This window comes from Epinephelus fuscoguttatus, linkage group LG1, assembly GCF_011397635.1.
Source record: "Epinephelus fuscoguttatus linkage group LG1, E.fuscoguttatus.final_Chr_v1".
NCBI classification, from domain to species: Eukaryota; Metazoa; Chordata; class Actinopteri; order Perciformes; family Serranidae; genus Epinephelus; species Epinephelus fuscoguttatus.
Genome location: NC_064752.1, coordinates 17,848,379 through 17,969,362, shown reverse-complemented (window position 1 = coordinate 17,969,362; position 120,984 = coordinate 17,848,379). Strand labels below are relative to the sequence as shown.

The following is a 120,984-nucleotide window of genomic DNA, read 5'->3' as shown; positions in this document are numbered from 1 at the left end:
AGGAGAAGAAGGTGGACGGCTCACAGAATGTGGAGGACAGAGAGGGAGGACAGCTCCGCCCCTTCATGCAGCTGCGGTGCCAAATGAAAGACAGGGACGGAGTGGTGACGTCCAGATAGAGAAGCAAAGGAGGAAATGTGTCTTGTATTTTGTCACATACTGCAAATTTTCACAACCAACAAAAAGAGTCAGTGTGTAAGGTTTCTGTGCGTAACAATTTTATTTCAGATGACAAATTAAAAAATGCATCTGAAAAAAGCGGAATCAGTGTGCAAAGGCCTTTAGGGTAATCTTATAAATCAAGTTTGTCAGTATAGTGCAAAGAAATGCATGGTTTCCTACTCATACGTACCAAACCCTGGGGTGGTGTTTGTCTGTTTCGAGGCATGTGTGTACATGTGCAAATAAAAAGTATACGTCCATGCCTCCTTTCAGAGATCTCTCTGAGATCATTTACAGTTAATAAACGTCAGGTTTATGTGCCCACTGTGTTTCGCTGATTAATGCGTGTCTCTTACTGGCACTGTCAGTCAGCTGGAGAAGATTTCCCCTGTTCTGAATGATTTAGATAAGATCATTGTTCCTATAGCCCATCTCATTAAAATCATGGACAAATGCCAAGCTGGGGGTGTGTGTAAGGTATGGTATGAGAGTGAGAGTGCGGGTGAGAGAGAGGGTAGAGTCTACCGAATCAGACTTTTAAACTAATTCACATACTGCCAGAGCACAGATTTGATTACTTTGCATAGTGTGTCAGGAGAGTTAATTATCCTAATTCAACAAAGTGAAAGTGAAGGAAACTTGAGCAGGATCTGGCAGAGGACAAGAACAGAGTGAAAGGGAGGTTGAGTGGCAGACATTTCCACTTTACTGTCCAATTTTTTTTTAATTTTGCGTCTGGAGATCCGTTTGCTGCTTGAAATGCAAAGAAACTCAATTTTCCATTTATAGGTTCATGTACATTTGCTCAGTGTGATTCAAAGTGGTAACTTGCTGTGCGAGTAGAATGATGCATAATATATAGACAATATAGTGATGCAAATGTATATATGTATAAGTTAAACAAATTCACGCTGGCTGGTACCTCAGCAGTTTTTAAAATGTTGAAAAACTCATTCATCTTTTTTACTATCTGTTAATTTGTGGCTGCATACCATACACACCCTCCCATTCCTATTACCCCTCCTCCTCCATCCCCTACATGCACATGCTGCACAATACTGTGAGATGGTTCAGTGGAGCCTGAGCCTGTAATGAAGTGAGAGAGTGGCACAAAGACTAGGACACCAATTTATCAGGGGCCCCGGACCAGGGCAGCAGGGTTCAGATGGGGCCTGTTAAGCAAACTTGACGCCACGGAGGGAGAGAGGGTCTGAGGGAGAGTTGTGATTTAATAAAGCTATGTTATTTTGCGGGTTAATCCATCCCCTCGCTGAGTCTAAGCGCAATGTCATCACGGGCCAGCAGCTCTGACGGAAAAGGAACCGAGCTTTGTGTCCACAGGGTGAGAGGTTTCACAGCAGGGATACAGAGACATTCAGGGCAGAAACACAGTAAATACAGTGCATCCCTTCTCCTGCACAACATACAGACGGCAGGAGACGATATGCAGTGTGGACAGGAATGCTTAACTGACTACATCCCATGGCAATTTGATTCAAATGCACACATTGTAAATTGACTTTGTTGCTCCATTTCGGCTGTTTCTATCTGAAATTTTAAGAGAGTAATGTATAGTGGCAGCATATTTGCAACACTGCAAAAAGGAATTTATATTCATTTTCTTATCATGGAAACAAAGCGTTTACATTAATGTGCTAACACTCTTTGTCACCATACACAAACACTATAACAGAAGCCAGAGAACAGAAACTATTCTGACATGATACAATATTCAATACGTGCTACTGCTGTGGATTAATCCAAACAACCTGCAGCAACAAAGTTAAAAGTCTGACTTTCCTGAGCGATGGCTATATTTGTGATTGTTTACCTTAAAGAATTGGAGCACCAGTGGGGTGGGACATATTTCTCTAAAAGGTGCCAAATGCATTGTCAGAAACAGCACACATCTTATGTCCTGGGAAGACCCAGATGTGGTGCTTATGCACAAATCTTAAATAACTGAAGGTTTTTCAACCAGGAAAAGGGCACAATATCAATGCATCTAGGCCAGTGTAAAGAAAGCACATGGAACCACATGAGCCATGAGTGTGTCTTTAAAGAAGTGTTTGACTGCTGGAGAGATGGCCTTTTCATAAAACTAGGCCGTCTGTGCAGTAGAGGGATGCAACTACTTTTAAAATTGGTGCTACTTGATCAGGGAAAACTGAGAAAAAGAGCTGTGGCTTTCGTTTTTGCTCAAGTAGAAAAACTAAAACTACCAGAATGCACTGGGCCGCACCGGACCAATAAACGTTCCACCTGGTGGGTGAGCTTGCCTGTTACAGGACACAATATGGCAACGGGTTAGTAACAAACGATCTCAAAGTGCAGTTAAGCTGGAAGATAAATGATGTTTCCAAAAACATTTTAGATCCAACAGCAAAACTAAGCAGTGCTGATTAAATATGAGCCAAGATTCTGTTACTGTGTTGCCCACTTCGCTCCTAAAGCCCAGATTCACAATGAGACGAGTTGAAAGATGCAGCTTCTTGCAATGCACCACTCTGCAACTTTCTGAAAAACCTGACAGTCCACACCAATGCAACAAAATGAAATGGTGTATCATCTCTATGCAACAGCTCTCTGTACTTCTGTTCTGATTTCCAGCTTTTCAGGTTTATTTTGTGGCTGAATATAATTTGTAGCTTCTTAAAATGTGAATGAGGATAGTGATAGTGAGATACAATTGCATTTGAAGTAGTGATGAAACTGCAAAAAAACATAAAATGAGCATCAGATGGACTGTATTCATGATAAATACGGTGCAAAAATATCAAAAACAGCGCCAATTAATCAGTCAATGAGAATGTGCATGTGGGCGGGGCATCAGCATATACAGCGAGCAGCAGCAGCGACCCACCGTCGGACGGAAACAGAGGGCTCAGTGGAGACGGAGCACCTGCCGCAGCAAGCAAACACACCGTCTGGGGTCATTTTGACTTGACCAGCAGACTTAACAAGCTGCAGGCTGCAGAAACAGGTGACCAGGCTTACGTTCTAAAACCAGCTGCCAGCGATTTGATCAACTGACAGGTGACACCATCAGCTGGCTTGAGTCAAGCTCACAAGGCTAGTTTACACCGCCACAACTTTTCTCTGCAACGTTCCAAAACGGTTTAGTCTCGTCGCACATCTTCGGTCTGAACTGGGTTTTTAGTTTTTCAGCTTACAATTTAACAATACAAGAAACACTATGGCGCCCACCTCCTGGTCATAAATTCTCATATTACAGCTAAACAGTGCACTAAAATGTGTTTCTGAAGACATTTAAGGCGAGAAATAGGCCATACAGTAACAAAATCTTGGTTCATATTTCATCAGCACTGCCTACTTTTACAGTTTGATCTGAGATCTGAGAGAGAGAGTGAGAGGGGGCAGCTCTCTCTTGGAAATCGGCGAAGTATCCCTTTATGACTGCTTGCGGGTTGGGTGGTGAAATATAAGCAGGAAAGAAGTGGCGAGCTATTTTTCCGTCAGCTACAGCACACTGGAAACTGTACAGACAACTCTGAATTCTTTTTCACGAATATCACTCATTCTTCAGTTTCACAGACTTCTTCATTCATGCCATGCAAAAATCTCTGAATGAGACTCCCCTGGATCAGTGAAGGTTAACTGAAATACCTCACTGAATAGAATTTCTTTAGCTGCCAATTAGACTACACGACCCTGCACTCTGCCCTGAACTGCTCCACAAAACAATTCTATATCCAGATAATGATACATCTGAAATTAAGAGAACCGCCTTTCTACTGTTAAATAAGTCTCTATCTATCAGAGCTGAAGAGGAGAGAGCAAACTTAGCCTTGAGAACAAAGATCCAGCAGGTAGTAAGAAACTGGAGGAATGTGGCTGAGGGATTCAGTCAGGATACGAGGGGAGGTTTTTTCCTAAGTAATAATTATACTGTCACAGGAGCGGGAGCCAGAAAGTTTTAATTAGGTGATAAAGTACATGCATGTCATTGGCAGAGCTGTGCAGTTTCAGCGTCAACACTGGTTGGGTTCATACATTTTATACCTTCACTGACATCCCAAAAGTCTGAATTCTGAGCAGCAAATTCTCATTAAGAATCTGCTCACATGAGTCAAGTTTACCATGTTTTTATTAATTGTGCGTGAGCTCATCAGCAAAACATCCATGTCTGATTTCACATGGTCCACACTGGAATGTTGCCACATGCAGATGTACAGTACTTCAACTAGCAATTAAATTTGACTGGCAGGTCAAATTGAGAAAAAGATGGGGAAAAAGGGTATGTCCAATACACAACTTTAAATTGGTTTCCAGTCATGATTGAAATGGTTTTATCTGCAGCAGCTATCGCTGCAACACTGTCTGATGGACACTGTTTTGCACGTTTTTTTAAAGACACATTTTAGTAGATGGCAGTGGAAGTCAGCAAAGCAGGAATGTGACAAAGAACAGCAGACTGAGCCATTTCAACAAAGGCCCAGTGACTGTAGCAATCTAGCATGACAAGCTATCCAGGCAGTGTTGGGGGCAGTGTGAGAAATTTACTAATCCTGCAGGTCCTCAGAAGAGGAAAAGGACAGGATTCTCGTCCCAAAGATAACAGATCTCACAGTGTTTGTAGGTGCTTTCAGCCTGTGTGACAATAATCAGTGTTTTTCAGTTCAGTTTTTCGTATGCAGGGTTTCCCACACATTCATTTATTAGTGGACAATATCAGCATCTGCCGCAGAAAAATAGTGTTTTCATTTTGGTGTTTTTGCTTTTCCTTACAACTTAATGAAACCAGTTGCAAACTCAGCACCTATTTTGAAAATTCTCGGCCGATACTGTTGTTTAAAACAACAATTCAGCCCATAGCTGGTACCGATATTGGTGCTTTATACTGTTGTTAATTTTGCTTTATATTGTTGTTAATTTTGTATATGTTGTGTTTTTTATTCCTCTTTTGTGCCAGGGACACAAAATGTTTTAAAATAATTAAGCCCTTCATTACACTACCTTTGAATAAGCACAAATTCAATCATACAAATTCATGAAACTACCTTTAATATAACCTGTCACATTTTGAAAAAAATAACTTCAAAACCTTTTTACTGTATATAATATCATAATTCCCTCTCTTATATTTTATAATGCTGTGAAAACAAACAGATTTCACCTTCAAACAACTATTTATTCAAGTTTCTCACCAAAAACAACATTTTACAAGCGTACACTGAACACATCATGAGATGTGAGATAATTTACCTGCAACAAATACTCATTTTTACTGAAGAGAGCTTGAATGCATCATGAAGCTTAGCATAAATTCAATCAGGAATACTTTCTTTGTTATATCCACTCACAATTCTCTCTCTATCCCACTCCCACCACTTGCACCAATCAGCTGACTGGGTGTTCCCTCCCAGTTGGCCAATTAAACTTTGCCATGATCTCCTTCAGTCATTCATGTTGCTGCTGCCAAACTTTAAATCTGTTCTCTCTGCTCCTGTCAGCTGTCATTTTAGTTGGAGTAACCGTGCCTACCTCAACCCCATTCACCTCCAGTCACCTTATCCAGAGCCCAGGACGAGCTGATCAAAAGCCCACTCCTCTTCACATCCAGATGTCAGTCATTGTATTCTTCTTGTACCTGCTCATTACTTTAAGTTTGTGGCTGTTGGTTTCAAGCCCTGCTTTTAGCCTGCACAAAAGTGATGTGACACAACAAAAAAACATCGGTTGCTGCCATCAGTGAATGTCATCTTATTTGCATCAACAAGGTAAATATCAGTCGGTGCATCCCTGATTTCTGTGGGAAACACTGGTGAGATGGGTCTAATAAAATCTTGGTTGCAAGCTGTCTTTGAATATTCAATAACAATTTGAAGAATTTGTAGCACTACAATACGACTAGAAAAAATAAGTACATGAGAACAGAGGCAAACTGTTCACTTAACAACTGTTGGATTGTTGACCAAAAAATTTACCACATTTCTCTCACGATTTGTCAACTTCCATCACAGATCGCTCCATACTGCACAGTGTAAAAGGCGCCTTTATAAATCCAAGCCCTGCTATTTCCCAGTGAAGCAAACTTGTTTTGCTGGCTATTCTCAGATAGGGGGTATGAACTCCTGGAGAGTTGAAGGACACAAGGCAGTCAAACAAAAGAGCTACTGGAAAAAAAAACACTCCAAACCAGAGGGAGTTGTTGCTGCCACCCACCAGATGAATAGATTAACCGCTGCACAGAAACACCAACTCTCACATCTCTGACTGGGCTGAGGCAGCTTGGCTCAAAAGACACCACCTGAGAATTTGCAACTGGAAACTGTGAATTAAGAAAATCTCACTTGCCTCCCTGGCTACTTGCATGGCACGGCTCAATAAGAGACACTGGGGCCACCCTTTGAATCGGCAGCACAGGTGGAAAGTAGCATGCAAATTCATATGCAAGAGAATGCGCTTGCATCCACGAGCACGGTCTATTTACAGATTATATGTGTGAAGTGCCAGAGGCTTCTGCTGCTTCTGTAACAGAACCTGAACTTGTACAGAATGAATTTTAGACAAAGAATGAGCGGTACAGACAGTCTTAGCCGGCAGCACTTTGTGTCCCTATGAGGAGCTTTAAACTTGACTCCCCAAAGTCATTATATTCCATAAATCACTCACTTAACCAGACTTGAATCAGTGCAGGAAGATAAAGCTGGAGTATATATCTCTGCTGGCCTTGCTTAAAAAGAATATATGGTATGTATCTTCTTTTAAGGGGGCTATATTCACACATGCCCTTGAAGAGCTTGATTTGTAGATATGAAATACGGTTTTTCGCTCTCAAAGCAAAATGTAGCTAGTCTGCACTCCTCAGCCCTCTGAAGGACCGCCTGTCCCGTCCCCGTATTAATAACCCAGACTATATTAATGTGACATTATGAACATGATCTTAAGTGACTACATACATAACCAAAACCACCAAGTGGGTGATATGAGCTGTTCAACGGGGGGGGAGGGGGGGGGATGGCAGTTAAAGATCACACAACTTGTATGTATGCACGCATGCAATACAAATGTGGTTGAATTATTTGATGCAGACAAAAGCATGAGTTGTGCACATGTATCAGAAGTAGAGAGATTAGGTTCGGGGGTTAGATCTTGTTGAGAACGCTGACAAAGCATCCTTCAGCTAATACTCATCACTGACACAAATGAACCTCTTCAAATCTAATCTCACCTCGGGCACTTCTGAAACACACTCCTACTTGTGCATATTGAATTTTCACATTCTGAGTGTTTTAAAAGGAGCGTTAATGCACTTTTCAGACGAATGATGGTGTCAATGTAGTCACACTTATTAAATACAATCAAAAGTGTAACCGCTGTGCCCGCTGGGACTTCATATTAAGAGCTGTAATAAAACTTCAAAATGTAGCCAGCGTGAATCTGCATGATCTACACAGCCCGGCAACACATGGCCGTAGCTCAACAGAGCCTGCTGCTAATGATTATCGCCTTTGAAAGAAAGTGCTGCGCGCTCATAACTGAGTTCTGGGCATCTGTGTTTCTACTGCTTTCTTTAGGATTGGAAGAAACCAGACAAGCCATTCTGAGTGGTATATATTGTGTGTGGAACAGGTGTTTCAAATCCCTGTGCAATCAACATGAACAAAGAAACGGATCACACAGAGAGGTAATTCCATGTCCATATGTCCACAATCTAGGAATCAGCAAAGAAGAAAGTCACACATGAAACATCAAAGTAGGAAAACAAGTGGACGCAAACGTTCAAACTGAGCAGACTGTTTTGGGAGCTTGCCTTTGCTGGTTTACTTTTCTGTGTACTCTAGGAGGCCGTTTACACGTACACGGTGATTTTGATAAACGGAGACATCTTCCTTCGTTTGTGCCCTTCGTTTACACGCAAACAGAGATTTCTCCTCTGAAAACGAGGCTTTCTAAAAACTCCAACCAGAGTGGAGATTTTGGAAAACTCCGGTTGCGCGTTTGCATGTAAACTAGATAAACGAGATAAACGGGAGTTAGAGGCAGCTGACGTCACAGTATGCGCCGTAACTTGCGCCTGTGTCAAAAGTGCGACCTATGTTGCTATGGTGACAATGGATACATGGAAGGCTTGAGCTTCTCGTTACACTGCCACCTACAGGTTTGGCATGCTGTTGTGTATATATACACAGGTAAGTGTAAACGAAGATCTTTTTGAAAACGGAGACGGTGAAATGTCCGTTTATGAAAATAGCTGGTAACGTGTAAACGGCCTCTTAGTCTATGTTCATGCTGATTGCCATGTGAGCTCTTTGATTTGAATCACCTGTTGTGTGTCACACAGGATCACAGGTGTTTTACTTCTCCTGATGGAGGCAAAATGTGACCAAAAAAAAAAGTGTATTTATGAGTTTAAAAATAAAAATCACACATCTAGGATTTGAGTGTGCTACTCTGTCCAACTTCCTCCTTCACTGGCCATTAGTTTAGTAGTTAGAGAGGAGCTCCAAACTCAGATATTCATGAACCCTAACCCTAATCTATCTTAAAACACAGCTTGAAACAAAGAGGTAATCAAGCAAAAGTTTCTGTTGACACATTTGTCAGATGTTTGATGTTTTGCTCAATCGTGATGCAAGCTGCAATGAGCCAAAACATGTAAATGATATTCTTTTAAAACCTGCACATTGTTGTTTTTTGGCTTTGAACGTGACATACTTTTCCCGAACACTATGAACTTTGCACAGTGTTGATCAATAGTTCATGCTTACACATTGGCCAACAGCCCGGTGGGAATAACAGAAATCAGGAGACTTGATACAGCTAATAACAAGACATGTCCTGCGAAAAGAAGTTCTCGACGAGGGGAAGACTGCAACCATGGAGCTTCCATAACTAAGCCTACTTAATCCATGTGTGTGTGCGCACTGAGCCTGAGCACAACTACCTTAATGAAAAGGGCAAGGCAGAAAGGACCGGCAGTGTCCAGAAATGTCTTGGCAAGAGGAAATTCTCTCCCCGTGACTCTGTCCCTCATGCTCTCTTGTGCACACACACATATATGCACAGACACGCAGGAAATTATGTCCCCCTGGATGTCCGAGTAAATTCTATTGAAATTCAGGTTGACATTAAGCACTCACACCCTCATCAAGTACAAAATTGGACCTAACTACATGGAACAAGACCCTCAAACCTTCTTGGTAGAAAAGAGCCAAAATGTACTTTTTAACTGCCACCTGCAGCTCTATAGTTTGCTCTGTCGGTTGGTTGAGTATTTGGTCTGTCCATGGGTCTGTCGACAAAATTTGGAGGCGACAGTTTTGCATGGAGGTCGCAGCTACTGCAGATTCACGCTTGTTTATGGTATGTTTCAGTCTTTTTAGGTGCCAAGAGGGAGGAACTCCCCACATGCTACAATAGTACAAAACAAACACAACTAGATGAGCCATCAGAGAGCACAGACCTCCACCAAGGCCTTCAACCTTAAAGTCACTGTGCTTAAAATGATGCTTTCGAGATCACCAAACAGTCTCTAAAACCCTCTACCGCTACCCATTTCTGAAGTCAGAATTGACGGGCTGCGTCTGGCAACAATTTGAAACTGACAACCTTTATTTAACTACTTCCTACTAGTACTTTTTGTGTGAACAGACACCATGAATGAGACTAATGAGACTGTGTGTGCACTGGTATCCCTATTTCAATCCCTATCTCATCTCTCAAAATGATGGCACCTTTGCATTTAGATATGATTTGACAACATGTTGCACAAAATAGTTCATTATGAACATACCCAGGCCTTTAGCCACTAAGCTAGCAATCTCAAAACCCCTCAACTATTGGTCTGATGACGATAAGCCTTTGGGGGCAACAGCCAATATTTCTGGAGATCCGGTGTAGTGAGCAGATATCCGGTATAGTAATCTCCATAAACAGATATCTGCATAAGTATGCAGAATCCGTTGGCAATAGGACAAGAATTTGGTATCAATAGTGTTCTGGTTTGTAGTCCAAGATAGTATTGAATGATCAAATTTTAATGGGAGGTAAACAGTCCATGTGGGGAAGCAGAAATGAAATTGGCCGAAATGTAATCTCCGAACCCATCAGCTATCATCTGATGACGACTTAGCTTTTTATGAGCTTTTTTTTTTTCTTTTTAAGTGAAGCCAAAATGACCAGCAAAGGAGGAGGAAATGCTGACCCAGGGTGGTTGTGGCTCAGAGGTAGAGCGGGTTGTCCACTAATTGGAAGATCAGCTGTTCGATCCCCAGCTCCTCCAGCCAGCATGTTGAAGTATCCTTGGACAAGATACCGAACCCAAATTTGCTCTCAATGGCTGTTCCATTGGTGTGTGACCTTGTATGGTAACCTTGGCTACCAGTATGTGAGTGTAACATGAAGGTTTGAGTGGTCGGAAGACTAGTTTAGTTTATTGGTTTAAAATACAGAGACAATGCACATTAATAAACATTACTGTAAATATGCCGGTTTAGCCAGGTTGGCTAATTTTCAACCGTAGTCTCTGGGGCAGGTGACATGAGCACTACAATCATTAAAGTATACACTGCATAAAATACCTAATTAAATACAGTAAAATACGATACACAGATGCCAATTATTGATTTGTTTTAATACAAACTATTAATATTACAAGTAAAAGTTAAACCTTTGGTGGCCTACTTAATAAAAAAAATCTATTGCTTTTTAAGTCAACTAGATACAATTTGCTGCAATAAAAGTGAACTGGACAGACTGAAAACTTTTTATCTTACTAGATAAAGCAGATGTTGGTAAAGTTTTCCTTCCGTGACATATTTTACAGTTGAAAAAAAGTAATGAATCACTATATATTGCAACAATCAGCATACTGCAACATATTTAAAATCACACTTAAGTATCCTGATAATATTGTATTGGGCCTCTGGTGACTCCCTCCCCACAGGGTCAAGTATGCCACCAGTAACCAGTATTTGAATCAAGCAGTTGTACAACAGCTCTGCACAGCCACTCATCCAGACGATGGGTCTCACAATCAGCCTCACCATCTCAATCGTTCGAGTGTTACATTCTTCCCGTGCTACGAAACATGGTGTACCAGCACACCGACTCCTAGGACACATGAACAGCACTTGCACGTATACACAGACACATACCTGCTCCCTAGGCATGCACACACTCAATCTGCCCCCCACGTTCACACTCACCTCAGTGTCCTGACCTGTCCTTTGCAGCCCATTTATCCTTCCTCTCTGCTTTACACCGTGTGTGTAAGTATGTATAGTATGTGTGGTATACTTTGTGTGTGTGCTTTTCCATCAGCCCTTGATTGCCCAGGGAAAAGCTTCCCAAATGAACTATCCCTACCCCCAACCCCTTTCTTTCACACATATACACACACTTTACTTATTCCATGGTTTCTTCATACAGTGGCGGGTCATGCCTCGCCTTTGCTGGCAGGCTGGTGGCAATGATGGATGCATTTTCAGCGAGAGTAGAATCCAAATTAAAATAGGGTAGAGACACAGTGGGCCAGGTCAGAGACCAGTGCTACACACTGTAGCTTGTCCTGTCTCTCCCTGTGGAACTGCTTCATATATGTCTGCAGTCATTTTTATTTCTGTCCCCATTTCCATTTCATCTCACATTGGTTCATTTTTGCTCCGTAAAGCCATGTTTAATTGTTTCATGATGTTCTCACACGTTTCACAGAATTGATAAATAAATCTCCCAGTTTATTATGACCTAACCCGTATTAATCTGTGACTCTACTATAATGGTACATTCAGGTGTGATAATAAAGTGTGACTGAGGAAAATGTCGAGGTGACCTGACACATACACACAAGGAGACAACCACACACACACAAACATACTTGAAGATGCAGCAGACTGCTCTCTATTGAAACACACCCACACAGACACACACATGCAGCACATGTGCTCACACACCCCATACATAAACACACACAGTCGGGCTGTAAATGCCACTGGGAGGAAATTAAGGCAGCTGTGGACACATGGTTTCATCTGGTCAGTTATATTTATCTGACCCTCTCAGGTGTTTACTCTTCCTCTCTCTCACAGACTCACATTGATTATTCATCACCATTTTGATGTAAGGTGTGACAGGAGCACACAGAGAGAGGACCAGAGGACATCTATTTGAAACGCATACAAAGCCTATTTTTTCTTTCAAACAAATGGATTGACGATGCACAAATTCTTATTTGTGGAAAAGCAGGAGGCGGAAGATTTTTACGCATATCCATACTCACACCTGGGAGCTGCCCAGTGCTGCCCTTTCCTTCTGCTGTTGGCTGCTAAGCAACTGTGTGGGACATTAAAATCAGATGATTTATTAAAAATCTATGAAGTGAACAATGCTGAAAGTATTTCCAGTTGGGCTGTCATGATAATTTCGTTATCGACTTATTGAGGTCAGTGAAAATAATCCAGATCATGTCCATATGTTGTACATTATTATTATTATCATATGTGTTTGTTCACATAACAATGTCACCAAAGTCTTTGCCAATATGATGCCAGAATAAACAGCAAGAATTTTCCCTACCATTATAAGACTTTGACACAGCGCCTAAGGTGAATGGACAGAGAAAAATTATACTACAACACATTTTACTTTCATTTCTGGTTTAGCTAAAAGCTCATTGTCGGGGCATCCTGGTAGTTCACCTGGTAGAGCATGTGCTCCCATATAGTCTGAGTCCTTAGCCTCCTGGGTTCAAGTCCTACCAGCCACTTTTGCTGAATAATTTTGTTAATAAAAACTATGACTAAAAATGTTCATCAACAACCTTTTTCCATGACGAAGATGAGATGCTGACGAACCAAAAGTAGATCTTTGATAATAAAAACTACAAAAAGTGTATGTTTTGTTGTCCTTGATGAGTCGGGACTAAAATGTTAGTGGTGCGCTATCGGACAGCCAAATTAGGGCAGAAGAGAACACAATGATAAAAGATTTTAAACATGATTTGCCTGCAAAACACTAACACCGGAGGAGCATTAGCAGTTAGTGCAAGTTTTGAGCTGTAATTGACCTATGGCTAAGTCCCGCCCTCAAACGCGATGAGCCAATCACAGTGCATTCCCATATACTGGAACATTCTCTGCCTGGACTTCCATTGAAATCAATGGTGGCTGCTGGTCTTTCAAGGAGGGGAAGCTCATTTTTGGCCTACATCATAAAATGTGTGTGTTTATTTATACGTAAATTCTACCCTCTGGAGCTGCTCCGCGAGGCTAGTGTGACCGCCTGAGAGTGCTTTGGGACGGTGGAGCGGCTCACAGCAGCACCCGCTGCTCGTTGGGGACAGTAACTGCAGAGCGACAGAAGTCAGAGTCTCCAAACACGAGTACAGTCTCCAATAACACCAGAAAAAGATGCTAGATTTGTCGCTAGTTGTTTTTAACAAAGAAAAAGTCACTAAGAGGATTGGAAAAGTCTCCAGATCAACTCGGAACAACGGAATGAAACTTGAAAAACCGAGCATTTATCCAATGACTGTCTAGTTTCACTGCAGTGGAACAACCCACTCTATGCTTCCCCACTGAAGTCTTCGGACGCTGAGCTTCGACACTGTTTAATGCACTGTGACACTACGGGAAACAATGAGAAGAAAGTCACGTCAGTGACCTGTGATAAGTAGCTGATTCTGAACAAAAGTTGAACGCATTCTAGCGCATATTTAGTCAATGAAATGTAAACACAACAGTACATATTTGACCACTTATTTTTTGACATTTTAGGGGAAGCTGAGCTTCCCTTGCAGTCTTAGAGCAATCGCCACTGATTGAAATACATTACAGAAAGTCAGTTTTGTTCGGTTTTATGAGCTTTTTCAGAGATTTGAAGTTTAAAAATGTTCAAATGGTGTGCATGGGGTACATGCAACACCGACACAAGGTATCCTGAGAGACGGTGTATTTTTTACACTTTAAACCACATCTCAACCGAGAAAAGTGTCTCCTTTGGATAAAGTTGTGTGGTAACGTTAGATCACAACATCAACTCAACGTGAAAAAAATTAACAAAGATGTCTTCATCTGCTCTAGGGTAAGTCAACATCATGTTTGAGGCAACATATTGTCACTTTGCTGGAAAGAAATATAAAGTTATTTTTAACATCTCTAGCTAACATTAGATAAAGTTAGCCTAACGTTAGCTCCTAGCTGCGTTGTTCATCATGTCACCTTGTTTGCTGGGAGTTCATTCGCCTATTTTGTTCTAGTTTTGTACTTTGGTGATTGTTCATCATTGTTAGCTGTTGTCCAAAGGGCTCTAGTTAAGCTAACGTTAACTTCTGGAGCTTAGCTTCATTAACTTATCTGTAATCGCAGAGAGAACAAAGTTTGGCAAACGTTATGCTGAATGATTCAGTGTAAATACTGTAGCACCAAACTAACGGAGAGACACTCTTGGTAAAGATGGTAAAAAGGCCGTTATCCTTTTCTCATATTCTGAGCCAAAAACCTTAACTTCAGAGGCACTTTAACTTGTTGTCTTTGATGGTGACAGCAACGAGATGCGGTTCACAAGCGTAATGTTACACTGTGACCTGTAAATTTTGGCTTGTAATTGAAGCTTTTCATCGACCTTCTCAACAATAAAATGATTAATATATCCCTCCAGTGCGTAGTTTAGGCACTTTTGGTTACTTCTCAATGACATCTGATCGTTATGTCACTAAAAATCATCAATTTCCTCCTGTGAAAAGCCATGTACTGTGACACCTGCCATAGCGCCGGTCACTGAATGTTGATAGTTTGTCCAAGTGAGTGGAGGGGGGCGTGGCTTAGCCATAGGTCAATTCAGTGGTAAATAGAGTGCTCCCGGAATGTGTCCTAAAACCACGAAATGGGTTAGCAGTTTAGCACTCCTGGTTCCCTCATCTCGAAGTCAGTGTGTTCTTTTTTTTAATGAGTTTTTCGTTAGATGCCTGAAACAAGGTCTGTGGTTAACACGAGCTTAAGAGCATTTCACGTCTTGTTCTACAACATTAAATAGGTCAGTAAATACTAGGGATGCACGATTATATCGGCGCGTCATTGGCCAAAATCGGCCAACATGCTTTTTTAAAAATTTAGCATGATAAATGAATATGACATACATTGAATAGTATTATATTTCATGTCTCCATCTGCTGGCAGGCCATCACGATAAGAGTACGCATGCATAATATTATGTTAATTCCGCAGAAAAGACTTGATGATCACTACTATTAAGTGGGGGAAAAGTGGGTATATTGATATCTGTATCGGTTATCGGCCGAACCATTGATATACTGTATATTGGCATATCGATATCGGCAAAAAATCCAATATCATACAACCCTAGAAAACCAGTATTTGAATCAAGCATCAATCACTCTTAAATTCTGAAACTTTTATGTACATTAAAAAATGCTTTCTAACAAGTGCCTAAATGAGACTAGTCATGTGACTGTCTGGTAATTCGTTTTTAGCCTAAAGTTGGCCTTTTCAATTCTGGCGACTGCATTTAGGCATCAAAACTCATAATAGTGATGTTTATTTGTAAAGCTTATCTTGCAGAACAACATATGTAAGTATCATAAATGTTTATTTGCAATAACCCAAAAACCAAAATCCTATTGGCTTTTTGATGAGGGAACCAGAGCTACACTAAATTCCATGTCGGCCTACACAAAAACGTCATGCCTGGTGCCGTGTGTCTGGCAGTGGATGGTGGAGCCGCTAAATGGATTTGTGGAGTCTGTTAGTTACAGCAGTGTTGTCAGCAGCTAGCTCAGCTTGTTAGCCACTGAACCACAGCACAGGGAGCAGCCTCCAGCCGCTGGTCTTCTCATCTGTTGATCCTCACAAGACTCACTCAGATCCAGACTGTTTAGAGAAGGTTTATGGTTTGATGGCTGTATGACAGGCAGGTTATCTGTGAGTGTAGCTGAGCTCTAAGTAAACAGTCTGAATTCAGCTGAGTTTTCTCTGACTGAGCTGAAGGTCCAGTTGTAACCACTGACTCTCTAAGAAGATGAGTTTAAACCTCCAGACTAACATGTTGAAGAAAAAAGTTATTCTGCTGCTTCTAAACAGTGAGATCGATAAGTCAGAGATACAGTGAACTTGGGTACAAATCCAAGTTGTCTAGTTGTCTACAAGTAGTTTTTTAAGGTCTCAAAGTTTTTAAGACCATAAATAGAGCCATGTTGAGCTTTTTTAAATGATGATCAGTGTGGGCTGGTAAATCATTCTTTAAACTTGTCACAAACTCTGCTAGTAAAATGCAAGTTTGTAAATATGTAGAAATTATTTGTAGCTGTAAAAAAAAATCAGGAAATTTCAACACTTGATACAACCTGTCACCTTGATTCCAATTTTTGATACCTGTATTAGCCTAACTGAATTAGTTTAAAGAGAAAAAAATATTTTTGATTAAAAGTACTGACTGAAGCTGACTAAAATGTCATGACTTTTGTCAACTAAAACTGGGGAACATTAACTAAAAGTCTGATGTTGTCGTCAACTAAAAGTAGACTAAAACTATAAAGGATAAATGAACTAAAATGTGACTTATGGTGCTTTCACACCTGCCCTGTTTGGTTTGGCTCAGTCAAACCAAGTTGCCCCCTAAGTACGGTTTATTTGGGTAGGGTTGAACACCACAATCACACACCAAAAGAACTGGACTGAGACCTTCTTGAAGAGGTGGTCTCGGTTACAAACGAACTCTGGTGCAGTTTGTTCGTGGTGAGAACGTGTTCCGACCTCGATCCGAACCAACTGCAGTCACAATATTAACGTGCACCTCCTCCTGCACTGCCTTAATATGCACATTCAGCACATCCAATGCATCAAAACATTGTTTTCTAGTTGGAGTCGCGCCTCGTTTTCAAACTGTATGGTTTGACTAAAATGAACAATGACAGCAATATAGTCCACGATGAGCAGCGCTAAAATCAACCTGCGTAGTTGTCCCTCCATTGTGACATTAGAAAGTGTCACATTTATCTTGCAAGTGTACTCTTCTTCAACGTTTTGTTTACTTCCTGGATTTTTCCTGCATGGAAATTCTGACCAATCAAGAGCAGCTTTCTCACACAAGGTATTTGATCTGGTCCTCTTGTAAATGCTGCCATGAGAACACGAACCAACTCTAGGTAATTATGCAACTTTGCAACAGAATTAGTCCCTGATTCGGACCAAAGCAAGACAACTCTAGGTCTGAAAGCAGCCTAAAACTAACTATTTTCGTCTACAGACAAAGACTAAATTGAAAATAGCTGCCAAAATTAACACTGTGCTGCATGTGATCTGTCTGTGCTGTCTAATAAAGGCGAAATACCCCGCAAAAAATCATCTTTAAAAGTTCATTGCTCTTTGAAAGAGTACCCTTGCATCACTATGCTCTTAAATAATCAATATAGCAGTGGCATAAAATGGTTTAAAATGCCAATAATATTGTTTATTATTACTAGTCTGGGACAATATATCCAACAGAAGAAACTACTGTGACAGGCCTAGGTTCCTGCATGTGCCACATCTGCACAGCCGGAAACCCTTAACTCTTTTCAAAACCAATTTTAGAAGCAATTTTCTTTCTTTCCTGACATTTTAATCTTATGCATGTTAACAATTTTGAATATAACCTTTTAGCTCCAGACTAAAAGAAATACATGTTAACCTTAAAAACCCTCTTCACCTTGATTATACTGCTTCAGGTACGAGGCAGAGCTCAGCATTAATCCCTCGCATGTGCTGCTGCAACAATCAAAATTGTGCTAATCTAAGTGAGCGCAAATCTGTTGAACACGGGTGATCAAATAATTCTTCTTCTTGACATCCAAGAGTCAAAAAGGAACAAATCCTGCCACAAGCGCAGAATGTCAATCAGGCTTCCTATGTAGCTGCCTTAAATGTTGTGAAAGTAATTATCTGACAGATTCGAGTATTACTGTTGCCATATTCCAGATATTTGAATGTGATGGAGGCAGCTTCTCCTTGATCTCAGTCAAGGCCGTCTGTGTTATGAGATTCACAGAGCGATGAAAAGTGCCTTGAGCACAGCGGTGGTGGCTTGTTTGTTGCTGTGCACATGTAAGAAAGACTGTAACCCTGACCTTTAACACTGTAGTGGTGCCAAGAAGGAGTTTGTTTCTGACTATCTTGATAAAATGCCAAAACCAAAATAAACATTGTACTTGAACTTCGTGTCATATGTATTCACAAGTATTTTCATGATGCACAAATAGTCTTGGAAGAGAAAAATCTGAATCTTAAAGACTGCAGCTGGAAAGCTCATAGCCCTCAAGTGTTGACCAAAAACTTTCATTCTTTATTTCCTCTATTCCCTGAAAATACTCCAAAGCCTCTCGCAACAGATACGCGTCCTGGAGTCCTGCAATCTCCAGGTCAGACAGGCAGACACAAGCAAACGAATCGCAGGACATCAAATAAATACTCACAAACACAAACACACACACTCAACCCTCTCCCCTCAGTGAGCCTCCAAGCCTCTTTCGTCTCTTCACTCCTCTATCAGGTCCTCAGGGGGAAGGGAAACCCATGAAATGATTCCTGACATGACGGATCACAGAGCAGCGCTGGTTGAGCCGTCTGATATCAACACTTTTCTGCCTGACTGTGGACAAGTAAGGCAGGGGGATTTGCAATGATTTCCCCTGGCTGTAGCTCCAGCTGTATCTGCTCCGCTGACTGAAGTTACTGACGCTGGCTGGCCCACAGTGCGAGCTAACCCACAGAAATGCTGTCACATGGAAAACTGGCAACTCCGCTCTTACTGTTGCTTTCTTAAATGTATTCTCTTAAGCGGAAACTTTATGTCGGATTTAATGAGTTGTTCTTATTTCAGTTTATTAGAAGAATATAAAGACATGTTATAGAGGTTGCTTTTTAATAGTTCCTGAAAACACTTTATGGACATACTAGGTTTTCATCTGAAAGTATACGTTGAGAGCACCAAGTGACAGCTCGACTCACATCACTGAATATCACTGTTAGCCTCTGTTTTGCCTCTGTGGGTGAGCTCTCTCTCAAAACACAGACTTTGACACAGAGAATATACAGATCAATAGACAGAATAATAAAAGCAAAACAACAAAGCGTCGACTTTTATGATTCCTGATGGAAACATATTCTTTTTGAGTGGTAACGTCCTCTATTAAACATCACTCAAACTCGTGCCTTTAGACGCTCTGTGCATTTGTAGCGAGCGAATTTCCAATTCAGCCCAGTGACTTTAAGTCAGCTTGGTGGGAGTTGCAGAATTCCTGTGATGCAATCAGTTGGCAAGAAGAAAGATTGATTTTTAAATCCCTTTCTTGTGTCCTCACAGCTAAAGATCACATCTCAGATTAGCCATGTTGTCTCACACCTGCTGGCAGGCCGGCGCTTTTAGGCAAATATGCATAAACACATCCAGTGAGTGACTAAACTAGACCGAAAAAGGACAGAGATGCAGTACATGAGCTGCCAGAGCTCATGTGAGTTAAATAACAGCAAGTGAGAAGGAAAAAAAACACCTGAAAATACCTGCTGACTCCACTGCAAACCCTCCTATGCACAGCAGGTCTCACCTTATAAGTTCTCCACAGCGCTCAGTTCTGACGCGAACGGCAACAAAGAACTTTCTATCGGTGTCAACAGTGTTTGATGGTCGGAAAGACTGCTCATTAGCATGCTGAGACGCTCAGAGGTGTGAGCCACAACAATATTCGCACAATTTGAGCCTTTGGTTTCCTCTTGCTGTTTCAGTTCTACTCATTATTTTGATGTTTCCGAGGAAGTCTGATCAAAGTTCTGACTTAACAGATTGTCTCTCTCAGCTCATCATATATGGCCCTTAAGGGAAAATCAAGTAAAGTGCTGGAGAAATGGAGGAAAAACATATCAAGGTATCAAAAGTTCCCATCGTTTCCATCTATGTGTCTATTTGGAGCCGTGGAGCGTAGACAGGGAAGTGCTCCTTTTTCGTGAAAGATAAGATTTTTGTTCTGTCCCACTCTGAGGATTACATTGTTAAAGACATATGAAGCACTGCTTTGTCACGCAACACAGATAGAAGTGACATATTTTGCAAGTGTGTCTCAGATTTAACTCCTAGTTTTCTGACACTCTGTGGAAGCGCAGACAAAATGGAAAGAATACAAAGACAGAAAGACTGAATCAGTTTTGGGGTTTCCTTTTTTTTTCTGAATGACAAATATCTTACCTTCAAGGATGACTTCTTTGCCAGTTTTCTTCAGCGCTTGCACAGCCTCGTCGTGTGTGGCCTCCCGTAAGTCAAAACCATTGACAGACAATATGGCGTCGCCAACATAAAGCGCCTCGGTCTGGTCAGCAGCCAGGCCCTTAAAAATCTTGGAGATGAGGATCGGCATCTTGTTCTCCTTCCCACCTGCATGGCAAGAAGAGAAAAACATTGCTGTTTCATCTTGTGCATTTACCAAGAACCTGCTGCTGCTTTACATACAGTAATTGGACATTATACACAGTCACATCCATTCACACTTGCATAGTACAGCTTCTGGGCCCTGATCAGCTTTATCAGAGCAGCTGGGAATTAAGTTATTTTCTACTTACACAATCCATGCAAAGTGCAAGTGCTTATGCTAAAAGCTTCAGTACACTGACAAAATCAAATATGGCATGTTGCTAGAGGCTGTGGGAATATGATGCTGCCAGCAAATGCCAACTTCAGACTGGAAGGTAGAGTGTGCAAGTAACAGTGAGGGAAATGACGCCAGGAATAATAACTGACAAAGAAACCCAAGACAAAGATAGCAGCTTAATTTATTTTAGAGATACAGTGCATCATCAGTGTCCAGCACCTGCATGTCGTACACACAACCACTCCAACCACCAACCACTGCAGTCCTCAAATTAGAGCATTTAAGGTGACCTCAGTCCCCTAAACTACAGAGAGCATATGAGGACAGACAGACAGCAGCGATTACCCTCCTGTACTAACTTCCACAGTTTTCCATCTCGCCCTCCCTTCCTCTCCCTCTCTCTCATTAAACGAAGGTCAGCTAGTAAGCTGATGGATCTGCCTCTTGCTGTGGGCCTCTACTCTTCATGAGAAATATCGTCATTAATGTCAGCTGGCAGTTGGACTCTGGCCTTCGGCTAGTGAGAAATTATCTACAAGAGGATTACATTTAATTAATTTTAAATACATCCTCCACAGGTTGCTTCCTCTGGGTGATTCCTTTTAGATTTAACTCATGTGTCTTTCTTTGGAGGCCACTGCCTGATGCTCTTAATTAAAAAACAACACAAAAACACCATGGCTGAGATGACACGCACTTCTACTGTGCATGTCAATCAACGTGCTGGGATTTAGCAGCTACTTGACCGCACCGTGACATCAGATTGTTGTTTACTGCATGACTGAGTGTTAGAAGCGAGGTGATGGCCTGTGCTTACTGACTCTCTGAATCGTGAGGTGTTGATAGAAATGCTGAAGTGAGGATGAGGTGAAGGAGACCTTCAGCAATACTTGTGGTGTTATTATCAATATATTTCATTAAACCTTTAATCAGAATATTCTGAATCACTAAGCACAGTAAATATCCTTGAATTTGGCACGGAGACATGAAGACATTCTGCCATGATAAAGATAACAACATGAAGTTCTGCACAGTGCGAAGGAAAAGAACGTGTTGCAATGGACATCTGAATACTCTACCTAATTCTCAAGCACCAATATTCTGTCTCTGTTCAATTTATACAGCATACAGTATTCATGCAGCTGTGGTTAGAAGTGGAGCTGTGGCTGTCAGACAAGAACTGAATTCATAAAAAAGAGCAATTTAATGTATTAGGCTAAATACCCTGGAGAGACCTGAGCATGTCAGAAATTAACCTCTATTTGATAATGCTAATCAGTGGAGGACATAGGAGGGTATCATTTAAGTTCAGCATCGGCTAACAACCTCTAAAGAGACATGGTTGCAGTTTCTGACTGCTCGGCATGGATGACCCTGCAGAAGGGCCAAAAAGTTATGAGCATGGTGTTTGCCACAACACTGCTTGGCCAACACTACAAACTTTACACCCGTTTCCACCAAACACTTTTTATGGTACTTTAGGAACCAAAAGTAACCCTTCAGACGTGGTACCTAGACCCTAGCGTTTCCATGGCAAACAGTACTCTTTCACGTAGGCAGGGTTGTTGTTATTCACTGTATTTCCTCATTACCGGTGACACAGATGGAAGTCTGCACCCCATTTATCGTCCACAGAACGAGGCTGCACGCTGACATTTTCAGAACCAAATAAAACAGGCTGCAGTGAGAGTCTCTCTCCATGGGATATTCAAAAATGTGTGGGTTTGTGGATTTAAGCCTTCTAAGGCAAGCTCAGGGGTTATGTGTTGCCGGAGCCCACAGGAACGTCTTTAAGATCCACTCATCTATAAAAGTGTATGCCATATAAAAACTAAAGTAACGGTCAAAGTTGTCACAGAAATTTAGGGTGTGTTGATGGATTCACTTCTGCAACTCATGCATTGAGTAATATAACAAGTTAATGTTCCACCTTAAAAGTTTCCGGCAGTCGGCCCAGTGAATTAAGTTATCTTTTTCTCCGACTGCGGCTGCTCCAAGAGGCAGCAAAACATCCTTTCATTTTATAGTTACTGTACAGTCTATTAAAACTCTCCACGGTATGAACAGTGGCTACATGAGCCTCAAAACCAGCCACAACTCAGCCCTGAACAGAGTGACCATCCGCTATTGACCAGACTGCAGTGTTCACAGCTCCACCTTTTAGTACCAGATCTGTGTGCTCGGTACCCCAACAGAGGGGGGACCAAAAATGGGGACAGTACGGAACGGTTCCATTGGTACCATCCACAACTTTTCACAGAGGAAACAGAAAAAAGTCGTCCCTTTGTCTTCAGTAAAGCACTTTAAATTATGCCATATATGAAATGTGCAGTACAAATCAAACTGCCTTGTGTTAAAGCTGACTTCACTATGATTTGTAACAAAGGGAGATTGCTGGGTTTGCAAGGAGAGCCAAAATATTTGGCTCTGTAGGAGGACATGGTAGACTGTGTGTGTACAATATCCCAGGGGAGAAGCTGCAACTCTACTACTATTAACTTTATGTGTGATTGTATTGCTGAGGAACTGCTGGTCTGATCAGTGCTCTCTGATACTCTGACACTCACTTGGTCCTCTGGTGTCCTGTGCTAATAAAATCCCCAAATACTGATAAGAAGGACAGCTCAGTTGATGAGTCAGCACCAAGTGAGCCTGTGAGTTCCTTCAGCAGTAATGAATTGTACATTTTATCAGGGTTGGAAATTCACTTTTTCATCCACCTGCCACTGTAGCTGGTGGATTCAAAACTCTACCAGCCACTCAACAGATTATCTTTGTTTTTAGGCTGGTGAGTGAAGTAAATCTTTACCAGCATTTGCCTAGTGGATGGTGCTAATTTCAAACCCTGCATTTTGCATGTGACATGCTGTATAAACAGCTGTGCAGAACACTAGGTTTGCTGATTTGTCCACACACTGTAACAATTAAACATCTTTAGCATAAGTAACATTATCAAGGATAAAGGAGATTACCGGTATGCAGGGACATACTGTAAACAAAGATTACAGTGCCATGCCAACTCTAGAAGCTTTTTGTAGCAATTTATCTCCAAGTAAGTCAACAAAAGAGACAAGACGTGACCACAAAAGTGGAGATACCACTTTCAAAATGTTTCAACTTTGCAGATTTTCAACCAGCTCTGTATCATAACAATGTTGGTAGGATGTGTAAATGAACTGTGGTAAACTTCCCTCCATCTCACCAGCACCCAGATCTCCCTGCTCATGTCCTTGCTCAAATCCTCAAACTACAGATTGTACTTCTGCATTTTCGTATGCCCGCCACTACGAACACAGAGAATATAGAAGCGGATCAAGCGAGAGACCCTTCCCCTCTACGGAAATTAAACGGTAAAGCTAAGCAGTGCTGATAAAAAATGAACCAAGATTCTGTTACTGCATTGTATTTTTCTCTCTTAAAACATATTTTAGCTTACTTTTAAACTGTAATTCAACATTGTTTGTTACCAGCCAGCCAGCCGCCATTGTTTCCTGTGTTGAAACAGACATGCTCGCATTGTCTCACCAACTGGCAGGAGCATTTATTGGTCTGGTGTGGTGTGGTGCAGTGTATTCTAGTAGTTGTAGGTTTACTACCTCTTGAGCAAAAGTGAATGCCACAGCCCTTTCTCTCTGTTTTCTCTGGTTGTGTAGCACCAACTTAAAAAGTATTTGCATCTTTCTACTGCCCAGACAGCCTTGTTTTATTAGAAGACCATCTTAACAGTGCAATACTTCTCTGAATATGAGAAAAAAGCGACTGCAAGTGAATCTGATTTGAAGTAATGACACTGCTTGTTTCTCAAAAGCTGTGCTAACAGATGCCTGTAGGCTACTTATTGGCAAATCCCTGATCTAACACAATTAAGATGGAAAAATAATAATGATAAATGTATGGTTCTGAATGTCAAGTTAAATGCTCTGCTGCCCTGTGAAACCAGTGTCCTGCTTACCGCCCCCATCCAAATCTTCCCAGCTGATCTGGGGATTGAATTTGAATGCCCTCCAGTCACAAGTTACTCCTCTAACCTTCAGGGTACCTTTGCCCTTAATTTGCACTACCATAGAAAGTGTAGTGAATTACATTGCTCTATAATCTTCTTTGAGTGCTTAAGGAATCCATAGTATAATTAGTAACACATAAACCACAGATGTTTTGTCTGTACCGCCTACATGAAGGGTGTAAAGATTTAACAGGCATCCAGCAATTAATGACCACTGGGTCCAATGTGCAGGACAGCTCCAATAGATTTCAAGTATTTATAGAATTAACAGTGAAAAAAATAAGTTAACAGTTGTTCCCCGATGTGCACTAACTAAAGATGAAAACATTTCAGAAAGTAAAATCGATAGAAAGATATGCCAAACAACTACAGTACATACTACATTACTGCTGGGCTGCTGATTCAACCACAAAACTTAAGGGTCTTCAGACTTCACCAATGATCGGCAATAAAAGACACTGCCGGCGACCTTTCAGCTTCATTAAAACTGACATGCTAATATCTCATGTACCAAACCCATGCTAATAAAGTGCTCACAACAGCACTTCCGACTTTGCCAACTGCAGTGCTCTCTCCTTTAGCTGGATGAATGGTGGAAATTTATGTCGAGGATCTATTTAAAGCAAATGGTCAAACAAGTCGGTAGAAGACAGCCCAGTCATTTGAGACAGTCGGAGGATAATAGTGACATCGGTGTCAAAGCGATGAGAGGATTATATTGGTGTCCAAATGACTTGGCATCTGCCTCCAAATGATGTACGGCCAATCACACATATTAATTGTAGATTTTTGGACTGATAAGGAGAAGACTTGATGTAAGTGATGATTAAAGGGATAGTACAGATTTTTTTGAAGTGGGGTTTGTGGGGGTATTAAGTACAGTAGATTGCGGTTGGCACACTCCAAATTTGGAGAAGTGGCAGGAGTGTCATCATGGAAGCTTAGCGATGTACTGCCGTGGACAGGGGCAGCTGCAAAACATATTTAAGCCACCTAAGATCCACCAAATCTACGCCAGTTTAAATGTAGTCTCTACTGACAGCCATTTTAATTGCTTTACCTTTCCGTCAGACAGCCCGTACCGACAGGGTAGCCATTATTGGCTTCAGTTTTCCAACCATGCTCTCGTCAAAACCACCAGACTCCACTGGCAAAAACAGTAATTTTGGCTTGCTGAACACAGGGGAGCTGCTGGTCTACCACAGCCTTGATAGGTTAGTTTCTTTGTGCTATTGTGTGACTCTGGGGAAGCTGAACTACCCCTTTAAAACACCAAGGTCACAATATCACAAACTATATAACTGATCGAGGCAGTGGTAGACCAGCAGCCCCTGTGTTTAGTCATGTTAAATCCCTGTTTTTTTCTATGGAGTCTGGCTTCAGACTACTTACCATTACATGATTTTCACCGCAATTTTAACGTCGCAGAGGATCTTGGGAGCCACCTTGGGTCGGAGGTGAGTCGGCAGATAGTCTGCCACAACGAGTCCTCATATGTGAACAAGCCTATGAGCAAGTCGCCCCCTTGTCTGTGACTGGGACTGGATATCTGGCATGCTAGAAAATTGAAGAAGTGTGACATGACTGGCAAAGAGCATCAGCCAATAAGAGGCGGGATACTTCCCATGTCAGCGTGCAGGAGGACGGAAGAAATGTGAGGAGGACAAGCCGGCAATAGGGTTGCCAGGTCCGCTTATTAGCCGCAACTTTGGGCTTGTTTTTTTGTAAAGTTGCTTACAAATATTGGTAGTCGCAGGCTGCTTTTTTTTGGGCTTGTTTCTAAAGTGGAGTTGCTTATTTTGGCTTGCTCTCTAAACATCGCCTTTCTCTAAATATATATCCGTCGCTTATTTTGGGCTTGTTTCCATAGCCCTGGTTGCTTGTTTCTCTCCCAAGATCTGGCAGCACTGACAAGCCGACAAGCAACAACAACAATGGCGGTGTCCACAGGATCACGGGGAGCGCATTGTGTTTGGACCCAGGCCCTGGAGGCAGATCTGATTCAACACTGGGAAGAATATCCATGCCTTTACCGCGTTATCTGGGGCTCTGTCGCTGAGGGCTTGGTGGAGAAATCTTGTGGTGTGCACACACAGGTCGTAACGCAGTTGGCGAGACTCCCGATGACAGAAACGCACGTCGCCAGGTATGAACACTCAAAAGATTATGATAGTCTCCGCGACGCAAAATCAGGGTGAAAATCGTGTGATGTGAACTAGGCTTTAAAAGACAGGGATATAACGACTTCAGTTCCCACTTGGAAATCGCTGTGACCGTAATGTAAAGCAGTGAAAATGTTCTAAATATAGCGTACACTTTAACTGATATTGATATTTTTTAGGTGGGGCCTTTCATAGGTGGCTAATATAAGTTTTGTAGCCGACCCCTGCATGGCAGTACACTGCTTAGCTCCTGTACCGGACTGCAGCCTGCTTCTCCAAAGTGGGGACTTCAAGACAGATGTCTATTGTCTGCAATACTCTCACTGAGGATAAGTACCTCATACAACCCTGCTTCAAAAGATCTATCCCTTTAGAGGATTTTTTTCACCTTCTGCTTCCACAAACTATTAAGTCTGACCTTGGGACAGCCGAGAGTGAGTGTCTACAACAGTGACAAGCACCAGACACAGCACCCTTTTCAACCTTTATTGTCGTTCCTTTTCTACCCATACTTTCACGTTTACTTCCTATCTGAAATACCTCTCACTGGCATGACTGCTGAATAAACATCGCTGACATATTGTAGGAAAAATAACGTCAATATGTCTGCCACTCCTACACAACCCCCTAATCCTCCCATACTCCCTTCCAACACCAACCTTTTTTTTTTTGCCTTCAACTTTTCATGTCAAACACAGTTCAGCAACCTCCAGCTGGCAGCCCGTCACTCAACTGACAGGAGGGTGGCGGTGGCGGAGGTGGGGTGGAGCCACCGGAGCTACCCCATGACAGGTAAATGAATGGTACTGGTTTATACAACACTGACATGTACCTAATTAGGTAATTTTTTGCTAACAGTCTGTGTTGTCGTGATAATGCTCCTTTCAAAGAATTCAGTGTGATCAGCACTTAACTTGGGCAAACTTCATCCGCTGAGTTGCGTGCAGTGCTAATGAACACTGGAGCAAACAGCAGAAAAAAAAAGTACAACACAAACCTTCGAAATAATGCAGTTACATGTTCCTGACGAACGCGCACAGCCACATTTGGAGAGAATAATAGATTTGTTGCATAACGCTGCACCTGCGCTTTGTTACCTGACAAAAAATATTGTCTGTGTGCACATCTGAGGTGTTCTGTGACAAAAGACTTTGAGGCATCAAAACATGGCTTCATTATGTTTGCTCTAAAAATACTAGCATTGATTATAACGTGCATGAAGTGACATCTAGCTGGGATAAAACACACCGTTACAGTTTAAACAATCCCAGGAAAGCTATTAAATCATCTTTTTGAGGTGCTGTCACTGTGACTTTAATTGTGGTACAACTCCTCACACCAAAGTGTTACACTCAGATCTGCAGACACACACTGTACTTCACTCTGACCAGTGGGCCTGTCTAGAGATCTGGAGCCTCACTTCCTAGCCTCCCCTCTTATATTTAGACATGTGAGAGTAAAGGTTGACTGCCTCCATGCTTTCCTCTGCAAGCTGGGGTGGGCTCCCTAAAATTAACACTAGTGGAGTACTCCACTCCCAGCCACATAGCTTTCATCTTTGGCCAATGACAACTGCCTTCTGTGGGCTGCTCACTCTCAGCTGTTCACAATGTGGTGTCAGCTAGCCCACAACAACTTCACCCTTTACTTTCATTTGCTTCCCTTTTTCTTTTTCACACCATACTATTTCCTACTATTTCCTACTCCTTTTTTTTTAATCTTTTCTTCCTTTCTACTCATTTGACCTCTATGGTTTGTTCCAAGTCATGTTTCATGCTTGCTCTTTGAGCCTTTTGCCTTTCTCTTTCTATCTCTCTTCCAGACCCTTCTACCTCCCCTCCCTTCACTGTCGCCTTTGAACACCCGGCATCACAACAATGTCACGCCGGCAGGGTGCCAGCTATGATTTTGTTTTAATAACATGCTGTCTGATTTTCAAAGCCACCCATTTCTACATTACATTTATGTCATTAGGGGCTGGCTTTGTTGTTGTTGTTGGTGGTGGTGGTAGCAGCGTGGGGGAACTTATATTAACATGCCACCAGCTGCTCCAATGATGAACCATCTTTGCTATACGACAATGGAGTCTACAACTGTCCGTCAAATCGATCCCACCTGTCAATACGTGCAGACTGGAGACCTGTTAACAGGTGCAGGCTTTACGTTCAAACACAATGCACATACTGTACATATCCGAATGCAGGTCCGTTATTCACCATTATTGTTGTGATGAACCACACGAATCACAAACCAAAGAAAAGTGGCAGTTACAACTTAACAGGTCTAGTTTAAGCCAGGAAGACAGATGAATAAATTGGTAACTAAACTGCAATAGTGATATAAAATTGCAAAAGGCATCTTAAAGCAGACAAGCAGTGTAAAAATGTCAATCTATCTTGTTCAGCCTACAAATTTGAGCTGAAATAAAACGGGAAAACAATATCAGATGCCTCTAGGAAATAAAAATCAAAACATAGCTCAGACTGCATTATCGCCGTGCTGTCCCTTTTATCTTCTGTATTTACATAGCTTCCCAAAGCTGAGCCATTCCTAGTCTTCTTTATACTGAGATCTCCAGCGAGATAATAGCCTGTTGCTGCAGGTCGAGGAAACAGGACAAGGAAAAGGCTTTTATCTGCCGCTGAATGGTACACAGCGCAGGTATGTAAGCCTGGCTTGTAAGATATGGCAAGGTCGCGACCTTTTCCCATGGAGAGGTTATAGGACTAATGCTGGTGTAAATATGATGTAGCAGCAGTGGGATATAGACGCATCTTTGCTCATTCAAAGACAGTTAATCAGCAAAAAAAATCTTTTAGCAAAGCAGTTTCTATCTTGTGGAAACAGTGATGGATTTACTCTAGTTTCTGTGACTCCACTTTTCTCTATGTAGTACTTAACTGGTACAGTCATACCTTTCAGTGACATGACTTTGTTTACAGCAGGTCCCATCACCTTTTCCTCTTTTTATCTTTTGACCACCCAAGAAAACATCTATTTCATTAATTTGAGAGAAATCAGGGTGAATTTCCACTGTGTGTTGCACAAACATGGCAAGAGACAGGATTCTGTGACTTGACGCTCCAGGGAGGGTCGAGCCTGTGTCAGCAAAACACTATTATCAGGTTGATTTTAATCATGATAAAGCTCAGTAAATATGGTCATACTGCCTTTTAAGTCTCACCTTTTCTGTGAGTTGAAAACAGCACCTGTCTGGAGTGCGATGAGCTTTTACCATGTCTCCAGGTAGCTTTTTCATGATTTCTCTTGAATAATTGGTCCAAAAGGTGCCAATCAATGCTGCATTGACTCGAAAGACCCATCCCCAGAGATGAGGCCAGCAGTCAAACGTTTAAAAGTGTGTGTATGTATTAAAGCAGCCAAGTGTGCCAGGCTTTGAAGCCAATTTAAGTAGAGGCCAAACAATGGTACTGCGATTTTCGTGGTCCATCACCTGGTGCCATTGGAAAAACCAAAAAGACTTTTTCCTATAGACTAACATTGGGGAAGATGTGTCTCTAAATCAGTGGACGTCACAACCTAATCCATTCGGTCTGATAACATTTGGAAAGTCTTTTTCGCTTCATGCACCACTTAGCAACTTTAATACAAATGAAAAGGGGCCTGCCTCCAGTGCTGTATCTAGGTCTCTTAATACATCCATGAGCAAAGCAAATAGACCATTTTAGGCCGACGTCACAATGATTGTTAGCTGTAGTCAAAACACGACTCGCCACCACAGGGCTGTAGGCTACACAGGAGTCTTAAAATATCATCTTGTTGTGTTATTGGGAGCCACAATAGGAGTCATGGCTCATGACTTAAATTTCATCGCATACTAGCCACCGCCCGTCAACAAAAACAAAGACAACTATGGTTAAATGTGATCAGATGAAAGGACCGGTCCGAGGTGATCATCAAAAATGCTTGCAAGTGCAGCACATACTCCATATCAGGTTAGGGAAAATGTATTCACTGTTGTAGGGATGAATATTTTTGTTATCATTTCCACTTAATCAGAAATTGGGGCGATACTGAGATGAATACTGGATTTCTCCAGAACGCTAATGTCTATCTACTGCAGAAAGTGTCCAAACTACAGAGTCCACACTACTGAGCACACAACTGAATAAATATGATTTAGTTATACTGCAGGAGCTGTGTGAGAGTTTGTAAGCAGATGTTTTGATAGCTTGTAGTTTTGCTGTTGTTAAACATGGTCCCCAATCAATCAATATATCAATATGTTCACTGTTTCCCATGGAGGCATGCAAGAAAGGTTTTCTTTTCAAATTCAAGGTATGGTAAGGTAAGGTAAGGTATTCAAGATATGCAAATTGTCATTTTGGGGGTGAAGTGTTTCTTTAACATGTCATCCTTTGGCTTTAGTGAGCCTGTTGGACTTATAACTAATATTAAAGACATTATTGTTGGCTATAAATCCTCCTAAGAAGCTTGTTCTGAGTGTTTCTGAAAAAAGAATCACACAAACTAATCAAAATAACGTGTTTGCCACCCTTTATCAACCTGAACCGATTAACTTTGAGTTTCACCATGTGTTGGGACAGTGTGTGAAGCCTCACTGTCACACAGCTAGCCTGAGATTACAGGACACAAGCTAATTGCCATCTCCGGTGACTCTGGGACACTCAAATGGTTCCCCGTTGAGGTGAGGGGACAGCGTGAGATAATCACAGCTGTCAGTTTTTCCTCTGTGCAAACTCACGTACAGTTCTACATTTATTACCTGTGAGTTAAAATAAGAATAATAATTTGTCTAAACAAAATGGCGAAGCTGAAATTATCGCACGTTTAACGGTCAGTTTGAAGTTAGCTAAAGTTAACTGACAAGTCAACGGTCGTGTTGTCGCCGTCGTCGCACTCCCAACTCCTCGCCAAAAACTTGTGCTAACTGACGCTGACTCGCCGTTAAGAGAAGTTATCCGTTTATATATTATTGTTTTGTAATATGTCTTTACCTTTGATACTGATTCCGAGTCCTCCAACATCTTGCTTGGTAACTCGCACGGTGCGCTTCACGTTGGTGATGGTTTCCGGGACCGGGGACGAGCTTAGGTTCGGGGGGTCTCCGTTGATAGCACCGGCGGGACTCGGGCTGGGCTTTGCGGGCTCCTCTGCACCTTCTCCGGGGTTTACTGTCAGTGTGTCCTCGGTTAGAGTACCCAACACCCGGATCCAGCGGTCCACGGTCACTCGAAGTTCCAGCAGTCCCGTTTTCTGCGCCTTCATCGCGGCAGCCATGTTCAACGCATTCCTGGAATAACTCTAGACGGGCTGGCAGTCCTGTAAAGAGATAGGGGGGGAGGTGGAGGAGGGATGGGGTAGGGTAGGGGGCACACACACTGAAATCCTCCCCTCTCCCTCTCACCCTCTCTCCCTGACTCTGTCCCCCCTCCGAGGAGCTTTATCCAGTAGTAAGAAGTAAAGTTAATTGAGGGTGATACGATTAGCAACGGTGTTGACACACACACTCAAAGTTCAAAGAGCTTCTTGTTGAGTCCCCGCCATTAATGAACTGTGTGCGGTTGAGTCACACATAATTAAGTTTTGATTCATTTTTATTATTTATATATTTCATGTGCATTGAACCAGCAGGGCTCAGATCACAGATCTAATTTGCAATGTGCCCAGCAGACACAAAATCACTGCATTGATATATACAGGCGTCCTGTCATGAAGAAAATGAAATCAATAGTGCTTCCCAGGCCAGATATACTGCCCTGCATATCCAGCAGAGAGAGCTCATATCAGGCATGAAATCCACAAAATCATCTTCAGTTTGAACTCTGCTGACAGGAAACACGCTTATAATGGATGTGATGTTAACAACAGAGTAGTAAATAAACCTCATTTTACCATCAGCTCAGAATAAAGGAGCATATGTTTCTTTTAGTTCTCGTTCAAAAGGAAAAATCCAGGCTGAACTTGCCTTGGGAAACCAAATGAAAAGGATACCAACTCATAAGTGCCATGACAATTCTAAGTCGTGGCAACAAATGCTCCTTAGTTAAGCTGCTTGTGGAAAATAAACCCCCCCAAATCAATACACAGTAAAATCTTAATAAAAGGTAGACACCGGACGAGCATGGTGTCCTCAAAAGGGTGGTTCGCCCGAAGCTTCCCTCCAGTAGGCACTAAATGAGTTGGCAGCGCAGTATATGAGCACTGATAAAGCTGAATCAATACTGGCCACAGACCAAAACCAAAGGACCTGATGTGCCGGATGGAGTTGCATAAGAGCGAAGAGAAAAACTCCAAGAGATTGATAAAATATACATGTTACTGGTGAAGAAATTTGCTGCTGGTTCTCTTTGAATTGGTGGAGCATGCCATCAATGTTTAGGTCAGGAGTTCGTCACAAATGCAGGTACTCATGGTATGGAGCTTTGGGAAATGTCCTTTATATCATCCTGAGACCCGAACTTTTGTTTGGTATGCATTTTTTATTTCTGCTAGCTATTTGGGATCAGTAGGACCCTTCAAGGATAAAAAATGAAACACTGTCGAAGATAATTAAGTCCCAATGTCCTAAAACGAGACAATAGTAAAATCCCAATGTCCTCAAATGAGTACTTCACAATTAACAGTGTCTTAGCTTGTTACTGTTGCTAAAATTGGTCGAATTTGTTGCCGTATCAAACTACAAACATTATTAGTCACAAATAAACAAGTTTCAGGTGGCATGGTGGTGCAATGGTTAGAATTGTCGCCTCACAGCAAGAGGTTCCTGGTTCGAACCCTAGGGTGTGGGGTTCAAACCCAGGGTGGGGGAGCCCTTCTGTGCGGAGTTTGCGTGTTCTCCTTGCGTCAGCGGGGGTTTCCTGTGGGTACCCCAGCTTCCTCCCACAATCCAAACATGCAGGTTAGGTTAGCAGGTGACTCTAAAGTGCCTTGAATGGTTGTCTGTCTCTACATGTTAGCCCTGCGATAGACGGGCAACCTATCCAGGGTGTGCCCGGCCTCTCGCCCAATGTCGGCTGGGATAGGCTCCAGCCGCCCCGTGACCCCCAACAGGGTAAGCGGTTACGGAAAATGAATGAATGAAAATGAGTTTCAACCATAAAATATGATCAGGTTTTGGACCTTGTCCACTTCTGTGTCGGGATCGGCTACAGACTGAGTTGGCAGAGATGGCAGCCATCTTGTAATGTAATCTTTTACATGGATTAGTGCATTGTGCCAGTTATCCTTCCACATGTTCATCGATGGACACCTTGTTACGACTTCTACTTTCACTAAGATAGTCAAGTTTGAACATCTTCTTGGCGCTCTGCCCGAGCCACTAGATGGGCCAAAAAAGTGTCAACGAACGAGGACAACAGGAAAGAATGTATAAGGTCAAGTAAACCCAAAATGTGGGAGTCTCAGGAGGACACGGCATACAAGATAAATGCCTCAATTTGGATAATTTCCCAAATAATCTCAGTCCACAAGACTACACCTTGAATAACTGCCTCTAAACTAATACTGTTTTCTGATCTATTTCTTTCCACCTTCCATCAATCTGATCTAGCTATTCTGTTTTTAGCCGACAATTTGATTTGCAATAATCCAGCCACAGACACGCACAGCTGACCCTTTGTATGAATCTTTCATTTAATACTTAAAATAAGAAGAAATCACTGAAAAATGCTGTCTAACATGCTGCATGCTGCATGCTGATTTGTACTAAGCCATGATTTCAGCCGTAGTACGCTGACAAAGCCATTTACCCTCAGTCTTGACTCCAGCTCAACATGGTTAGGCCTAAGTATTACACCGTCTTGGTGACTCAGCAGAGGTGCACTTAATTGCGCGGAGTAGACATTAACAACATGCGTGACTCACTGAAACAAGCTGATGAAGCAGTCCACATTTCCCATGCTCGACTGCATCTGCAAGTAATCTGCCAGCCCCTTCAGCTGTGTGTGTGGCAGCCTGCGTTGCATCTGCTTCACAGCAGGTGAAATAGCAAAGAAGTTCCAGCACCCAATTTTAGCAAACACTCTTCTGGGTGGGTTGGTGAGGAGCAATTGCTTCTGTAATGAAAACAAGTTTGAGACATTGACTGGAAATTGCTCTCAGTTTATACAGATGGTTTAAAGATGCTCATCTGTTAATAAACTGTACTTATAACATTAAAGCGGCTAAGCAGAGAGACAACCCTAACCTAAACTGTTGCATTCGCTTATAATTGGTTACTCTGATATGTATTGACTTGTAGTTTTGTTTCCTGTAACTGAATTTCATGCATCATTTGAACATAATGCACAGACAAACTCAGTGTTCTGCTCAGTACAGGCTTTTTAAATGTTGGTTTTCAATCTTATGTCTCCCCCTAGTGACCAAATGGCTCCATTACTTTAAACCAGACAACCTCTTCTAAAATATGAGGCAGATATTTGACATGGGGTATTCAGTGTTTTCAGCCTTTATCTGTTTTATAGGCTTTTAGAAACATTTTTTAATTATTGTGTGATGCCACTTTCATTTTGAAATAGACAACAAAAGAAATAAACCAAATCAAAACAGATTAGATGGCTATATTTCAGACTTTTTGCACATTTTTCGTTTGTTTTTGCTCTAAAACTAGGCTGACTGATTGTAATCCAATAGACACTGCAGATGTCTTTTTTCATAGATTAATAATAATGTATGTTACGCTGAGATTTAACTCCTGGACATAAGATTAAATATACATTTACTGTGTCATCAGCTAACACTAAACCACCACAGTCTGTCCCAGGATTAAATGCATCACAGTTATTAACACATATCCAACCACATGTTCAGTACAAACAACTTTTCACAGTCATGTGGTTTAAATAATTTATTTTGAAATCATTACCGAAAATATCCTTGAGTAGGCTACTCAAGGCCTTGTTTTTAATCAGCACATTTTTTCATGTAGAAGACATTTACTGGAAACTGCACAAGCCACTACATTCATTCATTTATTCATCTTCTAACCGCTTCATCCTCTTGAGGGTCGCGGGGGGGCTGGAGCCTATCCCAGCTGACATCGGGCGAGAGGCAGGGTACACCCTGGACAGGTCGCCAGACTATCGCAGGGCTGACACATAGAGACAAACAACCATTCACGCTCACATTCACACCTATGGATAATTTAGAGTTCAAGCCACTACAATTATTCTTTACCAATAAGAGCAGTGTGTTTACAAATGGGATATTATTCATGTGTGTAATATTTCATAGACTGTGCAACCCCTTTGGCACTTACCAAAAGAACATTTTGTTACTGGTGGCTGATTAAAGCATATGATTGCACAATTGGTTTGATTTAAAATGCATAAATGGTTGAATAAATACATAAATAGAAATTCATAATTACTTTTTGTGTAAACACTGTAATGAACATTGTCTAACAGTTGAAAACACAGCTTCAATCAGAACAAGGACGTTTTTTTTTTCGTACTCAAATTAGGATATAATGCATAATATAATGTATTTTTGTTAAGAGCCAAATTACACTCACTGGCCATTTTATTAGGTACACCTTGCCAATACCAGGTTGGACCCCTTTTGCCTTCAGAACTGCCTTAATTCTTTGTGTCATAGATTCAACAAGGTGCTGGAAACATTCCTCAGAGATGCTGATCCATATTGACATGATGACATCACACAGTTGCTGCAGATTTGTCGGCTGCACATCCATGATGAGAATCTCCCGTCCCACCACATTCCAAAGGTGCTCTTTCAGATTGAGATCTGGTGACTGTGGAGGCCTTTCTTTCCCATTCTGATGCTCGGTTTGAACTTCAGCAGGTCGTCTTGACCATGTATACATTCCTAAATGCACCGAGTTGCTGCCACGTGATTGGCTGATTAGATAGTTGCATAAACAAGCAGTTGAACAGGTGTACCTAATAAAGTGGCCAATGAGTGTATATAGGTAATGCTTTACCAATCTTTTTTTTATATTACCAAAGAATCAAATGACTACGTGTGTAATATGAGAGGTCGTATGTAGTGACAAACACACAGGAATACTTCCCAACTCTTTTTAGCCTCTTTTAGCTCATTGTTTTGGTTATCACCCACAAATGTACTGAACAGTGTAGTCTCAGCAGTCTAATTAACCCTGTTCCCAGCCACAGCAGGCAGCTGTATTCAGCAAAAAACACCAATGCTAAACCTGCTGTATGCTGGCTGGCGAAGTTAGCAACTAGCTAGTGAACACAGTGGAGCATTGAACTGACCTTTAGCGGACATTTAGCCACCCAAAGAGCCAGATATTGCCCTCAGTAATTGGTAGAAAACAAACAAGCAACTAAATTAATCAATAAATTAAATAGTACTGGATGTGTAGCCAGGTAGGATTTGCTAACGTTACAACAAGTAGCGGTGTGTGGAGTTGTTGTGCCCCCTAGTGGCCATAAAAATCATTGTAAGATTCAGATTCTTTAAATGTTCAAGAAGTGGTAAAATTGTGGTGAGCATGATCCAGTTAATTGAGTTTTTATTTTAATATGTCTCCCCATAAACTTTCACCTACACTTACACTGTTATACAACACTTTGTTCAGACTAAAACACTTGTTCTATTTAGCACATGCATAGAGTAATACAAACCATTCGGCAACAATGAACTGGGGGCTTCAACGACAGTGCTCGCCTTAAGCAGTGCATCTACCTAATGATGTTCGGCATTATGACAAAGCATTTGACCATCTGACCTCCTGTCTATACATCTGTCAGTCTGTTCCTTTGTGATGTGAATGGCAGGTGGCCGGCCTATCTTTCACAGTACCAGGCCTTCATATTTTTTCAAAGCTTCAGTGAATGGGACAACAGGATTTGTAAGGATCTCTCACACACAAAAGAATATATGTCCTGTCACAGGAAACACACTGGGAGTTGATGTAACCACCATGGACTGAAGAAGTTGCTGGTCATATGGAAACATATGTACGGTGCCTTACATGAGTATGTGGACAGTGATGTTTTTGGCTCTACTCCACAACATTTGACATAAGATGAAACAACTAGTGACAATTGGGAACAATAGTCACAGTCAGATTGATATACAAAATGTGGCTTTGTTATAGATTTATCTATCCAGCAGTATAAATCATCTTAATCTTGACCAGCAACAATATTAACATGCTCCTAACATGCTAATGCATCAATATAATAATCCAATAATACAGAACATAATATGATATTCTAAAAGAGACCATTCTACTGAACAGGTACTTTAACTTTTTTATTTTACTGTATTTTATTTTATTTAATCTTACATTATTTTATTTTATTTTATTTTATTTTATTTTATATTTTTTAATTTTATTTATTTTTATTTTATTGATATTGATATATTGAGCGGATAAGGAAAAACTCCCCAAAAAACCCCTTTAACGGGGAAGGGATCCCTCTTCCAGGACGGACAGACGTGCAATAGATGTCGTACAGAACAGATCAGCATAATAAATTAACAGTAATCTATATGACACAGAAAGAGATGCAGGTAATGACAGTAGCTTACAACAACATTATTGAAAGTAATAATATTATAGTTATAGTTCTGGCTACTGTGGTACAATATGTTGAAAGTATGTATTAATATCTATATTTATATAGATATTATTTATATTTATTTATAAAATCATTATCTTTATTATTTATTTGTGTAAATATTTAAGGTTTAAAGGATTTACTCTGATTAATGCAGAGGGTGTTTAAAAGTTTAAAAAATGCTTCAAAATATTTGTATTTCGATTAGAGCTGCAACAATTAATCGATTAGCTGTCAATTTTTATATTAATCGCCCATTATTTGACAATCTGTGAATTAGTTTGAGTAATTTTATGAGAAAAAAAAGTCAAAGTTGTTTGATTCCAGCTCCTTAAATGTGAATATTTTCTTGTTTCTTTACTCCGCTGTGACAGTAAACTGATTATCTTTGGGTTGTGGATAAAACAAGACATTTGAGGACGTCATCTCAAGCTTTGGGAAATTTTTCACCATTTTGTGACTTTTTATAAACCAAACAACCAATCGATTAATGGAGAATATAATCAACAGATTAACAGACAATAAAAATAATCGTTAGTTGTAGCCCTAATTTCAATCAGATAAAAAGGACACACACATGCACCCAACAGAACACACTACAACCCCCCACTTGCCATCATCACCCCCGGTTCAATCAGCCACATATATGCATGTCTCAACTCCCCAAAGACAGTGGACAGTTGGGGTGGCCTGCTGATTAATTTCAACCTCCCCCCTCTGCTTCCCCCTGCCTCCTCCTCCTCCCCCCTCCTCCTGCTCCTGCCGTCCTCCAACCATCTCTGCATCCCTCCATCCATCCCTCGCCTACTCTGCAAAGGGCAACAGCTCCAGAGGTCTACCATATGGGCCAGTGTCTGAGCGGCCGACTGCCTGCCTCCCTGCAGCTTGCGCGTGTGTGTGTGTGTGTGTGTGTGTGTGATTCAATCCTGCTCTGACTGTTAGCCCAGCCCACCTGTTCCTCTGTAACAACAGACCAGACCTCTCCACTCCAGGCCGTCCAGGGCAGGCTGGTGATGAAACAGATAGATGAACTGATCACAGACAAAAAGATAAATAGATTTGAGAGGGAGATGACGAGAGATATGCAGATGTGACAGTGGGGGGTTGGAAAAGATTGGAATCAAAAGTGACAGTCAGATGAGTGATGAGCAGCTGTAAATCATATTATTGATAAGCATCTGCCGAGCGGGTAGGAAAGTCACCAGAAATGTGGTCAAAATGGGTCAAAAGACAGAATCCCAGATGGACGGACCCACAAAACAGACAAACAGATGAGCAGATGATAATAGATTTAAAAAATATGGAATATATTATTCCCAAAATATGAATGACAGACTGCGCGGTGAACAGACTGTGGTAGACAGACACACCACGCTGCTCCCCAAACACCCGAGGACACGGGACGATAATGAATGAGAACTTGGGGGTGATAATGAGAGGTCAAACAGAAGAATAAGTCCCAGGCTTGTACACCTGTGGCCCACCTTCTGCCATCTAAACCGCCCCGCGACCTTTTTTTTAACCCCCGCCATGTTCAGTTACTCTCATTATAGCCTCCTGAATAATGTAAAGGTATATATGCATGAGGGATCCAAGCAGAGGAGAGGAGACAGGGCAGAGGGATGGAGGGATCTACATAATAGGGCTATCTCTCTCTCCATCTGGTCATGTGTTTGTAATCTTCCCCTCCTCCTTCCTAATGCTGATCTGTTTGTCTGACAGACCCAGTGCCCTGTCATTCTCATCAAACTCCCCCAAAAACTATTTAGCTCTTGCTAACAACATCATGCTCTATCTCCAGTCTGCACAGTCTGTCTTATTTTGTGCCATGAGTACTATGAATGTGTATCAGAGAGGATGCATGTGTGTTTTTGTCTCTATCTGTGCATATCGGCGTCCGTTCCTACGAGCTGACGCGAGCACTTTGCAGCCTCGGGAGAATTAACCAGGCGTCTGCCACCTGACCCCGTTGACTCCGACCATCCTGGGCTCAGCTGATACGCGTGCCGTGTGGCCCTGACATGAGGAGGACAAAAAGGCAGGAGGAGTGGGAGGAGGCCGAGGACAGAAGGACCAGCAGGCAATGAATGATTATGATGACTAGGGCCATCTTGCTGGCCTCAGCCCCCCCCCCACAACCCCCCCAAACAGAAACCCTGGCCTTGGCCCTGGCTCTGGCTCCCACATGGAGTAGTGATCTGGCTCGGGTCAGCGTGGGTGAAGTGTCACCACCAGGCAGGGTCTGGTCTGTCAGCTGTTGGGGATGACAGGAGGAGAGGAGGGGAAAGAGGGAGAGGAGGGGAGAGATGTATGTAACAGAGGGCGAGAGAAATGTACAATAGGTGAAGAGACATAAATCGTGAAAAGATAATTGGTAGGGAGAGCGAAATCACAAAAAGCCAACAGAGGGAACATGAAAGAAGGCACGGGGGAGAGAAAAGATAATATTGGAAGGAGCAGACTGAAACAATAGATAAAAGGGAACAGGTTTTGTGGAGGTGTCATATCTGCCAGGCCTTATGCAACCTACAGAGCGCACGCAGATGGCACGACTGCTGAGAAAGTAGGGTAAACAGTCCCTGCTAATGACTTGCCCCCTCTTGACTCAGTACAGTCGAGTGAAAAAGCAAATAAATTGGAGAAAACATTCCCTCAAGGGGATTAAGAAATCTGTCAGGTCAACCACTGTACAGTGCAGAGGGTAAGTGAGCAGGGTTGCAAAGGGTAAATGTGTGGGCTTATATATTCATGGCATCTTTTCACAGTGTTGTTGGCACTGTCAGATCACTCCGAGGCAGCGATTACTTAACTCAGCAAGCTGAGCAGAGAGGAGGGGTGGCCAGTTCCTCTTGAGGCTGAGGAGACTGTGTGTCCCTGCAGGTCTGCCATAGCAGGCCTTATGAAAAGAAATGTAAACAGAGAGGGTAAACACAGGAGGGCTTCATGGTGATCTTGCTCACGATGAGAAGTACAGCGTCCAGAAATGAGCAAGATTGACTGATTCACCCAAAGTGTGTGAAGGAACGCTATCGCAGGTCCTTCCTGCCTGCTGCTGTCAGGCTACATAACCAGCAATGCTCACAGTAAACTGCACCATGGACACTTTATAGACACTATGGACACTTTATGGACACCACAGCAGTCTGCTGTTTTTGCACATACAATCACTTCCACCTTATCCACTGGTCATTTTCATTCACTGCTGCTCATTATTATCCACTTCCTATTATTATTATTATTATTATTATTATTATTATTATTATTGTTGTTATTGTTATTATTATTGTTATTGTTATTTATCGCTGTCTCTTGTATTTTTTGTACTTACTTGCATGCCTAGTTATTTAAGTTTTTTAAGTTTAAATTTGAAATCTTTAATCTGACTTTCTCCAAATAGGTGGTACTTAAAGCTTGGTGATGTAGATTACTTGCAAATTATGTCAGCTTGCTCCCTTCATGTTGGACTCTCTGCTTGTTATATCCCACAAAGGTTAGCACTCTCAAGACAGTTTGTGATAAGTCATAGTTTATCAAAGATGAACTCAATCAAGGGCGTAAATACAGACAGCGTAAGCAGTGCAGTTGACCTTTGTGATGGTCCAACAAGCTGTTGCAGTAAGCATGGAGCCCACACTGTAACTAACTGCACTCCCTGAAGAAATATTATCATATTTTTGGAAAAGTGAAACAGTGATTCCAGAGAGAAGCAGACAGAAGGGTCTACAGTCTGTGTTTGAAGGATATATCCAGGATGTCAAACTGACTCAGCAGCAACAACAGGTTAAAAAGACAAAGATAGTTAGAAGCTAAAGCCGAACTATAGGCTACAGATCACAGTGTAAAAGTGAACCACCACATCACTGCTGATCGCCACACAAGACAATGAATATAAAGGGAAACTTTGCTGATATTGAACCAGCTGTGTGGCATCGCAGTGTGTGCAGATGAATAGTGTTTAGCTTCTCGCCACTGCGAGACTTGGACCTCCACCGCCGGACAGGCAGGGATCTCCAGGGGAAGTCAAACAATGTTCATCTGTGCACACTGCGATGACACACAGCTGGCTGAATATGAGCAAAGTTTCCCTGCTTCCCTTCACTGGTTCCTGTACAGCAGGGTTGGTCTTTGTTTCACTGTTATAATCATTAAAAAGCAAAAGCAGCCTGTGTATACATTCAGTAGGCTATATCTTCAGTAGCTAGCTAGCTAACCCTACACTTTTCAGGGTTTGAGTTTGGTTTTGGAACAGGGAAGAAACGTATCTTTTTCCAACCTCTCCAGGTAACGAGTATCATTAATACACGACGTGCCCCAGGCACAACATTTAGCTCCAAATCCACAAAACCAGCCTGAAAATGAAAGAAATCTGAAATGACTGCATTAGCGTCAATGGAGCACAGCTGTGTTGTTGTCGGACCCTGCTCTGAGCTGACCTGATGCTACATTATGATTGGCCAGTCTGCATCCGGGGGTGGGACTTAGAGAGTGATACCGGATTGCTACCTTGGACACCTGTGTTCAAAAATATTTGCTATATATATGTCCTCAAAAGGTTTTTAAAGCTGTCTAAAACAAAGTTATATGCTTTTTTATGCTTCTATATCAGTAAAAACATCTATAAATATCCTATAAAAACTATTCAATTGAATGATTAATTACTTTCTTTCTTTAATATTTTTGTCAGATATGCAGTGATGATTGTGGGGTAATATGTATGCTGATGTTGTCCAGTGTTAAATCTCTATTTGTATCAAGACAATACATGCACAGTCGTGTGCACTGGGCCCATCGTAACTTCCTTTCGCCACTGAACTCGATGTAAAATGAGCAACATTAGCATCCATTTGCAGTTGTGTTTCTGGCCACCAGTTAAATCCAATATTCAATTCTTTTTAATCTCTGCCAGACGTGTGTGTATCTGTCCGTATGCAGCTAATCTCACACATTACTGTGCCAATCAGCCTAATGTTTGGTGTGCAAATTTATGACTGTTTGCTCAACAACCTCTCATTGTTTAGGTGATTCACAGTTGTTGATAAACCTGATTTACTGAATGTTTTATACCATCTTTGACTGCTGACTCCTCACTCCTCTTAACTGGCCGGAAGGGTAGCAAGTCATTTGCAAAATCACGTAGCAAAAGCAAAGAGCAAAAGGCATTTCTGGAAATTGTCTCTACTTGATAAAAGACGCCTCGCTGTCTGTTACACGCCACATTTTAGCCTTTGTTGCTGCTCAAAAACTGACATCCATGAAAAGGTTTGGTGCACATCAATTCCATACCTGATATTTTACAGCCCATTATTTTTCATTATCTTCACTGCCATCTTGACTGTAACGAAGCCAGGAGGGACATTTAGATCTAGATCTGCATTCTACTGAATGTACTTCTCTAGTTTTAGCTCTGTTTTTCAGCTTTGCTAACTCGTATGGGAAATGTCTAGCTGCTAAATGCTGCACTATGTTCACTAGCTTCCGGTCACTAATTTTTCCCCCTGCTACGCCGCTATAAAAGTGGTTAGAGTGAACCAAAACAATGAGTTTTAATATAAAAATACTGATTATAGCTGCTTTATTTGCCCTCATGAAGAAGTATATTGTTACCCCTTTTCATATACACAAGACATCCTTCATTGTCTTGGCAGAAACGTAAAATAGCGAAACACTTGCACGTTAGTCTGTGTGGTGAGATTTATTGGGGATTATGGGAGAGGGTTACACATCTTGTTACAACTTCACCACAGCTTATCGGTTATACGTTCAGACAGTCGCTCAGTCAGCCAGTAGGTCAGGTCAGCTGATTTGCTGTGTAACAGTCCTGCTGGTGTGATTAAAGGAGCTGTGACAAAGACGCTGAAAGGCGATGGAGGGGGGGCAGCGGCCAGCTGTCACACAGAGGGACCATAATGGCCGCTGCAAATCCCACCACCGTCTGAGCTTGTTTCTTCTTTGACTCCAGCCTCCTGCTAACTGACTAGTCATCTCTTTGTTAACCTGTCACTGAGCTTGTTGACAAGATGAGTTAGGACATTGTTGTCACAATCAAAGGTTTAGTCTGGACTGAGTCATTGTAACTCACTGAATGCATACTACACATGTGGATTCAAATTACACAGACTGGTGATTTAAATGTTGAAATAATAAAAGATCATGCTGTGTCATGCTGTCGAAATAAGAAATGTGTCTGCAGTAGAGGCTTGTGGTAGTTCATGTATGCACAGAAGTCTTTTAAAAGCTGTTCGATCACATACAACCCTGATGCAACTCAAATAACCAGGCCACCCAAGTTTAGTGTTCATTCTTTATGTGTACACCCCTGCTGATTCTTTGCTGCATGAGTCCCAGGACCTTCTTCACATGCTGTGTCTTGCATTCCCAGTCAGGTGTAGGCAGTAAATGTACCACTTGCACCTGCTGGAGACTATATGGGTTGTTGATCTGTGGTACACAGTCCCCTCTTTTACTAAGAATAAATGCTGGCATTGTACATCTCTTCAAACCATGGATATGTTACATTTGATATCTTATAGCAGGTATGTAGAAACTTCACATTCTAGTAAGGCTGTGGATAATGTGGTTAGGTTTAGACAAAAAACAACTTGGTTATGGATGAAAAAAGATCATGTTTTGGCCCAATATACCCAGTTTTGGTGGCAAAATTCCTACTGGAAATGTAGTAATGTGTCACTATCTCCGGTGGAAACACAGCAATGTCCTGGTAACAAAGAACCACTTTTCATAGCGCTATCCCTGATGGAAACACAGCAAGGTGTCCGTAAAAAACCAACTGCAATGTACAGTGGCTGTAAAGGCGCAGGAAACACTATGATAACACATTAAACACAACCAGTTTTGTGGTTCCTTGGTCTTGAACAAGAGTCTGCAGCTTAGCAGGTGTCTCACCCCCCCACCCACCATCCCTTCCACCTCCCAGTGACAAAGTCAGCTCATATACCCGACTTTAGGAATGCTGATATGACACATGAAGCATACAAATGTAACATATCTGTGGTTTCTTGAATAGTACAGTGCCAACATTTCACCTAGCCACTGGGCTACACTGGCAGTATTGTTAAAATGTTGGTAACTTTGAGTTAACTTCATTTTCTCCAGAACAAACTTTGTCTTTTACATCATGTATCAGTACTTCTAATAAACTTTGATACCTCACCTGTGGGTTGTTCCTTCACACTATTGTCTAGTCATTCATAAGTCAAAAAATATTTTTCTGAAGTAATTTATCATGCTTTAAATTTCAGTTACGTCCTTGCTACATTTAAGAAGTGAGTGAATTAATGTATCACAAGATTTTAATAATCAGTTATAAGCTTTTTAAGGCTAATTCCTTATTTACTGTATAATGTTATTTAATGACACTGACAGGAAAGTAAAGTCGTCACCATCTGTAAGTGACAAAAATAAGAGTTACTTCAAAAAAAACAACAAAAAAAGAACTGTGTTGATTCTTTTATTGTCTATTAAATAGAATTTAAGGATGTTGCTGTCTGATAATGGTAGATAATGAAGTCTTTTTCAGCAGGGATCTGATCCTTCTTTCATTAATTGTGTAAACAGCTCAGTCAGCAGCACATGACTCACTCCTGACACTGACACAGCACGCGGTGACTCTTAGCTTCTGTGTCCTCAAACTGTGGCACCCCCTGATCCTTTGCGCCACATCAAAACAATTAGTGGCCCTTGGCCCCGAGCTTTACACAATGAGGGTGAAAACCTGTCCCCCCCACCCACCCACACACACACACACACAGACGGTAGCTGACGGCTCCTTGGCTCTTCCATAGCAGGAACAGTAGGTAATGACTCCTGCCTGCCACGGTGGACCTTAATTTGTTATTGTAGCAGAGCAGCTGTGCAGCATGCTGCAGAGAGCAGGTGGCAGCCTGGCAGGAGTGGAGGATGGGGGGCTGGAGGGGGAGGGAAGGAGGGGGAGGACAGGAGCGTGTGGCATATGTGGGTGGCTGTAGGGGGGGAGGGAGGATGGAAAGATGATGGTGGATGTTTATGTGTGGGTTAGGAGTGGTATAGCTCACAATCTCCTCAGCCAGCGACCAAATATTATGCTTGTAAAAGAAGAATAACATGTGAAACTCTGGATGGAGTCCAGATCTGTGTGACTGTGTAGGTTTTTGTGTTCTGGCTCAACAGATGACACACCGAATCAAGGGTGTAGGTTTCGGTTTAACATTGGGTGACACACATATGAAACAGGAGGTTACAGGGTTCTTGGCCATAAAATTTGGAGCACTTTCCTGTATTCTAGTGAATTTTTATGCAACAATTTGTGCATTTCTGCATGAATTTATGATGTACATGTCTTTAAGTTTGTCAAAGTAAAAGTGCTCTGCTACTTTCTTGTTTTTATTGCACGTTCTAAATATTGACGGCAACTTGTCCCCCACATACCCCACGAAATCTACGCCTATGCATCAAATATTCAACTTTTGTTTTTACCTTTATGCACAGTTATATGTGCATTTTCTGCATCAATTTATGGCACAGACCTCTTTAATTTTGCCAAAGTAAAAGTGCTCTGCTACTTTCATGTTTTTATTCCACATGTTCTAAATATTGTAGGCAACTTCTCCCCTACATACCCCTGAAATATGAGCCTATGCACCACATATTCAACTTTTGTTTTTACCTTTATGCACAGGTATATTGTGCAACATTTTAATTCATTGTCTAGGCTTCATGTTATCAAGTGCAATCCATCATTGCAACAATTTGTGAATTTTCTGTCTCAATTTGAGGTCTTTAATTTGGTCAAAGTAAAAGTGCTCTGCTACTTTTATGCATTTATTGCACATGTTCTAAATACTGACAGCAACTTTTTTTTTTTTTTAACTTTAATGCATGGTTATACTGTGCAACATTTTAATTCATCCCCTAGGACTACATATTATCAAGTGCAATCCATCATTTTCAGTTCCACCAGGCTCTCCTTATCCTTGCTTGTTCCAATGACAATTTGTGGAGGCATCCCAGGCTATAGATCCAGGCAGTGAACAACAAAATCAATACACCAACAAGTCGAGGTCATAAACGACTTTGCTCGAGGCAACAGAAGTATGTCTGCTGTGAGGATTATGTGAGCTGAGCTCTGGTGTCCTATTGTTGCCGCTCGGAGTTAATCATTACACACACACACACACACCGTTTCCCTGCTGTAAACGGAGCGTTATTGGTTTTCTGCTTAAATGCTGACAATTAGTACCGCCCACCCAAATCTCCTCTGTTGCGCCGCAGAGAATAGATACCTGATGCCTGCTGCTGATCCGCATCGATCCTCTCATGCTGGTTCCGTTAACTCTGTCTCTTTCAAAAGTGTTTTAAAATTGTTTTAATCCAGTAGAGAGCCTGTGGAAGAGAAACTGTGGGACTGTGATCGTATCAGCCATCATCATTCTGCCAGGAGGAGGAAGAAAACTCCACAATACGAGGAGCATGGTCGGAATGCCGAGTGCTTTAAACTGTGAGTAGATTTTAATTATGCTTAATGTGCTGTTTATTACAGTTATTACTGTTAGTGAGTTACTATTACCTGACTTCATACATCCACAGGTATATGTATGTTTGCACCTGCACACTGTAGTACACCCTGCTGAGTCATGACAAATGGCCCCTACAAGGGCGTAGGTTTCATTTCAACACTGGGGGGACATGTACGAAACAGAAGGGGGGGCGGGGGGTCAAAGGTCCTCCACCGGAAGATTTTGAGCACTTAATTTTCTGCATTCTTGTGAATTTTTGTGCACCTATTTTTGCCTTTTCTGCACCAATTTATTGTGCAAATGTATTTAATTTTGTCAAATAATAAACTTTAAGGTTTTAATGCGGGAGACTAATGCAGGATTTATACTTCTGTGTCAAATTGACGCCGTACCCTACGCCGTAGCCTGACGTGCACCTCCCCAGAAATGTACCTACCACTAATAGACCACCTGTCTATTTTTGTAAGCTGAAACCATGTCCCTCAGTGGAAACAAAGCTTTTATTTACTTTAATTTCAAAGATAATAAACAATAAATTGTAAAGACAATAAAGCCTCAACAACATAGGATTTTAAGTCTTGTGTGTGATTTATCCTGGCTTCATATGAGCAGAGGCTAATTTACACAATGTAAAATGTTATAGGCTTGTGCTAATAACGTTAGCATGTTATATTTGCTTGCAAAACCTGTTTAGTACAAGACACTTGTTTTGTCGGTGAACCTTGTGAGTTGTAATAGAGCCAAATTTTTGTAACCTTACCTTTGTTAAATGTTGCTGGCTTCATATGAGTAGAAGAAATGTCCGCTAGTTGCTCGGCTATTTTGTACAATGTAAAATGCCATAGGCTTGTGCTAATAACGTTAGCATGTTATATTTGTTTGGAAAACAAGTTTAGTTTAAGACAGTTATTTTGTCAGTGAACCTTGTGAGTTGTAATGGAGCCGAATTTTGTAACATTACCTTTGTTAAATGTTGCAGCTGTCCCATGGCTTCATATGTGTAGAGGAAATGTCCTATAGTCGCTAGGCTAATTTATACAATGTAAAATGCCATAGGCTTGTGCTAATAATGTTAGCATGTTATATTAGTATAAGACAGTTGTTTTGTTAGTGAACCTTGTGAGCTGTATTAGGAGTGAATTTTGTAACGTTAGCTTTGTTGAATGTTGCTGTTGTCCCTGGCTTCATATGAGCAGAGGAATTGTCTGCTAGTCACTAGGCTAATTTATGCAATGTAATGGGTTGTAGGCTTGTGCTAATTCCGTTAGGATGTTATATTTGCTTGTAAAACGTGTTTAGTATAAGATAGTTGTTTTGTCAGTGAACCATGTGAGTTGTTGGAGCTGAGTTTTGTAATATTTCCTTTGTTAAATGTCCCTGGCTTCATATGAGTTGATGAAATGTCCGCTTGTTGCTAGGCTAATTTATACAATATAAAATGCTATAGGCTTGTGCTAATGACATTAGCATGTTGTATTTGTGGGTAAAATGTGTCCTGAGAAAATGTGCTTTGTCTGTAAATGCTTCCACTTATAGCGAAACCAGTTTGTGTACCTGTATTTGAAATTGTCGCTATTAAGCCATGTTTAATGTGTGTTTTGGGTGTGTTTTGAAGTTTACAGCACTTCACAGAAACTAGTATAAATGCTCACAACAGCGTAGGCCACGTGTGTACGCTACGTCGTAGTATAAATCCTGCTTAATACACTCATTTCAAATACTGAGGGAGCCATGTCCCCTGTGTCCCCCCCGAAATCTACACCTTTGGGCCCATATGTCCTTCATCTCATTTTTTATGTTTTACATAATTAACGACCAAAATCTCAGCTGAAGCTCTGTCTTTGCCTCGTAATGAGCCGATATCTAGGCTGCATAATGGGGACTTAAAAAAACTCCACTCTATTATTTTCAGATTCGTCTCCCAGAGCGGGCTAAAGTCTTCAGAGAGGACCTTTGAATGTGTTACTTCAGATCATATCAAGTCATTATAATGACCAAACAAAAACTCAGTCATCCCTTTGTCTGCTGAGATCTTACGCTCATTAGGATCCATTAAAGAGTGCGAATAAACTATGCATAACACACACTCTATTGGATGCATTATCCCTTATATAGCCCCCACAAGACAGCTATTATGCTCCCATTTGATTGAATAGCAGCTTTCGGTCTATGTGTCTATTCAGCGGAGGATTTGGAGCCCTTAATCCACCAGGCAAAGTTTTTTTTCTCTCTCTCTGTCTCTTTCCACCATCTGGACTTTACAGCTTTTTAAGACAAAAACACCAGGCGGTGTGAAACCAGGCTGGAGCTGCTGCTTGATGCCAGGAGGAGGTTTTTCCCTTTTTCATGCCTGCAGTTTCTGCCTGCTTTACATCAGGGGTCAATAGTACAGTCCTGCAATGCAAGTGGGGTCAGCAGGGCCCGAGGGCTTGACTGCAGGCCTCCCATGTGTCACCGCAGCCTCCCCTCAGGACTCCCCCTTTCCCCCATAGAGAAACAAATAATCGCATGACAAAGACATGACTGTAACACTGATGGTTGGTGTTGTGGTGATGATGATGATAATTATCATGATGATGGGGCCACAGCTGCCACCAGGGAGCAGCAGAGTGTGTACTGTAATATAAAACTGTAAACATGATGGATTCTGGGTTTGAAAGCAATCCCTGTTTTGGAAAATTCGGTTCCAACTCGAACCCACAAAAGATCAAAAATGTGTGTTCTTCTGTTTTACCGTAATCGTTGTTTAGTTGGGAGTAATTCAATGTTTTGCAGAAAGCTAAATAGCCCTCTGGGAAGCCGGGATGCTGTGTGTACACTGGGAGAAAATGTGTTAAAGAGCATGTAGGCTCAACATTGCTCACACTAGTCAATCATTTCCATTCACCGCTGATTCAATTAGCTCTACTCGAAAACATGTGGATAATTTGGAACCCCCGATAATTTTCCCTTTTGCCTTTTTTCCCTTCTTTTCTTTGGGGTGGGTTATGGAGTCAGATTCCAATCCTCTGACATTAAAAGGGGAAATAAACGACAAAGGGGCCCTGCAGGTTTGCATTAGAGACCTAATTGGTTTTGGCTTGAGTGGGCTGTTAGCGTTGCCAGACGTGGGCCCTTTGTGTTTTGCCATGTGGGAGAATTTGCCTGTGCTGGAGGTAGAGAAGAGAGGTGCCTGCAGATCTTCTCTGAGTCATCCCTGCGCTGTTTCTCGTCTTTGTGGGCTGTTTGTATGCATGTGTGTGTATGTCTGTGAATGTGTTGGTATGCATGTGTCATTTCAGGTATGTATGTTGAAAATGTGCGTTGAATTGCGTGTTTTATTTTTCAGTTTCTCCGTGTGCAGCTTTTACTTGTATCTGTTTGTTACTATGTGTCATGCATGTGGTTGGCTGTGTTTTTGTACTATGCGTGCGCTCGTGTGTGTGTTTGTGTGTGTCAGGCTGCTAGCCCAGTATCCTTCTCACTCCCTCTGGTCTCTGCGTGGGTCTTTTCCACCAGCGCTACCACCTGTTAGTGTTTTACTCGGGCCCCAGGGCTACAATGACTGCAGAACCTTCCAGATTTGCTCATCAAGCCCATCAGATCGGCTCCCTTACCTCAAACCTGGCTCCCATTTCCTATCACAGGGACCAATCTGGAGCTGGATTCCCCGGTGCAGTTTAGCTGAGTCAAGATGGTGTGCAGTTGAACCGGCCTGAGTTAGATTAATGACTCATGAGCGACAACATTGGATTCAGCGCGCTGCACTGCTGGATCATGCTTAAGTGTTTGCAAAGTGTGGTTTCAGAGGGAAAAGAGATGTTTAAAGACCGAATTTATGGGGTCACATCGTTGCCCAGTGCTCCACATGTGAGAACCACAACAAAGCATCTGGCATCTTCTGTTTGAGTAATAATATGTGAGGAAATGTGACTGTTTAAACAGACTTTAATTGCATGTGTCACATATCTACTGTTACAGATCACATGCAGCGAAAATTGAAGATTTAAATGAACCCTAATTGTAATGAAACGTTTACTACCCAATGACAGGAAGAGAGAATATATCATCTCTGCATCTTATTATCAAGTTCCCCTTGTGTTGAATCCCAGACCGCTGCAAACTGCATCATCAGTCTTTTCAAACAGATAGGATTTGTCATGTTCCGTGTTTCGTGAGACCTCTGAGCTTTCCGTCCCGTTGTCTGTTTCCAATTCAGCACACTGTGTTCCCCTGTCTATTACTTCAGACAGTGTGGCAACCTGAAGCAAAGCTTAAAAAAAAAGAGAAACAGAGGAATGACCGAACAGTTAAAGGAAAAAAACAGTGAGAGAAGGGGAGTAGAAAGGGATTAACTGTCAGGGAGAATGTGAGGCTAATTGAAGCCAGTTTTGCACAGCTGTTTCTTGTTGCTGTGCGGCACTGCGCGGAGCGGCTGGGAAGATGGGATCCAGATGTGATCTTACGCCAAGGATCACCCGCCAGTAACAATCCTCCAAAATACCAGCCGTACAGGAGACTGGGGCTATTAGAGTGTCCGCGCTCGCCCACCTCCTGACAAAACATCACTTCTCCGCCTCTGAAAGATAACCCGGCTCTTTGCTTTTCACCGTTGATTGCAGGTCTTAGCTCGGCTCCTGAGCGTTGTTAACACTGTCATTTTGTTATACTGCCAGCCACCGCCATGGCCTCTGTATTCAGGTGTCACTTGGTGGCGTAAACATCGCTTTGACACATTTGACTATTCCAAAAAAGGCGTCTCGCACGGTTCCAGAGTGGTTTTGCATATTTGTTATATGGCTTTTGAAACACACAACCAAAAAGGGATAAAAGCGTCTTTTGTGTGTTTTTCTGTTTTATTTAAATCATCATGGAGAAAAAAAAATCATGTATCCTTTATCAGGATGGCGGCATGCAGGTCCCAGGATTGTGTGCAGGCATTTATTCGGTCTTCTACTCTTAAGTTGAGGGACATTGGCTGGGAACAAAAGGGCCCAGTCACTTCAGAGTAAATCAGAGCGGTCAGGGGAAGAAAAAAAAAAGCAAGTGAAAGGAACTTATCACCACATTATGCTTTTTTAATGCCCCCTGCCTTTCACCCCCCTTCCATCATTTCCCACTTGGCCCAGACAAAGAGGAGTTAGCATTGGTTCCCCCTTTTCTCCACGCCTTCCAGGGTTACCCCGGCGCTTCTTTCTCACCTCCTGTTTCAGCCCGACGTTCGGCCTCCCTCCGTCCATCCCTCTTTGTTCCCCGTCGCTCTGTCCTCGTTCCTTTTCCACCTCTGTTTATCTCCCCTTATCCCTCACTCCATTCCCACTCGTCTGCCTTGGCCGCCACGCAGAGTCCAACTGCAGCTGGCCTGTCGTCGCCCTGAGGAAAGCTGACATCCAGCTGCGTATGAGCTCTTGTTGAAGACTCAGAGAGAGAAGTCTCAGTTCATGGATTTATGAGATACATGTTAAGTCACACTTTTTAAAAGGCCCATTTTTTTAACAGAACGTTCCAGAAGATGTAATATTTTCATGTATTTTAAAAAAAAAAATAGCAGTTTTTTCCTATTTCAAGGGGAACATCACCTAAATTAAGATTTCCAACATATTATTTCCATCGCCTGTGAAGGCTCAGTGAATATTTGTGAACATGAGCTCCTCTCTCTCAAAGCCAAGAACCAGAGAAGTCTCCGACTTGTGATGTCAAGTAGAAAGTAGGGATGCACTGATTTATCGTTCGAACATTGGTATCAGCCAATATTTGCCTTCTTGACTGCCTATTGACAAACAAGATGGCATTCACTGTTGGCAGTGGACGATGTTTTTCTGTTTTGTCACATCAAGTTAAAAAGCAGGGCACGAGACTTACGTTGTCGCAACATCCTGGGGACAATAGACTTTGGGATGAAGACAGATCTTACTGGGACGTTGTTGGGACTGTAAACTCACTACTGAAACATCAGGAGACACACCGTATTGTCTCCATGATAATGCTACATTGTGAACAAGAAATAATTGTTGACATCAGCAGGAGAAGAGCTAGTTAACATTAGCAGTTAGCAGCTGGTGGCTGGAGCTATCTGCTGACACAGGTTGCAGCGAGTTAAATTATGAGGCGTTCAGGCTCTACTCAGTAAAAATGAGTACTGTGTGAAGGTAAATGATAACGCTCTTATGATGTGTTCAAATGTGATCTTGTAAAATGCAGTTTTCGGTGGGTCACTTGAAGATTGACAGCAATACAAAATAGACATTAGAGAGGGAAATTTATATCCTCCTGAGACCCTGTGTCCTAATATGAGGACATTACGTTTGAGGTTTACTTGACCTTATACTTGCCCGTTGTCCTTGTTCGTGGACACTTTTTTGTGTCTGCAATACACTAATCCAAGTAGAAATAAGATGGCGGCCATGTCTGCTAAGTCAGTCTGCAGCCAACCCTGAAACAGAAGCAGTATGGTTGAAACTTGTTTTATGATTGATAACATTTGAGTTTGATATATCAACAAATTTGACCAATTTGACGCTGTTAATTACGAAGTACTTGTTTAAGGATATTGTGACTTCATTGTTATTTGGTTTGGTTGTGTTTTCTTTAGTTTTTTTTGTACTTATCCTACTGATCCCAAATAGCTAGGAGAAATTAAAAATGCATACCAAACAAAACTTTGAGTCTCAGGAGGAGGATGTATATTATATATAGAAAAATGACTTTTGAAGCCATTTTTAAATATGTTTTTCATGTGAAAGGTTATATTAAAGGTTGTTTCAAATGTGTATGATTAAATTTAATGCTAGTGTAATGACAAATCTGAATGATATTGGTTATCGTTATTTATGGGGGTTTTTTTTATAATAAAGAAATTTCTAACAACAAAAATAAAATAAACATGAACTGTATCAGCCCAGAATTTAACAATAGGTGCATCCCTGGTATAAGGAGCTGTTCCTTAATTTTGTGGACCCACAGAATGTTGGTTTACCCTTTTAATCCCTGACTGAGCTTAATTTTATTGTAATGTTATCAGTTGTGAATCAGATAATGTACCCATATACCCAGAACATTCCATTGGGTGCGCTGACTGTCATCTATAACACATACTCCACTTAAAAGATAGAGGATGGCATCCATTATCTGTGGAGCAGCTCCAGACTTTATATTTGATAACATTACAAATTTGAGCTTTCACACACTAGCTTTTGGATTTGGGAGAGAGTTGTGCATGTTTACTAATATCTTTTGGACCGTCAAAGACAGTAGGAATAACATATGAATTTTGAAAATGGGCGTAGTCCCCCTTTAAAATCATCTATTATCCGCCATAACACATGTAATGTTTATGTAGAGCATATGCAACAAGCACATCCAGCAGAGTCTGACCCAGATAATGGCTGTTACACATCCTGACAGATAACAATGAACATAATGTGTGGCCTTGGCCTAGTCTCACTTTATCAGACGCACACACACAGTGACAGCCAATGTGACAGAGGATCTTAGCCTATAAGCCAACATCATTCCCGAGCTCCCGAGTGTCAGTCGTGAGTTTTATGACTTTTGTCAAGTTCACCTCATCTGTCCCGTCTCTGATTTCACCCCTGCTGGGCCTCGTGCTGTCAGAGAACGGGACCTGCTCTCCTGATACACACATAAACTCACATTGCACTCTGCCTGCTCTTGCTCCCAGGGTGGAATGTGTTCTGGGTGCCGTTGTTTATGTGTCTTGTCCTCAGCTGGTGTCTCTGCTTGTTGTCTTTGCTTGTTTGTTCTAGCAGAGTACTGTAGCGAGATGTCATACCCGTGGTGAGTCTGCGAAGCAACAACAAAGCAGGTGCTGCCTCAGCCTCCTGTTGTTCTGGCTGGAGATATTTGTACGATTTAGTCCGCAAATCCGAGCAGGGGCAGCTGGGGAAGAGAAGAGGAGGCTGAATTTGAGTTGTTATGTCTTGAAAAGAAAAAGAACCAGAACAACTAAAACTGTAAATACACCCCTCTCCATTACACACACACACACACACACACACACACATACACAGAGATACACACACACAGATTGAGGATTGTATTGCAACACTGACAAGCCCAAACATCCCTAAGGCTTAACCTTGGGAAATGCCAACACATGTCTCTGAATGTGTGTGTGTGGGCGTGTGTGTGAGCAAAGCCAGCCGTTATCTTCCCTCAGCTTTAATTGAGCCCTTCAGAAATCCCAAAAAACTATTACACGCACACACAAACACACACAGGGAGTAAAGCCTGGAGGCTCTATCTCTGCCTGGCCAGGTGTTCCCGGCTCCGCTGCCAGATGAACCACCTGCAGATCACAGGTGTGGCCATCGCCAGAGAAGAGAACAACACAGCTGCTCCTTCAGCCTCGGGGAGAGAGAAAAAGAGAGAGGTGGAAGGTTTATATAGAATCAACTGCTGGTAGCAGGAAGCTTCTCACACACAGACACACACACACACACACACACACGCACACACACACATCAGGCAGAAATACACAGTTTAAAGTAACATCGTATTGTCGGTCACGTTGTCATCGCCTGCTGCTCAGTAAAGATAACTTTCCCTTTCTTAGGCTACGTCCACACTAATCTGCTGTAGTTTAAAAACACCTAACTTTTGCTACATTACACCTAGCTTCCACACTACTCTGGTGTATTTGAACCCCTTAAATGCTGTTGACCATGTTTTACGTTTGAAAACCTCCAGGATAGGGGTGACATCTACTCACCAGGTTAGAGTGTGCACCCCATGAAAGCTGAGGTCTTAGAAGGCGGGGGGATATAGCTTAAAAATAATATTACGATATGTTTAGGCTATATCATGGTACTTGATATCTAGATATTTTAAACTGACTGTAAAACACTTAAATGAACTACAGTTACACTAAAGTTAAAGCAGCTACTGTCATATTATAAAATTATTAAATAAAGTACTGTTAAATTAAACATCAATATCATACTAAATATCATAGACTAAATTAAGTACTCTTTTATAAACATTAAATAAAATGCTGTTATAATTAATTTGAATTAAATATTGTGAGGCTATAATTGAATAAATCAGTGCGCAACCACTGGTGCTTTTATTTTGAAGCACCTAGCTCATCTTGGTGTGGAAGTGTTTGCCATGACATTAAAGCAGTTGTTTTTAACAGTTAGCACATTGTCAAAGTGTTGCCATGATGCTGATAAATGTGGAGATTTATTCACTGTGAGCTGGAAACAAGTCAAATTATTATTATGGCATTGGTGCTCCATGGTAGCAAAATGTGACTGAATAGTCACAGTCTGGAGCCCTGTTGGTAAAAAATTAAAAAAGCATCATGCTCATACTATCAGTCAGCAGAGACTGGTTTGGATGGGTGGAGGAGTGCATGTGACATTTTGTGTTCATGTTCATGTGTTCACTTCTGTGTAAGGAAGAGGTCCGAAACATCAAAGTAAGTCAAAAAAATGATGTGATGGTTTTTATTCAGTGTTTGCAATATAGAATTTATATACGTGGAACAGGCCGCAATACAATGAGTATATTCAATATATCAACCACCCCTAGTCTTTAGCAGCAGCCCGGGTTTGAGTCCAACCTGCCGCCCTCTGCTACATGTCAACCCCTCTCCCCCCAGAATTAAGGAAAGCAAACACAATTAAAGTCAAGAGGTTGACAGATCAAAGCCAACTTTTTATTATGCAAGATTCGTTTTTAGCCATTGAGCTCTTTAGCAGAAATGGTTCATGATTGTGAATATAATTTGGTCTTTCAACATCGGGTTGTGTTGTTAATGGGCTAACTGGCTAACTAGCATCTTGAAATCGTTCTGTATGTCTTCTGGTTTCCCTTTTCTAATGACAGACGACTGCCGCCTACTGGTATGTTAATGTGGATGCAGAACGTAGTTGCTAGCTGGCTGTTGGCTGTAGTCTTTGCGGTGTGTTATGATGCAACTTTCTGGCCGTGACACAGGCGAAGTGAGGGGACATAACAGTCGGCCTTCGTGGCCACTTGTTCTTTAATGTCAGTGTGGTGTATCTGGGTCTTGATATGTCACTGATTTGCAACGACTTTGACTGCTTCAACTCTGCGTTTCACTTTCAGTTCCAACTCATTGTTGGTCCAAGCAAAGAAATGTAACTAAGCAACTAACCACAGAGTAGATAGTCTGCTGCCTGTTTACACGCACCTGCCCAGGTGGTGTGATATGCATTTTCATGTGTGTTGGTATGAATGGAGAATCTGAAACGGTGCCAAAACACTTTTGTAGAATGAGAATGTTTCATTTTAAAACTGCCTTTGAAAAACGTGTTAGTGTGAATGGCCCTGGTGGCGATGTGCTTTTAATTAAAGCAGCTCAGTGTGACAGCTTTGACAGGAGTGGGAGTTGTTGTGAACCTTGACGCAGCATGTACGTCAATTTATTGTCACATTGAAAGTAGAAATTTATTCATGCTGTTGTGTTCTGTGAAATTATATGTGGCTCCTCTATTTTAAGACTTTTCCCTCAATAAATGCAAAACACGTTCAAGGCAGGCTGCTAAATCTGAGCAGTGTGACAACTCGGTTATGAGTCGTGTTTACTCTCATAATTTAGTCATGTTTTTTATTTGGTCTAATTCTTTAATATCTAAATCCTGGGGCAAAATGTATGTGTTGTGTTAGCGGGTGTAGTGACAGTGGGAACAAGAAGGTATTAGCTTCATGAGGTGGCAGCCTCAACAAAGACTTCTATTAAGTCATAAATGATGTAATTGAGTTTTTAGTTTTGGACCATGATTAATTCCCTATAAAAAAGGTGGCAAAGTCAATAATCTTTTACTGGCCGGCAGCTGTGAACAATACACAGTACTGTCACTATAATAAAGCCTGTTGTACTTAGAGGAATGTCCAGTGCGTAGTTACTGGCTGTATGTGTTACGTCTGTGTGTGGGCCCGTCCACATCTTAGCAAGCACCCGCTCTTTTAACACACGACTTTTCCCAAACATGGAGTTGTTTATGAGCACTATTCATTTTTATGTGCCAACAGTTGGGTGAGGCTGGCAAGTTCTGATCCGCGGTATCATTTTCCAATTAGCCAAATTGCCGCATTTAAGGTTTTAACTGTGAGTGCCATAGATGGATATCCCCGACAGCGTATCTGGTACATTAGTTAAACAAGAGAGCGGCTGGAGAGACTTCGAAAAGTGCGTTGGTTGTTGAATATCATTTAAGGGGAGTTATTGGTGAGAAGGGTTTGGCGTCTGGCTACGCACTTGGCCTCCCTGCGTGGAAACTTCAGGAAGATGCAGCCAAGTGAGCATGAGACCCACCGCTCATAAATTTTAAGCACACATGAAGCCACTCTCTCGCTCTGTCTCTCCCTCATACCAACACACAAACACTTTCTCACTCACTTTCCCTCTCGCTCATAAACACACTCTCACACATGCATGTCTCCGTCTTTCTCAAACCTGCACTTCTTATATTTACTCATCTCTATTTGCTCCTGTCTTGTGTTTACACACACATCCACACACACCCGTTGCACCCCAAGAGCAGCCGTGTGTCTCCCCTCTGTGCGCGGAGTGTAATAGGAGATCTGAGGGTTTTCCGTGGGTGAGTAGGCGGGTCAGACCTTACTTAAACTAATGGCTCCCAGCAGTGTTGAATAGCCAGACACAGTGGAGCCGAGGCCTGAGGTTTTGGAATGCCACTGCCGGCTCAATGCCTGCCTTTCATCGGCACCGAGTGAAGGGGAGAAAGAGAGGGAGAAAATAAGAGAAAGGAGGGGGAGGAGAGAAGGGGAAAATACGGGACCCATTTGTTTTGGGTGATATGAGGATGCCTGAAAAGGAGGGCACAATAGTCAAAGTGGAATGGACGGACGGAGGAGGGGGGCAAGGGCGGGTCAGTGGACTGTGGGGAAGGAGGGGAGGGGTGAGGGGTGAGGCGTGTTTGGGCTGGTGGGATGTCAGGAGGGGGTAAAGTACCAGTCGATGGTTGAATTGTGTTGGAGCACCATGGGAACCCCCCCTTCTGACCAGCCACCCATTTGTTTTTAATGTCCTTGGGATGAGCTGTGAATGAGTCTTCAGGGAACCAATAAAGTTTTGAGGACTGAGGCCATGGCCAGAAAACCAAAGCAGATCATTTAAATGTGTTTCCTTGTTTATGGCCTTCCATCTGAACTACGCAACCATTGTTGACCAACAAAAACAAACATGTTGTCCGAAATGACCTAAGAAGTTAATACATTTGAAAGAATGCTGAAGAGTGTGATGCCTTACACGGTCATGGCTGATGTGCTTTTGTTTGTCTGCAAGTTAAGTTTTTGTAACGTATTCTCATAGAACGATTCCTATGATATCCTATGAATTAGTGCCCCACGAATAACGTTAAATCCTCAGCATACAGTTACATAATTGACATAAAGTTATGGAGGTTAAAGGCCATTAAAGTTACTGGGGTTAGGTTAAGGAGGAAGAACATGGCGAGGACGTACCTTAAAGTGACTCAAAGTTTACATGGTTCCGAACATGCAACTCCAGAGGAAAGTCCTGGGGGAAAGTCCACCACCCCAGTCTGCTTCTTTACAAGACCACTTGGGGCTGCTTCCTTGTTTACTACCATCAGGGCACTGGCCAGGTGATCGCAGATTTCCAGCCTGGTTTTTGACTAGAGCATTACAGTCAGGCTCCCTCTTACGTAGCTGAACTACTTCACCCGTATTCTTCAGCCTGAACTCTTCAATCAAATGCGCTACATGTGTAGTCTGTCCCTCGCGCTCGCCTTAAGACACATGGTGATCGAGCTTGTGGCCAAAGCACCTAAACTTTGGAATGCTCCGCACGCTCCCTTACGATCTTCTGACTCTGTGGTTTCTTTTAAAAGCCAGCCAAAGACACTTGTTTAGACGGCGTTTGGGTAACTTGTATGTACCAGAGCTGTATTTTTCCAATTTTGTGTATTGTTGTTGTGTAGTGTGAATTCTTCTTTTTGTGTTTGCTAGCTGTGCTACATGGCTCACGTAGTCACTTTCTTCTTGTATATTGCCCGTGTGAAGCACTTGACGAATGCACGTGAAGAAAAGCACTATATAAATACATTTTACTTTCTGACTTTTACTTAGTAGTGATGCTATGGACTCATGCTTTAAATAGCCTGTTTTATTTTTATCTTGTGCACTGCCAGCATGCGTATGAGAATGCAAAAGTAATTAGTACAGTTGATGGTATTGATGCGCCATTAAATATAGCGTTGCATCAGCCAAAAGAAGAGAAGAACTGCAAGCCAGTTAAATCAGTGAAGGTTTCAAAATATTCAGAAGACTGGCTTAACAAATGTTTTATCCAAAATTTCATATACAACGTGAGACATTAGTGACGTACAAGCTGTACTAATGTTGCGTTTCAGTTGCACAGGGAAGTTGGATTTTCCGTATTTCCAGGCAGAAATTACACCTGGAATGCCCCTTGAAGTCGGATTTCTGACTCGGTAAATCGGAGGAACCTCACCAACCCCAACCTCAAAATCTAATATGGCTGCTCTGGGCATCAGTAGTAGTGAAAAGGGCAGTATTATACTGCATTTGTGTCTCATTAAAAAAGACATACGCACATCCAACTTCTTTCCTTGGACATGATGCTACTGTGTTTAATTTACAATATAGAGAGTAATGCGCCATCAACAGGTATTGCTAATACTGGCTAATCTAGCTAGAACTGGTATTGCTAACAACATCTTGGTTTTCCCACTTGTTGTACTGGAGCGTGGTCAACTCGGGTGTGATGTCATTCCCAGCACCAAAATCTGACTTCTGAGGTAAATGGAACACAGCAAAGGCTCCATCCTTTCAATTCACACCGACGCCATCTTCACTGTCCTCAGACTCAGCTCTCCTTACATCTGCTGATACCAGAAAGTGAGGCATAATTGTGCCAGTTAAGACTGCCTTTAACTTTATGTTGACTATCCATCCATGTCTGTGTTTATTTTAGATCATTACCAGGCCTTGAAACATGTATTTAATTCAGTGTCATGAAATGCTATTTGCGATCCAAGGCACATCAGACTTTTTAACGTTGTCCAGGCGTATGACCACAGAAGCAGATATCTCCACACAAAACCAATGATTAGCTATTTTGAACCAAGTGACAACAGAGAGGGCACAGAATTAGAAGCTTTGCTTTGGCAACTCAGCCATCAGGCATGTTTATGATATTAATAACACATTTTATTTAATGTTTGTGAAGTGGTTGCTTACCAGAACCATTTCGTGGTTTGCCAACTGCCATTTAAAGGTTCCCCGTGTAGTTTTAGGCTGAGTGTCCATTTAAAGTTTTTTTCTGAGTGCCTGAGTCTTTTTTAAATTGTCCCCAATGAGGAGAGAGTGTGTGACGCCACATGTTGCTGCTCCCAGTATCTTTTTTCAGAGCACTCTGATTTTTTGTGCAGCTGTGCTGAGTGGTTCTAGTTGACAATCTCTTAACTTTTCAGAAAGGTGCAGGTGTCACTGTCGCTCCTTTTCAGGCAACAGATCATATAATAGATGGGGCAGGACTCATCACCCTGGTAACCAAGAAACTGGAGGTGAAGCTTGTACTGGCGGTGTCTGTCTATCCACACAGAGACTATCACAGCAAGGACAGACAAGCTTATCTGTGGGAGCAGACTGACCAGAAACTAGGGCTGCCCCCCGTTAGTCGATCAAACGTTTATCGACCAGAAACGTCATTAGTAGACAAGGTTTCATCGGTCGCTTAGTCGAAGAAAAATAAAACAAATGTGAAACTCTATCAGGAGCTGCACCTTGTCAAAATAAATCAAAACCTATATGACTGGACTGTGTGGGATTTTAATTTGAAAGGACAGACACAGGACACACGCTCAGCAGATTCCAAGCAGATAAAGACGCAGCATGTGTACGGCCCCTAATTTCCAGGGCTGGTACCTGCGGTTATTCCACAGGCTAGTTAATAACACGTCGGGCAGGAAATCCAAAGTGTGGGATCATTTTGAGAAGGTGAAGGACGAACCGAAGGTGATATGTAAACTCATCTTCATTGGTCGACTACAAACATGACGTATCATCTGAAACATGGAAGTAGCTACATGCCCATTAGCCACTTAGCACAATCATTACTGCTTTGCCAACAGCGTCATTAACAGGCGGCTCGCTCAGTGTGTGACGTGCACTTGTAGATAAAATATAGGCCTATATTAATGAAGGTTCATTAGTACGCTTTGGTATTTCTCTGTAATGTAGCACAGTGTTAACAATGTTACTGATACTATTCTTTCTCACACCTTCAACTCAAACCATTGTGTTGCCCCGCCCAAAATATATAATTTGATGATTGAATTAATATTGTAAACATGCGGGCGACTAGTCGACTAATGGCCCTAAATGACGACTATTGGTCGACTAGGAGCAGCCTTACCAGAAACTGAATCTTGCTTGTGAATGCTTTCATCACCCTTCATGTTATAACCTTGCTGGAAACCCGTGTACAGCTCTTGTCCGTCGCCTTGCCAGCACTTTCCTGCCAGATCAAAATGCTTCATGGACACAGATCCTCAGACCTCCAGTAGCTCAATGCACCTCTTTTTCGGTGAATGGCTCCCTATTTTGTTTGTCTCGTGCATGCGCTCGAAGACAGGCACTGTACACCGTTCAATAGTGTTACACTACTCCACAGGTCAGGATGGCAGCAACATGCCAACATACGCAGCAGTGTGCCAGAAAAGACAGGAAAGAAGAAGACTGCAATCTAGTTAACATGTATGTAAACAGTGCTGGATTTATTTGTATTTATTTGTGAGGAAAGTTTGTCAGAACTCAAGGATACACACAGTGTGCTTTGGTGAGTAACACTGGATGTAAACACAACTTTTGTTTGTTTACAAGTTAACTCCACAGGGCCGCTTTGACTGAAAGTGGAAGAGGAATAGATTTAAATGTTTTTTTGTTCCTTTGGTATTTGAGAACATTGAAGTCGAAGCAAAAGTGTGTGTGTGTCTGTGTGTGATGTTCTGGGAACCTCATCCCTCGCCATCCAGTACTACTTAAAATTTACTGTCCAGAACCAACACAAACAGTAAAACCCTATCATTCATCTGACCCTGCAGACAGAGAGAAAATGGCCCTCACTTTAGCCTTCATTACTACCGAGAAGCTTCTTATTTTATCGCTAACTGTGTTGTTTTTTTTGTTGTTGTCATGTTTTTTTTGACAGTAAATGGTCCTCCAGACGTGGACCTGGAAAATGACGTGTCCCTATTAGATAAATATGCTGTAGAAGATGTAATGGAAAATGCGGCCATGCAAGATCAGACAGGGAAATCTATGGCTGCATCAGATTAGCAAACATCAGGAGTCTGAACAGTGATGAGACAGAGGGGAAGAAGGCGAGGAGGGGGAGGGGAGCCATGCTGGTAAAATGGTTAGAGAGACAGCAATGATGAGGCTTGGTGGTAAAAATAGCAACAATATCGATAATTACCCAAAGTAGGCATATTTATCAGATAGCCAGAAAGAGAGAGGAGGAGAGGAGACAGACGGTGAGACACCCACGTATGTGGCAGTTTTACAAGGGGCTCCGACATACTAACCCAATGTTCCGTAGCCATTATTGAGTGTTTGCAGGTGTCTCAAGTGGTGTTTCTTGCTGTGTTGCATACTGTTGATACCAGTCGTCCAGTCGGTTATACATCCTAGCACAGTGGTTCCCAACTGGTCCGGCCACGGGGTCCAGATTTCTCCTTAGTCATTAGTTCAAGGTCCACAAAGTTTAATACAGTCAGCGTCATACTTGCTTTTGGCCATGATGCAAGCTAGTTTGCTGTCTCTGTCAAGTAACTGTCCGTTAGTCACTCACTCTACCTTAGGAAACGGTACTAAAAAATAAAAGCTCTGTGCCGGAAATTCACTGGACTTAGAAATAAAGGGTGTTTTTTACAAACTTAACATGTTTGTAAGTCACTTGCGGCCCATTCAGATTGGATCCGAGATCCACCAGTTGGGACCCACTGACCAAGCAAACCAGTGATTTTAAGGAGCAGTGTGTAGGATTTGATGGCATCTTGCGGTGAGGATTGCCGATTGCAACCAGTTGAAACTTCTCCCATGTACCAGGAGTTTAAACCAGTAGCCGAATTATCCAAAACAAACAGACCACATGATTAAAACAGGTAAAACTCTTTATCTTTCCAAGTACTAATGTGTTACCTATCAATGTTTCTTCCTCATTGTTTGGCTCATCTCAAATGGGCCGCTAGCCCAGCACCTGCTAATATGTGTTCCCTTTTTTACTCTGATAACGTAAGATCCAGACATTTGGGAGGTTTTCTGGGGGCGGCTGTGGCTTAGAGATAGAGCAGGTCGTCCACTAATTGAAAGATCTGCTGTACAATCCCCGGCTCCTCCAGTCCACATGTTGAAGCATCCTTGGGCAAGGTACTGAACCCTGAACTGCTCCTGATGGCTGATCCATCGGTGTGTGGGAGTGTATGAATGGTTACTGAGGAGCAGGTGGCACCATGTATGGTAAACTTGGCCACCAGTGTGTCAATAGGTGAATGTGACGTGGTGTAAAAAGGGCTTTGAGTGGTCTGAAGACTAGAAAGGCGCTACACAAGTGCAGTCCATTTAAAACTTACTGGGAGCTGAATTATCTGCAGAGGTCTCTTCCTCTCCAAAACACATGGGCTCTGTGATTTAAACCAGTAAAAACATGTGTTTTCCAATGCTGTTCGGCTCATCGCGGTGGAGCTGGTTACTAGAGTGGCTGATGCAAAAACGAGAGTGGCCCTATCTAGAGCTGGTGTTTAGTTTATCTGTTTTTGGCTCCTGTAGAAACATGGCGGTGCAGCATGGCGATCTCTAGAATGAGCTGTTCTGGCTCATTCTCCACACTGTATGACCACAGATGAGCTTGATAACCGATAACACCATATTCACATCGCAGACACATGCACCACATGCACACACAATCTCACAAAGACTGACTTAACACACTGTGAAGTGAGAAAGCTTCTGTAGGAAGCTGTGTCTGGGGAAAAGAACACAAAGCCCCAGCACAGTATTTTTTTTGTTTAAACTCATGAAAATCTCTGTCATCGTTTCACACTGATCTGGCAGCAGCTCTCGCAGTGACATCCCATCAGCCAGATTACCCTTTTCAAACCCCTCAGTGAACGCTGAGAACAAAATGCTCTCACCATATGTGAGTTGTGTTGCCTCATGAAAATCAATGTGATTCCAGTTGCATGGTGTGCGTTGGAGGCAGAGTTTCTGTTTTCCTCAACACCTAACTGATGTGGACCGTTGCCCAAGAGACCTTGTTTCGTCTGAGGATATCTCACATTTCTCAATTTCCATCTTGATGTTAGCTACAGTGGAAGACTGCTGATGAAAACATGGATTTGGATGTCCATACAAGACCAGGCTCATGGGTTTGCAATTCAGTGGGGACAGACTGGGAAAAGTCTTTGTTGTCTGTGGCGAAAAATGTGGGGTTCTTTATTCACTGGACCAACTGGCAGAGTGGATGTGGTCATCTGAAAACATTACGTTGCACACATAGGATACTAGAAATCTACTAAAATCCCTGTATGGCCCATATGAAACTCAGCAGTGTTGTTTCCTTTGAACATTTATGATTAGAATATGATCTGTCAGCTAAGCAGCTGAGATCAAGCTTGGTTGTCAAGAGTTGAATGTTGGGTAATTTTTTTTTATTAGTATAATGAGCTAACGAATTAGGGAAAAAATGGAAATAGCTATAATTTTGCTTCTGGTTGACTTGGAAAGGTGATCTAAGAGTCCGAGTCCATGTATGTGATGTCCAGAAATTATTTATCACTATGGTGCAGTCATGCAACCCTTCCTTATTAGCATACTTTGCATAAACAATGTAAAAATTAGGTTGAAATCAGAAAATGGTTATATATTCACTTTTAGTCAGCTTAGAAAGGTGATCTCATAGTCCAAGTTTATGCCCAGAAATTCATCTAACCTTTCCTTGGACATTTGTGTCATTGTTTTGGTCTCAGTGTCAGAACCGTTACACTCCTAATAATCAGGTGTCTTAAACATTAGTCAGTGTGTAAGGAGATTAGCATGTCAATTGAAGAGTCCTTTAGATTGGCTGTAAAAAAAAAATAAGAAAGGGGGACGTGGATAACTACACCACTGTTTCCACCAAACACTTTCGGTATGGTACCTTTGGAATCAGACATGGTGCCTAGACTCTGGGTCCGCTTAGCGTTTCCACCACAATACTCTCAAATGTGGGCAGGGTTGTTATCACTCACTGCTCCGTCCAGCACTCACTGTATTTCCTCAGAGATGAAACGTCTGCACCTTGTTTATTGTCTGCAGAACGAAGTTGAACGCAGACATTTTCAGAACAAAATAGAACAGGGTGCAGTGAGAGTCTCTCCCAATGGGATATTCAGAAATAGCGGGTTTGTGCATTAAGTCCTTCTCAGGCAAGCAGAGGCAGCCAAAGTCCACAGGAACAACACTCCGCAATGCTTTTTTTTCTCCAAGTGAGGATTAGAACATAAGCAGTTCACATAAGCCAACTGAAATTAATATATTTGTCAACGTTTGAAGAAAATGTCTGTGTCATCCAACAGAGACAAAAAAAAACCCAACTAAAGTGATCGTCAGAGTTGTCACAGTGAAATTTAAGGTGTGCTGATGGATTCATGTCGTCAACTCATGCACTGAGAAACATTACAAGTAAAAATTCCACCTTAAAAGTTGCCGGCAGTCGGCCCAGTGAATTGAGTTATTTTTCTCAGACTCCAGCTGCTGCAAGAGGCAGCAAAATATCCTTTCATTTTTATAGTAATAGTTTACTAATGTAAAACTTACTGTATGAGCAGTGGTTACAAAAACCAGCCAAAACTCAGCCCTGAGCAGAGTGACTGTCCTCTATTGACCGATCAACAGACTGCAGTGTTCACAGCTCCACCTTTTAGTACCAGATCTGTGTGCTAGGTACCCCAACAGAGGGGGGACCAAACATGGGGACGGTACGGAATGGCTCCATTGGTACCATCCACAACTTTTCACATCGGAAACAGAAAAGCAGCGTACTAAACTGAACTGAACCGTACTGCTTGGTGGAAATAGGGCTACACAGTACAATCATTGTGCTAATGTGCTGCTCTCCTTAGCTGTTGTGATTAATTTTGCATTTATTAAGCATATAAACTTGTTGGTACTTTATATTCTTTAACTGTTGTAACATGCCCACATCAGCTTTTGTTGTCTTGCTGTGTTGCTATTGTTGGTGTGAAAGCTCGGCTATCCAGGGTTAATTAGCCTTTTAGTGAAATGGAGGTTAGCCATTACATCCCTTTTTACTGATGCAGACTCCCATTCACAGCACATGCACCACCTGTGTATGCCTTTCACGCAGCAATAGCAGGCTGCATCGGCATCTATTGTCATGATAATGGAACCTCAGAAAACACTGTTTTCACTGAGGCACATGTGAATCCAGTGATTCAGGAGTGTAAGTGCTGTGTTGTAAGTGAATGGATGGAGTTTGTGGTCGCTTACACATTTGTTTTCTTGGTGCTTGGTCGTATGGCTGAGGTCACTATACTTTTACTTCCTGTGTGGAAACCATTTAATGATATTAAGCAGTACTTTGAAAATGTCTTTAAGCTAGATTTTACACAACTTACTTCATTAAAAAAAACAATATACAGGCATGTGGATTAAGGCATATACTCACACAAAACATTATTTCCTTTGCAATTTTTAATGCACGAACATACATAGGGAGTTCACGTTCTGACTCTGGTGGTTCCTATCTCGTTCACTCAATCACCAAGTCTCAAAATGCCATATTCCCTCTTGTCCTCCTCCTCCTCCTCTTTTTTTCTTCCCTCTCTAAAAAATGCTGTTTACTTTTTCTAAAAGTGGAAGTTTGGCGAGGGAGCGTGTGAACAGAAACAGATGCTGCATACTCTCTTGCTCTGTAGCGCTCTCTCTCTCTCTTTATCTCACACACATACACACAATGGCAAACAGCTGTGTGAGGATTGAGCTGCTACAGCAAAAGGAAGCCGTACAGTATGCATACATACTATTGTGTGCACGGTATCGTTTACTCTTCTTGTTTGGGATCCTCTCAAAAGCAGCCGTGCTGAGATTCAAAGCCAATGTACTTCGAAAGTACTGTGAGAGGCTTTTGAAGATGTGAAAGGGGCCATAAGTACCTTTCTGATGACAACAAGTAGGGTAAGAAAAGTGGTTCCTTGTGTCTAACGTTATCCACACGAGAAATAAAAAGATCTGGTGCTAATGCTAGTTGTTGTGGCTATCCCCATTCTGTAACCAGCGTAACATTAGCAAGTGCATATCAGCTACATTACCGTCGTCATTGTAACTCAGCTGATGGGCGATCTCAGGCCATATATTGTCTTTTATTTGGTTGTTGAGATAGTCGTGGTGGTGTTTGTCATATAATACTGGTTGCTGAGACGCCATATTGATAAGACATTCCCTCGTTTTGGCTCAAGCTAGCTATGACATGGAGGCTCATATGCGCTTCAAAGGATATAGGGCTCAAAAGGGCACGTGACTTCGCAATGCATTGTGTGTAACTAGCACCATTTTTACGGGCAAATTGTTTTGTTTACATTGCGTTGCGCCGGGAGAGAGACATAAAGCAAGAGATTTAAATGGACCGGGCAGAGGAAAAGTGTGTCGGACAGTACTGAGACAAGCTGGACCCTGTTCCAAAGGCTCGGCTTGACAAAATTCAGAAAATAGGTGGAGTGGACCCGTATGAGCACGGAGACTGGACTCGGGATTTAAAAGCCCTGCCGCCGTTGACTGAAGCTGAGCTTGTCCTCTATCTCGTCAGCGGTTTAAGTTATTATACCGGCAATGAATTTAGGAATGCCAAATCTTTAAGGGCTCATGGGCAAGCAAACTTTTGGTGGGTGCAGGACCTCCGAATTTTATGCCTTAAAGAGAAGAAGTCGTTATTTCTTCTGCCATATCTTCTTTGTTTTCCATTGTATCTACACACCCAAGATAAACTTTTTTGTTGCCCTGAGTAGGCTCACTTTCACAGCAGCCCTAAAAATTCGGGACGTGGAAGTATGACATCAGTTGCAACAAAGGATTTCATTGGTCAAACATACATTTCCGCAACGTTATCAAGGTCTGTCAGAATAACAAATGTTTTGTAGGGGTGTGAAAACAACCCACAAAATCTTTTTTTTTTAAATTTCTGTACAGATATTTTGGCTGAAAAACTGTTTGGTTTTAAGTGGTGTCAAGACCGAAAGCAACCCTACATTTATCAGTGTTACTGTCTACAGAGTGTTAGGGCTACGACACACCAAGCTGATGTCGCAGTCAGTGTTGGGCTGTAGTATGTCCCGCACTGTTGGCCCTTGTCTGCGCTAGACTGCTTTTCTTCCTGCTGATTTAGCTATTGAATTGACATCGGCCAATGCTGAGCCCATCGATGAATTACGTCACTCTGATTGGCAGTTTAGCTCAGCGCTCGAGAAAGGAAATGGATGTAAGGAAAGTAAAAGAACTAAAGTCCAAAGGGACTGAGATCAAAAAACCTTGTTACATATGGAAAGATACATTTTCTTCAGCCATTAAGCTCTTCAGCAGAAATGTTTCCTGTTACTGTTGACTGGTGCACTGTAAATATGCTCAGTTCTGTCAACATTGGATTTTGTTGGTAATGTGCTAACTGGCTAACTAGCATCAAGATGGTCGTCTGGTGTATGATGATTACAGACACCGCCGTCTGCTGATGTGGAGAGTCATTTTCTCCCACGCAGGCGCAGAACATATGTGTTAGTTGACCGTCGGTTGAAGTGTTTTTGGTGTGTTTATGTGCAACTTTTTGGCCGAGACACAGCAATGTGAGGCAATGCAGCATCGGGCTTTTGTTACCGCTAGTTCTCTGAGGTCAGTTTGATGTAATGTAATCTAACAAATAGAGAACAGTTAGTTTTCATGAACTGACAATGAAAATAAATTGTTAGTTGCAGTCTCAGCCTTTGTTCTGTTTTAAAATAAGATGCTTTACTAGTAAGGCATGTGACAGCTGGTGGTACAAAATTAAACAAGAACGCAGTTCTTAACAGAAAACCTGTTGGTGAATTGATTCTGTGGGCTGTTGAAATTATATGGCTTGTCTTATTAATATACTAAACAAGTTTGCCACTACTGTGCAGAAACCTCATACTCCCTGTAAGCTCCCATATAGCTTTGTGTAGACATGAGGTAAAATCAGACATGTGATAGCTCATGACTCCAGTGAGCATGCTCTGTGATGTGCCACCTGCCTGCCACTGCACCTGGATTTTAATCTAAATCTGCTGGTAGCCTTTATCCATCAGCGGTGTCGGTTGCAGCTCACCACCTACTATTTGCTACAATAGCATGTGGGTTACAGTATGCAAGGCCTTCCTCGTTTCTCCATCTTTCCACCCCCTCCCTCCCTCCCTCTCTCGCAGCCACCTGGCCCTGCCTCTGAGCCTGCTGGCTGACCAGATGCACCCTGAATAAAACAGGCCTGCAAGGAGAGAGGAGGGGAGATAGAGGTTATTATGGGTGATTATTCAGTCCATATCTAGTTTTTGACAACCAGTGGAAATGCAGTAACACACAATAAGCCTTTCTGTGCTTATTTAGAAACCATGAGATGTGACATCAGTGTGGATTTTACCTGTGTTCTTCAGGGCAGAACAAAAAAAGGATTTGACTTTCAGTTATTCAGTGCTGTTTAAGTGTGTTGTGCATAAGGGCAAAGAGAGGAGGCGACACCTTCTCCTAATGAACTGTTTGTATTTATCTGACAGCATTTGCTTGTTTGTTTGCGCAGCCAAGTGCCTGTGGATTCTCACACGTTGATCATGTTCTCTCAATTGTCGGTCATCTAATTAAAAACAGATTAATGCCTTATTTACACCAGGCTCACAATGAACCGAGCACCATCCTCTGTGCTCTTCTAGAAGTAAACTGGTGCAGGGAATAAAAGGCAGGAGGAGTGAATGAAGCGCGCAGGCTGCCCGATCTCAGCCAGGCCCTATTATCTTAACCTGCATTGTGTCGACAGCAGCACTTGTGCACGAGGCTGGGCATAAATCAGACAGTGATTTAAGTTTAACTCAGTGAAGATGGAGCGCAGGGGATGAGAGCGCAGAAGAGGAGAGAAGAATAACTCATTCATGATCCTCAAGTGTCCCCCAATGGGTTGGCTGGCGAGGCAGCGTTGAGCGCCACATTAAGGAGCTGAGACAAAAGAGGGCATCAATGAAAGAGCCGGGAAGGAGTGGGGGGGGGGTATAAAAACATTTTAAAGGGAGATCCCCTCTTCTCTTGGAGGGGAGGGAGTGGGGTTGCAAAGGACCCCCTCCCTCAATCACACACATGCAGATGCACGCACACACACTTTTGTCTCTCTTGGCACGGCCCCTTGTTTAGCCTTTAGGTGCCAAAGCAATTAGTTATGTTAATTGCAGGGGCCATTGCCGGTGAATGCAGGTTGAATAGAGCCAGTCAGCAGTGGATGATTGGCCAGGATCCACGGGTGAATGGGTGGGGAGGAGGAGGAGGAGGGGTGGGGGCTGTGACGTCGCCAGAGCACCCGGCCCATGAAAACAGAGGAGAGGACAGTGTGTGGGAAAACAGGGGAGGAGCCAGAGCCGAAAGAGAGAGACAGAGAGGGTGGGAGGCTCAGAGCTTGAGAGAGCAAGCACGAGAGAGGACCCACATTCACTGATAGAAACACAGAGATAGAGAGTTGGAGAAAATAAATACACCTGCAGAGACAAGCTGAGGGACGGAGACAGTGAGTCAGAGAGAGCTTCGCGGGAGAGAAAGAGAAACGACAAAGACACAGAAAGAAAGTCAGAGAGAGTGTGTGTGTGTGTAGTGCAGCGTTGCGCTGGTCTACTCGGTTATCTGTCTCCATCTGGGTGCCATCTGTGTCTCTGGCTCTGGCCTTCGCCACACTGGAGCTCACATATGTGGGAATGCAAACACATGCCTGACATATGAAGGCGTGGAGTCACAGAAAGAGACAAAAAGGAAAGGATAAGAAAGCGAAACCCAGCCGCCGCAGCTGACTTTCTCAAAGGACTGAAGAGTGGACTCTACTAGAGTGGAGGTAGGAGAGAGGAGCAGGATTTGTGTTGCATTTAACTGGCTGTATTTTTAGTGAATATATTCATTTATCTTTAACTGTGAGCGAGTGTTTTGCTTTTGCAAATGGTGCGTTTATGTGTGTGTGTGTCTGTTACATCCTAATTCCCAGAGCTGCTCTGTAGTGCTGTACAGATGGTGCCTCATCCTCTCCTCTTATCTCTTCATCCTTATCTTCTGAGGTAGGAGGGATGAATTTGCCTGTGCGCATCCTTTCAGCGCACAAAAACTTCTGCTGCCATATGGACGAAATACTGATTGCTGAGGAGACTTTTGTTGTCTTGTTGTTGAAGTTTTAACGGGGTCAGTTTGGGGGATAATTTAACTAGAAGTAGTCCAAATGTTCCCTTTGCTTTTTTCTGTTTCTCTGACTCCATATATAGCACATAAATCAACCCATAAAACGCTCTGGCAACTTTCAGCGTTTGGCATCATCTGTAGCAGCAGCAGATTTTTTTAAAAAAGGAGGCTGTGGCTATCTGACATCTGAGGGGTTTTTTCCCAGCAAACTTTTCCCACCAAAACAGCTTCATCCCCAGGTTTAGCAGCCAAAACATGGAGCCTTCTGTCATTTCTTCATTGTCAACTCACCCCTAATCCCCCTCCATTTGCTTGCACTTGTGGCAAGCAGAAGAAAAGTCAAATCCACCTGGAGTGATTATGCTATGTGGGAACAGATCCCTTCCTCTATAAGCAATACTTATGTGCAAACATCGAAGAACTGCTACTTCAGCCGGATACGTAAACACGGCAGCGTGATTGGCTCCGTGTGTGAAAGTGGCTTATCTCGCTCAGCTGTCATTTACTCAGATAGTAATCAGTTTTTCCACATGGCAAGCAGAGCAGAAGAAAATAGGTAAAGAAGACGTGTGCATCTGCTGTACAGTATCCCAGACATATGGGAAGAAGAGGGAAACTGCTGTCTGTCTTTCACGCTGTGCCTACATGTTACACAACACCGACATCAGTGGGAACACAGATCCCAGCAGAGTGCAAATGTCACATCGTTGTACTACGGATATTATGTAGGAGTAACTCGAGTTACAGTTTTTGGAACAGTGTTACCCATCTGCAGTACCTTGCAGGGGAAAGTGTGTTGGGAAGGAGGGAGGGAGGGAGGTGTGTGAGGAGAGCAGCAGACAGAGAAAAGGCAGAGAGACCTGGCTTGTGTTACGCCCGGCCAGACCAGTCCATCAGGGAGATAGGAGCGACTAACTGTCGGCTGCACAGTCTCAGAGCAGAGACCCCTGTCTGGTCTGCTGGACACTGTCACCCTCCTGACAGCAGGCAGTGTTCTGCGCATGTGTGTTTGTGCAGAGATCAAGGATGTGACTTTCATTTTTATTCAGAAATTTCATTTCGCTTTCATTCATTTCTGACAGGCAGTTACTGTTTGTCAAGGACTTATGTGGCTGTTGAAGTTTTTGATCGTATGCTTGATAAGGCCGAGTCCAAAGAAGCGAGAGTGTGTGTGTGTGTGTGTGTGTGTGTGTGTGCATGTGTGTACCAGGTGTCTTGTAGACACAGTGTCTGCTCAAGTACAAGGTTGCTTTCTGTAACTCTCTGCCCTCGTCTCTGACCTTCCTTTCCAGCTGTGAGCTTATCTACTGAAAGTGTAGTAATAAACGGGGAAACAGACCACCGTGACACTTGCTCAACGTGCTATTATCTGAAGAATTTTTTCAACACACACACATGCACACACACAGAATAGAGCAGCTGCTTCAAGAGTTTGATGCAGGAAGTGCTCTATTAGTTCCAGTGGCGAGGACTGTGATATCTGGCCCCAGGGGTTCAATGAGAGGTTGTGTGTTTGAATGCGTGCGCCTGCTTGTGTGTTTATGTGCGGACATGAAAGGGTTAGATCATTTACTCAACAGAAACAGCTCAGTCACTCCAAGTGGTGAATTGAAAGATGGTTTCATCACCGAGAAACGTCTCCTGACAGTGCAAAGCGCTGTGGGTTTGCAGACGCGTATCTGTGTCAGCGAGCATCCAGCCACCTGTGCTTCGCCACCCCCTCATCTCTCCTATTGTGACCTCAGTGACATTGTATGGGAGCCCCTCTCCTTGTGCTAAGTGCATGAGTTAGAGGTCTGTTGACCCCTTGCTGGCCTGAGAGACCCGTTCAGTGACCCAAAACAAGAACTCTTTTTACTGGACTGGTGTGGTCTGGGAGGGAAGGGTATCGGCACATGCTTAAAAGGCTCTATAATGACCTCAATTGAATTCCCCAGACAAATCTATTTAAGGTCTGAAGTTCTGAATTGAAATTAATTGCCTGTGTAAATACAAGAATAATACATCACATAAAACTGATAGTGGTAAAATAGTACTGAGGGGGTTCCATATTTTCAAAATCTATGGGAAAAATAAAGTTTAAATGGAGCGCTGAAAGCTGTGTGAACCATTTTTTGAACACAATAAGTGTAAAACAATCTCACAAAATCACAGCTGCTAACATGTTAAGGCCCAGACACACTAAACCAACATCAAAGAACTAGTGACGATGCAGATCGTCAGTTGCATCGCCTCACATTGCCTGTGTTTTAGTCAAAAAGTTGCACTTAAATTCACCACAAAGACGGCAGCCGGCAGTCAACTAGCATGTGCATTCTTCAAAATAACTCCATACCAGCAGGCCGTGGCGGTCTGTATTTGTTCTTTGTTGTGAGAAACAAAGGATATCTACCATGTGCTAGAAGTCAGTAGCTAAAAAACAATCTTATCCAATATATCAAGTAGTTTCGATCTCACACCTTCTTGAATTTAGTCGTACAATTCCTCACTTTTGTTTGTCAGAGTAATTTCACTCATGGTTGGGCTCCACCGGCTCTGACATTGATTAAACTTACCAATAAGGCTGGAGAAAAACCGACAAGGGCGGACGAATACCAACAGTGTGGGTAACACCAGCAAAAGTAGGGTGACAGACACTCACTGATTGCCCGAAATGTACCCTTGGTTGACTGTCAGCTTGTCAGGCCCCTCGACTAACAGATATAGATCAATATGAGTGCCCCGTTGGAATTACTCTTGTTGCTACCAATTGTACAAGTTCAGTATCTGGTAGCCTTTTAGCTCTTGTTTAGTCCGCCAATTCCAGAGAAAAACATCCGTCTTTATCTTGGTAGTTAGTTCAACTTTCTTCACTGGACACCTTGTTGAATTATTGGTAGCATATACTGAGTCGGCCCGAGCTTATTGGCTTTAAATCAGTGGTTCCCAAAAGGTTCACCCACTGGGTCCAGATTTCTCTTAAATCATTTGTTCAAGATCTCCACAGTTTGATACATTCACTGTCATACTTGAGTTTGGCGATGTCGTCAAGCTAGTTTGCCGTCTCTATCAAGTAGCTGTCCGTTAGCCACTTACAGTGCGTTTTTTACAAAGCTGGCAGTTGGGAACCAATGCTTTAAAACACTTTGGGGTTGGTTAGAGTGGTGAGATGTAGCTTAGAGTCTGTACAGTCTTGTCAAAGGTTCTGAAGGTGTTGAGCAACACTAGCTACTCTTTGACATTACACAGACTCATTTGCCTCCTAATATCACACGTATTAGGTAAGGATGCCTTCAGGCCAAACTTTCCAATATTTAACCAAGGAGGCACAGATACGCAGGAGGAACACTGAGGTTTTGTGAGCCTCTGTGAAAAACAGGATGCGTTTAAACATGTGTAACTTTCCTGGAAATACAGTGTTATTTTTCCAACGCAAAACCCAAAAGGCAGGAGTTGATACTCGAGAGGACGTGCAAGAGCAAAAGAAAATTGTATGTGCCTGTGTTGTTAGGTGTGTGGGTGGAAAAGAAATGGGTGGTGCAGCCTCTCTCCATGAATTGTCTGTCATAGTCATTATTTTCCCTCTTTCTTCTTCTGAGAAAGTGTGCACGAAAATGTGAGTATTTTCACAAACAAAAGAAACAAAAACTCAGACGTTGAAACTTTGTAGTCGACAGTTTTATGTTAAAACAATGGTTTAATCCTTCTTCACCATGAGGATGAATTGTATATGTACATATACTAAAAAAGACACTGCGTTCTTAAACACGTGTGCTCAAACCCATACAACACGCACACACACAATAACGCTCATCAAAACACGCCTCGGCCCACTCGTTCACAAACACACACTCATCCTCCCCAGCTATCTCTGTCTCATTCTCCTCATTGTTTTGAGCACAGCTGGCCTCTTTGTTTTACTTATCTGTCTCTCTCAGCGGTTGTTGAGCTCTGGTCTTTTATACAGCTGGGCTAAGCTTACACACAGCTCTGTTTATGGACTCTATGGACCATACTGCTCAGCTTTGATTCACTGCATCCCCAACACCTGAGGGTGACAGATTAGTCATCTGCATAGTCCATGCATGCATGGGGAAGGGATACTGTCTTTGTTTTACTACAATACAGTAAGTAGAATTGTTTTAAGTTTTTCTTAAGCTGTGCTCATGTTCTCAGTGATGTGACTGGTTTATAGTGTGCTTCACAATATGTTGGACTGACGACATGTTTTTTCAAAGCCTGACCAAAGAAATATGAACATTGTTCTCTTTAATCTAACGTGTAAGAGACTGTAAAACTTCAGATAAAAGCTTAGTCCCAGTTAAGCACCCAGTCCCTTTTACTAGAATGGTGTGGCTACACATTTTGACAAACAAAGGCCTGTCTCGAATAGAGGCCTGGTCTGGTTGCCAAGCAGTTCATTTTTATAGAAGTTCTTCGGATGTATAAAACATGTTGTTGGCTACCCACTTGAACTAACGTTAGTTAGCTGTTTAGATCGTATTTACAAACATAAATGTTTTAACTTTGGCTACACATAGTTGGCTCAGTGAAATTCTCCACAACTCAAGCGTTCAGTTAATTTTACTGAAACCATGAGTACCAGGGAAGACGCTAATTCATTCAGACATCCCGGGCTACTAATTGAAGTTTTACGGTATGAAGTTGCGTACGACAAAATGCTGGGGTTTTTTTTTTTTTTGCAACTTGACACTGATTTTTCGAAACAACTTGTGTTGCAGTTGGGGGAAAAAATCAGTTCACTTGAGTGTCATGACTCTTATTTTTAACAATTCCTGAACAGATTTTATATAAAACTAGCACTTAGTCTGTTAGCTTTATGCCGATATAATGGGAATTACCATTAATATGCTAGGGTCAGTTAGCATTGCAGTTGTGATAGTATTATCAGAACAAACAATCCATTTTACTTAACGTGCTTAACATTGATATATATATTTTTTTGTTGGCCTACGCAGAAGTTAGTGCCACCCTGGTTTCTTTGTCAAAAAACAAATATTTCCATTGGATTTGGGATTATTCCAGAAAATAACCTCTGCAGCAAACGAAAGATTATGGTACTTGCAAGTTTTGTTCAGTGATGTTGTGAAGTTGTGTTCGCTGTGATGTGGTACTGCAGACTTATTCAGCCGCTTGTTAGCAACTGCCTTTTTAAGGACACATAAAGGCTTCAAAACTTACAAGTGAGGTATGTTGGAAAACAAAAAGTCCCCTCAGCTTGTGTTGACCACAGACTCAAAAAAATGACTGGCGTGTGATGTGCATTGTTTTTGGAAATATGACTCATGATATACTCATGATGGGAATGGTTCAACATTTTCCCATGGTCAAGTGTCATAAAAGCAAGCAAAAATGGCAATAAATCTTAACATCGAGTTGCAACACTTGTAGAATCACCACCCAAGTATCGTGATCAAATCTGGAGATAAGCATATCCTATCAGCCCTAACTTGTGTACATCCATTAACCGTCATGTTTCCCGTCAAGAAGCTCTGACCTTCACCCCACATGTCCTCTCTGGATTAACATCAGTGAAATGCCAAAAATGTAAAATTAAAGGTCTTGATATGATCCTAAACACAAAGCTCACTGAGTCATCGCTCTCAGTCTGGGTCAAAAGAGACCGTGTAAATGTCTTAAGCATGGCCCGTGGTGATAGCAACATCTGGTTGGACCCGAGCCCAGGCCGTATGGCTGTGGAGGCCTCTGACACCTGGTCTGAAACAGGCCGTTCTTAATGCATGCTTTGTTTTCTCATGTCTAGAGCTCGTATTTTGTTTTATGGACTACCGTAACTTAGTAGTTCCGAGCGTGCATCTGCGTATGTACCTCTACCGAAGTACAGCACCGAGGAAAAACAGTATTTTGCCTAGCTGCAGGTAAAGTTGATTGTCCTGGTTTATGATGTATAGGAGCCACGCAATCTTTGACCTCCAGACACACATGATGATATACATCTTCGCTGTGTGTCAGGGGAGCTCTATAAGTCTGTTCTGACATCAATAATTTTGTTTCACCATGAGAATAAACAGTGAAAAAAGAACAGCTTCATTTTAAAGCTGTCATTCTTCCTGAATGTTTGCTGTCTTGAGTTTAAAGACTTGCCAGGCTCTCGATGATTGATGGGCAGGCTAACCAATTAGTTACGGAGAGGTGAGAAGGGTTGTAACCAGATAGGCAGATAATCTACTGGCCCTCAGAGAAGGCGAGCTGGTGTGAGAGTCTGCATGTGTGTGTGAGTCACGGCTTTTGTGTTTGGAGGTCATGATTGACAGATTTGAATTGTCTGTTATGTCATAGCTGTTATTTATGTGTGTGTGGGGGGGTGTACACGTGCCTCAGGCTGGCTATTTCACAGGTGTGTTTGTGTGTTGCTTCAGGGATAGCTGCCCTCTCTCCACTAAGCTGATGACAACCCCAACACCTGGTTAATGGGGCCAACACACACACACACACACACACACACACACACACACACACACACACACACACACACAATGACGAACATGCACCTCCAGCTCTATCCCTTGTGGCTCAGCTGTGTGTGACACAGGCTTGCATCTGTGTTTTAAGTTTGTGCCACTGTGAATAACACACATCCATAGGACCCAGTGACGGTGGAGCCTGTGGCAAAGGCTGAATGCAGCAACAGTTAAGTGTGTGAGTCCATAACCTTTGTTATCCCACAATAGGACCACGACAAAGACCCTTCATTACAGCAGATTTGCTTTATTATACACAACCAAACAAGGAAGGGATAATGCTGCCCGGAAGCAAAAGAGGCGGGATATATAACATGCATTTTCTAAGCAAAAACAGTGACACAACCTGTGAGTAAGAAATCATTTACTGTCCCTGTTACATGGCAGCTGATCTCGCCCTCTGCTTGGAGGATAAGGAGCTCCCGGAACTAATTTTCTTTGAGCTAGCTGTTAACTGCTACTACCTGCTTTTCAAATCTCCCAGCAGTGGGCCGCACACGTAACATGTCATCAAAACGCCACTCTTGTCCCATCCCGCCAGTTGTCCCTTTCACACAAACATCAGTTTGACGCTGTTACTACCACTGCTGCTGGCTTAGAGGCCAAACAGCGCTGTCCTCCCATTTCAGGATCATATCTTTTATACAGAGCGGCGAGGCGGAATAATGGCCTGACATTGGCACCTTGAAATGCAGGGCTTCTGTCAAATACATACAACTATATTTTCTACATTTACTCTACACACTGGCCTTCTTGCCTGCTTAAAATTTTATTCTAGGACAGCAAGGATCTAGAAGTAGTAATAACCATGATAGAGTTGAGAGCTGGAAGGTGCTTTCATTTCAACAAAGCGCTATAGGAGTCTTTGATAATGTTACAACACTAATGTTCTCAACTGGTTGGTCACGGTTTAAAAGTGGGTATCAAGTCCATTCTGAATGAAGTATCTTGGGGAACATGTCAGGTTTGTAAAAAACACACTTTATTTTGAGGTACAGTGAATTTCGGGCACATGGCTTTTATTTTGAAGTGCCTTTTCCTGCTGTAGAATGAGTGAATAAGGGACATCTACTTAACAGAGACAGCAAACTAGTATGACGCTGAATATATTTAAATGTGTGGACCTTGAACTAATGACTGAGGAGAAATCTGGACCCTGTGGCCACTTCGGAACCACTCCTGTAGGTTTATGTTAAGATTACAGTTCTTCATCGAAGACGCAGATAATTTTCAGTTGCCCTTGCTGATACGGTGATAGGCTTTGAAGAAGTTTATGACTCTGAAATCGCAGCAGCAGTGAAACGGGCTAAGATGCATTTTCTTCAACTGTGGTGTCTGGCATCCACACAAAGAATGATACTAATAGCTATGTAAAATTGTTCTTCAAAGTCGAGCGCATGTTGGAGTACACACCAAAACTATAACACCAACAACAGGGTAGAGCGATATCGGTGGGATCGCTTGAGAATGGTTTTGTGAACGATAGAAACAGTAAAAGCCAATCAAAATCTGTCTGACTTTACAGGGCATAGCATTCAAAATGGCAGATGACATTGCAGAGAGACTCATCATTGAGTTTTAAAAACACTTCCGCTGTTTAATAAAACAAATAGATTTATAAAGACACTTCCAAAAAGGAAGACATCTGGGATGCAATCTTGCTCCCTCTCAGAGTCAGTGGTAAGTGGCCCTTAAAGCCAGTAACTTCCCATCCAGTACATTCTCCCTGCAGTCTGACCTCATGTACACGTGGACGCTGTCCGCTCTCGCTGTCCGGCCTTTGCCAAACCTCCTCTCCCTCCTCTGCTTCCAGCATCACGTCACTGCGCCTCTTTTACTGCTCATTCTTAGGTTTTATGGACGACGTCTGTCTGCCTTGCCTTCGTCCCCCTCTTTTCGTTTTCTCTCTCGCTCTGCCACTAAGTACATTTCCATCCCTGCATCCCTTTTTTCACTATGTGGCATTCTGGATTACAGTGGTGTTATTGTAATTATCTCACTGAGTGACAAAGTCATGCGAGGGCTTCTCTCACTGTCACATTAAAATGTGACGAGTTCCCATCAGGAACACATCTGCGTGCCTCTTCACATGTGTGTGCATGAAAGTCGCACTGTCCCCTCCTTCACCTATACATTTCTTTTTTTGCCCTGATCTCTCATCCTCCAGAGTTGTCTCTCCTTCCTCTCCCTTTCTATGTATACATCTTTCTCTCGCTCTCCCCCTTCGCTGTCAACCTTGCCACCTCCCCGTCTCTCCCCTCCCATAGCAGAGTGAGGAGCAGAGTGTTGATATTGGGTTTTGTCCAAATATGTAGTCTACGGGGCTGGAAGGTGGTAATGAGAGCCAAGAAAAACAGCCTGGCTCCGAGTCTGACAACCAGGCTTGTCTTTCTGATGAAACCAAATGAAAACAGTATTTTCTATCCTTGTTATTCCCTCCCTCCCATCCTTCTTGCCCTACGTGCATCCCTCCTTCTCCACCTATGGTGCCTCTTATTTACAGCCTCATTTTCTATTAAAGTCAGTGCTTGTTTAATGCACTTTCGTGGTCATTAAAAGTGTTACTGCAGCAGCCAAAATTTGTCTTAAGTAGGGATTTAAAACAGAATTAAATTTGAAAATAATGCAGGCATGGATATGTTAAAAAATGACCTGTATATAAACATTGCTTGTCATAATGTAAACCAGTATATTGTAAGTATCTGGTGACCGCAACAGTGTCATGGCAACAGTTGAGGCGGTGCTGGTCCCAGGAGAGCAATAGTATAAATTAAGTTGATTGAAAAAAGCAGCGAGGACACGTGTCTCCTGATTTCCAGACATTTGACACCACGCACGCACCGAAAAGCCTCTAAAATACTTAAGTCCTTGAACCTGCCGCTTAACTATGAGGCTATAACGACAACCTGACACTGAGAGAGACCATGCGCTGTCGAATTATCTGTTTTATAAGTGGATAGGGTTGTGTGAGTGTTGGTGCATGAGCCCTTGTCTTTGCAGTGTGTGTGTATGTGTTTGTGTTTGTGTGGGTGGAGGTCAGGAGGGAGTGCAGGATAGAGGAACAGATGTGTGCTGTATTGTGGTGGTGTGCGTGGATGGACGGGGACCAGGTGCAGCCTTTGTCTCCCCAGCATTTAAGTCCACTCGCTTGCATTCAGCCGCCTCGTGCCTCCCCACCCCTCCCCTCCATGTCCTCCTCCACTCCTTGGAGGGAAGGCAGAAATGTGTGTGTGTGTGTGTGAGTGTGTGGAGGAGGGGCTGCTTTGGCTTAGCAGAGGAGGCTCCAGCAGTCCCTCCTGCACCCCCCCCCTCCCTCACAGGTGACTGTTGGAGGTCCCAGCTGGCCAGCTCTTGGCCGATTAGATCCATATGGTACAGGAGGAGGAGGAGGAGGAGGAGGAGGGGAAGTGATCATCAGTTGCATGGGTGCTGAGGGAGCTGTTAGCTTGTCCCTTCTTTGCCCCGAGCTTCGAGTCAGTTCCTCAAATTTTTGTTATCTTTTTCACTTCACCACTTTTTCTACTCCCTGTGTGTCTCACCATTTTTTTCTGTTTACTCTGGGGTTTATTTTAATATTATTCCCCTAAGTTCATTTTCAGATCTATTGCTGTTGGTCTGCTCTCTGTTTTGGTTAAGTTGTTTTCCTTGGTGATGAGGTGGAGGCTCTGTTAGTTGTTAAAAACCAGGCTTTTTTTTTTTTTTTTAAACTTTGAATGGTGAGAGTATGTGGTTGATGGTAGCCTATTCAGGATAATGTTTTTGTACTTTAAAAGTATATAACACAATATATGTTGATGCTTCCTGCTTTATTGAAAGTTAGGATATTGAAAACATTAACAGCAGCAAATTAAACAGGCTATATAGTGAACATGTAGTGGAGTAATGGTGTCCTGAGCAGAGAATGAAGTCACACTACCCCTGTGTGAGTTGTATTTTAAGCATCTCTTTGGTTTGTTGTGGTAAACTGGTGCGACCATGTGTGCATGTTAGTGCATGTGTGTATCCCCATAGCTAGCTCATCACTGCCAACACATTTGCACTGTGCTCATACAATGGTAACAGCTTAAATCAAGATGGCCACCGTTGACACTGTTAGCTCTCTTGTTGAGAACCATGTTCAGACAACTCATATGCTGTAGATGGCATGTAGCTCCCCCAGGTTAACACGGTTAATTTTGTCAGCACTGTTACCCTTCAGCGCTTTAAATAGTTAGCAATGTAAGCTGCTAGCTAGCCACGAGCCCAGTCAACTCCATGTTGAGAACCATGTCTAGGCAACTCATACACTCTGAATATGCATAGAGTCCCTTTAAGTTTAATTTCTGTGCACTCATGGTCCAGTACATGTTTTGCCTAGCTTGGCACAAAGAGTAGAATCGTGTGATAAAGCTAACCCTCTCAAAAAGAGGAAAAATTACCTGCAGCTACTAACATTTTCTCTTATTTACATGCGTTAGCTTGTTAGCTATCAAGCTACCTACCAAATAACTACATTTTGTTCAGCGTTTGGACAGCGAGGACATTAGTTACTTCTAAGGTCCTGTGTTCATAGCCCGTTGTTGGTCAGAAAGCTTGTGTCTAAGCTAACTCAACACACAATAAACAATAACTGTATTTATGACCATTTTGGAGTTGTTGTAAAGTATTGTTATGAAGATAGGTTAGTGAGCTAGCTTGGTTTCCCCCCTTGCTCCAGCGTTTGTCCTAAGCGAGGCTAACTTCTAGTAAGAAAACATTCAGCTATATTCATTTAAACAAAGTGTTGTAAGGTTTGATTCAGTTAGCTTTGTGTGCCTGTGGGTGTTAGCATATCTTCTGGGCCTGCATACTTGTAGCATTGCACATGTGCTCCATTGTCTTTTTGCTCTTTGATAAATTAGTGAGGCCTGTGTTACATCTTCTCTCACCTCATCTACACTGACAGGACTGAGATAGCAGCACGCCGCCAGTACACACAGTCCTACAGCATGCACTCGCACAAACACATACGCCGTGACTCACAGCCGCCAGAGAGTTTTAACCTCAGAGTAAAACCACGGGCTTAATAAACCCTAACACTGAACACATTTATTTATACGTCACATCAAGATTAATTTATTTGCACTGACTCAAATTCGGTTATCGCTCCTCACTTCATGTAAGGAGGTAAATGAATGTTCCTGGCACTTTATCTGTCTTGTCGTTTCCGATTTCATTATTTAATGGATTGGCTTCAGTCACAGTTGTGGCCTGATGGGGAAAGCCTTGTTCTGTCTCTGTCTCTTTCTCCTCCTGAACCTCATTTTAAATCATCACCTGCAGAGGCAGAGGCAATTAAAGCCGATTGAATGTTTTAATGCAGACGAGCGTCACCTGAAGCTGAACAAACAAGAAACACCTGGCTAGCAACGACAGCCATCACCACAGATGCACTCCACAGATTACTTTTCCATCGCTGCAGTAACAACTGTAGTAGAGAGCAAATAAGTAAGCTCGGGTAACACACGAGATTAACTTTATATTATCTGTTTGAGAGATGATGAGAGAAGACAGCATGGAGAGGTGAGCAGAATCTGTAATTGTTTTATAAATTGACAAGCTGAAGCTGTCTGGTATTAGCTTTATATTCAGTATGCATTGGTCTGCTCACAGTGTTATCTCCTCTGCTTCAAAGTGTTGCCTATGCATCGTGGCATTTCCATGAAATCCTCTTGATGTGTAGTGAGGAGCTTTGTGTACCTTGTCTTTGTTCCATTAGAGGAAAGACGACAGGTGGTATTTAGACCAGACAAACACCCCACATCCTCCTCTAAGCCTACATTCACCTGAGTTAACATCAGACCACTTTATACACTATGTGTGTGTGTGTGTGTGTGTGTGTGTGTGTGTGTGTGTGTTTTGTGGCTGCTGTAACAGCTGCCTCCCCTGACGACCCTGTGACTAGATCCGATGGACTCAGGTGCTCGCAAGCCAGATGAAGTCATCCAGCTATGTGCGCTGTCTAATTGACAAGCAGAGGCAATCCTCTATGGGCTGTCAGCGCGACATGCACACACACCTGATGTCGCCTGTTTTGGCCATTACCTCTGGCACAGCTAACCACAGACCGTGCCACATCTTAAGATGGCACGGACGCAGCTGTAGCCTAATTTCTCAGTTCCGTGCTGAAATTGGATGCACAACAAGACATTTGCGTGACTTGTTTGTATCCGTTGAGCGTGTTTATGTTCTGCGGACTCATGTCGGACCTGTCAGTCACACACAATAGGCCTGCAAGAAGCTTCACAAGGATGACAGTCATTTGGACACAGAAGTACTGTTCACTGCCAGGGGAGAACTGTTGATGATGTGTCAACATGTCGACTTGTGAATACATTTCCATGCGACGCTGTTGAAAAGCACGAGCTGAACGCCGGAGCTCTTGTGTATATATGAAGTTGTTTACATGGTAACAGTCTTGACACTAAAGGCCATATGCCCCGTTGATTCTGTTATTGAGATGTCAGTCTAATTTCCTGGCCATACGGATGGAGTGTGCGGAGCTTTGGAACCGGTGCGTGTGCGTGCTGCAGGCTGCTTCCTGCGGTGCGCTGGCAGACCGCGTGTGTGGTGGGCACGACAGTCCAAATGTCTGCATAGATCCCTCCTTCCTGCCCCCTATGTTGGTGAACAGGTGGAGCGATGGCAGGCAAGCCACAGGGCTGAGAAAGAACGAGAGGGAAGGAGAGAGCGTGAAGAGGACTGCAAAACAGAAGGAAGAACAGTCGAAGCTGTATAATGAATTGCAGACATGACAGATGAGTTGCATGGGGCAGATTGAGAAAGTGTGCAGAAAGATCGACTCTTGAAGGCAAGCGGGGCTGAGAGTTTGTTGACAGAGTTTCTTGTAAGTGCGTGTGCTTGTATATACACATACTTTTGTAATTTATTTCCTCTGAATTCTTAATGCATTGATTTCTGTACGTGTTTACATATTTTTTGCACACTCACGAAATCTAAAGCACTCTTTATTCATTCAATGGGTGTAATTCCTCCCTTTGAGTTCTCACGAGTTACCTACTGACGGCTTAAATCTTCCAACTTAAGCCTTTATAAACTGGGACCCTGCGGCTCAAGGCCATGCAGAGTTCATAGCTGTGAAAAAGATATAAAGGGCGCCATTGAAGCCAAAGCCCTAAAACCATGAAACCACATTTAAAAAGCTGCTCTCTGCTGACCCATGACCCTCGAGACCATGCTTGTCTATTAATCGTCCATTCTTGAAGCAGTTAGAAAAGTCTGATCCACTCTAAATGGAGACGGGACCCCGGCCTTCATGGATCTCCAGGAGACAAAGACAGCTTCTGATCCCGCATCTCCCGGCCGCCACACCCCCCATTTCACTTTCCCCATGCCCCTTATCTGGTGGTCTCATTCAGCGGCAATAGCATATTGAGAAGTTGCGTTTAACATTCAAAAGCTTTGCCGATCTTGTTAGTAAAGCGTGAAATAACCCCGTCCCTTTCTCACTCCGCCCCCCCTCCCCATTTTCTAGGGCACTCAATGAGGGGGCATTCTTCTCCCGACACAATAGGCTTCTTCAGCATTTCTTCTGTTATTGATCTGAATGGTTGGGAGTAAGGGGATAAACTTTAGACATCTGGCTCTTTGATGGGGGGAGGCAGGGTGGTTGATGCTCTGGCAGTATGTGTTGTGTGATGTGAAGTGGGTTGGGGGGTTGGCATTTCTTTTTTCTTTTGTGGCCACAGAGTTGAAGCTCCTGCATTGATTAGGAAAGCAAAACTGGTCTTTTTAGTGGCTTGTTTATGTGTCATGTGAGTTAAAATCCTTTATTTCTTTTTATAGCTTTCGATCAAATGGTCTTCTTAAATCTATTTTGTACATTTTTATGTGTCCTGTTGCTTTAGCGTAGAGAACAAGACAACATTTTGAAAACTGTTCTGGTTTATGACCCACAGCTGAACTCTCTGTCCTCTTTTCTCCCTCTGCAGACAGTAGAGAGAAGAAGAGCCCTGCCATGCCCGGTTCTCCTGTGGATGCTAAGACTCATTCCAGATCAGCCCCCAGCAGCAGTGCCAGCTCCACCATGCCACCCCTGCCCTCTGTCAACCCCAGCGGCCCTCGCCCGGCCTCGTTTTCCACCACAGCATGTAAGAGTCATTCTCTTTTGCAAATGATATCCTCATGCCGGCCTCAGACCAAACAACTCTGGCAGACAAATTTCCAATGTCAGAATAAAATCATGATGTTTACCTCAGATGGTGTATGCTCCCAGGATCTTAATAATAAGGTGCAAGGTGGTTATAAAAGCTTAGTCCGAGTTGTCTCAAGTCAGTCTCTTGTGCATCTTGCCATTCCCATAGAATCAAACATGTTTAATATTATTGTATGTTTAGTCTTGGCTCATGCAAATCAAAAACAAGTCTCGTCTTCTCTCTTCTCATTCGGAGTTGTGGATTTAGTGTGCATCTGAACCACCAACTAGCGCTCATGGTAGTGAGAAATCTAATCAATAAAAGCTGGTAGTGAGTTGAGGCTACAAAATCCAACATGTAAAGTTTGATCCAAATACAGTTTAGATTTGTGGATTATATTGATGCCGAATTGACAGTAGAAGTGTCCACATATGAGGCCTTTTATCTTGTTTTTCTGGAGTTACTTGTTTTTGCAGACACATAAGGAATTGTTAAACTGACATTTTTTAAAAGGGACTTTGGCATAAGATTTTCCAACACGAGCAGGGCTGGAAATAATCTAGTTGAAGTCTTGCAAATAGTGACCCTGCCAGAACCTAGGTCTTTGCAACATCTTATAGCATGTGACTAAAAACATCTTGAGATGTGAGAGGGTGTCAGACTAAAGTCCTGAAAAAGTCTTATAGCGTATGATAGGCATTAGTCTCATAAGTAGGTTTAAATCATGTGTCCATTCTTATGAGGAATCATCTTAATATCCCCTCCTCATCTCACCTTTCCTCCCCAGTGACTAATGGGAATCATCATTCCCCACCAACCCTGAATGCAGTGCCATCTCCACCGCAGCGTTACAGCAACGGACCATCCTCTTCCTCTTCCTCATCGCTGGCTAACCAGCAGCTGCCGGCCACCTGTGGGGCTCGCCAGCTGAGCAAGCTCAAACGTTTCCTGACCACGCTGCAGCAGTTTGGCAACGACATCTCTCCTGAGATTGGAGACAGCGTCCGAAGCCTGGTTCTGGCCCTCGTGGTAATTTTGATTATTTTGTGTAGAAATGGCTTTTTCATCTTCTCTTAATGACATAGACTGATTAGTTTCTAAACTTTGTTTACCTGCCTCCTTAGAATTCGACGGTTACCATTGAGGAGTTCCACTCACGGCTTCAGGAGGCCACCAACTTCCCCTTACGGCCCTTTGTCATTCCTTTCCTCAAGGTAAACACATCTTCAACCTCCCCTCCACATTCCCATATTTGCTTTGCATTATTCCGTTGGGCTACTTCCTTTTTTCTCGGCACCAGTGTTTTTCTTCCCCCTCTCAGTTTAAGTCTTAAACCTCACACACTCTGGTTTCAGAACACTGTGGCCCTCACGTCTCTCGACAGTGGTTGTCAACCAGTGCTGCCTTATTAATGGCATAATAACAAGTGATAGAGAAGGTGCTTGACACTAACATTACCTTCATTCAGTATGATCTATACAGTCTATGGGCAATCGCATCAGCGCTTGTGAGTCATGATGGAAAAGTAACAGAGTCATTACACTTTATTACGGCGTCTCCATATACAATGCAGTAGTCTATAAATAAAGATCTGTGTAGGTTTTCTAATTGAATAAACGGCTTCTCTGGAGTTCAAAGAAACTATCAACATTTGCGTGTTGACTTGACAAGCAACAGATGAGTGTGTGTGTTAAACAGCCTCTCGAGCCCCTTTGTAACCAGGGGAGTCTGCAAGAGTATACTTTTTAGGAGCTCCCCTCGGTAAAGCAGCCCATAAATCTTCAGTCGGTTGTACCGCTGCAACTTCAAGCAGTCGAAATCTGCTCTTTTTCCACACTTACCTCTTACTCACCTTTGGAGCCCCTCCATCTGTCTGCCGGAGAGCGCCGAGACAAGAAACCTCTGTTCCCCTCCTTTTGCTAATTTATTACGAGGGGGTGGGGTCCCCCGCAACTTAATTCCAACTCCTTGAGAGGAGTCTGTCTTAAAAAACAAGAGAGAGTGGGGGAGAAAGAGACAGATGGGACGAAGTCACAGGGGTGAGGAAGTGGAAAAGAGAGTGAGGTGGGTGAGGAGGAGAGAGGGAAAAGTGGGAACTCGGAAGTGTGAAACATGCCTATAAAGTGTTCCCTTCCCTTTTTATGGGCTTCAGTGTGCCATATGGAGCCGCTGTCCCGTTAAAAGAGCATTCAGCTGCCAAGGCGCCGCCAATCTAGCATCCGCCCCGCTGAACCCCAGAGAGCCCTCTGCTCAACTGACACACAGCACATGTGTCCACTAGCTGGGGCCCCAGGGAAAGAAGGGAGGCAGAGGAGCATGGGAGAAAGAGGCAAAAGAGAGCACAGGGACAGAGCAGACCATAAAGCGGAGGTATCAGCATCTTTGTGACGACAGTACACCGACAGGGAGAGATGCTGCGTGTGTTAGCTAGCACAGACAGAGAAGAAAAGATAAGAGGAAGAAGGAGCCTGCATTTACAGAACCTGCTAGATAATGGCTGAAAGTGCTACGTGAAAGGAGGAGGTCAGAGTCACAAAATGAGAACGGCATGGTTATTTAGTCAGTTGCCCAAGAAGAGGGAGAATGAGGGAGTGAGGAAGCAGTGTAATTGCAAACACACCAGAGTCTGTTCCTAATTAGGGAAACGCAGGGAACAAAAGCAAGATGGAAAGATAGGACGGAGACAGTCACAGATAAATATTTTTAAAAAAAGTCAAGAGAGAGAAGGTAGGGAATGAGGGGAGAAGTGGAGCCTGTGTATCGTTTCTTATGAAATGTTTCGAAGTTTAAAAGCCTCTGTATCATCAGGCATATCTTTGCCACGACCTTAGTAACCAACTTCAGCAGCAGCTTAGAAAGCTCAGCCGTTTTTTGTTTGAGCCACAGCCACCATGGAGGCAGCCACAAAACAACACCCAGACCCAAATTGAGCTTTACAGCCAGACCTCAAGGAGTCAGTGCCCCCCTTCTTTAAACCCTCTAACTCCCACTATGGCGTCTTCCCCAGGATGCATAAGTACATTGTGTCTCTCAGCTCTCGAACAGTGCTGGTGGTCTGTCTTGGACAGTTCAGGTCTGCTTGATTCAGATTGGTGCTTCTCTTTTTCTGCTGATCTCTGATTGAGCATGGACTGTATAAAATAATGAACTCAGCTACCTTGACATGACCCATTGGTTTGTGGACTACCGCTTTGAAGTCTTTAATTCGGCATTTTGGCCGTCACCATATTGGTTTTTTTTGTAGCCAGAAGTGATTTGGACGAGAGGGTGGATCTGACTCATAGATGGTTAGTCAGGCGGCCCCGCCCTTACATATACATACCTGTAAGCCTAAATTAAATGTAATGCAATGTTTCTTTCTGCTGTAAAGTTTGGCATTTAAGATGGGGATCTATGGACATTGACTTGCCACTGGAGCCAGCCTCCAGTGGCCATTTGAGGAACTGCAGTTTTTGGCACTTTTCTAGTTGCCTTCATTTTGCAGCCCTGGAGGTTGCGGTTTGGGTATGACTGATGTGTGACTGAATACGTGACTGGCAAACGGCCAGTGGTGATCGTAGACTCTTGGGGGACCTGAGCCGGCTGACATTTAAGGTGGCACAACATCGCTAAATCAAAGATTTCCTGGGTAGATTTGTTAATTTTCCTCCTCTCAGACTTAAGACTCCTCTGTAGATTAGAATGAAACCTCACCAGTTTATTTATTTCTCGTCAGGCAAACCTTCCCCTTCTACAAAGGGAGCTCCTCCATTGTGCGAGGGCAGCCAAGCAGACCCCAGCCCAGTACCTGTCCCAGCATGAGCATCTCCTGCTGAGCACCACCATGGCGTCTTCTCCAGACTCCTCTGAGCTGCTGATGGAGCCTCCTGAAACTGTTACCAAGAGACACAGCCCCAGCAGGTTAGATAAAAGTTAGTGGACACATGCAGCCTTCATCCTTCTGCTCGTTTTTATTTTTCTTATTTGTTTTAACCGCCTACTGCCCTCTCTCCTTCAGAGCTAAAGAGAACGGTTTCCACGAACGTCCACCTGCAGCCATGGAGCCCGCCGCGAAACGAATTTGCACCATCAGCCCAGCTCCCCGACACAGCCCGGCCCACCCGCTGCCCCTCAGCGCCCAGCTTCACCCGACCCCTCCGCCCTTGCAGCACTACGCGCTGGATGACATCGCAGCACCGCACATCCTACACCGTGAGCACAGCCAACGCATGCTGGAGATCCGCGAGCTCAAAGACAGGCCCAGACTCCCTGGTATGTGACGCTTATTAGGTTATTTTGTTGGCCAGGTTTCTCAGTCATGTCTTCTCAGGATTTAAAGTTAATGAGCACTGACATTTCATTTATTCCTAAAGAGAGGTTCAGTCTCAGTTGTGGAAAAACTCAGTCCAAAAACAAACCTCATTCTGTGGCAGAATATTCCTGCAAATCACTTTAACACCAAAAAAATTTAACCTAGATCTGGTTCTTTACAGCAGACTGAACCCAAGTGGGTGATTAATCTAGATTTTAACACACTTGCATGAACGCACATGCATTCTGTGAGCGATAACGGGTGGTCTGTGTGTTTGTGTAGCCGTCCCCGTATATCTCTCTGGACTCCACATGTGTGTATAAACAGAGCCGTACTGTCCAGGCAGGGAGGGTCGGATCTCCTCTGGTGTATATCTACCCTCCATTTGGGGCTTGTCAGCAAGCAGTGGAAACAGCAGTAGCTCACAGACACAGGCACACACACACACACACACACACACGTAGAGAAACACACCTTGATATGTTCATGGTAGAGGTGCTGTGTTTATAAGGCCTTAGTCCCTTGTCTGACAGCCTCCCGCCCGCCTGCCGCCACTTAACTCACAGGCACACACACACATAAACACATCAGTCCACGCACTCGTGGCTTTGAACTGATGAACGCTGATGAGAACCAGGAGTGGAGAAGAGGTCGAGGGGAAGGCTAGCGAGTGTGTGTGTGTGCGCATGAGGGAATCATTATTCTTTTCAGCAGGCCCAGTGTGCATGTGGCCTCTTGTTGGCTGTTTGTTACTCAATTTTAAGAGATAGCGGTTTGCGCTGTCTTTGTAGTCAGTGTGTTTCTCTGCGTATGGACATGTATCAAGACATTTTGGGGCCGTGCATGAGCACAAGCTTGTGTGTGCAAACAATTATTGCAGTTAAATGTACAATTAAATATTGCTTAAGTCATAGTGTTGTGCAATGACTCAATTGGAATCAGATAGTTAACTAAATTAGCGTGCATGTGCGTGCGTGTGTGCGTGTGTGTTCATGGTTGTAATGGTCCACAGTGAGTGTCAGACCGGCTGGTTGTGTTTAGAAGTGGAGCCACTCCACTCAGCCTGAGTGTCTCCCTACTGGAATGCCGTGAGCTCCAGGAGGGGAGGTGCTAAGGGAGACGTTTGGGGAGTGTATGTGTGTGTGTGTCTGTGTGTGAGTGTGCGGTTGACAGCTGACTTCCAGATGTGCACAGGCTCTGGGTGCTGGAAGTCTGTTTTGCATCACAGCCATCTCCTTTTCTCTTTCACCCCACCTTTCTCGCTCACAATCTCCTGATCTATCTCACATCTTTTCTTATTTTTGCTGCCCGTTTACTTCACCTCATCGCTGTCACTCTTGATTCTGGTGTAAAAAAAAAAAAAAAAGTGCGGCCTTTGACTTTTAAGTCATTTCTCTTCTGTTATGTGGGGAAATATTCTCAGTTTATCTTGTGGTGAGGTAATGACGCTACTGTAGCTCAAAATTTAAAGTTTTTTTTGCCGAGATTGGCTACAGACGCAGACGTATACACACCTTTCACTCACTTACTGTCACTTGTGGCTTCTCTCATATTAAAAAGAACGTTAATCACATCGGCCTGTGGTCTATCTTGTGTGTTTTAATCAGGCACTAACGGGGGCTACCGCGAGGAGCCGGTGGACCACAGACTGACAGACAGAGAGTGGGCTGATGAATGGAGGCATCTGGACCATGTAAGTCTGCAGACAGGCACCACCACTGCTAATGGCTTGTGATATAGAAAGAATGTAAAATGTAATTTGTCTTCCTGGCGTCCTATACCAAAGAGTTTTTAACTTCACACAGTATGAAAGCAATCTATAGCACATCTGGACGTCACACATTCACACGAGGAATCCATGTTTTGCTGCTAAAGATAATAACCCCCAAACATACGGGCTTCAAATTAATATAATAATCTTCCTCCTCTAGGTGCTGAACTGCATCGTCGACATGGTAGAGAAGACACGGAGGTCAGTGAGCGTGCTCAGGCGATGCCAGGAGTCGGATCGCGAGGAGCTCAACTATTGGAGACGGCGCTCGAGCGAGCAGGAGGACCCGCGCAAAGGAGGCTCAGGCTCCGCTCCCTTCTCCAAGACACACAGCCCCCACTCTGCAGAGTCGGGTGGGTGCCGCTAGATTTAATTCACTTATGTTGGTGTGCCGCAGAAACCAGTCATTCTGTTGTCATCTCTGTGATCGGTGCCTATTGTTTTCCACATGGGAGGATTGCTTCATGAGGCCAAGCCAGTGGAAAACAGTTAGTGTTTACGTTTAAAGGATCAGTTCACCCAAATTACAAGAAAATAACGTTCAGCCTGATAGAATTTTCTATTGTGCAGATAATTTTATTTGCCCACATTTATCAAACTTCTACCATAAAACAGAGTGAATAGATGTGTATTCCATGATTTTAATTTTAGACGCTGGACACGTCTAAAATGGTTCAATTTGGACGTACCAAATTGAACAGTACTGTACCAGACTACTCGGTGGAAACGGGGCTTTTCAATTTTAGTTCAGCTCCCTGTCGGAAACAGCTGTCTGTTTGGGAAGATCTGAGCATATGAGTGGATAAATGGGACTTGGATTATACGGCACAAGCTGTGTGAGAGTTTTTAAGAGATGTTTTGATGTAGTTTTGCTGTTGTTAAAGGTGGACTTTGTCTTTGGATTCTTTGATCACCTGAGACAAGTGAGAAAAACAGTTTTCTTCACAAACTGAAAGTAACATGGGTAAATAGTCATTTGGAGGATGAAGTATTCCTTTAATTCTCAAGTCTGTTACAAAAACTGAACCAAAATGCCAAGTATAATCTTGATAATAAGATATAATGATCTGAATTGAGATGTATGCAGTGGACATGATAGTGAAAGGTCTGAGCACCAGCAAGGGCAGCCTGTCTTCTGTTTCATACTCTTTACGCCGTCTGGTGGTCATCAGTAGAACTGCAGCTCAGTCACATGTCAGTGTGTTAGTGAGTCCCTCCACAGTTAGTCCCCCAGTCTGCTGTGTACTGGCACGGTTCTCTCTGAGTGCCAGCCTTGCCTTCCCCCTGCTGGTCCATAGTCACAGACAGGTGCCAGGACCGGCCTCGGCCATATCGGCCACAGAAGGGCCGTCCTGCCGTCCTGCAGGCTCAGAGACCCAGAGCTGGCTGACTTGCCTGAGCACCATCTGGGCCCCCAGCCGGGAAGCCTGCCTGCCTGCCTGCCTGCCTGCCTGGGCTCGGGCTGAGGAAGACTGTAGTGGGGGTGGAAATGGAGGCGGGGAGGGTGCGTGCAGACTGGGTAGAAGAGAGAGGATGCAAATGATGGCGAAGAGAGAAAGTGGTGGCGAGGCGGAGGATATAAGAGATGGGGGAAAGAGGAGATGAGCCAGGTGGCAGTGCTGGAGAGGCAGAGCCCGGTAGCGACACAGAAATGAATTGAGATGCAGGCAGAGAGGGAGAGATTCGAGGGAACAGACAGAATGTTGACACAGCTTGTTGGTCTGCAATTCCCTCCAAGCCAAACACATTCCTTTCTAAAGCTGTCAGATCTCAGATCAGTCCAAGACTCTGATAAACAACAATTACGTCGGATGTGTGGCCTAGATATGCAGACTTGTTTGCGTCGAGGATAAAATAAAAGACGACAAAGATAATATCACTGCCTGCCTCTGTGGCCTTTCTTTGTGAGCACCTGTTACCTTGATTGAGCTGTCAGTCACAAAGTCAGCCATTATTTCAACAATTAATCATCTTAATATCCTTATAAGCCTTGGCAGGTGCTAATCCCTTCTGTCTCTGCTTTCCCGCAGACTCCCAGCGCGACTTTGCACCACGGCCAGGCTCAGCATACGTTACAGATGAGATCTGGAGGAAAGCTGGTAAGAACACAATTACATTGGAAAATTAAATCGCTGATGTGTTAATGAAAAAAACCTTAATACATTAAGTTAGATACAAAGATAATCATTATGCACTGACAGAGGAAAACTTAAAACATCAAACTGTGCTCATCTGTGGTGTTATTTACTGATGCGGTTGTGCAGAGTTTAAACTTGTCTCACTTGTCTCCCCCGCAGAAGAAGCAGTGAATGAGGTGAAGCGTCAGGCCATGGATGAGGTTCAGAAGGCAGTAGCAGAGGCTGAGCAGAAGGCTTTTGAAATGATTGCCTCTGAGAGAGCTAAGATGGAAAAGACTCTGGCTGATGCAAAGAGGAAGGCTCAAGAGGACGCAATCATGGTCATCAACGAGCAGGAGGACTCCAGTGAGGTGAGCAGAGAGATGGTGTGGAGATTCTGTGAAGTCCTGCATTAAAAGGGTGATTTTGCATAGAAGCATCTTATTTTGTTTTTAGTTTAAATACAGTTTACAGTTAAATGTTCACAGTCATAATTAAAAGCTGCTATAATCATTTTTTTTTCCATTGAAATTGAATCAAATGACTCCATTTAAGTGACAGGTTGAATCCACACAATATTGTTATTATATTATGCAGAGCTGTGTAGCGACAATGTCAACACAAATTCACAATTCAGCTTCACTATAACTCGCAGCATTCACAGACAAAGCACTTGTCTTTATCCGAACATATTTTCCCCACAAATACAACATGCTAATGTTTTTAGCACAAGCCTATGGCATTTTACATTCGATAAATTAGCCTAGCAGCTAGTGGACTTTCCCTCTGCTCATATGAAGCCAGGGACAACAGCAACATTTAACAAAATTCGGCTCCATTACAACTCACAAGGTTCACCGACAAAACAACTGTCTTCTTCTAAACACATTTTCCAAACAAATGTAGCATGCTAATAGACGGTAATAGAATGAGACCTCACCCAGACCAGATTGACCATAATATAACCCGTGCAAGTCCGGGGTCGTGCCTTGGGTCTCAGGGTCTCTAAAACTCCACTGTTCCCTATTTGTCCAGCACCAAAAAACAGACAAAGGCAGTGGAGCATTTAACAGCTACAAAGATAAATATTTCCCTCAGGGGTTGGTGGAGAGCAAACGGAGCTCAAGGAAGAGTAAATATTGGACTTAAATTCATCAGGTGGCCAGAAACACAATTATCAGAGTGATGGTGTGTCAGTGTTAAGTTTCTGCTTTTATTTTGGAAGATGCTTACCTAGGACTCCTGCCCTTACATTCCTGAGTAAACTAAGTTGTCTCTTCTTTCTTCCTCAGTGTTGCTGGAATTGTGGCCGCAAAGCCAGCGAGACGTGCAGCGGCTGCAACGCAGCTCGCTACTGTGGCTCCTTCTGCCAGCACAAAGACTGGGAGAGGCATCACCTCATCTGCAGCCCAGGACTTCAGGCTCAGCCTAAACCAGTTTCCGCCATCACTGCGAGCAGGGCGGCTGCCGTGGCCACAGCGGCAGCAGCAGCCGCCGGGGTGTCTCCTGTCGGTCTGGCCGGGGTCAAGGTTCCCGACAGCGTTCCTTCAGCCTCCAGTCCTGGTGGAGAGAAGGCTTCGGTCACCTCTCGCTCCTCCACCCCTTCCACCCCCGCCTCGGCCCCTGAGGCCAATGGACACTAGGAGGCGAAGGACATGAGTGGTGAACGTGGCACCTATCCTCCTCTGTACTGGGGAAGAATTGAATCAGCAGCGAGAGGGAACTATTTGTGGGTTAAGTTAGGATAACAGATTTTTCATCATACTCTTTGGCAGATAAAAAAGGACAGATTATGGATGACTGTTTGAGTGATATGTCAACTGGGACTTTGGCTTTGGCAAAGAACAGAAGGACTCGTCTCGAATGCATCTATTGGATGAACAGATCTCCCTAACAGATGGAAACGTGTTTTTCTGCGTCCAAAAAACCCCAAATCTTGGATCTGCGAGGGTCGGAAAAAAAACTGACGATTGATCTCAGTTTATCTCTGGCTGCGGGAAGAAAGTTATGAAAGGGAGGCATATGAGAAACGACGGGAGGAGATTAAAAAAAACAGTGAGGTATAAAGGCGCCTCCCCCTTGAACCAATATTCTCACTTTGTTGTGTATAGATTTCAGATAGGGAGGTGGTGGTGGAAAATGTAAACAGTGTAATAGTACCAGCCATAAAGCATCTGTCTTCGTCCTGTAGGAAAAAACAATCTGACAGTAGACCACGTCAGAGTCGTCTCTGCAGCTCCTCCTGTATACATAAATATTTGCTCGCCAACTTCTTGTCAGGTTTTCATACGTGTGAATGAGTTTGTCAAACGGTCGTGCCGTCAGTGAATATTGTACAGCATATGATAACTTTTGTCAAAGCAATATTAAAGTGAAGTGTTCAGGTATCTCAAGCCGTTTGTGCATCACCAAAGTTTTCAGTCGCTAAAGAGAGAGTGGTCGTCATTGCTTGTATATGTCCTCGTGAACAAGAGATAATTATACACTAACCCCCACACACACCATATCTACTTTATAACCCTGGTCACTGTGTTTCATTTCTGATCGTCAGACATCTTCAAACGAACAGAGAGAAAGGTGATGGTGATCGGATCAAGTCAGCGCAGTTCGGACTTTATTCTAGTTGCAGTTTCATTTTGGCACTTGTTCACGTCACCAGTTGTGTATGGCGGGGTCGAATGTTGCTCCAAATCTTCCACCATTGCAATATTTGCATCAGGGGTTTGTAACACAAGTTTTTCAAGCACAGAAAAGCAGATAAAGGATTAAAAAAAAAATCCATTTTACTTCATTTGAAATAATCAAAAAGCAGATAATCCTCACTGGTGCTGACATTGCCGTGGTGCAGGTTTCGAGCAGCGACTCTGTTCCACGGAGAATCTCAGGAGCTAAACTGTATTTGTATGTACAGATCATTCTGTTCTTTTTTGTTTTTTCCCTTTTGTCACAGTTAGGTTCAAGTCAAAAGTTTAGTGAGGACCTTTGATTTATCGTACTCTGCTGTTACAACTGAGACATTGTTCTTGTTTTTTTTTTTTTTTTGTTCGTTGTAAGATGACTTTGTAAAGAATATTATGAGAGAATGCCTTTATTTTGTGAGCCACGATTTTCTTCGTTCTTTAAACACGTTCTTTTTGTTATGAGGCATAACTTCATATGAAAAAAGATATCTTGACATGAAGTATGAAATAAACAAATAGAATTACTTCAGATTGTTTTTTGTCTTTTCTCTGATTGACTTATGAATTTCTGATGAAAGGCAAACTCTGCAAATATAAATCAGGGTGGTAGGAGTTAGGTGGGATTTATACTTCTGCGTTGAATGACATGCACCTCCCCAGAAATCTAACTACACGTTGCAGCGACGCAGACTTCCTGTCTGTTTTTGTAAGCTGACACCATTTCTCTCAGTGGAATCGAAGCTTTAATTTACTTTAATTTCACAGATAAGAAACAATAATTTGTGAAGACAATAAAGCCTCCACAAAAATAGCATTTTAAGTCTCTTATAGGGTATCTAAGCTATTTGCTGGGCTAATTTATACAATGTAAAATGCCATAGGCTGGCGCTAATAACGTTAGCATGTTATATTTGTTTGGAAAACGTGTTTAGTATAAGACAGTTGTTTTGTCGGTGAACCTTGTGAGTTGTAATGGAGCCACATTTTGTAATGTTACCTTTGTTAAATGTTGCTGTTGTCCCTGGCTTCATATGAGTAGAGGAAAAGTCCGCTAGCTACTAGGCTAATTTATGCTAAAAACATTAGCATGTTGTATTTGTGGGGAAAATGTGTCCAGCAAAAGACGAGTGTTTGTGAATGCTGCGAGTTATAGTGAAGCTGATTTGTGTACTTGTGTTTGAAACTGTCACTATTAAGCCATGTTTAGTGTGTGTTTAATGTGTGTTTTGAATCAACTAAACTTTACAGCACATTACAGAAACCCCACCGCTGACCAGTGTTTTGGAGGTGTAACTGCAGAGTGACACAGACACACCGTTTTTAACAACAGCAAAGCTATATCAAAACATCTGTTTACAGCTCGTGCAGTATAATCCAACTCTCATTTATCCAGTCATAAGCTCAGTGACACGTTGCATTGCCTTCAGCCTTTTCTGACCGGAACTCAAAAGCATGTTTTCACTTTTAGTCCCAGAGTTGGATTTTACTGCAGGAGTTGTGTGGGAGTTTCTAAACAGATGTTTTAATATACTTTTTAGTTTGTTAAACCTGGTCCCTTTTCTACTTCAATTAATCAACATTTGCAATTTCTGGATTCTTCATTCATCGGAGGCTGCAAGAAAAATGTTTCCTTCATGAATTCAAGGTAACACAGCATGACTCTTTGACCAATAAATGGTCATTTTGTGGGTGAAGTTTTCCTTCAAGTATGAAATTAAACGTCTCTGACATGGAGTGAAAATGTCTTATGTACTGTAACAGTCAGTAGATCTCAGAATCAACCCTACTTGATCAATAAAATAAAAAATGTATTCTGCTTATATATAGTCAGTGTATCAGAAACTCCAAAATGTTGATACAAAAGGTTTTTTATCCATTTATAAACTAAGTATAACTTCTAATTCACAATTCAAAAAGTAGAGCAGAACTTGCTTCGCCAAGGGGCCACTTTAGCAAACTGGCAAGACGCCTGGGGCCATAAACAAAAATATTTTTCAGATTATATTACATACAAATTGCATTGCACTGGAACTGTATCTTATGGTTTCAAGTGACTAATAATTAAATTGATTTATTGATTGATTGGTCTATGCAGAGTTGTTTAGGACACCCCCATTTTGATGCACTCTGGCACATTACTTAAATTCAAGGTACAAAATAATCCCATTGTGAGCCGGTGAAGGTCAAACCGTAAATTGAGTATCGCTGATGTAGATTCTAGTCTTTAAGGCTGATTAGTTAGTAGAACATGTATTGTAGATATATTATTTCTCAGCTGAGAATATATTGCTTTATTCGTTTATTTATTCATTCATTTCCATAACCTCTTATCTCGTTAGGAGTCGCTATGGTGCTGGAGCCTATCCCAGCTGACAGTGGGTGAGAGGCAGGGTCCACCCTGGACAGGACACCAGACTATCACAGGGCTGACACATAGAGACAGACAACCATTCACACTCACATTCACACCTACGGACAATTTAGAGTCACCAATTAACCTGCATGTCTTTGGACTGTGGGAGGAAGCTGGAGAAAACCCACGCTGACACAGGGAGAACATGCAAACCCCACAAAGAAGGGTTCAAACCCTCCACCCTGAACATATAGCTTTGATTTCATGCTATTTTCAACAGGGTACTTGAAATGTCAGCTATCACCTTGACAATAAAGGCTTGTTCACAAATCAGCATTATGTGGTTCCTCCAAAAGAAGTGACAGAGCTTCAGAGCAAAAGCAGTTGTTAACCATTAATGTATTATCTCTGTATAACCTTATTTAGCATGTTAAAAAATGTCTTCACAAACCAAATTACACTCAACAACTGCTTCTTTCGTGAACTTGTTTTACTGCACAAATCCAGTCATTTCCAAAAACCACACCAGCCTATAATTTCTGCATCCTCTTTGTCTCCCTAATGTTGTGAATCATTCAGTGACTCCTGATGAAATATGCAGAAGGCATCTTCGAAATCAGGTATGAAATAATGAGGAGGCTCTCCTTGAGAGCGAATTATTCGGAAGTGGGTGGAAACTCAGTCATGTATAATGTATAATGTTTTCCACCTCTGAAGTTAATTAATATTTAAGTCACCTCACACTAAAGGTCTTTATTAAAAGGTTCTGGGGTTGCAGGAGATGATATACTTCAGCAGTTACTTTAGTCATCATTGTGTTTTACTCAAAAAGCTCAACGTTAATTCAAACAGCAGGCAAGGTGCTGTAAAATGTGTAATATCGTGTATGACCACCAGGTGGCAGTATAAGCTATCTTAATAAGTAAAGTATTACTCTGCCTCTCCCAGCAGTTAGAAGATCCCCTGTGTGGGAGACTTGTTGAAGAAGTGATGCAGAGCAGTGTGTGATTTTTATAACTTGGACCACAGTACACACTTCCTCATATGAGAATAATAAACTCGACAGAATAATCCAAAAATATGACTTTTATCAGTCTAATGAGCTTTGTGTCTCACAAAGAGGACAAATACTAGTGGCAACACCACACTGAAAAAAACAACTGCTCAAAAAAATTAAGGGAACATTTAAATCATCATCAGATTGTGATGAACGAATTATTCAAGTTGAAAGTCTTTACGGATGCACACTGTACAGTTTGTTGAGAACAAAATGACACAACAGTCAATGGAAACCAAAATCATCAACCCACTGAGGGCTGGATTCAAAATCACACCAAAAGTCAAAGTACAAAATTGAAATCACAGATCGATCCCAGTGTATTTTATCATGGCAGCTCATAATGTGACTCAGTAGTGTGTATGGCCTCCACATGCCTGTATATACTCCTGGCAATGGTCGACAGATGGTGTCCTGGGAGACCTCCTCCCACACCTGGATCAGGGCGTCAGTCAGCTCCTGGACAGTCTGTGGAGGTACTTGGTGGTGTCAGATACACTGATGCATAATGTCCCACAGGTGCTCAGCTGGATTTAAGTCAGAGGAACGAGAGGGTCAGTCAGTGGCATCAATGTCTTTGTCATCCAGGAGCTGCCTACACACTCTGGCCACATGAGGCCGGGCTTTGTCCTGCACCAGGAGGAACCCAGGGCCCACTGCACTAGTGTAAGGTCTGACAATCACACTGAGGATTTCATCCTGGTACCTAACAGCAGTCAGGGTACTGTTGGCTATGAAACGGAGGTCTGTGTGATCCTCCAGGGGTATGCCTCCCTAGACCACCACTGACCCACCACCAAACCGGTCATGCTGAATGATGTTACAGGCACCATAACGTTCACCACAGCGTCTCCAGACTCTGTGCGCTTAGTGTGAACCTGCTCTCATCTGTGAAGAGAACGGTGCACCAATGGCGGACCTGACAATTCTGATGTTCTCTGGCGAATGCCAGTCAAGCTGCATGTTACCGGGCTGTGAGCACAGGTGCCAGTAGAGGACGTCGGGCCCTCATGCCATCCTCATGGTGTCTGACAGTTTGGTCAGAAACATGCACACCAGTAGACTGCTGGAGGTCGTCTTATAGGGCTCTGGCAGTGCTCCTCCTGTTCCTCCTTGCACAAAGGAGCAGATACCGGTCCTGCTGCTGGGTTGATGCCCTTCTACGACCCTGTCCAGCTCTTCTTGTCTACCGGCCGGTCTCCAGGTATCTCCTCCTCTTGAGACTCTACTGGGAGACACAGCGAATTGTCTTGTGACCACACGTATGGATGTGCCAAACCTGTGTAACCTGATTGGGCTGTAGGTATCTCATGCTTCCTGTAGTGACAAGGACACTAGAGAGGAATCAGTCAGGAAGGATGAGGAGAGAGCAACTGTCTGTGGACACCACATCTAAAACCATTCTCTTTTTGGGAGTTGTCATTTTCATTTGCACCAAAGCAGCTGAAACTGATTCACAATCACTTGTGCTTTCTAAATGGACAGATCGATATCCCTGAAGTTTAACTGACTTGGTGTTATACTGTGACCATTAAGCGTTGTCTTAATTCTTTTGAGCAGTGTACCCCTTTAAGTAAAAGTCCTGCATCAAATGTAAAAGTACTTAGGTATTGCTGGCAAAATACAAAACAAAAAACAAGTGAACTGTGAGAACCTTTGTAGTTTTTTATTGCTGATGGTAAATACTAACAAAGCAGCTGTTTTTGTCTTTGTGAGCAGCAGTGTTTCACTTTGATTTAAAAATCACAGATCTAAAAGGACCATGATCATAAAGTGTATTTACTGACCATCAGTTGATCTAAAAATGAACCATGACTCATCTGTTGTCTAGAGGTAATTGTGTGTGTCAGCATGTGTGCCAGGATCAGTGTTGTTGTTTGTGTCTGTGCCTGTCTAGCAGCTGGATCGTGACGTCCGCTCCATGCTGAAGATAAGATATTGAGCGGTCTCATGCTGTGGCTGGGATGTCACATGGACGCAGCAAAACACGGTCAGAATTCTGAAGCCAGTTTGTAGGCCTCTGTCTTGTTATTAACGTAGATCTGTGTCAGGTTTTTTTTCCATGTGTACACACAGCACAAGCAAAAAGCATTCAGACAGTGTGTTATTGCTGGTGATGAGCCGCCTGGGTTCACCCACAGTGAGGTTTCAAATTGAGGCCAGACAGTTCTGTCTTGGTTTTGTCAGACCAGAGAATTTTGTTTCTCACAATCTAAGAGTCCTTTGTGTGCTTTTTTTGTGCTTTCATGTGTCTGTCACTGAGGAGAGGCTTCCATCTGGCCACTCAGCCATAAAGCCCAGATCGGTGGAGTGTTGCAGTGATGGTTGTCCTTCTGGAATTCTCTTCCATCTCCACACAGAGTCTCTGGAGCTCAGCCAGACTGACCATCGGGTTCTTGGTTGTCTCTTTTACCAAGGCTCTCTCTTCTTCCCTGATTGCTCAGTTTGGACTCTAGGAAGAGTCGTTCCAAACTTCTTCCAATTAAGAAATACGGAGCCCACTGTGTTTTTGGAAACTGTCAACACAGCAGAAATGTTTTTGCAGCCTCCCCCAGATCTGTGCTTCAACTTCATGGCTTGACTTTTGCTCTGATATGCACTGTCAGCTGTGAGACACTATAGCACCAGACAAGTGTGTGTCTTTATGTGCAATCAATTGAGTTTACACCGCAATCAAGTTGGAGAAAAATCTTGGGAAACGGAGCAGTCCAGAGAACGGGGCTGGACATGGCGGGGTATGGTTGAGGTTGGCATTGAACTGATAGCCAAAAGTAGAAAGAGACAAAGCATCAAAAAACTAGAAGTTGGCCTAGATGTCTGAACTACAGAGGAGACTGAACGATCTGAACCAGTCTTGATGTCGGAGCCGGGGTTTTATACTGTAGATGTGATTCAGGTGTGCAGGTTCACAAGCTGCCGGCACTCAGGAGGACTGGCAGAAGGAGGGAACCAGAAGGCCATGCTCAGCAAACATACAGAGATGTGCTGAAAACAAATATGAGACACTAGGAAGGGGAAACAGGAAATGCAAGGACATACGTATCATATCGTTTCTAAAGTGATATAGTTCTTTTTTTATTGAGTCTTCCATTTATTTTCCCCCCACAAACAAGATTCAGTTCAATTACAGAATCACAAGAAGTTCTTTTTTGTAAACAAAACAAAGGTTCCTCAGCATTTCTCAAAAACTAATTGCTTTTTTATGAGATTATACATAACCTTCTCTGAGGGCAGGTATGATGAGAGCTCTTTAAGCCACAGAGACACACTGGGGAGCTCCTCACATTTCCAGCGGATGGCAGTTCATTTGTTAGATGCAATTAGGCCTCGTCTGACAAAGCGAATATTGCCTCTCATGTTGATATGTCCCCCAGTAATGTCAGTCTTGGGTTGGTTGGGATCTCAACCCCCACAGTTCTTTTTATAACAACCAAAATAGATCTGCAGCACTGTTCAAGATATCTACATGTCCAGAACATGCTTCAGTCTTACATCTAGGACAGTACTCTGAGTAGCTACTGCTTATGTTGTGAAGACGATATGGCATCAGGTAAACCCTGTGTGTTAGGTTAAACTGTAAGATTCTGTGTCGGCTGGTGTAGGAGAATGATTGAGAGCTATCACAAATCAGCTTCCACTCAGAGTCCTCAAATGTATGTCCAATGTCCACTTCCCATTTAATCTTTGCATTGAGAACTCTACTTTCTGTACAGCTCATGAGTTTCTAATAGACATTGGATAAAAACCTTTAAAGTTATGTTTTTCTTGCATCGTAATATCTACTTTGAAATCCTCTAGTGGAACAAGTTTCACATCCTGCTGTACTCTGATATAAACTCTAACCTGTAGATACTTAAAAAAAAAATGTCCCGTTGGGAGTCCAAAGGAGGATCTCAGTTGCTGAAAGGTTTTTAAATGATTGTGTTCATATAAATGTCCAAATGTGTGTACACCTCTGTTCTACCAGTCTCGTGTGATACCATCCCTCATTGCCCCAGGTAGAACAGGTTTAAAATGAAATTGGGTTGATCTGTATACTTTCCGGACACTGTGAAATTTTACTCTAATCTCATGCCATATTTTAGATGTTTGTTTTATAAGTGATGTAGTTCTGATGTATTTGAGCTGACTTTATTATTAGTAGTAGTAGTAGGTGGAGGGGATGGTGGATGGTGTGAAGCCTAGGTGAGACAGCTGCCAAGCTGCAGCCCAATGTTCCAAATCAACAAACAACAAAACTAGGTGTTTTTTAGCAATACACTGGCAGCATTCGCAGCGACAATTGTGCCATTAAAACTTGTTGCTTTTTGGGGAGATGTCACCAAAACCAGGTAATTTTTAGCGAGACATTGACAGCGTTTCCAGCAGTGCCGGTGCCACCAAAATTGGGTTTTTTAGCGACACATCAACAGCATTTCCAGTGGTGATGGAGCCATTGAAACCAGGTATTTTTTAGCGAGACATTGATGGCATTTCTGGCGGCAATTATTGCACCAACAGCATCAGCTGCATTTCCAATGGCAATTGTGCCACCAAAACCAGGTAATTTTAGTGAGACACTGATTGCATTTCTAGCAGAGACTGTGCTACCAAAAGTGGGTTTTTAGTGACACATAGACAGCATTTCCAGTGACGACTGTGCCACCAAAACCAGGTATTTTTAGCGAGACACTGATGGCATTTCTGGCGGCAATTGTTGCACCAAAATGTTTTTAGCGACAGATCTACAGCATTTCCAGTAGCAATTGTGCCACTAAAACCAGGGTTTTTTTTGTGACATATAGAAAGCATTTTCAGTGGAGATTGTGCCACCAAAACCAGGTATTTTTTAGCGAGACATTGACAGCATTTCCAATGGCAATTGTGCCATCAAAATTGTTTTTTTTTTTGGGGGGGGACAGATCAATAGCTTTTCCAGTCACGATTGTGCCACCAAAACCAGGTATTTTTTAGCGAGATATTGATGGCATTTCTGGCAGCAATTGTTGCACCAAAAGCAGGTATTTTAAGCAAGACAACAGCGGCATTTCCAACAGCAATTGTGCCACTAAAAGTGGTTTTTAGCAACAGATCTACAGCATTTCCAGTAGCAATTGTGTCATGATTGAGAGACATTGATGGCGTTTCTAGCAGTGACTGTGCCACCAGAAGTGGGTTTTTTAGTGACACAAAGACAACATTTCACCGGGTGTTTTTTGGGGAGACATCAATGGCATTTCAGGCAGCGATTGTGCCACCAAAACCAGGTATTTCTTAGCAAGACATTGACGCCACTTGCAGCGGTGATTGTGGCCCCAAACTTAGGTGTTTGTTGGTGAGACATTGACAGCATCTCCAGGAGTAACTGTGCCACCAAAAGCATGTTTTTAAGCAAGACATCAGCAGTATTTCCAATGGCAATTGTGCCACCAAAAGCAGGTATTTTAAACTAAAAAATTATCTTTCACCAACCACAATAACCATAACCAAGTGGCTTTTGTGCCAAAACATAACCAGATGTTAACCACAGTGATGGAGAAATGTGAAGTATCAACATATTCACTACATAATGTACTAATATTACATATCAGTGGTTTTCAGAAACGTCCACTGCCAGCATTTATTCTGACGTCTGAGTTGGTATCTCTGCTTGCCAATGCAAAATGTTACAAAGATTGTGTGCCTGGTTTCTGTCCCAACTTCTTGCTGGAGGCAAAGTAATGGAAGTCACTTTAGATTCTGCCCTTGTTGTCAAAGCTCCTCTCATGATGCCTCAAAAACAAGCTACTGATACAGAAAGCTGATTTCTCTCCCTCTTTCCCTCCCTACCCTTCCTCTTTTCTCACTTCTCTACATCCTTATATCATCTACTTTAATAACAGCTCCCGAATAATGAATCATTCCTGTAACAAACACTGAAAACGATGCAGGTTCTGACGTTGTCATCACCAGCTTTGTTTCTTCATCAGTGAGGTTTGTTATGTGTTAACATTTAATGTTTTTCTTTTATGAATCATCAGTCTCCCACACAGGAGAAGGGCTGCATTTAACCATTTCTGAAATGACCTTTAAAAGACGTGGCAGTTATGTCACAACAACCAGGGTACACTGAACCTTTGGCAAGTTAATTACTCTTGTTTGCTCCTGCAGTAACTCATTATGTTATGTTTTAACTCCTTTTTGTACTTGGCTTGATCTGATCCATAAGTGAATCTTGCGTTTCATGAGGCCTTTGATGTGCATATGATTATATTTCATGTGTATATGCTCTTGGGTCCTACAGCACTGAGTGAAGATCCTCAGTTTGAATTAATCACCAAAGTGAGAGCTCATACAAATTCTCTTTTCTATTGTATCTAAATGTATGTATCAGAAAACAGTATTTGCTGTGGATACCTAATGAGATACAGATAAGTAGGTTACAGGAGAGCGATGGGAGCTGGAGTAAGTGCAGAAGTAGATGGCTGCACTGTAACACTATTAGTAGCTACCCAGTGGATCACTTGTTAATAATACATTTAATGTAGGCCTATACTGTGCAGCAGTTGTCCTATAAAGCTGAGTGTTTAGAGGATTTCACAAAGGAGCATTAAAACCAAGACAAGCTCTGTGTGTCAGGAGGAGATGATATGGGAATCATACACAAAAGAAACCAAACTAAGAATCTTTGAGGCTGCTAACAATGACAGTGCTAACATTAAAGGAGCAGTGTGGAAGATTTAGGGGGATTTGGTGGCATCTAGTGGTGAGAATTGCAGATTGCAACCAGCTGAAACTACTCCCTGTTAGAATCCCTTCAGTGTTCATTGTTCAGGAGGTTTTTACCAGGAGCTGAATCACCTGCAGAGGTCTCGTCTCCAAAACAAACAGTGTTTCTGTGACGCAACTAGTCTCAGATGGGCTGCATGCCCAGCACCTCCCATATGTTCACAACGTTTATTCTCTAATAACTCAAGATCCAGACACTCAGGAGGTTTTTACCAGGAGCTGAATTGTCCACAGGGATCTCTTCTTCATCAAAATAAATGGACCAGGTAATTTAAACCAGTAAAAACTAGGGGTGGCAATCACTGGAGGCCCCACGAGACGATATTATCACAAAACATAAGTCACGATACAGTATTATTGCAGTTTTAAATGTGTTGCAATATGCTGAGTATTGTGATAAAATGTATTGTGATATATTGCAATTTATTACCTTTTTCAACTGCAAATTATGTCCCTGAAGGAAAACTTTGTCAACATCAACAGTTTTATTAAATAAAATAAAGTTTTCAGTCTGTTCATCTCACTTCAGGCAATTTTATTGCAGCAAAACGTATGTAGTAAACTGAAAAAGCAACTGATCATATTATTCTAGTAGGCTACCAAAAGTTTAATTTGCATTTGTAATATTAATAATTCACATAATTTTTCTTCTTGTCTGACCAGCCAGTAATACAGGTAGTCCAACCCCGTGGTATATTTTCTTAATTCTTAATTGACGCTGGGCTGGCTCAATCACATTTTTAAACCCCTCTTCTTTGGGCTCAGTGCCTTCATTAAACAGCATATGCACCAAAAAGTGTGCCAAAATCGATAATACAAAACACAACATAGGCACGGAGAAATTGCAGGTCAGAAAAATACTTTTAACCGGGACTTTTCACACCCTTTTAGCAAGTTGATGGCTACTCAGAGTAACTCAGTCTCATCTCTCCCTCTCTCCCTTTGTCATGAGGCAGGATAGAGTTACTTTATGGCACTTGGCATCACCAGGTCATTTTATCATGAGCCTAGGTAGGTAGATGGATGGATGGATAGATGGATAGATAGGTAGGTATAACATCAATATAAAAAAAATATCAAGGGCTGAAAGACGAGCTAGAAAAGATGTGGGGAGTTACAGTGGTGCCAGTGGTAATAGGAGCACTCTGGGCTGTGACCACCAAATGGGGAGAGTGGCTTCAGCAGGTATAACGTCTGATTTTTCTGTCCAGAAGATTGCAAATTTGTGTGATGAGTTGTGGTGGGCCAGTTTGGACCAATTGCCAGGGCCAATATATCCCCCTAAATCCTATACACTGGACCTTTAAGCAGGTATAATCTTTACTGTGTTCACCATCTTAGTTTATCGTGTTAGCATGCTAACATTTGCTTAAAATCACTCAACACAAAGTTCAGCTGAGGTCGTCAGGATTGTCATTAGTTTTGAAGGGTTCGGTCATAAAGCAAAGTCACAGAGCCCCGGTGATGAAAGTAAAACACGGATATATAATTTACAACAAATTCAGTGCAGTCGGCAAACACACTCAGTGAAATTCAGAGATGCACTGAGAGCTAACATTGTGTCTGTCACCTCCGTTCAGCAGGAGGCCTGAATTTTATGATGGTGTTGGAAGATCTGTCGTAGTTCATCATCAGCGAGATGCAGACAGGACATTGGAGCTGTATCTTATTCCCATGTCGCACATCACTGAAAAAAAACATACTGATGATAAAACTCCATCCCCCGTCTGTCTTAATCACATCTTCACTACTGACATTTTTCTTCACTTCCCTTCTCTCTCTCGCCCTGTCTGCCCCTTGCAAATGGTTTTTGACAGAATGCTATTATGAACACTTAATGTTCTTCAAGGCCAGCAGTGACACTGTGATTGATTTTGAGACACATTTTTTCGACTGCTGCTGCTGCTGTACTGGACCTACATTCACACAAAGAAACTGCATGGAATGTAGATTTCAGTTCAGTATAGCACTTACAGTTCTATTAAAGCTGGAGTGCGGGACTTTTATATTCAAGCCCTTGCCAAATGAGTTCTCACAATGCTGATCAAGCCTGCGCAAAGTGTTCTGTATTTGTCAGCATACCGGAGTTGTAATGTCTGATGACTGTGGCAACTTTACCGCACTGGTGCACCAGAAGTGATGTGTTTTACATCAGCTGGCCAGAGCTAAAGGGCAGGAAGGGGGGAGGACCAGACAGAGAAGAGCAGCAGCGAGGAATATGGAGGAAGTTATGCTTCAAGCAAAAAAGTCAGTGGAAGAATTTCAGAAAAAGAAAGCAACTGGCTGCACCTTTGGTGTAGCTTTCCCTCGTTGGAGAGTGCTGAAAGAAGAGAAGGCAATAAGGGCAGACACAGATGTCACCTTCTTCCTCTTGGACAGGTTGGTATTTGTGAAATACCAGTGCTGTGCCTGAGGAAAGCACCTGCAGCAGTCATAAGCAGTTTTTGTGTAATTACTCTCACCATGGATGGATTCCTCAACGAGTCTACCAGGCAAGTGTCAGGGCCCCCCCTTGCCTTCACCTGCAAAATGTGCTTCGAATTAACACATGCTGACCAGGATCAGCTTCAAAATGACCACAAAAAACACACAAAATCACCACAAAGGCACACGAAACCCAAGTGAGATGCAAAACAACATAAAGCAACCTGGTCGCACTCTGAAGTCGTCGAAATCTGGCATTCTGGCAGTGACTTGCAGCATCAGATGCTGACAAGAAAGCCACCCTTTTAACATCGGCATTATTTGCGGCCAGTCACTGTTTGGGGCGACAGGGAGAAATGGACATGTACGAAAGTTAAGGCGACCAAAGTCCTAGAAGATTGGATGGGAGCGGTGGTGGATGGGTCCAATAAACACCCGGGAGAGCGGTGCTTGCATCCCATAAGATTATTTTTTCCTAAACCTAACCATGTGCATTAGTTGATGAAGGCAAGAAAACCTCAATTTGCAGTGTTGTACTGATGTAGTGCATTTATTTTGAAAGAGGCTGCATGCAAACGGTAAATTTCCTGTGAAAACTTAAGTGTATGTTGAAAGAAGACAATGCATGCAACAGGTAGCAGTTGGCACGGTGTCCCAGGACATCAAAAACCAACGCACCCCAGACCTTGCATGTCACATCTGAACATGGAAAGTCCATGACATCGATATGTGACGAGGTCAGAGTGAGAATGTACTGCATAAAGAGGCTAAACAGCCAAGTCTGTGTCCCACTGCTTTGTAGGAGAGGTGGTGGGGCCCTCTGCATGTTTGCCCAGGGCCCCTTGTCTCATAATCTGCCCGTGACTCTCACTGCATGAGGGGAGAGACAAAAGTTCTTCACTGTAGGTTTAAACAATGAATACAGAAAAATGCTTTGATAATATATTGTACTATTTAAAGATAGACCCAAGTCAGTGTGAGGAGTCTTTAAGTCAGCGAGGACGAGTGACTCAGTCTTTTCGAGGCAAAACGCCCTCTGAACATGTTGCCTCCCACACAATCAAGCTTCCAGGGTGAAAGAAATGAAGATACTGAGGCATGAAATAGGACAACAGCTGTTGCTTTGTCCCCTTTGGCCCCCGGTCTTTGGGTTTCTGTGGAGATAAGACGCACATGAACACGTCAGACTCACAAAAATACTTCATCATCTGTTGTCCTATTTAATTCTCATGTATTTTTTTCTTTTCCTTTGACCTCATACACGCTTAAAATTGTGCTGGTGAGCTGAAACCGATTGATGGAGCAGATTTTGAAATGTCGCATGCTTTTGTATTGACAGTCTTCAAGGTTTTCTGCAATCTCCTATGTTCACAACTATTCTTCAAATAAAAACACAGAGAGGTGACACAGGCTTTGACTTTGGACGTCTTCTGTGCTGCCTTCTGCACAATAAAGTAACCAAGGCGCAGGGACTGGCAATAGGGAGGAGTGAAGCAGGACAACAGATGTCGCTTGGTCACCTTAGCCCTGGCCCTTGGCTCTGTGAAGTGACGAGCCGTGTTTTCACACATCAGAGCCAAGGGCACCTGCCTGAATGAAAAAAGGCCTCTATCTTTTCTTCTCTCCCGCTGAAGGAGAGGCGCACAGTGGGATTCAAAGAACTGTATCATTTGAAATAACTTTGGCTATTCATCAGTTTCCCACATCGCCTTTCACCACACACAACAGCATGTTTCATAACCAGGAAATTATTAATGTGAAAATATTATTCAACTAACGTGAATAGAGTACTGAAATGTGCCAGCGGCTTTTTATTTATTTAAACCAGTGTATTACAGCTCACATCAGACATGTATCCAATAAAAACTCAATAGAGTCAAAGAAGCCCGTCGATGCTTACATTGTTTCAGTATCATGTTGGAATACATAAAATCTCCCGAGAGACCCGGGCTGTACTTTAAAAGAATAATGCATTCCACAGTGGTTTCAGTGTACACATTTCTCATCCAGCAGCAGCAGCAGCACTGAATCCCCACATTGTCTGCAGAAATGGAGTAGAAACTAGGCGAGAGTGAATCCCTGTTGTATATCCCAGATATACGATAAATCAGGCAGACACTGTATCAGCACTGTTTGGATTGGAGAACATCAGTTATAGCTGGGGGTGAATTTATATCTCGTGCATAGCAGGAGGCGACGGGAATCTGGGTACATTTTATTAGCGAGTCTGAGGCTGAGTTTATGTTTAGAAACAAACTTCTGATGTCTTTGAACTTATCTTTGAAGGGGCTGTATACAACATTCAGAGCATTAATATAGCAGCAAACAACTATGTGCTATGTAAAGATATAGAGGAGTAGTGCTCCCTGTGTGTGTGTTGTAATCCAAGCTTCTCTGTTTTTTGTTGTGGTAGTCAGTCTGACCTTCATGCATGTTAGTGCTTGTGAGTCCCTTGGTGGCTAGCTAATTGCTGCCATTTTGTACTGCGCTCACACAGCGGTTACTGCTTCCAACGGTGTCCCCAACCCACAGTGGCGGAGCGGCTGTATCACAAAAGTGTGACACCCACCCTCTAGTTCCTCCCACATTAACACTGTTAGCTCTATCAACACTGTTGCTGTTGTTAGCACTCTTCACGCTGTTAGCACTGTTAGCTGCTAGCTGCTGACTCAGCCACCTAAATATTGGAAATCCCAGCTCATGCCCAGGGCCGGATTAAAGCACCATGAGCCCCGGGGTTAACCACTTTTTCAAGACCCCCCACGCCACCGCCACCCGGAATACATATACAATACATAAAATAATGCATCGAGAATCACTGCAGTACAATTTTGACTGTAACATCATACTTTTAATGTCAAAGAAATGTACAGATATTGATATAGCTCTATACAGATACAGTGTGTGTGTGTGTGTGTGTGTGTGTGTGTGTATGTATGTATGTATGTATGTGGGCATGCATGCATACATACAAAAACCAAACATCAACATTCATGGAAAGGTTCATCAAACATCAGCATTCAAAAACAAACATCCAGTATTACGCACAGGTAGGCTACAGTAAAAAAATGTCATAAACAAGCGTGCTGCACTCCTCTCAAAAACAAAACTCTTGGCCTACAACGAACACAGCCTGCAGTGCATCCTTTCACGCACAAGACTAGATCAGTCAATTATCAACGATGGCTAAAATTTCAGCCTAACTTTTAAATGGCTTCCTCCTGGCTTTACGTGTGGCAAAGTCCTTAATCAGAGGAGTAAAGTCCAGTGCTTTGACAATGTCACTTTCCAGGGACATCAGTGTTAGGTGGTTGAGTCTCTTTTGTCCAACAGTAGAGCGCAGTCTGTTCTTGACAAGTCCAAGTTTTGAAAAGGAGCGCTCTCCAGAGGCGTTGGTTACAGGGAGAGTTAAATTCTTAAGGCTATATCCATGTTTGGAAAAACTGATGACACGTCCATCTTCTTTATGAGTTGAAGGAAGCCCCGCGCACATATAGTTTCTTTTGTTCTGATGAACTCTCTGAACTGCTCTATTTCATCAACAAAGTCCTCTTGTATATCTGAATGATATTTTTTCTGAAGCTCTGCAGCGGCTGAACGAAGATCTTGAGATGAGAGGAATTAAATTTTATTTAGAAATCCAAAGATGCTACTCAGTGCATTATAAGATTCATAACTCCGGTCCAGTTGGGGATGATTCCGCTCCGGCCGGGGACGAGTGGTGGTGCTAGGGGTGAGGTGGCTTGTGATTCTGAGGCTCCAGGCTCCACGTCGTTGTCTAGTGTGGGACCACATGTAAATCAGTCGACATGCTGACTTATAACTGCATTTTCTAATGATAGTTACTTAGGGTTAGCCTAGCCTAGCCTGCTACCTAACCTGTGGCAGCCGATGTGCCCGCCAGCTCCTGCGTCGCTGACGTCTGGGGGGCGTTGCTCTCGTCATCCGTGCTTGCAGCTTTGAAATATCCCGTGAGCTTGGGGATTTTTGTTAACAGCTGTGATTCACACTGTAATTTCTCTCTTTGATTTTTTCATTTCTGAGCTCCGCTTTTCGGTTTCTTTCCTGACATTTTGTTTTTCTTATTTCTTTTTCTTTTCTCACATTCTTCCACTTCGGCAGAGTTCAAAGACCACACAAGGCCACAAAAGTCCACTCATTCATTGGACAGGTACATGACAACCATAATCATTAACCAATCACAGTGGTTTAGATTTATTCGATGAGGGAGGGGCCCATCTCTCACTCACATAAATGTGCACAACTTGTTTTTCACCCGGTGTTTTTTTTTTTTTTTTTTTTTTTCAAAGCCTTGCAGTGGGTCCCCTACATCACTGGGCCCCGGGGCTTGAGCCCTGGTAAGCCTGTGCATTAATACAGGCTTGCTCATGCCTTGTTTCCACTTACTTATGTGACTGATGTCTGTAGATCAGTAAATACAGGGATGATGGCTCTTGTATAAAACTCAAGGAAGTGCATTTATTTACAGATAGACAGAAACTACCCGTAGCCATGGGAAAGAGGCTAATTTTGGAGTAGGCTGACCAAACGTCCTCTTTTGCCCGGACTTGTCCACTTTTCACGTCCCATCCGGGGCGTCTGGGGGTTTTTTATAAACTGATGAAAATGTCCGGTTTTCCGTGTGTTTGTGTGTGTGTGTGTGTGTGTGTGTGTGTGTGTTAGAGTGCGGCACGGGCAGCATATTTCTGTCCGAACCTGAGCCGAGCCCAACATTATTTAATGACCAAAGCACTGAGCTTGTGTCACACAGTTGTTATGGTTACAGGCTATTTAACAGGCCGGGCGTGTCCTGTGGGTGCTCAGCGGAGAGGGAGACCTCCGTGTTTGAGACAGGAGCAGGAGGCGGGAGGTCCAACGCTTCCAGCGAGAGGAGAGGGAGAAATAAAACAAAATAAGATAAAATAGGAAAGACCTGTCTCCCTCTTTTAATTTATTTTCAGCGTTTAATCAAGGTGGAGGCAGGCGGCTGGAGGTCCGAGACTTCCAGCGAGGAGAGAGGTAGAAACAAACAGCCAATGTGTGTCTGTGTGTGTGATGTTCAGGTGTTCTGACGTAAATAGCAGTGCCCAAGCAATAAACAGGACAGACAATAGGATTTTATTTATTTTAACACTACATTTTCACTGAAAGCTGACCGAATCTGACCCGAGCCTGAATACAATTTACAGCTACATTTTTGACCAAACCCGGCCGACCCGTCAGGTACTATCAGGCTCAGATCGCCACACTCTAGTGTGTGTATGTGTCCCTGTCTATAGGGGCCTATCTGAATTTCTGTCTTTGAGAGATATTATTTTGTAGTATAACTGAATTTTCTATCCATACATATAAACTTTAAATATATTAAAATGATAAGGCATCTTTGAGTAAACTGTGAGTATCATTTAAGTAGGCTATGTCGTGGCCGGCCGAGTGTCCTCTTTTTTGGAAATCAAAATATGGTCACCCTATTTTGGAGTAGTTTGGAATATGCTCTTGGAACATTACCGGGACAAAAACAGGACCTGTATAACCATATTTTAGCAGAATATCATTACTCAGATTCACAGTGTGTTAAAAATAAATAAAGAAGTCATTTTTAATCATACAAAATCACTTGACAATCAACACTGGCAATTGAATCGAAGAAACTAGCCTGTTAGCCAATTAGCGAGCGGTTAGCTAGTTAGCACACTGTCATACAGTCTCTCCGAAATCCACTGCAAAAGTTCCATTTTTTTTAACGTACTTGCAAATTCCGGACGGAAATATTACAAAGGGGAGAAGTTTCGCAGGCGCATCAGAAATCACAGAGATTCCCATAGGAATGAATGGACTTGTGGTTGCCTCATCTCCGTACACATGCGTAAGTGGAAATGAGGCGTCAGACTCTGAATGATAAGCCATGTTTCCATCAGCCTGTTTAGATGCGCATCTAGAAGTATCGCATCGGAAAATTATGATGGAAACACCAAAATTCGAATTAAAATCCCCTGATTCGCACAAACTAAAATACGCTCACTTTAGCCGGGTTTTGGTTGATTCGAAAAAATGTTGATTTGCAAAACGGGGGATGGAAACAGTATGTTCGAATTAAGTCTGACAGCGCACCTCTCTCCATGGTGATATCTACACTCCAGGTTGGGAAGGCGGTAATGTATTTACAAGCTGGTTGCCAACCACCAGAAAATGTAGAAGAAAAAGAATGCGAGGCTTGTTTTGTTTCTGGTTCTGCGGAAAACTCGCGCGAGTTCGTAGTTTTCACCAAAGTCCGTACGTTTAATGGAAAAACACAGGATTCGTATTTCTTTTAATGCGCATTTCCCAGTGATTCAAATCACTTTTGGATGGAAACATAGCTAGTGATATGCTGTGAATGCCATACACAGCTACTTTAAGATTTTCATGAACTCAAACCCAATTTTTCAATGGTGTTTTTCATTGTTAGTGGCGGGGTCCGCCCTTCCCATGCTTGGCTGTAATTACCTTTCTGTGTATGACTGATTCACAGCAAACCTCAGAGTTTTGTCAAACTATTCCTTCAGCATGAGATTGACACGTTTGAATAAGCTGACTTTCAACAATGGTATTTTAATACGCTTTCTAGTAGCTGCATTAATGTTGAGGGCACATGGGCTACAGTTACTTTTGTGAGAACAGTTTTAAAAAAGTAAACAAAAAAATCACTATGTTCTAAAAAATGTACTTTATTTTCATCCTTCATCTGTCTGTGACATCTGCTGGAAATATTCCTCTTGAAACAGCTACAGGCTTTTTTTTTTGCTTCCTTAAATTTGCTCTAACCTAGACAGTCCTCTCAGTGTTAGTAATAGTGGTTACGCTTGCCCCTCAGCGTTTAGAGGAACAGATGAGGAACAGGAGGTGTGGGTACACATCCTCCCAGGCTCATCTACATCACATACTCTACACACCATATATTCATTCTGTGTAACCAGCAGACAGCCTGGCTAACAGGAGGCTGAAGATGAGAGGGCCAGTAATCACGCAATGAAATATTACAGCCCCGGCAATCAGTGCAATGATGTGCCAGCCTCTGTGCCTGTGCACGCATTTGTGTGTGCATTTGCAAATTTGGCACAAACAATTTCAGCAATCTCAGCAATTAGATGTTTCTGTCATAACAAGATCCTGGCTGCAGGCAGGGGTCTGGACTATTCATTGCTATTCAGAGCTTGTAAAACATTTGCTTCAAACTATTCTGAATGTAAAAGGAAAATGGAGACACGAACAAGGACTTCTGCTGAGCTCTCCGGTAGCTTTAGTTCACAGTACATTAGATGTATGCTGCATTCTGAGTCCCAAATCGTACACTGAAGATACTGATACTACATTTGTGTCGCACTGCTCCTGGGAGAGTATGGACTGAATTTGTATGATGGTGCACTGCAGCCCAGGGTATGAAACTCAGGCTCTAAAAACGCTGATTGAACTGCTCACAACTCAGATATGCAACCTGATGCAAAGCCACAAGTGCCATGGTTGGGAACTGCTAGTGCAATGAAGCCTGCAGCACTCAATCATTGTCCTGCATTTTCTTCACCCAGTTGAGCAGTCCCGGTCACAGAGGTGTCTGCTGTGAGTCACAGAAACCTCACAGTTCAAGTGCTGTCGTTTCTTTAAGGCACTGTGGGATTCAAAGCTCACAGAGTATTGATGAATACAATTATTCAGGCTGTTGTCGTGCATGGTTTGTTTTTTTCTATGAAAATAGGTGCACCAAAACTCATTCATATCCTATGTAAGCATGAGCCAGTAATATGTGTATAACCCACAAATTTGGGAAGGTTGAGATCACATGACATGACCAATCGGCATGTAGGGGTGGTGAATGGGTCACAATACACAGGACTTTCCCCAGGAGACTGGTGTTAAGAACTATGTCAACTTTGAGTGAACTTTGAGCCACTTTAAGGTATGTCGTCACCATGTTTCTTTTCCTAAACCTCACAGTAACTTTACTTGCTTAAAATGAACCTCTGTCAGGTATGTAACCTCATTGATGGGGCGCTTATTCATAGGATAGCATATGAACCATTATATGAGGAAACGCTGAGTTATTGACAGGAATGGAGTTTCTACAGTCCCTCATTGTGATCTAAGCCATCAGGCTATTTTTTTGCAGATTCTTTATTGGATTTTTTGGATGTATACATTTTACAATTGAGTTCAGACTTATTGGATGTATTCTAGTCTTGCCACCAGACAATCAAAGATCTCCGCCTTCTGATAGTCTGGGGACACTCCTTTCTAAAGTGTGTTTAACACAAACGGCCAGCAACAAAGCAACACCTCTTGCATTTTTGAAAAAGACACGCCCTCCCGGCAATGTACACTCCTCCTTTTCTCGTCCGCAAGAAAACAAACACACAGAGAGCTTGAAAATGGATGCAGAGAAATTTAACTCCGTTTTATCAAACGTGTGCTCAGTCCACAAGATTGTGGAAATGAAGGACTTACAGCGACTTGAGCCATTTTGTACCGCTACATGTGTTTCTAATCGGACTATGTTTACGAGCACAAGAGTTCAGCGAGCCACCGAAGGACCGCCCTGCGGATTTACTACTGGTTCTGCAACGTAGGGAGTTTTTTTAAACTCTGAAATTGTATCCGCCCATCTAAACACAAAATCAGGGAGAAAGACATCAGTCTTTAGTTAAGCAAAGCGTCTAAAGACTGACTTGTGAGTCTAAAAAAAAGTCAGCCATTATCTACTCACCCATATGCCAAGGGAGGCCCAGGTGAAGTTTTACAGTCCTCACAACACTTCTGGAGATCCAAGGGGAGAGGGGGTAGCATCACAACTCCACCTAATGGGGGCCTGTGCGCCCCAGATTGAAACGTCCAAAAACACATAATTGAAACCACAAAATATCTCCATACTGCTCAAAAGCACGTGAACACACATGAACACAGTGCCCATGTCTCACGGTCTCGCGCAAGCACACACACGTGAGCACAGTGTACACAGAGGCTGTTAGAGCTACAGGCTACAATGAGGCTAAAAACAGAGTTCAAATGATGTTTTTCCTAACAACTTTTTATGTCGGGGCTTCAGGACACTTGGATCACTATGGACGAGCAGTATGGAGATATTTTATGGTTTCAATTCTGTGTTGCAGTAGTTGCTTGCAATGAACCCATAGATTACTATAACCCAACTCAGATACTTTACCGAGAGTTGTATCCTCCTCAGATTGTTTATTTTTGTTGTTTATTTCATGGTTGAGTCTGAGAACAAAAGAGAACACACCACAAGGCAGAGAGACAAGTTAGCAAAGTCAAACAACCTATGGGTCCAGACATATTTCTCAGGTGAAACCAGTGCTGAAAAGACAATGGAAATTTAATTTAGATAGATAGATAGATAGATAGATAGATGTTGCTGTTATACTCCGTGAGAAAGGTAAACTACAATGCTCTCAGAGCAATTTCCAAGTTT

At 42.7% G+C, this 120,984-nt stretch overlaps 2 protein-coding genes across 4 annotated transcripts in view; one reads left to right on the top strand and one right to left on the bottom strand.

Annotated features, from left to right (window-relative positions):
- The window catches only part of snta1 (syntrophin, alpha 1), a 55,087-nt gene extending 22,800 nt beyond the window's left edge, over positions 1–32,287 (bottom strand). The window contains exons 1-2 of the mRNA XM_049587802.1: positions 31,903–32,287; positions 20,359–20,544 (exon numbers count right to left, since the gene is read on the bottom strand). Of these exons, the coding sequence (XP_049443759.1) occupies positions 20,359–20,544; positions 31,903–32,185 (469 nt within the window). The 5' untranslated portion in view covers positions 32,186–32,287. The remainder of the gene's footprint in view (positions 1–20,358; positions 20,545–31,902) is intronic.
- A 15,403-nt stretch (positions 32,288–47,690) lies between these two features.
- cbfa2t2 (CBFA2/RUNX1 partner transcriptional co-repressor 2) lies at positions 47,691–99,438 on the top strand. 3 transcript variants are annotated; one of them, XM_049586732.1, is made up of 11 exons: positions 47,691–47,950; positions 87,880–88,038; positions 88,871–89,112; positions 89,208–89,297; positions 91,799–91,983; positions 92,081–92,334; positions 93,982–94,067; positions 94,306–94,498; positions 96,176–96,244; positions 96,443–96,633; positions 97,555–99,438. In XM_049586732.1, the coding sequence occupies exons 1-11, from the start codon at positions 47,923–47,925 to the stop codon at positions 97,903–97,905; spliced, it is 1,848 nt and encodes a 615-aa protein (XP_049442689.1). In that variant the 5' UTR covers positions 47,691–47,922; the 3' UTR covers positions 97,906–99,438. The 3 variants fall into 3 exon arrangements, with proteins under 3 accessions (XP_049442689.1, XP_049442831.1, XP_049442758.1); XM_049586874.1 differs by lacking the exon at positions 47,691–47,950 and adding an exon at positions 68,973–69,185; XM_049586801.1 differs by lacking the exon at positions 47,691–47,950 and adding an exon at positions 72,663–73,092 and having other exon boundaries at positions 97,555–99,437.
- The last annotated feature ends 21,546 nt before the right edge of the window (positions 99,439–120,984 follow it).

What these genes read in the sequence shown, in the direction of transcription:
- cbfa2t2 (XM_049586732.1), top strand. Translation starts at nt 47,923, where the DNA reads ATGGTCGGAATGCCGAGTGCTTTAAACT. An exon ending in AGACAGGCCCAGACTCCCTG is followed by an intron (nt 92,335 to 93,981) that starts GTATGTGACGCT and finishes TGTTTTAATCAG; the next exon opens with GCACTAACGGGGGCTACCGC. An exon ending in CCCCCACTCTGCAGAGTCGG is followed by an intron (nt 94,499 to 96,175) that starts GTGGGTGCCGCT and finishes GCTTTCCCGCAG; the next exon opens with ACTCCCAGCGCGACTTTGCA.